Genomic DNA, 144,179 nt, shown 5'->3' with positions numbered 1-144,179 from the left:
TTCCCTCAGAAAGAAACTGGAAGTTGGCATATTTACTTCTAAACTCACACATTAGGGGATGAACTAGAAACCACTTAGGGGTCAGTGTCTGCTACAGAAGAGCCCTGAAAGTAATTCATTGCCCAACATCTTCCAAGAGCAGTATCCACTTTTGGGGCCATTCCTGCTGACCCCAAAGCACACAAATGAAGACAGATATGAAATAAAACCCTTCTTTTGCATTGCAGCATCGAGCCCATTGCTATGTTTCATCACTGTGTCACTGTGCAATGCTTTCAGGGTGTATGGTCTTCCAGAAAATTGTTGGTGAAGATTAAATAGTAATTTTAATTCCTTTGATATAGCTTACATTTCAAAACCAAACTGAACCCTTACATGTCCCACAGATCCTCACTGCATTTATAGCCCCAAAGGGCTAATGCAAGATCCCTAAAAATAATTAGCTGAAGTAAACACTGAATCACATTACAGAGTCAACAGCAAAGAATTTTTGAATGAAATAAATGGTTCATGCTTGAGGATATTGAGTGAAATATCCACTGGATTTTCTTTTATTGCATGCCCTTAGTCTCTCTGTTTATTATTCAAGTGCTTAATAAGCAATTCCTAAAACTGATCCAGAAGGTGTCTTTAGCAGCCTGACTGTCAGCCTGTGCCATCCAATATGTTTTCCACCAGCCTTTTGCAACCTTAGCTTGATTTCACCTTAAACACTCTCTGGAATGATTATTTTTGTTCCCTGAACTTGGACATCAGTTGTAGAGATTCAGTTAAGATTTGTTTGTGGTCGATATAAACAACATCTAGGGGTTCAACATATATTTCAACTTCTGAAAACATTTTAGGATGATCAAATGAAGGGAATGAGAAAACTCTGTGAGATTTTGACTTGAGCACTTGGCTGCTTGGCTCTGCTCTTCCCGTGGTACGAGCACACGGTGGCTGTTATTGCCAGTAGCCCCAAATTTATTTAGAGGAATAGGTACATCAGGTACTTCACTTGGAGGAGTTTTTTTCACTTCCTCAGCAAACACTATGGGTGTCCTTCAAAAAGCACCTTTTACTGCATTTCATAGCACCTGATTATTGAATCAACCATCTGATCTCTCTCAGTTAAGTATATTGATATAAACCCTTTTATTAAGTAACAAATATTAAGTTTTTATTAAGTATCAAGCAAGATTTCGTTTTCTTACCATTTCTCTAATATTTAAGTGTAGAACTAATAAGTGGAATTCCTCCACAGGGTAACTTGAATGAAGCCTCAGCTGCATTAGGGGCTGACTTTCCCTAAGGCAGGGCTGGAAATATCTCTGGAGTTAAAGTGGTTTCAAATTAATTTTGCTGCTTTTCACTCCTTCCTGATTTTATGTACTTAAAATACTCATGAATTGCGTATAATAATAGGTACTCACATGCAAATATTGCATTTAATTGTATTTATATTAATGAAATTTGGTGAAAGTGCTCACCTAAGGGATAGAGGCTGTGAGAAATACTGGGAATGAGGAGGTGACTTCAAACTCCCCTGGCTGAAAGGTGACGGGGTTCACCCACCTGTCCTGGGTGGGCTTTGTGTGTCCTGTCCCAAGGCTGGTGCAGGTCAGTGATGGCAGAGCTCCTGGTTACTGGTGCTTGGTTTTGAAGTCAAGTGATAGGAAACTGCTTGAATGGCTGGAGCCAGAGCGTCTCAGCGAGGGGCTGCCAAAGAGAACAAAACCACACAGGGCTGTTAATTACTTTGTTGTTTTTTTGGGTTTTTTTAACTTTACTTTTTTTGTTAATTCTTAGTGGTTTTTTTTTTTTTTTTAAATTTATTTATTTATTTATTTCTGTTGTAAGGCTCCAGCTTGACAGTACCTGAGAGTGGTGCTGCAGAGGCTCCTTGCTGGGAGCTCAGTGACTTTGTGGGGTACTAAAATCCCTTTGTGGGGCACTAAAATCCCATTGCAGACTCCTCAGCCTATAAGGCCTGCTGTCCCTCCTCCTCCTCCTCCTCTTCCTCCTTCTCCCAAGAAAAAGTCCTGGGAGCAAAGTACCACCCCCAAGTGATGGAGCCCCAGCTCAGGGACACCCCACAGCTGAAACCAAAGAGCCAAAGAAGCCCCTTTGCTGAGGGTCCTCACTGTGCCACCCCCGAGGCAGGACACTGGTCCCAGCCTTGCTCAGGCACAGCCAGGCCGTGTCTGGAGGTGAGCAAGGCTCTGGCAGTGGGATTGAGCCTTGGACATCCCAGTTCTGGCCCGGGCACATTGCCCCAGACTCGTGCCCTGGAGCAGCTCTTACATGCCTGTGAAAATATGTACCCCAGTAACCACACAAGTAAACATGTGCCTTGTGAACTACATGATTCATATGTGACCTGAGGTTCCAGGGGATTTCTGCGTTTTTTAAATACTATCAGGGTGTAAAAGTATTGTCCAGGGACGTAAATAATTTTCTGTCATTTATAATGTTTGTGTTCCTTTCTTGATAGCTCACCCAAAACCTCACGGTAAAAACTGGCAAAAGCTCTTTGGGGAAAAAAAAAAAAAAAAAAAAAAAAAAAAAAGTTTGAGTTTACAACCAAGAGTTTAATATATTCTGAGAGTGCTGCAATTCTTCAAGGAGCATCATTGAATGATTGAATTCAATTGAATTCAAATGATGATTTTAAAGGTCTTTTCCAACCTAAATGATTCTATGGTTGGATAGAATGTGCCCTGGCTGGAACAGCAGCAGGCAAGAGACCCCCCCAGACCCCCTCCCTGTGCCTGCTTGTCCACACAACATTTCTTGCCTCTATCAATGTATCTAACATGTGAGAAATAAAGTGTGGAGAACTTATTTCAGCTGCGTTTCACGGGGCAGGCGCTTTGATCAGCCAAAGCCTGAGTGTGTTATTCAGCACACAGGAAAATGGACAACTTCACTTCGGAGACTTTTAGGTACAGAGCCGCCGCCGTGAAAAGGCTGTCGAAGTTGCCAGCAGTCATTAGGCAACCTTTGGCTTTGAACAAGAATATCCTAAGCCAGGGGACAAACTCCCCCATCCCCTTGCTCCGGGACAACATCCACAGCCGGCATCCCATCCGTGCGCCACCAACCCACGGCCAAGCCTCGCAGCGGCTCAAAACAAGGAGAGGGGATTGAGTTAACCCCGGCTTGCATTGCTGAATCCCAATTTTGTTTAAAGAGAGCAAGGCGAGGAGGGAAAAGCGCTCGGGTTGTGTCCGGGAGCGCTGCGGGTGATTTGTGCGGCGGCCGGAGCCTCCAGCCCTAATTGCCGGCTGCTCTCTGGTGGCTGCGCGGGGAAATGCTCCTGGTCCCTGCGCTTCTTCCCATCAAATCCCGCTGGAAATCAGGGTGGATGTCTGTAAAGTCCCCTGGAAAAGGACTTTTTACAGCCCAGCGCCTCAGCGCCGGGCCACCGCAGCTCCTTTCTGTGAAACAAGTTCATTTTTCCACCTGGTTTTTGCCGAGAAACATCTGGGAGATTAACGAATTTTGGGGTACCAATTCTGACCTCCTCATGCTGGCAGCGTCGCCCTGCTGGCTGGCAGGTAGTGTCAGGATTTTGGAATTCGGCTATACCTTTTTTCTTTTATTTATTTTTTAAAATATATGTTAGTTTGCGGCGCGGAACGCACGAGCCAGACCTGAGCAGTGAGGAAGGGCTGCCTTGATTCATTGCACTCATATGATTTTGGCTGCAGTAAATTCACTCTCCTGCTACAGCATGCAATTTGAGGGTTTATTGAATATGCTGGCACAACCAGAGGGGAATCATCAAAGTGGAGATAATTGCAGGGCTCTCGTTGCTTCCGCTGTCATTGCTTTACCAGCTATTGTCTCACTGCTCGGGAGAGCATGGCCAAAGACCTCTCAAAAGAAATAAAATAGTAAAAAAAAAAAAAAAAAAAAGTCAGTTTTATCCCTTCTTCTATTTCTTTTCCTTGTGGTAGGACTTATTCTTATATGTGATTCTTTACAGTCTCCAGGAAGTTTTTTGGTTTCTTCTCCTATTTCACTATCCCTTTATTCAGAGCTGTCTCTGAAAAAACATTATACAAGATCCTGTCCTTTTAGGATTGTTAACACCCAGAATCTCGGCCCCTGTCTAAGGTGGAAACCCAACACGTCTCTTCCAGCAGCAGGACTTTGGCCAGTGGAATCCCTGGAGAATCTTTCTGTTCACCTCAGCAAGCACCAGACCGACAGGGAGAGCTTCTTCTCCCTCCTATTCATCTTCCCCGTTCTCCCTCCACTTCAATTCCCCTAAAAATCACCCGGAGATCATTGGCCAGTTCAGCAGAGACAACTGCTCCATCACAGCCGAAATCTGAGCTCGCACATATGGTTGAAGTTAAGCTAAGGTCTTCTTCCCAGAAATGCTTTGTGAAGTTCTTCTCCAGGCAAGTCTTTTCCAGTAAGATAGTGTCTCCTTTGCCTGCTATTTTGCTTAGTCTCGCTTTCTTTTATCTTCCTTGTCGAACTCAAGTGTCGCCATTCACTGCTAGCAGATGTGGTTTGGGATTCCTGCATTCTTTTATGCCTTTATTTCAGTGCTTTCATCACATCTTCCCTTTCAGCTAGGTGAATCAAAGGCCTTTCCATAGTCCAGTCAATGCGAGCTATACATGATGGCTTGTTTTATTTGGCAGTCTTCTCCAGAAAGTGATTCATTGTCTGCAGGTGATTCATAGTTAGGAAATTACTTCTGAACCCTGCCAGTGCTTGTGGTTGATTAAAGTTCAGAAGTCCCTGTAGTCTGTTCACCAGCGCTTTTTTGTCAACTCAAATATTTGTGTGCAGTAAAGAACAGTAAAAAGTGGATGTGCTACTGACATGAGCAATTTACTTGAATGTTTGCATCTTTAGAAAGTTCTACTAAAATATCTAAAACTGGCATGAAACTGTTTCACAATGTCTGACTAAATGAATCACGTTTTACAAATAAATATCTGTCAAATCTCTCAATTACTCGAGATCCAGTCATTAAGCAATAAAATAAAGCAGTAAATAGGAGACATCTGCTGCAAAGTGCTACAGAAACATAAGCATCTTTCTCAAGTTACCTTCTTTGCATTTTGGTATAATGATTCACCAAAAAATGTCTTGCCCAGGGCAATCAAACATCAGAAAATTGTCCATCCCAAAACAATATTGGAATATCTTGGTACCTTACCCAAATACACCTTGGTGGAGGCTACTTAGGAACTGCTCAGCTGAAGTGATCACCGTTGCTGGGTGAGCTCAGATGGTTCAGGGTACTGAAAACTTGAAAGAAAAATAGGATTAGAAGTCATTGCTTCTGATCTTGAATTGATTTTTTTAAAGATGTAAATGCTGCCCTTCTTTTGGAAGATAATATTTCCTCACAATGGCCAAGAGGGAACCCAAATTTCTCTTTACATCAAAGGTGCTTTATGTCAGAGGTGCTTGAAGGAATAATAATGAAACTCAAGGCATGGATGGTCAAGGGGCTTGAAAACTGACCCTCTAAGGACCTCCTGCTCAAATCCACCACAGCAGGAACAGAATCCCAAAGGTTGGCAGCTCCTAGGGAGCTGCAGCCAGACAAAAGCAGGGATAACAGCTCGTGTCAGTCAGGGACATCCACATCTGAGCTGCCACTTTCCCCAGAAGGATGAGGGGCTTTTTGGCAGCATCCTCCTACAGTGTTGACACAGAAAATGGTATTTCCAAGAATACAAATCAATTCAAGTACCTTTTGGAAAGGCACTGAGATAAGAGCAAATTTATGGACTTGTAGCCTCTTCACTTTGCTTTCGGGCAGCTCGGGCTCATTGCTTCATCCAGAGTGTCAGTTTGCAGAGCAATGCTTGATCTGCAGTCCTTTGAGAAAGAAAATATTTTTAAAACTTATCTCGATAGTTATAGAATTTCATATGAAAGATACATTTTTCCTGCCAAGAGATTCCTACAATTCTCAAGCAGCACTTCAAAACTGGTAGAGCTGGACTGACACTGCATATTTCGCTGGTAATGGAGCATAGTAAAAAACAGAAATGGAAAGAATAATCAAGTACCCAAAGCTGAATTATCACAGAAGTATTAGCTCTTTTCAGACCTTTTTCTGGATAACATTTCAGCACCAGCAGCTCTACCTAAAATTTGCCTCATGGATTGTGTTTAAAACTGAAATTGTGTGTATTAAACCCATACCTAGGCAGGTTTCTGTGTTTAATTCAAAATTCTTCTCAAAACAAATTCTGTAATTTGTCTGTATGCTTCAGGTTGGAGAAGTTTCTCTGTACATATCTCCAGATGGAGATGGGTTTTGCCAAAACTGGGGTATTAAATATCTATTTAGTGACTTTAGTTACTTTCCACAGTTCTCAAAAGCATGAGAAGCTCCAGCAAGTGCAGTGTCTTCTAAAACTTCTCCCACTGTGCTTGTTCAGACAAATATTTCTGCTGACTTCAATTCCTCCCAGGGGAATTTACTTTGGAGAAGAAATGGTTAAAAAGTTCCCCCAGGATTTGACTGACATAAGTGTCAGCAATGTAGGAAGAACATTGGGACACTGTGAAATTTAAAATTGGGTTAAAAAAATAAATACGAAGAACAAGAGGTTAAGAGACTGATCTAGGATAATTTGAATAAAGTTGTTCAAGAAGTAGGAGCTGAATGCTTGATTTAGAAGACAGAATTGCTCCTGCTCAGGGGAAGTTTTCCAAAAGCCACCAGCTGATTTTTGCCACACGCATTTGCAGGTCTCACTGGCTCAGCAACAGCCCAGGTTAGATTTCCCTGCTGAGATCAGCCCACAACACCCCTCTTTTATAAAAAACTACAAGCAGTGACAATGAATTTGGCATTTTCTTCATCGACAGTGCTCAGCTTAGAATTCCTGCCTCATTTAGCCAAAGATATTTGGCTTGGTGGCTGTTCCTCTTTGACAGTTTAGATATCGGTGCACTTCGCCTTCATGCAAACATGTGCTTTTCATTTCAGGCTCTGCAAAACTATGTCAAGATGGTAGGGAAAATATATCCTCCTGCATCCCAGGATAAAAAGGATGGCAGTGGACTCAAGTTCGTGTCCACTCATCCATGACAAGTGCATGCACATCTAGCTGATAAATGTGTTCATTTCCAGTGTCCCTCCACGGTTCAGATGTCGAGAGAACAAAAAACTCCACCATGAGTGGCAGGACTTCCAGGAGGAGCCATGCCTCTGGCTGATCTATTCCTGGACTATATTTTTAATTCACTTGAAATTGTCCAAAACAACAAATGTGTCTTTCAAGCAGAACTCAAACGATAAAGAACACAAAGCAAAGAATGACAGACCCAGTGTGGTTTTGCTCCTTTTCCTGAAAGAAAAAAGCAGCACTTTTATAAAACTCCAGTGCTCCCAGTTATGATGTAGAGACTCAACGCACACGGGGGACAGAGAGGAGGTGGGAGGATGACTTTCTGAAATAAACCCCCCTGAATTAGTGTCACGCTCGAATCCACACGAGGACCAGACAAATGCTGCTGGATCCAGTGTCCATATGCATTCCTGGCTGTCCAGCCACCAGAAAATGGTGGGGAGGGAGGTTATGACAACATCAGGGGTTGGCTGGTCCCATGGGAGGTTTTTAGGACTTATAAAACAAATCTAAAACAAACAGTGAGCACAAAGCACTCACACGGTGAGAGCCCTTCTTGAAAGCCTGAAGAGGCTCCTTGGAAACAACAACCCTTTGGAATCATTTACAAATGCTGCCCCATCTGTAAACATAAGAAACATCCTTAATGTAAACAGCGTCCCTCGCTCTGGAAGTGTGAGGAGAAATGAACAGGAAGCAGGGCAGCAGGAGGAGGAATAAATCAGTGACAGACTTTTATGAAATAAGACATCTTGGTCCTTGGGCTTAAACACACACACCAAAATCGCTTATTAAGTCCACATGGATCCAGAGAGCTCTTTGGAAAAGACAGCCTAAAAGAGATGAGGAACATGAAAGGAGCATCTAGAAACAGATGGGACACGAGGTTTTCAATAAACCTGAACATGGACAGGGATCTCACATAGCAGCAGCTGAACTGCCTCGTGCTGTGAGCCCATCAAATTTCACAAGCTTAACAACATTGGTCTGACTCTGCACATGGGGATGAGAATTTGCAGAGGATAAACCCAGCCAGGGCTGTGGGGCTGATGAGCTGTGTGGCTCAGCTGTGAGGATGTTTCCTCCAGGAGAATTCAAGGTCCCCTTGTAGCACATTGCTGGAATCAGCAGCTTCTCAGTGGGATTTGCCAACGCATCTTGCCTGGTCCACGGTTCATTAAAGGATCATACAATTCCCTTTCCTGTTCTGTGCCCGTGCCAGAAATTCTTGTTCTAAGCCTGGATCTGGATCTCACTTTGAAATAAAAATTTTAAAGAATCCCCAATGTCTGGTAGTATTCCATAGTTATTATTTGTGTTATAGGAAGACCAACAGATGCAAAAATAAGTCGAGAACCAATATGGTCATCTCTGTACCAATACAGTGCAATTCTTTTTACCTTGGAGAACTTACAGAAATGGGCAGAAATGGACAGAAATTCAAACACAGGTAATCAGCATTGCAAGAGAATAAACTCTTCGTTCCTTGATATCCCCATGCTGTCCTGTCCATCTACCCATTCATCCTAGGCCTTGTAGCACCTCCTCAGGACCACTTGCAGATTGGTTCTTTTCATCAAGAGCTGCTGTGGTACTGATGAATAGAAGTATTCCCTGGGATGGAGAAAAATGATTGCAGGCAGAAGATGCCCCTGGGTGAGATCAGATTTGCCATTAAAAAGCTTTATGTGTCTTCAGTTCTGACATGACACCAAGAGCCACCAATTAAATGTGACACAACAGATAATACAAATCTGTGGTTATCTCTAACATGTAGCAGTGCCTAGAACATAATTACCTGAATCACAGTCACCCTCACTCTGAGGCTGGAGATTCACAATCTATCACTTCACTGACCTCCATCAAGAGTTTGAAAAAGGCACCTTTGAAGAAAAGTTGAATTTTACAAGAACACTCTATTAGACTACAGATTAAGGCAGGAAATTAGTATCTAGGGTCAAATCCTTTTGGTACTATTTACACTGGAAAGAGCTTCCCTGATTTATATCTCTGTAAATATTATCTGCTGACCAGGTGTCAGCTGGGGGCAGGGTGTAAATCAGGACAGCACATGGTGCATCCTCTTATCTGATGACTCCATGGGATGGGGTGAGCTCCCTGGGGGTGTGGGTGGAGGTGTGAACTGCAAGATCCCTCCTTTTGGGCTCCAGGGAATTCAGGGCAGAAATACAAGTCCAGAAATGAACACCTCATGCACAGGAGGTGAGGACACACACTTAAATACATTGTCTCTCCCAGTCAGATCCACTCTGCACAGGAACTGAGGGATATCCCAGTAATCTGCAGGCATTCCTTTTAGCAGAATCAGCAGCCACCTGCCTGACTTGGGGCAGCATTTGTGTAGAGGACTCCAAGCACACCTCAGCCCTTATCAATTATATAAATCAGGCTGTGCTCAGGAAGGTGGAATTTCTCCTGACTTTATCAGACATTATCAGCCCTTACAATGAGCTCCTGACTCACAGACTGCCTTGGTCCTGCTTTTCCATATCTTTCTGTGCCAGGAAGTCAGTGTCTTGGGATGAAAAAGGAATGAGCATGGTGCTGAGCACCTCCTTCTCCAAAAGCTCCTCAAGACCCACCTCATCATGCCATGTCTTTTTGGGACACAAAGTGATGTCAGTGGTCCCATCACTGCTTTTTGCTCTGATTTTGGGCGGTCCTGACCCATCTGGAAGGGAAGAGGTGATGATAAAGCAAATTTCCCCACATGCAAACCAGAGCTGAGTTCTTGCCATGAGGAAATCCCTGCAGAGATGGAGCTTTGGTCAGTAAGCTGCCTTCAAGGGTTCAGTTTGTGAAGTGCCTTGGGTGAGTCAGACTCAGCAGTGCCCTGCCACTTGCAGGAGACACTCGGCACAACGAGCAGAAACTGCTTCCTTTACACTTCTGAAAAGGTCTGTGCTGGTTAAGCTCAAGAATATTTTTAACAAAAGATGGCACAGCAGAAATATTTCAAACAGGAATTATGTATCGCTAAATATGGAGTTATTTTTCAAATCTGAGTGTGAGCAGGATTTATGGCAGGATTGTGCCTTCAATCTCCTATTGCTACCACAACTGCTGGTCCTACCCAGTCATTAAATGTCTGGGTGCTTCCAAAAGCCCAAAAACTGGGTTTGTGGAGGCACTCAGAGCCTTTCATAGTAAATAAACTTAAGTATCCTCAATTTATGACTGGAGAAACAAAGACAGAAAGCAAAGACTTTAGATCTTCCCGAGGTCTCAGTCTGTGAAATGTCCATGCTGGAAAACCGCAGTGCTCAGGAAAAAAAGTGATACAGGATCTAAGAAAGCTTCAACTGTTTTATAGAAACATTTACACACATCAAAACATTTCATCCCAGGCCACTGCCACTGCAGGTAGCTGCTAATTAAAATCTGCTGTGCTGTGGCTACTGTCTCTAAAACTCTGGCGAGCATATGTTTTATTTCTCTTCTTTTTTTTAACGTTTCTATGTTGTTTGTTTAGTTTCTGAGCTTGTCTGAGGATATTTTCAAAATTCATTTTTATGTTTGAAGATTAAGTTTAATAAGCTTGTACAATATATAAAAAGATTATAATTTATTATTCAAAAAGTTTCCTGACAAGATGTCTACAAGAAACATGACCCAAACCACACCGCCTTGTAATAATACCTCTTAAAAATTCCTGACCTCCCACTAAACACTCCTGCAGACTTCCCTGCTTCAGCCCTTGCTGAATATCTCATATATGTCCCCTGTAACATTACACAGAAGGAAATGAAATGGGAAAGTCATCAGCTCAGACTGACAAATGAAGGCAATTATCTACCACCATGTTATTTTCTCCTAGTATTGACAAAAAAATCCCATTTTTTCCTGCAGTGAAGGGCTGGAGTCTCATGAAAACACTTTTGCATCCCCTGTGACGCTTGGGGCATCTTCCCTTTTCTTAAAAAGGGGTCACTGAGAATATGGTGCACTGCAAAAGGAGAGAGGGCAAAGGGAGTACAGGTGTGAGGAATACAGGTGTGAGGAATACAGGTGTGAGGAATACAGGAGGGAGAGGTCAAGGCGTGAGAATTAAAAGCAAAACCATGGCTAAAACCCCAAAAAACCAAGCAAAACCAAGTTCACAGTGGCTCTGCAGCAGTTTGGAGCTCACATAACCATGCCCAGGCTCAGCCCAGGGGTGGTGCTGCCTCTGCCTGCCCTCAGGATCACTTTTTAGGACTTCCTTCACTCCCCAGCCCTGCTCCTGCACGCCGTGTTCCCTGGAATAAAGGTGTTCCCACCAGCAGGTGACACTCCAGCCCGAGGGCAGTGCGTCCTCTCCCAGCGGTTCCCATGTGCCCACTGACCTGGCTCCCTCCTTGCCCTGCGTTATACCCCAAGGATGGACTCCTTTCTGCCATCACCACTGTCCCTGTGCCCCCACAACTGCAGGTGACACCCAGGCTGGGCATGGGGATGGTGCTTTATTGACACAGCTCTTTGACAATTTGTCATTTGCGTTATTACAGATTTCATATTTGCTAAAAATAGCTTGCTTTTATAGCTGGAGAATGCTTTTTTCCCCCCCATAATTTTTTCTTTTTGGGTGTTTTTGTATTCCTTGTGATCGGGTTTGGGAGCACTGCTATAAGAGAGCTTTGTGTGAGCTTGGTCCACATGCCAACAGCTACTTACTATCACTAACAGGTAAAACTACTCAGGAATTTTAAAGCTTTTAACAAGACCTTGTCTAGACTGCTATGTAGTGGCAATGCAGTTAAATCCTATTGCAGAAGGAAAAAAGAAAAAGAGATTAAATCATTTTAATTACCTTTTGAAGCCACTTCTTCCCTGCAGAGGTCAGACCTTGATTTAAATTGGTGCACGTCAGGTGTTGGTCCACTGATGTAGCAGCAGTGTGACGGTTAAAGGGATCATGTGTTTGTCTATAAAACAGGATAAAGCCTGACCTGTATAATATACATATATCTGAAATATATGTGCATAATATATGTGTAGATCAGTTGGGTTTTTTTTTCCCTTGCTACAAACTTTATCTAAGGAGTCTCTCAGCATGGGGCTGTCACTCAGGATTCCTGTGAAATGTCCAGCATGCAGATATTGGGATAAACTTTTGTGGGATGCATGGATGGGCTCTCCATGCCTGTTCCCCATGGGCATCTCCTTGCCATTTTGTGCCACCCTGCCCTGTACACCAGCTCAGATTGGAGTGAAGACCAACCATGTCCGGAGTGGGCAAGGGCTATAATTATTTACTTCTCCATATTTATTTCTCCATATTTATTTCTCCCACATTATCCCATTTATTGTTTCTCCACCAGGCTTGGGTGGATGGCATTGCTTTGCTCCTTGGGCTTTTCCAGCCCTCCACATCAGATGCATCTCCAGTGCCTGATAATCTTTCCCTAGACAATTAAACCCTTCATTTGTTGCTTCCTTGCAACTCCAGATTTTAAAACTATACACTTTTCTTTTTTTATCTTTTTTTTTTCTGTTAGGTTAGGATTGCTTCCAACTTCCAATCCCCAATTTAGATTACACGCTCAGAAACTAACTCCAAACATTTACTGTGTTTGAAGGTCACAGTGCTATTGATTGATTTCCAGTTATAATGTATGTTGTCCTAACATGAGTTAAAAACATTCTGGGCTAAATCCAAAAATGCTGGGATCAAAGCATCTGGACTTGTTGCTTTCATGTTTGGCACATAAAGGGGCTGGCAGTCACCAATGTGGTCTTGGCTGGGCTATAGTTGTTTTCATTCTCTGATGTGAAACAGTTGGGAATCACAGACCCTCCAACAGTTATAGTGGACTAAATAAAAATTGGCTTAAAAACCTGCCAAGCATTTGAAAGTGCCAGTCTCCAGAGTTTTTCACAACTTATTGGCTATGGCATGTTTTTCTTTTCATTTCTCTTGTGTTTTTTTTCTTCCTCTCTCTCTTTTTTATTTTTTTTTTTAAAGAAAGAATTTTCTGCAAAATTAGGCTTTCAGTTGGGTATTTGAAATAGGTAAAGTTTTCATCTCATCAGACTCAATTTATCATCTTTGATCTGACTTCACTCATTCTTTTGGCTGCTCCATCTCATTTTATAATTAAAAAAAAAACCCCACCAACATTTTTGCTATCGAACTTATCACGTAAGAAAATAAACAAGGGCCAATTTCTTGGCTAACTCATCCTAAAGATATCCCAGCACTGCATCTGCATGTCAGCTTTTCACTTTCAAATTCACTCTAAACAGATTATTCCTAAAGTTTTTTCATTAGTCTCCCCTAAAAGTCTTCTATTTATATTTGCTGTTTATAAAATCGCATCCAGAGGCCGTTGTGCAACGCGCTGCACAGAGTCAGAACCATCAAGCCCTTGAGACAAACAATGGAAAACACTTTATAAATGGGAGCTGTTGTACAGATGGAGGATGGGGGCAGGAGGGACATGGAGGTTGGAAAGAGGAAGAATTATGGATGTTGGCCATGGTTAGGAAAGAAGCCAGTGGCAGAGCCAGCCACTTAACCCACATTCCCATCCAATTGCTTCCCTACTAATTAATTTTCCTCTCTCATCCTCTTAGAAGGCACATTATAATTTTTGCCCCCTTCTCTTGCGTTTCTAAAAAAACAAAGCCCTGGCGATTGAAAAATCAAATTCTTCATGAACTTCAACGTGGTTTTTTCAGTCGCTTTGGCTAATTTCTAGGAACTTTGTGTTGGCCTTGAGAGCTTTGGATCAGGCACGGGGGCTGCCCCTGGCCAGGGCAGCAGCAGGAAGGTCACTGCTGCCAGAGTTAAAGAGCTGCTCCTGTTATTTCCAGCCAGACAACGGCACCTCGCTGCGGGCTGGGCTGAGGTTTATGCTCAGACAAGTTTTAGTGCAGTCTATCGGTCAGAGGGAGCAATGCTGCTCCTCCTGCCTCCCACTCTTGACAGCTAATCCACAGGAAAAGGGGATTTATGGTGGCCCCATCAGTGGCTCAGCCCTGCACTGCGCCTCGGCGTCCAAGATTGATGCCGTCAATGTTCTCTGCCCATCCCTCCGTGGCTTCAGCAAACCTCTCCCAAGGGACTGCAAATCCCTCTTTCTGCTGCCCACACTGAGCTGAGATTCCTTGGATTCAGGCAAGGGATGTCAGAGCAAAAAATGGGAGGAGGGAAAGATCTGTATGATCCTTAACCTCTGCATGAGAAGCAGGGTCTTCTCTGACTGGTTTTTAAGCAGAGAATTTTCAACCTCTCCACGAGGCTTCCAATCAGTTCTGGGACAGTAAAACTTGGATTGAAGAGAGGCTAAAACAAGCTAAAACTAATGTTTTAGAGACAGTCAGGACATGAGGGATGAAGTGTTAAAGCAAAGAGATGATTTCAGTTCTGGCACCTTTGGCAAGGCTGAATATCTCTTCAGGACTCTTAGTAATGAAAAAACGAATGTTCCACTAAGAAAACCAACACTCAGCATAAAGCACACATTTTAGCATTAATATGTAGTCTAGAGCCATCTAAAAGTAGGATTACCTTATAGTAAAATGAATAAAAATTTGGCTTGCTAAAGGATTTTGAGGACATTTTTGTGTTCAGGTGAAACATTATCAATTGCTGCTGTGTGTGGCTGTATTTATACAGTTTGCTTTTCATATTGCCATTAGAAAAACCCGTGCACATTCTTTCCACATAAAATAATTTTGTAAAATAACTTAGTCCAACAGTTACACCTAGTCTGGGTATCAAAGATTTTTTTTTTTTATTTTTAATGTTTTGATTATAAGTGAGTAAATGAGCATATGTGCAATTATATTTTGGGTGCAATAGCTTCAGCCGCCACATTTTGGCATTTTATTTTATTAGCTAAAAGCTCACATATGGTTTCCATGTTTCCAATCTGGCTTTAAGGATGCAATGGCTGAATTAAGCAATGTTTCTCCTCACTCCAATTCCCTTAGATATACTTAAAAAGTCCATTCAGATTATAAAAAAAGTAAATTAAGGTTTATAATATTCAGAAGGTGGCCCATGGTAGTGAATAATACAGTGCTATCTTGTAAGTCCCCTTGCACGCTGCAGAAACTGTTAAAGGCCAAATTTCATAGTTTAAAATATTAAATCACTCTCTGATCCTGTGGGGCAGAGTCATGCCTGAATCCCAGCATATTATTTCTTTTACAAACAACAAAACCATTCTATCAGTGTGAGAACCCCCAGATAATGGGTCACCCCACATGGCCTCTGGGTCCTCCAGCACCTCCCCACTCTGGACCTTGGGGATTTGGGGAGGATTTTGAGAGTCCCTGTTCAACACAGTCTGGTAAAGTCTAGAAAAATGACCTGGAGGAAAGAGCTCAGGGTAGCTGTGAGAGTGGCCAACAGGAATTGTTGGGTCCCATCCACTGTTGAGCAGAGGGTGGGACAGACGCCTGGGAGAGGGGCACAGCTCCAGGGGGGTCGTGGACAGGGCATGAAGAGCTCTGTATCCCGCAGGGTTTGTGGCAGAGGTGGTGTGGCTCAGACATCAGGCAGCACTTCCCAGCAACAGACGTTGTGAATCCCTAAATGAAAGAGGGAAGTCAGCGAGTCCCTTGGGAAGAGGTTTGCAATAACTGCAGGCAAACACACGTCAGGGATGGTCTTGGCCTCAGTGCAGCAGCTTGGCTGAGTGACCTCCCAGGTCTCAGCCAGCCCTGCACTTCTGTGAGCTCATCAGAACACATCCAACACGTCTGGGAGCATGGGAACGTGGGAGTCCTCTGCTGAAGTGGTGCAAAAGGAAATCAGATCCAGGATATCCCTCTTTTTTCACAGAATCCTGGAATGGTTTGAACGACAGGAGGGTTTTAAAAACCATCTCATTCCAACCCTCGCCATGGGCAGGGACACCTTCCACTATCCTAGAACGGCTCCAAGCCCTGTCCAACCTGGCCTTGAACATTCCCAGGGATGGGGCAGCCACAGCTTCTCTGGACAACCTGTGCCAGTGCCTCACCAGTCATCCTAATACAGACTTCTCCAGATCTTCAAGTTTCCATCTAAATCCATCCAAATCCAGCACAACATGCAAGGCTGAACATAACCCATATCCATAGGTACACTTAAGCATGGGATTAAACAGTTTTCTGAATGGGGTCCCTATGTTACTAAGGGTTGGCTGTTAGTCTTGGCTCCTTTTGTCAGCTAAATTGAGATGGGAAAAGGTTTCCACACTGGGATGAAGCCAAGGACTTTTTCTCTCCCTTTCTCTCTCTTTTCTTTCCACCTTTTTCTCTCCAATAGAACAAGATAGACACCTGACAACTTTTTTTATCTTGCTAATATCTTGGAATTTGGGCCTTTGAGAGTGGGAAATTCAAGAATAAATCGCTGCTCAGACACATTCAGCTGAAGACTGTAATCCCAGTTCTCACATACCTGAGCTCTCCCGACCACGGGGATGTTTAAACCAGCAGAGTTCTCACGATTTGGGTAAATCACAGAGTATGAAGGGGAGACAGAGTAAGGGATGATCTAAATTCATCTGATTTTCCACTGGGTGTTGGTATTGACAAATAATTTTCTAAAGATTTGTTTTAATTGAAACTTCCTAATCAACTCTAAACATTTGACTGATATTTTAAAGGACGACCATTTTTGTTTTTTTTTTCCAGTTCTTTGGAGACATCAAACTACCACAACTTTGCCTGAAGTCACAGAGAAGGAGATGACCTCAGCTCTTCTGAAAATCAGCTGTACGTATCCCTTGTTTGGGAACTGAATTGCTGTCTGTGACCACTTTTAAAAAATGTAGACCTTGGATGTCTTCCCTTCTTGGTACCAGTGAAATGAACTAATCAAAACATCAAGAGCTCAGAGAACAAGTGGATATTGTGTTGGAAATTCCACGTACTGGTCCACACGGACACACAGTTTGCAAGATCAAGAGATGCTTCAGCCCTTCTACCGACACTTGAAAAAAAAAAACATTGTAAGGTCTAAAGAGGAAAGCAAATTAATGGAAACATCCGCTTAAAAGGACCGTTTCCAATCACTGGTACTCCATTCATTACAGGCCTGAGTGGTTCCAGAGACAACAGAAAACTATGCATTGTTGCAATGCCAAGAACAAGAGACGCAATATGGATGTTGTGCTGCTTCTCACTCATGGCAATCTGAATGTTCTCATGCCCTTCCCATCTCGCCTGGTGTGTTCATCAGCCAGAAGATTACTGCCACTGTCTCCTTCGTGACCAAATGGGAGGCAGGGCTGGCATTTCAGGGCCCTTCCAGCCAGCCAGAGTTGGGTTGGGGTGTTGGAGCTGGAGCTTGCACAGCCCCAGCAGCAATTTAAGGCAGAGACTGGGCAGGAATTCTGCCTGATGCATCGTCAAGCTAAATCTTTTTATGAGAGGCAAAGTTTTTTATGGGAGGTAAAAGCACAGCAGTCATTTAATTAACAATACCTCAAAGTCTTCAGAGAACCACATGGCTGAAGTTTTCCCAGGGCCACAGTGATAACTTGTTAAAATTTGGCCAATGCAATTCAATCTTTGCTCCCCAGCATCCCTGCAGTGTGGCAGTGACATTATGGCACAGACCCTCCAGCATGGTGAGGACTTGAAAACGTCACCATATGTTACAGATATCTCAAGAGCACATGGAAAAACTTCATCTCGAGGCCTGGCAAGGCACACACAATAACACTGGGCTTTTCCAAAAAGTGAAGCAGCAGCCTTTCAGCAGAGCTTGCTTCAGACCCATGTCACACAGAGGGGAGGGTGCACCATTTCTGATTAGTACCTAAGGAATCTGTACTCAAAATACTCACCAGGTAAGGCAGAATTAACCCTGCAATGTCCAATATACCTGACTGAGGTCAACAGGCCATAACCAGGAGCAGGACACCAGCTGCCACAGCCCAGTGTAAAGTCCATCACAGTCTACTGGAATCACCAAATTCTGTTGAGTCTGATGAAGCCAGAATGAGTTAAGAAATGGGTATGTGTGGTGAAATTGTGCAACTTGTATTGTTTTGGCACTACATATAGTCTAAACTAACAATCTTGGCCAAGTAATGCTTTTTTTTTTTTTTAATCCTTCCTTTTAGACCTCTTGTAATTTAATCTTACCCCAAATTTATGGAACAAATACATACCCGCTTTATGCCAATCAGTGAGGATTAGTCATTGCAAAGACTGTTTCTTCCGTGCTATTTTGCATCTTGGTGCAGTTTTCTAGGTCTCTTAAACACAGAAATAAACAAACATCCATACATCTGGGAGCAGATTTCCAAGCGGAGCCCAGCGCCAGCTTTTTCCCCTCGTTCCAAGTGCTCAGCACCCACGGTGGGGCCAGCTCAGCTAAACCAGGGCCAGGTTTCCATAGGAACAGGGCGATCTGGAGGCTCCCATGGTGACAAATATGCACAGATTCGTCGTTTAACTCATCCTCCCACCCAGGAATGATAAAATGACACAGTGCTGCAGCAGCAGCAGCAACGTCAGCTATGGATAACAACAGCAGCGACCCCGCCACGGACACATCAGCAGCTGGGAGGAATGTTGGCCCCGCAGGGAGATTGCTCAAGTCCCCAGTACAGACCTGAGTGTTTGCTTATGTTCCTGCTTGGCAAGATAGGGCCCTGTGGAGATACTGGTCAGTGCTTGGGTAAGAGAATCATTTCTGACATGCCACTGATTCCTCCGAGCGCAAGGGAACCGCTGGAAGGGAGATACGGCGCTGGTGACTGCTCCTCCTCGCTGATTTACTGGGCCTGCCCCTGATTTATGAAGTGCAACTCTGGACAGGATGTTGCCAGTTGAGGCTGTGCATTGCGTGTCAGCTGCAGGATTTAGGGATGACCCGTGTCCTGCAGGGAAATGGCTCTGCACTGGACAGGGGATGGTCTGAGCAGGTGTTTTCCATCTCCAGCTTCTGTGGCCAGTCGAGTTATTCCATCTGACAACTGCCAAGTGCACATTTCATTGGATAGGAGCGAGAGCTGGGTGAGCAAAGCAGGGAAGCCTTGCCCTTATTCATGCAAACAGCTTGATGGATTTCTTTCTGCTACAGACCCTCCTTATTTTGGGTTTCCTTTCCACAAACATTTGAGTGAACCAAATTCAGGGAAAAACAATTCCACGGTCTCATGCAAAAGAGTCACTGGAAATCGTATCTGCAGACAAAAGCACTCGGGCTTGTAATCAGGAGACAGTAACCTCATGTGCCAGGGAAGCCACATGATGTTGAGTGTCTGATCTATATCTGGACATGCACAGAGTCAGAGAATTCTTTAAGCTGGAAAACCCTCTAGACCATCCAGTCCAACCACTAACCCATTACTGCCAAGTCCACCACGAGGCACGTCCCTAAGCACCACATTTACATGTTATTTAAAAATTCCAGGTGTGGTGATTCCACCAGCGCCCTGCGCAGCCTGTCAATGCTTGACCACCATTCCAGAGAACACATTTTCCCTAATATCCAACAAGAAAAAAAAAAAAAAAACCTCTCCTGGGCACAACTTGCGACCATTTCCTCTTGCCATATCACTCATTACCTGGAAGAAATGATCACTCCCCACCTGGCCTCATTCTCCTGTCAGGGAGTTATAAAAGTGATAAGGTCCCCCTGATCCTCCTTTTTTCCATATTAAACAACCATTGCAGGTTGACTCAGCTAGCAAACACAGGAGTGGTGAATAGTCACACTAAAAAAAAAAAAAAATGCTGAGAAAATAGTCAGAAAAAAATTAAAAAATTTAGAGATTAACAATTGCATAGATCATCTTCCTCGCAAGAAATCAGATAGCACGTTGAGAACAACTTTCAGTGTGTATGACTGCTTTGCATTCCATGTTTCTTTCATAAGAGGTTTTTCCCAGCATAATAATAAAAAAAACCCAAACAAACCTCCAAACCTCCACAGTTATTTGCTCATTGTAACACTCTGCAACTTTAAAAATTCTTCCTCCCCAGTGCAAACATACTTCCTCAGAGAGGCAGCAGCAGAGCCCCGCTAAGGTGCTTAAGAGGAGGTCAAGAGAAAAGCCATTTACCAGGGGAATCTCTCTGAGCCCTTAACACATTTTTATTGCTACCTATGCACACAGTGTTCCCTCAGAGGCTAGATGAATAAATATGCCTCTTTTGAGCAAACATTTATAATGCTATTTGAACACGGGGGAAAAACCGTTTCAGCTTAAAAATGATACTCACACCATGTTTACATTTTTTTTTCCCAAGCTGCAGTTAAAATGAAACTATCCAGACAGACATTCAGCATGAGGCTCAGGAAAGCATGTTTCTTTTGGCCCCTTTCACTACAGAATTTCACCTAAAAATGAAATACAAAAGGCTGGAGTTTGGGGTGGGGGGGAGAAACACAAAAGAAAGATTTGTTTGTAGATGAATTACTCTGCAGAACTTCATCCAAGAACATCAGCGTAATTGCTCATTAATAAGAGAGTTGGAAGATACTTAAAAATGTTTCTCTTCCTTTGAACTTCCTGCAGCCAAAGAGAGTCCCCCAAGCTGGAGATGTTCTTGTGCATGGCCTTCACTTGGAATGAGGAGGTGCCCCTGTCCTCCTCCTCCACCCCCAAAACCCAGCAGATAAGGCTCTGATCTGCTTTGGGGCACTCTGGCCTCAGCCCTCAGTGGCAGGTCTGCCCCTGGGCAAGGATGGAACTTTCTCATTTTCACCTCTTCGCCACCAAATTTTGACTTCCCAAGGCCAGGGAGCAGCTCTCATTTTGTCAGGTGATGGAGGAATGAGCTGGACCTCTGGACACCATCCCAGCAGCATTCCTGATGCCAGTTTTAAGAGGACTCCTCACACACTAGAAGTTAAGGAGGTCTGAAGGGCTTTCCTGGCCGGGACTGGAGCAGAGTGATTGGCCCCTGTAAGGATCCCTGTTCCCAGAGCTGTGAGAAACTTCAATCCCACTGACTTCACTGGCACTTCAGGGCACTCAGCACCTCCCAAGATTAATTCCTCAAGCAGGGAGAGGTCTAGAAACATATATATTAGAGCACTTTACGTCTTCAGCTGCAGTAGGGCTCTTTCTGGTGAGCTTGACAAAGGACAGATTATATATTATGCCATGCCATAAACTTCAGCAATCTAAGAATTCTGAAAATACCCCATCCTCTTACTCTCCTCTCTTTGACATGAAATATTAAACACCGCTTACCAAAGTGTTGTTATTGAACACAGATGTCCTCTATCACGTTCAAATTGTTCAAGTCAATCTAGGTTTATATATTTTCTTTACTTAAGCGTTTGCATAAACCCAAGTGTGCCCTGACAGTAATGATTTCACAATACACTATATTCAATTAAGGAGACAAATATGCATTTACATTTTTACTGAACTTGTTTCACACACACTCACAAGCTCCAGCTCCAACTTATTTTTTTGACGTTCGGTGGAAAATAAAGGAATAGAAAGGGTGCCACCTACTGAGTCGCTCAAACATTTTTGGAGGCCAAAAAAAAAAAAATCATGCAAATTACCAATATGCTCCATTCCAGTTAAAAATAAACAAACCTTCAAGCTATATTTGTAAGCCTGCGGGAAGATAGCCATAGGGAGTGTTCTGGTTATCAAATCACTCAGTGACTGGAGCTCTTACCAGGGTGTAGGAGACTCCAGTCCAGCTCCCCCTTGACTCCCAGCAAGTTTGAATCCACCTATTCCTCCGGAAAACCCAAGCAAAATGAATCAGCCTGTGTCGTGGCAGCCCATGAATATCTTTTGCAAGAAATGGATGTCACAACACGTAAGAATCCAGCAGGATTGCCTCTGCAGGAACTGCTCCATGGGTCCTGCATCAATGACCAACCTGTCAGGAGCTGGGAAGGTCTGCTGTCAAGTAGCTCATAAACCCTATCAGGCAGACGAAATTTGGGCAGATATCTAAATTTACAAGCTGAAAAGGTGCATCAAGGCTCAAGAATGAGGACAGGCTTTCAGTACCACTTCAAAAGCCAATGTCTCTTTCTGACATCCATCAAGACACAGCCTTGTCTTTAAGATCCTGCAGAGTGAGGCAGAAATATTGAAGGTGTTGTGCCAGTGCTGCTGTTTCCTCACTTGGGGAGGATAAACTATCAAAATAAGCTTTGATGTTGCCTTAAATATCAGGCAGAGAAGCTACAATTTGTGGGTTTTTGTCAGTTGTAAAGGCCAGCATGGTCAGCCTTGACACTCACAAGGGAAGCCAAGCAAGAGCTCTGCAAATACACCTTGAGGCAGGAAAATCACACCTCTGGTAAATCACGAGTTTTTATCTGGTCAGAAGCCACTGACAAAGCAACCCCTTCGTGGGGATGGGGAATTACAAACAATCCCTCCTGGCTGGCCACCAACACTGCTCTCCCTTCCCCAGAGCAGCCTCTGTGCAGAAAATCTGGGATGTGCCTACCATGAGTAATTTGTGGCTTAGCTTCCTTCCACAGAAGATGAAAATCATGTTAATTTTCTTTGGAGAACTTACAGCTATGACTGACAGAGCCCCAGCTTTTTATTCTTCTTGATTGCACACGGAGATGTGCAGCTCTGTCTTGGTCTGGGCACAGGCAGACAGACCAGAGGTTTCCACAGTTATTGTGTACTTAATATCTGCCAGTTTCTTGTGTTGGGGACTGGTGCAGCAATTAAATACTTGGGAAAATAATTGTGAAACATTAACAGGTCCTTACTGTTAACAGGTATTTCTGGCAGAGATTCCTCCAGGGCAAATTGGACAAGGCACTCCGGTGGAGTTGGCCACAGCAATTTTTTCCCAGAGGGACCTTCAAACCCTCTTGTGTGGGGCTTTGTTTTACTGGCAGCAGAGGCAGGAAGAAACCCAGTTTTCAACATCCTCCTTTGTGCCCACTCGAAGTAAAACATTAATTTATTGGCCATGATGCTTTTCATATCTCCCCTGCCTTGGCATGTGATGCTGCAGGGGCTGAAGCACCAGTTATGTACCCAAAATAACAAGGGCTGCAGATCCATCCCTTTTCCAGCTCCTGAAGGGTCCAGGGGCTTTCTGCTTGCACAAGCCCTCACTTAGACATGCATTAAAATGGACTTCTACTGCTGAAATCATTCTGTCCCTCGAATTTTTCTCAAAAGAGGCATCCCTGTTTCTCTAGAGAACCTTTGTGTGGTGGTTGGGGTTCTTTAAATATTTTTTTAAAAGGCAAAATAAGCCGAGGCTTTTTCTTCTGCTAGAAATCAAAAATAAGCAAAAATCCACTGCAAATTTAAATACTTATGCACCAAATCACACATCTTGTTATCCCTTGCAGAGAGCACATTATCAGAGCAGTGACACTGAACTACCAAATCAATCCTCAAAGCTTCCCAAGGGAAGGAAATCCCCAGCAAACGCCCCACAGCAAAAGGGTTTGCAACAAGAAACCAAACCCACCCAGCCCCTACCAATGCCCTTTTCAAAGACATAAAGATTTCCAGGTGCTTGACATCCATGTTAACTTTTAAAGTAATAAAACTTGAGGAGAGGATTCCCGTTGGATCAGAGGAGAGACTTTGCTACAACAATAGCTGTGCTGGCAAACTGACTCCTTTCAACACATTCTTGAGTTTGTATTTCAAGTGGTTTTGCCACATTGGCAGCCAAAAATAACTATTTTCTGATCAAATTCACTGGTTCTTGTAAAATATTTTAACACGCTAACTCTGACCGTGAGCAGCCCTAATAGCCCTTCAAGCTGCCTGTTCAAACCTCTTTGCTTTTGAGAGGGTGAAGGGCTCCACAAAAGGCCTGAGCAGAGTGATGCCATCCGTGGCTGCTGTTCCTGCGGCATTCCCAGCCCTCATTACCCAGGGATACAGCTCATATTGGATGTGATGCTATTTGCTGCTTGGTATTTCATATATACCCTTAACGTGAAGTAATAATTAAGAGCAGCCTTGCCCTGTGGCTGGTAGTGCAAGGCCAAGATCCACAACAGCTACCACAGCTGAAATGTCAGGGAAAAGGGGGAAAAAAGCAAATGGACAGGCAGGAATTACCCCACAGTCTCTACTTGCACTGATCTTGCTCTTCCATGATGATGATGTACAGCAAGAAATCTTAATGTGGTTGACAAATAAATCATTTGAAAACTGTATTTCTGGTTGAAAAAATGCCTCCTCCAGCTGCAAAATTTTGAGAATTTTCATTAAGTCACTTTTAAAGTAATTTATAGCACTTTAAGACTTACTAAGTAACAAAGAAATGACAGAATGGCTTCTTGTTAATGGGAACAGGGCAAAATCAGCAGGACATGGAGCATCTCCACCCTAAACGCGGCTTACCCAGCCAGCATGAGCCCAGTTCACAGTGCTGCTCCCACTGGGAAGTCTCCATTGGCCACCTCCAAAGAAGGGGACAGAGCTGAGACAAGCCCTGGGCTGCTGGATGGACCGAGGACTTGTAGGCAGAAAGAAAACACAAACACAAAGTGCAGACCCTGCTCCAAAATGGCAAATCTCCTGCCTTTGTACTGCTCTTGGTGAGAGATCAGCGAGGTCACCTGAGCAGGTGGACCTCAGTTACTGTGGACCAACATGGTGGTCATGGATAACAGACCTTAATTAATGAATTAATTATCATTAGGCTCTTGGAATCACTAGAGAGAGAAGCCAGAACATGCCTGAAACCAGGATGTTACATCTGGAGGAGAAAAACACACCCAGTAGACGATGGCATGAAGCATTTAAGCATTAACTATAATATCTACACCACATGCAGCTTCTCAAGATGTTTTGCTGTCATCAGCTTAGTAAAAGATAAAGATTTATTGGGCTATTACTGAAAAGGAAGCTAGATACTGCCAAATGGCACGGACAGTTAGATGACTACTTGCTGACATCTTTATTCATATATAAAACAACACAACTGAGTTGTGTTTTTTTTAACTACCATGCTTGAAGGAATCAACAAAGCCGTGCCTTATCATACAGCACTTTTAAGCCATTTTTAAACCATTCATGGGGTTTGCATGATTGTTTTTATTGCGTGTATGCAGGATATTCAATGAGCACCCTGTGAACTTCTAGTGCTGCCTGAAAGAAGTGATAAGAAGTGCTGGCTGCAGATTGGGGTAATGATTTCTGAAGATGGTGAGGGACCATCCCATGGAACAGTGCTCCCTGGATACAGCCACAAGGGCCCTCTGGTCCCACGTATCTCAGACATCAGGAAAAAAAATCTTTACTGTGAGGGTGGCAAAGGGTGCCCAGAGAAGTTGTGGCTGCCCCAGTTGGAAATAGATGGTGTTTAAGGTCCCTTCCAACCCAAATCATTCCATGATTTATGAACAATAAAAGTGCTTCAGAGGCATGGCTTTTTAAAGGTTTAAAACACGGATCAATGCTAACTCTGCAGAGGTTGAGAATATTCTGGTTTAATATTCCACGTCTACTTTTTGATCAGCTTTTAGCAGCAATCTGAGAGGTTAATAGTAATAACATCAACAGCTTCTTCAAACAGTTTAAAAATATGGCTTCTAATAAAGAAATTACTGGATAAGCTGCAAGGATTATAGAATTATTTTTAGAGCATATGTCAAAAAGATGACAAACCAAATGAACTTAATTATTCTGTTCCTTGTTGAAAGCTGCAGGAAGAGTGAAGTAAATCACGCAAGACAGAACCCTACAGTATTACACAGCTCAATTCAGAATGTTTGCCCTGAAATTTCAAAAGGAATCCAAGCCTGCTCTCCCAGAAAGCAGCAAGCCAGAGCTGTCCACTTTTTCCTCTGACAGCTTGATCTACCATTCCCCCTTTGTTACACATTTTGAATTCAATTTAGCCTGCTACTTCCAATTAACCAGCACACTCTTACTGCATTATTTGGCATTAAGCAGGCACACACGTTCCTTCAGCTCCTGCCAGTGTGAGAAGACAATACCCTGAAGGTGAACCAGGCAATTTGTTGGCAGAACTTGAGCTCTGGGAAGTGCCCAAGCAGGCTGATGGGAGGCTGCAGGTGTGTGGTTTTAAATGCCTTCAAAGTGCTCTGTGCCCAAGTTTTCCCAAAATGTTACACTTCATAACCCATCCTCTTCCAGCAAGATTTATGCTGTGTTTTGAATATTTCTGATACTCTGGAGTCTGAGTGTCAGAAAGTCTATTTGTCAGGCTCAGTCACTGGCCCTGGTCAGGGATCATACACAAACCCCTTTGGGCACAGGCCATTATTTATTCTATACAAACTACTAAAAGCAGGTGTGATTTCAGCCTGTTTGTTCTGACTGTGAATTAGTTCAGTAGCATAAAGTCTCATCCATGACATAAGCCCATTGCTTCAAGACTAGAAATAAGGGAAAAACAAGACCAAGTTTCAATGACATGTTTATATTAAAAAAAAAAAAAAAAAAAATCAGCATCCTTTCACTACAACGTGTCTACAACAGAAAGTACAGTACAAATCTGAGATACATCCCACACATGCCTTGAAGAGGGGTTACAAATTCACAGACATAACATTGCTATGCAAGTGCTTATTAAAGGCAATAAAAAGAACAGAATGAGCAATTTAGGCTCTACGAGGCTGAGATTTGGTGTTTACTGCTGGAAGTTGCTTTACATAGTGCCAGAATTTAAAGTTGTGACCTTGCAAAAGGATTACTGGGCACGGTTGCAACCCATGCAGAGACCTGCTCAGTCAGCCACAGGTCTACCTGAAGGAAAAGCCCTTCAAAAAACTGGAGACTGAGAAGGCTTCTAGCCTAAATATTAAAATATTAACACAAGGATGGGAGGATGGAGGTTTCTTGCTCCACCAGCACTCTCAAAGATTGTCCCTAAGCTTTGGTTTGCTCTGATTAGAAGCTAAATTCTAACAGAGTCACTGTTTGATCTGCACAATGAAGCCACGATGGCTCCCAAATGTGTCTCTGCCTCTTCTGGGAAGGACATGAAGGTATTATTTCCATGTTTGTCCCGTTGGCAACTCCTGACACTATGCTGGTTATTACTTACACAAACAGAAACCTGCAGCCAATCAAAATAATATGGTTGGCAAGGAATCTGGGCAAACTTTAATAGCTACGGTTCTTCAACATAAAAAGGATAAAAGCAGAATAATAATTTTTGGCAGGGGAAGCGGGGAATTTTTTAAATTCTGATTGTTTTCCTATGAGGACAGTGTTAGTGAGGTCTAACTTAAAACACGTTGCTCTGGTTTCATGAATTCGCAGCGAGCGAGGTTCTGCTGGGCCCACTGAGTTACACTCAGCTCCTTCCCACTCCAGCTGAAGTTATCTGGAGCACACAAGGTAAGAGAGGGGGATCTGGCACAGGAGCTGCATGGCTGAAATAATTCCAGTGCCTTTCTGAAAGGAGTTATCTGCACGTGCAAGTGTGCTGCACAGGAATACCCAGAGCGCTCTCTTCGAGGGAGTGTAATTAACTTCAGCCTCCTGGGAAATGGGCAGCCAGCAAAAGCCTTCACCAAGAGGAAGATGGACATCAATTTAACTATAAACCAAATTTTCACTGCATTTTTCACTTTCATTTTCAACAAGCCCCAGCGCCGTGGTCAGGACTGTATCAGCATGACACCCTTTCACTGGAATCTGATGGAGAAAATGAGCAGAGTTGTGTTAATTTAGTAGCAACTATATTCACTTGCCACAGAATTAATCTCTGGAAAAGCTGATTTAGTCAGTTTTCCATTGAAGAACTCCATCCTGTCTACTTAAGACTACTTTGTAGGCAAAGAATTAGGTAAATGTGTTAAACTGTAGTAAGGAGCAGAATCAGAACAATGACATCAGAAGCAAGTAAACTTCCTTAATTAATAGTTAATAATGTAAAGTTGTGGCTCTCCTAGAAAACAAAATCCTGTAAACATTTTCTCTGCCTTATGAAAAAAATAAGAACCAAGGTAAGACATTCCAATTGCCCTAATAAAAATCCCCCTTTTAACATTTTTGAAATTATTAATTCTGATTCTTACCTGTACGTGACTGTACTTTGTTTTGGAAGAAAAAATCATGCAGAACCACAAATCAGAATGCTCTATTTGATGGCACTGAAGTGAATTTCTTTTCCCAAGGTAATAACATAAAGAAGCCAAGAAACATTTTGAATAAAAAGTCTATTGCATGTGGAGTGGTTTGCATGAATTGGCATTTTTTGATTTAAAAAAAGTTTGCTGAAATATTTCCCAAGGCAAATCTACTTGGGCCTCTTAATTCATTGGCACAGGCTCAGTATCAGTCACTTAAAATACGTGTTTCATCATGTACCTAAAATCGTGACATCCTTTAAAAACACTTAATACAAAAATCTTTTATTTCCTTATACTACATATTTACAATTCTATTATCAAGGTACTGTGGAAAATGTAAACAAGTATACACAGGTGTAAATATTATGGCTTGACAAAGGTTTCTCCTTTGATTAGCTGCTCAAATCACACATCAGTCTACAAAAACAAGAGAAAAACAGTACATTTGATACATTCTGCTGTCTGACAGCAGTGTAAAGGGTTCTATGTTGCTGAGTAACCACACCAGTCTCTGGGCAGGTGGAATGAGCTGGAATGTGGCCAGTGGAGGGTCACTGAGGTAATGGGGTGTCTTCAGAAAACAAGACCAAGTCTGTAGCCAACTACCCCATGGGGGCTGTGGGGGAGAGGAAGCCAAAGGCTCCTCAGAGATCCACACTGAAAGGATAAGAAGCAGTGGACCAAAGATGAAACTTAAGAAATTCTGATTAGAAACCAGGAAAAAAAAAAAATAAAAAAAAAAAAAGAAAAAAAAAAGTAAGATCATTAAATTTTCACTAGGACAGGTTCAAAGAGGTGGTGGGATCTCCATTCTTGGAGATAATCAAAACTAGGTGGGAGGAATCTCTGAAATTTGACTTGAATGATGAATCTCTGACCCATATGACTCTGAAGCTGACCAGGCTTTAAAGGGAAACTCAGCCCTCCAGAGGTTTTCTACAGCTTTACTCACTCAAAGATTCTACAAAAAATCTTGAGCACAGAGTGACACTTGCATTACTGTTGTAGTTTGGCTCTGCAGTGAATACAGAGCTAAGATCAAAATATGTCAGCTGCCAACTTGAGTTGTTTTTTTCCAGCAGTTGCTAAGATTATATCTCATTGTCTCACAGATTTACCTTACAGGGTCCTGTGCAGTGGAATTGCCCCAAATTCACATAATTGTAGGATCAGACCCGGGCCATCACAGCTCCAAAAGAACATTAAAAATGTCAGTGCCTTGCTGAGAGTCACACGCTTCTGGGACCATAATTTTGCTACATTTACACTAAATGAACCTTCCAGTGACATTCATTGAGCTCTACAGAAGAAATGAAAAGGGATCAGGATCAGCCACAGTGATTTTCTGGCTGAAAGCACAGTCAGTTAATTAATTTTGACACATTCACAAACACCTTTACTTTCAATACCTATGAAGTGATGAATAACAACAATAAGGCTTCCATGAAGCTTGGAAAAAAACCACCTAAAACTGTACTGACTCCCATAGATCACAATTTGAAATAAACTCCCAGGGGAGGAAGTGTCACTTGCTTTGGCCTGGACAGTCATTGGCTGCAGATGTGTTTAAGACCTGGGGTGAACCATGGGGGAAAATTGTTACCTCACCTTCCCATCCAACCTCCTGGACCCTGCTTCACCAGCTCATCCCTTACCCAACCACAGCAACAAACTTCTTCTAAAAATCCCAAGTTACCACCAATTGTTGTCATTTTGTCTCTTGCAAAACGAAGCCCTGCTCTTGCAGAGCTGCAGTGTGTTCTGGTGGTGAATGGAGGGTCAGCACGAGAGCTGGAACTGCCCATACTCTGTGTCTACCATGTTCCTGCTGCCCCTTCTGAAGTGCATTTTTGGTACTGTCAGAATCAAGAGGTTACTATACAGGTTTTGTAACTCCTAACCTAAAGAGAGATATAAAGAGGCATTCTGATATCTTTAGGCCTGGTTATTAAAATACAGAACATAAATCTCTTTATAATGATATTTCTATATCAAAGGAAAATCTGCCTAAACAGACAAAGTAGCACCAAAATGTCTCTGTTCTATGAAGTGGCCACCAGCAGCTGTCGAATGGGACCAGGGTTGTTGTAAGATGATTAAAAAAGAAAAAAAGGCTCAATAAAAGCACAAAACCAAAAAATATTATTTTTAAGCATCTCTCCTTGCTTCCTATCTGCTTTCTCCATTCAAAATAAAACCTTTTCTGCATTAGCAGATACTGTTTGATGAGAAGTGCTGCACAGTTTGGCCTGACAAACTGAGACATTCATCTGGTAAGATGTGAGAACACAGAATGCCAGGGGAGTCTGGCAGATGACACCATGCTCTTTGGAAGACAGTTTCAGACAGAGACCTTCCAATCAGTCAAACCACACCAGAAATGCAGAAGGTGCTCTTAAATAAATTTACAATGTATTGAGGAGTCTTGTCAGATTGTGGCAGATTCTTCTTCAGCTGCAAGTTCAAAATTAGACTGCATGCCTCTCTAGAACACACAATGTTATTCAAAGAGGAATTAACCTGATGAATCCCTCTAGTTTCTGTGCAATGTGATTTTGCAGTCAATCTGTAGAGAAATAATCTGTGGAACACTCTTCAAACTTGGTGCTGGTTGTCAAGTGGGTTTAGAAAGTCCGTGATACGGAGTGTGGCTCATTCCATGGTGATGTGTTACACGCTGCTTATCCTGACACTCTTTGGAGCTGGTCTGATTAAAAACATGTCCAGGCTTTCAAGAAATGAATTATATTAATACCAGAAAGAATGTCCAGAGTGGATTAATGGAGGGGCAAGAGGCTAGGAATGAGCACATGAAACAGATTCAACTTTTTAAAAGGATCCAGCTACTAAATGGCCTCTGTAGTCTTCCATAAGAAGTGTGAATACTTCAGTACAATTCAAGCTGAATTGAATAACTGTTTTCATATCCAAATTCAAATACCGTCTGTGCATATAAAACAGTTCATTTATTAGTCCAAATGTTACTGTTGTAGAGCTCTTGGAAAAATACTCCCTCTTTCTTGAGCTTGTTCTTCATAAAAAGGAAGCTTTGGAGGGCCACCTAGAGAATTAAATAGAAATGGTTTTAGGTCCATATAACCTAATACTGAAATATTATATAGATTATACAATTTACACTTAAATAATTCAATAAATGGAGGTCTTGAAAAGAAGGTAGAAGGGGAGTTACAGAGGCCTCCTCACAGAAGCAGAGAGCAGGCAAAACTGTAAAACACCTCCAAATCAGAAAGTTCCCAAAGTTTTCCCTAAACTATAGGAGGAACTCTGATTAGACTACAAGTGAGAGGAAACTTTCCCTCCATACTCAACTTCATTAAGAAGAGAAATTATCCAACCAAATCCAATGTGTTGACACTCCCACCCAAACCGACCACCAGCTCGAGCCCGCAGGTGGGTGTTCTATCCCAGCAGGAAAGGCTGCCACCCCTCAGCCTGCTCACCTTGTCTGCAGGTTGGTCCCATCCAGGAGGCGGGGCAGGCGCAGCTCCCGTTGCGGGGATGGCAGCGGGATCTGCCGGCACATTGGCACCGCAGGGAGCAGCCGGGGCCAAACCTGTCTGGCCTGCACCCTGCAAGGACAGGAGGGGTTGGGAGAGGCTGAGCACTCCTGGTAGTCTCCCCCCTTTTCTGGGGGATCAGGAAGCTGCTTAGACACCTACATCTGTTCACAGTAAAACATGACATTTGGGAAAGCGCGGCAGTCGTCAAGTTTCGTCTGCCACATGCTCTGCCCGAGCTGCAGCCCAGCTGTCCTGAAGAGGTTCCCAGAATGGAAATCATTACTGCTGTAAATACAGGGGTTGACAGCCCAACAGAGAACATCTTGGGATCTGCTCAGGAAAGTTGCTGTCAGCATCCTGGATCCACACTATCTCCTGCGTGGCTGGGCTGTCAGTGCGTGCTGGCCGAGAGCCTTCCCTCACAGAATGTGACACTGAGAATTAATCCATTTTATAGATACTCGTGTCTTGCCCTGATTGCACAATTCTACTACCTCCAGGCAAATTAAACTCACAGAAAAACCTCACTTCCAAATGCAAATACATTTCATATCTATGCTGGTAAATCCTCATAGAAATTTTTTATGCATCTGAGGACAGGCAGGAAAGGAAAGTGAGCCGCAGGGTCACAGGGCAGGGTGTGAAACACACAGCAAACAGTGGCCCTCTCTCCCTCACCTCGCTGAAAAACCCTGTATCCAGGGGATTTGCCTTCTCCCACGAGCACCCTCAGGTAAATAAAGCCCTGCTGAGCCCTGCATCAGCTGCAGCCCCAGCACGTGGGAGAACTCGCCCCCTGCGCTCCGAGCTTGGCCTTTTCAATTAGGAAATGTTATGAGAAAAGGTCTCCCCAAACACCTCTGGTCCTGATTTTAATTTATGTAATACCACATTTTCATGTTAATAACAATGTGTATTTAAGACATCTGTTTGAAAGTCTGCAATGTTAATTTACTACAGAAAAAAGAAAGCCCATAAAAGTCTGCTATATTCTCTCTCTCTTTTTTTTTTTTTTTTAATTAACATTTTGCCTGTTTAATGGGTGCTTTACCAGAGTTCAAATTAAAATCAGGCCTTTTATCTTTATGGCTGCTGCACAGTCACAGCTGCTCACAGTTATATCACAGATGAACTGAGCCTAATTGAAAATAAAAATGCAAATAAAACCTACCCCATAACAGCTTTTCATGGATGGGGGCTACCCTAGCTGCTTTAAGAAAAATAAAAATGACTCGCAGAGTTTGCAAGGAGGAGAACCTCGATTCCCATTTTTGGTGCTGAGCTTCCCCCTTGCGTTCCACTTGTGCCTAAAATTTTACTGGAAAAGCCCAGGGACATCCAGTGCTGTGGGGCAGTGAGGGTGGCTCACATTGGAACAGCACTGCTGACTGGGAGCTTCACTGACTGACCACAGAACACTGCACAGAGGGAATCAAATGCTTTCTCTTTTTAGTTTTGCAAGTTGCACTAAGGCTTAAATTCACAGTAATTTGTATTAATCACAGCCTGCTTAAATCTATTTCTGCCCCATCCTGGAACAAAAGGAGAAATAATGTTCCCCCTCTGTTCCAGGGGCTCAGGAGGATTTTGGCTCCAGGTGAACCACAGCAGCACATGGATGGATGTTCACTCTTTTTATCTCATTTGCCACAGCTCTGGGATCACTAATGTTTACTGGCACTCAGTTAAACCAGTGCAATTCCTTTTACTCCAGTGATCACCCTAAAACTGCTCCATCCTAATCACAGAATCCTGGAATAGTCTGGGTTGGAAGTGACCTTTAAAGTCATCTGGTTCCAACCATGGCCATGGGACACTTTTCACCAGACCAGGTCGCTCCAAGCCCCATCCAACCTGGCCCTGAATCATGATCAGAGTCACAGCTGTGACCAGAGACAGGCTCAGGAATCTGCCACTGCTGCCTCTCAACCCTGCACCCAACCCCATCAGGGTACAGCCGTGGGGCTGGTTCTCCCTACAGGAAAATTCTCTCACCTATTTTTATATCCTTGTTACGGAAGAATTCTGCTCCTGTGGGCCAACACACAGCCCAGGTGCTGCAAAGGAGGGAATTACATTTGGGTTAAAAGTTCTGGGCTGCTGCTGAGGGCCAGGGGCAAGCACAGCTGCTGCAGCTCCACTCCCCTCGTTTGTGGGGATTCCATCCTGCTTCAGGGGAAGCAAATCCAGAGCTGGACATACTTTTGCCTCGGTCTGAAAATGGTCACAAATGTCACTGTGACAAAACACACAGCAACTGGAGCCCCTGGTGCCCAACTGCACCCTCTGAAGTCTCCCCCACTACATTTGCAAAACTTCTTGGTCTATTCTTCCCCAGCCTGTGTTCTCCAAAACTCAAGGCAAGTGACATTTTACAGCTGACCCATGAACAGTTTTCCTATCAGTATATCAATTTAAATATTGATTAAATCAAGAGGTACAAGCCTGCTGATAGAGGTGTCGATAACCCCAAAGAGCAATTTTCTACAAACAATGTGCTCTTGAACACCAGCAAATGTCCTTTTACAATTATTCTGAAACCAACAGGTCTGAGTGGTTTAATTAAACACAATCCAGCCCTTAAAAATATTGTCCTTACCAATGTCACACTTGTCTCCAGTCTTCCCAGGTGGGCAAAGGCACTTCCCAGTCTCTGGATCACAAGGAGCATCTCCACAGTCACACCGATGCTGGCACCTCTCACCAAACCAGCCCTTGTCACAGCCTGGCAGCAAGAGAACACTTCAGATGCACATTTTAGTAGCAAGATGTACATTAAACCCAGAGTTTTCCCACGATGTCTCAGAGGAAAGCTCATAAACTCTCTGCTGAAGTCAGTGTAAATGCCAAGCTTAATGAAGAATCAAACATAGTGGAATGGGCACAATATTTATACGAGCTCTCCTTCTGCTGGGGTCGTCTAATCTAACTTCTCAAAGGTATCTGTAAATCTGTCCCAGAAATGTAGCTGGCACTTATTTTTATTTTTAATTAGAACTCTCTAGAAGACTTCTCCATAACACTCAACAGGTCTGACATGCACCTATTTAATAATCTTATTTGGAGTTTTAGAAGCAAATTTAGAATCAGTAAAAGGGACTTATCTTTAATAAATGGCATGTGGAATTCATTGCTGCAAGACATCATGGAGACCAGGACTTTCACTGTATTAATCAGAACCAGATTAGTTAATTTACAAGGGAATGGGAACACGCAGCTGTACAACAAGAAATGTGCCCCAAATTCAGTGTTTCAGGGTATTCATTAAGCTCAAAATATGGAAGAAGTGCCTCCTAACAAACATTTCAGTAATGATATGAGGATTTTTGAGGTCTGCTTTTTTTTTGGTTGGTTTTTTTTGTTTGTTTCGGATTTTTTTTTTTCTTTCCCATCAGAGGTGTACCAATACCTTTTTCACAGTGGACACCATGATAACCCAAAGGACAAAGGCACTGTCCTGTCACTGCATCACAGCTCGCTCCATTTTTACAGGCACAGGCCTGAAGACAGCCCAGCCCATAAAATCCAAGGGGGCATCCTGAAAAATGAAAATGAAGAAGGTTCATGGAGAAAACCATACGCACCATTAAAATCCTCTGTATTCTCTGTGACATTCCCTGGCAGCCTCTACAAAAAATGGTATTTATCCTTAACTTTAATAAGGCCATGGACTTTTAAACTTGTACCACCCATGCAAGATCTGGAAGGAGCTGGATGATCTGAGACATCCCCAAAATTTTAACTGAACCAGTGGGGTGTTTCTTGACTACTCCTAAGCCCCAAACCTGTGACAATTACCCCGAGTGACCCCACTTACTGTGCTCACAGGAGTGGCCGTAGAAACCCTCGGGGCACCTGCAGCACCCAGTGAACCTGTCACAGGTGCCATTGTGCTGGCACAGGCAGTCCAAGGAGCAGCCAGCCCCATACTTCCCTGGGAGGCACTCTGCTGGCAGGACATGGACAGAAAAACAGACAGACAAACAATCACTGCCCTCATCCAAAAAACCTCGTATGTGAGAGATTGCATTGCTGAGACATGATGCCTGGAGGATGATTTGCAGACCCAAGAATATTGGATATGAAGACACAGGATTTCTGCACAATGATGATGCATTTACATATTTTGGAGAGAAATCTTTTATGTTATATAGATGTTTGAACAGCAATTTTCTCACAGTTTTAACAATCTGCCTTTTTCAATTTGTCTCTTCACAGACTCGATGCTGAACCCACAGCATGAGTTGTAAAGCCCTGTAGTGAATGGCATAAATTAGATTTTCTTTTTTCTTTCTTTATCTACAGCAATATTTTCTTTTAAGCACTTAAAAAGTGTGAAAGAAAACATGAAGCTTTTCCTCCTCTGTGTTATCATTGGAGTTCACACTATTCGAATTCCTAATAAAACCAGGAGGATCTTTTTCACACATAGCAACAGTCTGTCCATGTATAATGAGCTATCTGCTCTTACAGAACTAAACACATCTCAAATTACTGAAAGCCAAGTCATGCAGAAGGGACTGTGCCAATATAATTAACCTCAGCATCATCTCTGAATAAGTTAACTTCCCACTGCTGGGATAATTTGAATCTGGGCAGACGAACTTAAACGAGCGTGGCCGTCCAAATAATCAGATTGAGAACTCTGCAAATGCCAGACAGGATCTTTCAGGAACATCATATCTAATCTCTATTAAAAGGATGCCTGATTAGCTGTCTTTGATTTCCAGTCACAACACACTCAAACCCACACTGCTCTGGAGATCAAGACTCAATTTTCCAATAATTTCACTCCCTCTGTCAAAAGATAAATAGTGAAGCTCTCTAGTGATACAACACACAGTCCCTTATACCACGTGTGCATATCTGCCCACCGTGCTCCATGCCAGAGATGTTTTATCTATGAGGTAGAGTCTCCTCAGATGCAGATGGAACCACTGCATCTCAGAATGATGCTAAAAAGTGTCATTTCCATATGGCACTTCTATATGGGGACACTCCCCTATAACAAACAGTCCTTGGTATAGATACATATGGAGTTTGAGGTGAATATTCTACAGGTGTCAGGGGCAGAAGTGCTGTAAATGAGAGCCTGGGAGGGTGTTGGGGAGCTTGAACCATGGCAGTTATGATTTAATGATGACATTTTTATTGAATGTGTACTCAGAACTATTTACTTATATTTCACACCAGCAAACTCGTGGTTTCCTGAACATTTAAGTCCATAACTATAGAGATATCTCTCACTTACAGGGAAAAATAGGGACACAGAAATGCAGAATGGTTTTTGGGAGATGGGCAGGACAGTTGTGGGAAGACTGGGCTGACAGAAGAGATTCTGGAGCTGGATATGAACTTCTTCTGTTAGTGTGCTTTGTCTTGCACAGGGGACAGCTGTCAGGGAGAAGTAATGGTGAGAGAGCAGGACAATCCCATTTGCTCTGGACAGATGTTGTCAGAACCTCTGGGCAATCAATAAATGGGAAGTTCAGCTCCAGTCCAGAGTCAAATGAAAGAGAAGAACATAACCAGTGAGGAGGAGGACATAGGCTTCTGCTGCTCTGAGTATCACATGGAAGAAGACAAACCCCAGTATTCCTATGAACCAAAGAACACATAAGTTGGACTGGAGAAGAAATAACGAAGTGAAGATGAAATAAGGAGTGTGCAAGAGAATTCATGAGCAGGACTCAGGAGGAAACTGTCTTTGAAAAAAGACCTGGAACTCTAATTAGGGACAATTCTGAAACTATTCTTTTCTGTGGGTGTGTGGGGACACTGCAAACCCCAGCTTGAGTGTACAAATCCTGCCATTGAAGTAGGAATTCACCTTTCTCACAGGATCTTCCAGTCCAGCCGAGCCCACAGGTGCAGTTGCCATCCACGTGGTCACAGATGCCACCATTCTGACAGGTACATGCCAGGTGGCAGTTGGGGCCATATTGTCCCTGGGGACACACTACAGAGAATTAACAAAGTTTGAAAAAAACCAAAAATTAGCACCCCAAGAAAAGGATGAAGGTGACAGGGAATAAATGCAAACACATGCTCCCCATGTGTGGTTAGTGTCTCCCTAGGGTGGTGGGACACTACTCCACAATTATTATCAGTTCCACCCAAACACTCTGTCCTGACATATCCCCTCATCTTCCTGGAGATCCCCGTGCCCTGGCACCGAGGGTGGCAGGGAGGTGTGGGCAGGATTATTCCGGGTGATGGAGAGGGGAGGGACAGAGGCTGAGCACCCCAAAGTGCAGCGTTATCGTGGCTGTGAACAATGTTTGGCACGGAGTTTATTTGCTGGGTGTCTCAAGTGTGTCACCCTCTGGCGAGGTGACCTGGTGCTGCTTTGTTACCTTGCTGACAGGCAGGTCCCGTGTGGCCAGGGGCACAGGTGCACTCGCCAGTCTTTGGGTCACACTGGCCTCTGCCACAGGCACAGAACTGGGCACAGTCCTTCCCAAACCGGCCCCCAGGGCAAGCTGCAGGGAGCACAGGATTTGTTAAACACACAGAGCTCTGATCCAGTGGAAGTTTTCATTTTTAACATAGCTGCCGTCTTAGAGGAAGAGCTGGCTTTGTTTTTATTCCACCTAATGCACTTCTAAGGGTCAACTATGATGTCAAAACTCACCCAAAGACATGACTGCTTTACCTTCTGAGATTACATTACAACCCATGATTTCACAAGGAGTATTCACTGTCTTTCCTATCAGGAGAGTGAATGTACAACTGAAATATCAGCTGCTCATCATTCCAGCTTAAAACACCTTTCCTTCCTTCATATTGATGCTACCCAACACTGAGGAGCAAAGTCATGGGCAATCAAACATTCAAACATTGCCTTTCTGTGAATAAGCTGAAGAGAACTTCACAGAGAGCAGAGCTCTGGAAGCAGCACAGAAATTCAGCCACACCATTTAGCTCTGAAACAGAGGAGTAACAGTAGGGTTGCCATGGAGTCTTTACCAGTTTTGCCATGACAAAACTTGATCTTTTTCCCATTTATTGAAACTAATGGCACCGCAGTGTGAAGCAAAATATTGAGATAATTTCTCAACCTCGAGATTTTGGACAGGAAGAAGGAACTTGAGCAATTCATGCTGAGCTGGTTCTGGAAATAAATTTGGGCAAGCAGGTTGTAATCCTGGGGTAAGTGTCCTTGCTTCCATGCATGCAGGAGCAAGGGAAAATATTTTGCATGAGATTTTTTTACAAAGCTGGAATCCTGATTTACAATTCAAGGAAGAGGTAGCTGGGATCTGTCTGGTTTTCTTTCTGACAAGCTCTTATGCAAATGCTTCTCTTTGCTGTGTTTTGACAGAAGCAGAACATGAATGTTGGCTTACTTTTGCTGCAGTTGGCTCCGATGAAACCAGGAGCACAGTCACACGTTCCTGACGCGGGGTCACAGTGGCCTCCGTTCATGCATTTACAGGGATTTTGGCAGTTTGAGCCGTAAGTACCTTCTGGACACCCTGTTTTCAAAGAAAAAAAACACCCAGCAATTAGGTTAGGTTGCTACTGGGGCAGTTGTATTTCATGTCTTAAGCAACTTCGTTGCTTTCAATCAACGTTTGATTTTTATTTTCTAATGTTAATCACTTGCAGAGGGCCACCAGTGGGCATTGAGGAGGAGATGGCTGCTTTGGACAGCGTGCCCTTGGGACAGCACTGACTGTAATGTCAAATCCTGGAGAGCTGGACTGAGTGCTGCTGCTCCTGGCTCTGTGCTCTCCCATTCCCCTTATGTGACAGTATTATGAAAAGCAAGCTCCATTCTACGGAAGTTTTCCTCTTGGGATTTCTGTTCCAAATGAACATATTCCCTCTTTCCCTCCTATACAGAAGGAGAGATGGGGTCATTCTCCCTCTTCCTTTGGCAGCAGCCACCTGGTTTGCCCAAGCCAGTGAGAAGGTGTCAGCCTTTTCTGTCACTTCTAGCAGCTGTTTTATGGATATAGGTCACTTTTCTAAAAATGTGTAAGTTGGAGGAAGTTTGCTTCCTCTCTAATCTACTCCTTCTCTGCAAACTGGAGCTGGCACTGTTAGTGGTTGCTCTGAGAGGCTGTGGATTCCTCATCTCTGGAAGTGTCAAGCCCAGACTGGACAGGGCTTGGAGCAACCTGGGGCAGTGGAAGGTGTCCCTGCCCATGGCAGGGGCTGGAACTGGATGGGCTTTAAGTCCCCTTCCAACTCTGTGGATGGAAGACCATGAAAATGTGCACGAGAGGAACACAGAATTTCAGAAGACACCTTCTCAGAAGATAGACACGGGAGGAACGTTATTTAAATGCAAAGCCAGAAAATTCTCTGAGGAAAGTATTTTGTAAGAAGCACAAGAATCATTCATTACACCTGGATGGATTGCTGAGCCAGTGTTAAATGCAACAAACTGTCTATGGAGAGGTTTTCCAGGTGGTAGTGATGATTTCTGGTTTCTTTTTGGACAGCTAATGATCAAGGAGAATTGAACAAAAGATCAGGAAGATGTAAAAAGCATTTGCCATGCTTAGTGCCATGCTCCAGGATGATCTTTAGAGTGATGGAGGTTGGAACTGAGGGGAAGAGCTGGGCAGAGCTGCTGGGCATGAGCACCAGTGAACCTCCAGTGTGCCACCTCTGAGCTCTGCAGATGCAGGTTATTCTCCTAATTTTCCAGTGGAAGAAGGAGTAGCTGGTGCTTGAGCAGCATGATCATCATCCAACAGCTCCACTTGTGCTACTATCTCTAAATGTCATTTCTTTGCTCACCCCTTTCCTTCTCTTCCCTGGCAGCAGCAAAGTCTGTGGCTACTTTGGAAACCTGGTTGAAAATATATTTGCTCACGTCTCCAAGCAACAGATCCCTTGCAATCTGTACATAAATAACTTCGTGTATTTTGTCTTTCCTAAAGGCATGAAAACATGGCCTGAGAGAGAGTGGCTGGAGAAATCTCTGGCTTCTCTGAACTATTCAATAGCAAGGGAGAGCTTATGGGGAAGCTTTGAAGGGATGCCTTTTAAAATAAAACTGAACGTTGGCTTCTGCTCAAACCAGGATAGCAGATCATCAGGACTAAACAGATACACGTTTTTATAAGATGCAGATACTCTCCCCAGCCCTTCTCAAACACAGATTCTTCTCAATGAATGCTCTGTCATCAGTGCTTCCATTTGCCAGGATGCAAAATCTGTTCCACGTGCAAGCCCTGGCATGGAGGAGTGAGCCCTGCAACACTCCCTTCATTCCCACCAAGACCTGAAGTTAAGGCCACATCCAGATCCAATGATTTAATTACTCTATGTGAGTTTCTCTTTTCCTCCTTCTTTTCCTTCTGGATTTTCTCTTTTTTTTTTTTTTTTTAGTTCTGTCTCCAGACTCCAAAAATGCTGCTTCTCCCAGGCAAAGCTTTCAGAGCTGTTCCTTAGCTCAGAGCTAGCAGTAGTTGCTCCATTCCTGAAGCAGTAGTTGCTCCATTACCGAACGGGATGCAGCAATCCCCTCCTTACCAAACTCTCTGTCCTTGCAGAATTTCCTGTATTTTGGCTGGAGAAGGAGCAGCACAGGCAGGGTATGTTCAGCCTCTGCGGCGTGCACATGGTCAGCAACAAGGCCCCCTCATCTGTTAGCACTTTGCAGAAGAATTTTGATGCAGATAACGAGGGCAATTTGCACCATTTCAGTGGGCTCTGCCTTTGCAAAGAGGGCTATTCTTGCACCACCAGTTATCTCATAAGGACATTTTCTAATTTAACAGTTTCCTGTGCTGCTGACTTCTGTTTTTTCTGCGCACAAAAGAGTGGCAGACAGATTTCCACCTCATTTCCTGATTTTCCTTCTGCTTTGAGTGGGTTTGTCATGACCGAGAGCTCCTACATCTTTCCATAGCAATTGCACACTCTGAGGCTTTTCTGACCAATGCTATTAATTGCATTGTCAAATAATCCTTTCTGACACATCCTACAGCTCGAGGGTGAAGCTGCTGAGATCTTTCTGGCTCTGGGTGTCCCAACCCAGTCCATGTCACAGGAACACACCATGCTTTTTTTTTTTTTTAAATCATTTCACCACCACTTATTGCTTTTTACTCCTTTTAACAAGTAGATCTGCCCATCCACCAAGTTATGGACAAGTGATGGGAACCTTATTGCTAGATTGTCTGCTTCCTCTGGACCCTGCCAAGAGACTTTTTCAGCTCCTCACTCCAAAATTTGAGAACATGAAAGCCCCGTTGCTCTTGGCTCCTGGAAATTTGATTTCCCAGCCAACTACACCTTTTATAGAAACTTTTCTTGAACCTTTTTTTCACTGTACTATAAATACAGCAACAGTTGCCAGAAACTGTTTCCAGCAGCATCCAACCACATGTTGACTGGACCAGAGCCCATTTGGGAGCGGCTCCCTGTGCTGGTTTTAATATTCTGTCGGGAGCTTCTTCACCCTGGAGCAGCCCCAGCTTTCCTCACAGAGAGGACAGCAGGAACTCGGAGTATTCCCACCAAAGTCACGCGAGCCATCCTTGCTTTTCACCCAGTCACTTCAGAATCAGGCCCACGATCTCCCCCTCTACTGACCTGAACTTAAAATAACTCACAATTAACTTTTTTCTTTCTGGTTTTTGTGTCTGTCTCTGAGTGGCACAGGGGACAACGTGAGCAACACCAACGTAGATGGGTATTTTTCTGTGAGCTTCCATCGTTTCATTATTTCTCCAATAAATATCTAACAAACCTGTGTTTAAGAATTTGCTGTACATTTTTGGAATGTCAGAGTACAAAACACCATGAAATCTGAGATCTCATATTCTTTAGGTTTAATCTCAGCTACACAGAAATCCATGGCCAAAAACCCCCCTAAATGCAGCATAACACACATTTTATTTTGCAATGAATCTTTTTATATCTTTTCTATCAGAACTTCAGTGTAATTGTTAATGCTTTAAATTTTAAAATTCTGAAATAAAACCTGAAGTACCTAAGTAAGTTTGAGGACATTTACTGTAATGAGAGATTTAGTGCTACACACAGAGGTAATGACTACTGAGAAATTGCTACATAAAGGTAATAGGCTGACCATGATTAAGTCTTTTAAAATGATCCTGTTAAATAGTTGATCTCCACTACTGCTCTACTATAACATTTATTATAATCTAATGTATAATGGATCCAGATGGCTCCAGTCCCAATACTGAAGGCCAGATTTCGATCTCACTTACAGCAAAAACTGATGCATGGAGGACAGAATCAATCCTTTTTATTTTATTTATAATTTATATTTTAAAGAATAACTTGTGATGACGTGATGGCAATACAAAGGCCCATCTCTAAAGTGAGTACTATTTCTGCTCAAGGAATAAAACAGTGGTTTAACCCTTACTAGAGCTGCACGTGTGACAGCTGGCTTTTGTATCCAAATTGTCACACCAAAAAAGCAATTAAGCCAAACAGAGCTGTACTGGATTCCCAAGAAAGGGAAATCAGCAATCACCAAAAAGAGAAAAACTGAGCAAGAAAGACAATATCTTTTTTATTGTTTGGTGTTTTTTTTCTTTTTTTTTTTTTTTCTTTTTTTTTTTCCCTGCTCTAAATGAGACTATTACAAGCCGTGGAGTAAAATCAAAATTAAAGCCGTAAATAAAAAAGGTAATTAACTGTCTCCTTTATTGGCTGCTTTGGTGTGTGTTTCTTATCAGTTGCCACATTCCACCAGAAACAACTTTACAGATGTCCTAAAATACCAGCATGAGCCATGTGGATCTGGGAATATTTTTTATGATGGAGCATTGGGCCAGTTGGCATTTTGTCCTCTACACTAGTCACCATTTTTCAATCCAGAGTAACAGTTGGTTTAATTTGATTGTTCCTCAGAAGGCTCTGCAACTGAAAGGACTTTATGAATCACTTGGATTTATTGCCAATTTCAGCTTGTTGTTTTCTCATAACCATTTGTCCTTACTTGAGCAGGCAGAGATTTCGGGAAGTATTTTGGATTTGGTATTTGGAAACGAGAGAGCTGCGCAATATCCAGGTGTAGCTGAGAGATGCAATGCAGAAAATGAACTTTGCATTCTTTAACGTGGCGTGAGAGTGAAAGAATTGAGCTGGCAAACTGGTGGTTTTAAAAATTCATTTGGAGAATTGAATTAATTACATTTTTGAACTAGCATTATTGACAATTTTTTTTAAAGAAAATGCTTTTAAAAATTAATTCCTTGCAATAATACAACTACATTTTTTAGTGTAAATTAACCCACCCTATGCTTACTTCCTATACTATAACTTACTTGCATACTACAGCTTTTATACTATAATTAATCTCTACTTCTCTCAGTCACTGCTGTACTGACACAGATGAACCCAAAGCTTCAGCAGATGCTCCTGCAAGACTCAGCTCTCTGTGAGAAGGGCAGCAACTCCCCAGAATACTCACGGAGGTGGCAGTGGGCCCCGTGGTAGCCCGGGCTGCAGGAGCAGTGGCCGGTGACAGGGTGACATTCCTGATTCTCCGCAGAGCACTGGCACACTCCATGACAATCCTGTCCATACGTGCCCGGTGGACAAGCTTTGGGAGGAAGAAATGCAAACCAATAAATTAAATTTGTCTTGGTAAACACAGCACTCAAACAAAGAGAGGGCTGGAATTTATTAAATAAAATCCCTGCCTACGGAATGACGCTCTCCTCCGGGACTTTGGATTTATTACATTTACTTGGGGGTTACTTGACTGCTTGATTTTGTTTTGTTCAGTCAATTTGTGCCCAACTGTCAAGGGCCAGATACAATTTTCTTGTCACTAGAAAAAAAAAATCATAGGGAAATGTCAGGTAAAATTGACTAAAGTAACAGTGTAATTCCCAAGGGACCAGGCGTGTGGATAAAGACATTCTACCTTTTGCAGAGAGTTTAAACTTGTAAACCTGCTGCAACATCAACATCTCCACAGGTTTCATTCTGCCTGCTGACAGCCACATTGCCTACAGGTTTTGGACCTTCCACATTTAATTCTTACATCTCATTTCCATTAAGCTGCCCTGGTTGTAGGTCAGCATTTAGAGTCCTGTAGTGGAGGATATGGGACACCAATGTCAGTCCTTTCAATTCTTATTTATTACTGGCCCTCCTTTGGCTAAAACAGGGCGCAGGCAAAGTTTTGTATGGAGGAACAAAGAAGGGTGTTGAAGCTGGGGTCAGAGCAAGAGCCTGCTTCCAAAGACAGCTCTGGGGGGCCAAACTCCATGCTAAGAAAAACCAAAAAATCTCCTTTCCATGAGCTCTGGGAGCAGGAATAGACAGCCTCGCAATGGGACAAGGCCAACAAAAGCTGAGCTGCTGCTTTACTGACAGCACAGCACTGGCTGTGGGCAGGGCTGGCACATCCTCAGCCTGTTTGGGTCCAGTTCAGCCCCTGGCTGCTGCCTGCCAGTCCAACACCTGCAAACACAGAGAGGGAAAACCCCAGCAGCCCAAACTGTGCTGGCACCGAGCTCAGAGCCGGCCAAACTCTTGGGCAAAGGGACCAGCAGCCCTTGGCCATCTTCCCTCTTGTCAGGTCCTCGTCTCCTCCCTCTTCAGCCATCACACCACCACGTTTTGACTCAAGAAATGGATGTATGAATTAATCCCCAGGGGAAGCATTTGCCCTGCGGTAACAAACTCACTCTTGTGGCAGCCGTGGCCGGTGAATCCCGGGGGACATCCGCAGGCGCCCGTCAGGTGGTGGCATGGCCTTCCCGGGGGACAGCGGCACCGCCGGGCACACCCCGCGCCGTATCGACCCGGCAGGCAGGCTGCAGGGGGGACACCAACCCCGTCAAAGACACCCCCTCCATGCCCCCAGCCCTGCCAGCACCTCCGCGTCACAGCACAGGTCACAGCTGGTCTCGGGGAGTGGCCTGTGTCCCTGGAGCACACTGCTGTGAGATGGCCAATGACACAGCAAAGGGGTTCTCCTCTGAGCATCCAAAGACTGCTTTGTTCCAAATGATGCCTTAAGTCGGAGCTTTCATGTCTTTCAGGTTCTGTGCTGCCCAGGGGTGTAGTTTTGAGCCTCAGATTAAGCACTGGTAAGGTCTCTTCACAGAGCAGGGACACAAAACAAATCCTTGTCCTGCTGAAGGCCAGGGACAACTTTCAAGCCCAAAAGCACAAACACTGGGCTGAAGGGTGGACTAGGAGGGATGGGACCTCACAGCCTGAAGCTGTAACTGGACAATTAAACCCCAAAATGCAAATGGACCAAAACTTATAAAACTGTGAGACCTCATGACCGTTTGTCCATTTTGTGACCATTTTGGGTCCACCTTGGGTGCAGCCCTGGCCAGGCTCTTGTCCTCTCTAAGGTGTACCCTAAAAGCCTTTCAATAAATATTTTGTACTCTAGCTCTGCCCAGTCTCTGTTTTAGGTCAGCCTTCCTAAGGCATCACAGGAACAAGAACAGGGTCCGAGGGGTCTGGGGTGAGGACAGCCTGGAATGGGTTCAGGGATGAGAACGAGAACTGATCTGAAGGCTCAGGGTTAAATAGGGGGTAAAAGGGGCGGATCTGAGGGTCAAGGGCCAATAGGGAGAAAGGCAAGTGGTGCAGGGGAGTGGCTAAAGGTTGGGTGAACCAATAGGGTGACAGGGGTGGAGCACTGTGGCAAAAACAAGCCAATGGGGATTAAGGGAAGGGAGAACATTCTGGAGTAAATACATATATGGTGAATACACATAAATATAAATACTCATATGTAAATACATATATGGTAAACGGGTCTGAGCAGGAGTGACGCAAATGGATAAACCAATGAAATAACAGAACCTACGAGGCATTAACATGGGGCTGCAAAGGCCCATGGGAAAAGGGGCCTCTCCCACCCTAGCCTAGAGGGGTCTCTCCCCATTTTCTCTGCCCCTCCAGGGCTCAGGCACGACCACGCTGGTGGCAGAGTGACCACCCTCCATCCCGACCCCACGGCATGAAGCTATCCATGCGTGGCTGAGAGCTCTGGGTTTGGGGTGCACCCCAGCCCGAGCTGCCTCCACTCGCCCACTGACTCACTGACTCACGTTTGTCACAGTGCCTCCCTCGCCAGCCCCTCTGGCAGTGACACGCTCCAGTCTGGGGGTGGCAGGACCAGCCGTGGGCGCAGTCACACCGCTCCTCGCAGCGCTTCCCGAAAAATCCCGGCGGGCAGGCTGGGGGCAAGCAGAGAGAGCAAGGTTCTACCTGCTGCCTCCACTGGCCATCAGCCAGCATCTTCCTTGCCTGAGCTCCTGCTCAGGATTTTATTTAACAGAACTGCGTGGCCAAAAACATCAGTGAAGGTGAAGACGCTAAAAATATTAGAAGTATTTAACGCTGGCTGCTAATGAGTCTGCACAGGAAAGTTTGCAAAGACTGAGTGACAGCCTGGAGTGCAAATCCAGACGGGGTCCATGGAAAGGATGATGCTGTTTGCTTTGACACAGCTATGCACACAGGGACAGCTGTTTGAGCAGTGGGAACTGTGCCCAGGAACTGCTTCCTCCTCCCAAGTGCCTGCAAAGTGACCAGAGAAAGGGAGGTGGGCACTGAGAAGGTTTTACAGGTTGCACTGGTAGCTGAGGCTCTGTGAGTCCTCAGCACCTTAGGAAACCTCTGAAAGCTGCTTGTGGCTTGCTCAAAGCACAGCACCTCAGTGGCTGAGCTGAAAGCATGTTTTAAGTCACCTGTGTATGAGATTTAGCCCTTACTTCAGGGATTCTGATGGCTCTAAGCATGCCAAAGAGCTGTGTCAATTCTGAGTCATGTGCCAGATCTGAGCTGTCTGAACCATCACAGTCCAGTTTGCTGACTGTGGGTCTCCTCAATGACCCACAGAGAATTAGCAGCAGGTGCCTGATCTGGCAAATTCTCCTTAAAACTCCCTCCTTTTCATGTGCTCCTCTTTGTGTGTGTAAAGTAGAGAAATATCTTCATTTTCTTAGCAGGCAGGGAACAGAGATAGGAGGAGATAAAATGATTTGGACAAGGGCATGGCTGGGCAGAGACCTGCCTGTGGGTCTGAGACACGGTGAGAGGGGATAAATCCTGATTGGCCTGCAGAATACTGGGAATTTAAGTCAGAAAAATAGAAACCTGGCAGAAATGGCTGATGATGAAAAGGAAGGAGTTGCAGGAGGAGCTGCCCTTACCCACATCACAGCGGTCCCCGGTCCAGCCGGCGTGGCAGAGGCACCTCCCTGAGGGCTGGTCACACACGCCGTGGTGGCAGCTGCAGTTCTGCTCACAGCCCTCTCCAAACTGCCCGTCCCCACACTCTGAAATGGGCAGGGGAGGCTGATGGGGGCCAGGCTGGAGCAACCCCAGCAGGAACTCCCTCATGCCTCTGCAGCATGATGAGCCACCTAAACTGGACCTAAAAACCTTCAGTGAAGGAAATTTTGAAGCTTCCTTTGGTTAAATTCTCTAGAAACACACCATTTTCCTCTTTAAGGATTTCTTTCTCCTTAAATGGAGCTCATTACTAATCTTCCCTGTTCCCAAGGGACAAAGAACAGTTTATTCCTCCCCTCTGCCCAGCAAGTTTCCAGCACCATGGATAAGTTTAAGAACCAATATCATGTCTCTCCTCAGCCCTCTCATTTCTGACTAAACAACCTCATTTTTTTTAACTTCTCCCCGGCTGGTGTTTCCCATCCTTCTGTCTCCTTTTTCCTCCGGGTTGTCTCAAACCAGACCTGAGCAGAACTGAACTCTCCTTCAGAGAGACTGAACCGGGGTGCTGGAGGGGTGGAGGGGGTGGTGGGACTCACCCAGCTCACAGGCTGTCCCCGTCCAGCCCTGGGGACACTGGCACTCGCCGCTCACAGGGTCACAGGTGGCCTGGCCGTGGCAGAGGCAGTGCTGCAGGCAGTTTGCTCCGAACCAGCCGGGGGGACAGGCTGTGAAGGGAGACAGGGAAAACCTTCCATCAGGAAGTGCAGGAGCAGGACACAGGTTCAGCACCACCTCTCCCACCCTAGAGCCTCTTGGATTGTCCCTTTTTCTGACCCCAGAGATGGGGCAACTGAGAGGTGTTTTAAAAACTTTTATTCCATTTCCAGTCTCGTGTGAAGGCTGAGACAGTACAGATGTTACAATTCATACCATCACAATCAGAAGCTAAACTATTTCCTGATTACAAAACATTATAAATGTTTTTTTTGGCCTATCAGCTTTTGCCACACAACGCTGCTAATGCCTTAAAGCCAGTCATCCAAAATTACCCCTCATGGGTCTCACTACAATGCATCTTTCATAGTTCTATTTCTCCAAAGTGTCTGGTCTATTTGCAAGGCCATCATTGGAAACTTGTTTCTAGTTCCATTTCTCCCTCAACAACGTCTGTCCTATTCCATGGCATTTCTAAGTCAGCATTTTTAATCTCAAAATTTGCATACAAATACATACCACATGAGCCTTCTGTCAGGCTTTGAGAATTCTTTACAAATCCATTTCCCACAACAGCCCTTCTGGCCCTGGAAGATGCTGTGGCAGGTACAACCAAGCAGAAATGGGGACACAACCAATAAGGAATTACTCTGACCATTGTAGAACTTTCATTTTGGTTTTGTATTTGTGGCGCTTGGACAAAACAAAAAATTTAGGTCATGCCTAACATGTCATCAAGAAGAGTTTGGGGTGCCTTCCCAATTTCTAAATCCTTCATGGAAAGGCTTCTTCATGTCAAGTTTTAAAAAGGGAATGTGCTAAATTTAAATATCACTCTACCCCTGAAAGCTTTTATCCCCTTTCCCTAGCAATCCTCTCGGGATGTTGAAGGGCAGAGTCTGAGTGGAGGTGCTGACTCCAAATCCCTGCTCACCCAGGAGCTCCATGGTACTGCTGCCACCCCAGGGACCTCGTGGGGAAGGCACAGAACAAGGAACTTCTGCAACAGGGATGGACAGACTTTTCCTACTGCCTGGGATGCATGGATTAGGATGTGCAATGCAAGCCACAGTGCAGCCTTTCTTTGCCAGCCTTTTCTTAAGGCTCTGTGGAGCTGGGCTTGTGTTTGAGCCTCACGTATGGCTCTGATTGCCAAGGCTGGAAGGCTCAATGTCTTTCACATGTTCTGGATTTAGGCTCTGTCTGGAACAGCACAAGGTAATGCCGAGGATCAGTCTGGTGCATGGGACAGTAAAGCAGCCCTTAGAAAAGAAACAGAGCTTCATTTTCAGCATCATAATTGGGAGTTTTATGGACCTTTTCTCCCTTCATCAGCCTTCAAAATCAGCTCTCTTTCCAATTTATGGCTGATTCATCCCTCTGCCCTGTGCACACTGGGATCCTACAACACAGCATCACGGATTAGTTTAATGGACCAATTCACGTCACTGAGATCCAAACCCAACAACAACACAGGGCAACGAGCTGAGAGCTAAAATACCAGTGAGCTTTCCCCAAACACAGGTTTTATTTTTCCCTCCTATAATCCACAGGCAGGGGGTTGAATTTCCAACTGTACCTTCTTGGCAGGTGGCTCCTTTCCAGCCCGGGCTGCAGAGGCACGTCCCTGTTACATGGTGACAGAGAGCTCCGTTGTGACAGTGGCAAGTGTTCCTGCAGTCTGGCCCGTAGCTGTTCCCCTGGCAGGCTGCAATGACAGAACTCCATAAAAACCCATCAGGAAGCATCCAAGGAAGCACACAGCAAGTGTGAGACACAACACAGTGCCAGGGAAATCATGTTGGAGCTATGCTCCGATGACACTTTTCACATCATAAGGGTGCCTAAGTCCATACAGAAACTCATTAGGATTGGAAAAGATCTTCAGGATCATCAGTCCAACCTTTGGCCAAATACCATCATGATCCTTAAACCAAATCACAAAGTGATTTGGTCTTTTCGTGTAGACCATGTGTCTACCTGTTTTTTGAACACTTCAAGGAACGGTGACTTCACCATCCCTGGAAATACATACATATATATATAAAACCCCACATATTAACCATGAAACAATAATAGAATCATTGAGGTTTGAAAAAACCTTTAAGATCATCAAGTTCAACTGTTAACTCAGCACTGCTAAGTCCAAAATAGCAGCCAATACATAAATTGCAAAAGGTATTTGAAAAAAAAAAAGATATTCTGCAAATTAAGGTCACATAAACTGAAACTGCTCTGCAATGCTCACAGTTTAGAGATAATGTGTGTCATAAAAGCCTAACATAATAATGTGGGTTAAAAATATGTATCACAGCCCATTCTGAAGAGCTTTCTATGCAGGGGCTGGATCACTGGGGTGATGGATCAGCTGTCATCCCCTGCTCTGCAGAACGTCTTTGTGCTAAACTAATGGTCCAGCAGAACGGCCAGCCTGACAGCCCTGGTATTTATTTGCATCCTGGTAAGAGAACTGACAACTTCATTGTTTTCAGTGTTCATTTTTCACAGCTGGGTGCCTCTGCTCACCCAGACTCTCATTCTTTGGTCAGAGAGGGGTGATATTTTCCATGAGTTTGGTTAAGCAGCTGGCTCCCAGGTGAAAACTTAACACAGTCATCTCGCAGGCAAATGCTCCGCTTTCGGTGCTGCTGCCCGTGAAAAATGGCAGTGATAAAAATTCCTGCAGTCTCCATTGCACTGGAGATTTGGACAGCTTTGAATGGTGGAAAACAAACAGTTCTGCTACCCTGTTTTCTTCAGCTAGCATCCAAAATATTACAAAATGGGTTGATGGAGCTGGATCATCTCCTTGCCCAGTTTCTGTTCTGTATTTCTGGGGCTCCTGTCAGAGCCTCTCATCTGGAGAGGCAAAAAAAACTTGGGTCTCTGAACCAGGAGAATGTCCTGCACTCACTGAATGTGACATCTTCCACGTTTCACAGCCAAACAGTGAATTTCCATCAAAGTTCTCTGCCTTTCAGGGTGTCAGTGAACATGATGCAGTGCTGTGGGAGAGCAAGTCGCTGGGGACAGAAGGGAGGTGTGAAACACTCTTCATCTTGGAGGTGAACTTGGTTGACAGCCTCTGACCCGTTCTCAATCCTTTTCTCCCCATCTGAGGGCTTCCAGCTTCCCAGCCTGGTTCTCAGACACCATTTCTCCCAGGAGTTCTTTTCCACACTGCTCGTTCTTGTCATCCCTTGGACCCCGTCCACGTTGAAACCACAAGAAAGAGCAGGAGCTCAGTCCCATCACAGCTAAAAGTTTGTTCTGCAAATGAAGCTTGGTTGCCAAGTGAAAAGTTCAGCACATCTACAGAGCTTTGGCTCGACTTTTGGGAGCAGAACTAAATATTTCCACAATACAGACCAGAACTATAGCACAAGCAAGCCAAAGGAAAAACCAGCTCATCACCAGATCCCCTGACTGGTTACCAGTGGTTTGTGGGAGGTTTTTGGAGTATGTGTGCAAAGCTCTTGTTACACTTACCAAAAAGACAATAGAGTGTTTCAGTGAAAATTCTGGTAAGAAAGCAGAAATTTCTGGAGAAGAAAATTTTAACTATTCTACTGGGTAGACACAAAAGTTTTTTTGCCTCCTGGTGGAACAATCCTGATTTTCAAAGTACTTTTCTGAAGATTGAGGAAAAAAGTGATATTCTGAAGCTACTTCATGGAGTTCCACAACTGAATGTACAAATATCCCTGGGCCTATTCTTTCTTCATGATGAGAAAAAAGGGATAATTTAATCCAAAGTTTAAATTATTAGATTTCTTCCTGGTTCAAAGTTTTCCTCTTGGTGTCTTTCCTCTGCAAGAGGAGGATTTATTTGTTTGCAGTCCTTAAAATCCCTTTTTGCATGCAGAGTAAGGAACACATGAAACTGGAAACTCTTCTTCCATCCTAGAAGACAACAGCCATCAAAATTGCCCAGGAACACAGGAAAATGATGGGCTCTAATGTTCTAAAGGGTGTCCAGTAGCCTTGTTTTCAAGTGACTTCTGTGGATTATTCTCCACAAAATGAAGCTTCAGCTTTAAAAGAACAGGGAATTTGCAAATTCAAGTGCTCACACACCATGAAATGTCAAACCCCTGTTATCAGTGCCTCTGGCTGAGCAGATTTTTCTGTAGTCATTTATTTTTCAAACCAGTGTGGTTTCTTTTTTACCACAAGGAATCATTTCAGTGAAGATTCTGCTGAGCTCCAACAGCTCCAGAAAGAGGCATGTTTAGTACTGACAGAATTGAAGCAAAATTCAGATGCTGAATTGTGTGTATCTGCTACAGACCATATGCAACATGAGATTTCTGGAGGCTTTGGTTGGATTTTTTTTTAGGTTTGTAAACTTTGGATGAATTTGCAGTGAATCAGGATGGTTTGGGTTGGAAGGGACCCTAAAGATCATCAGTTTCCAATCCTCCTGTCATGAACAGGGATGCCACTACTAGATCAGGTGGCTCCTTCCTCCTAACCTGGCCTTGAACACTTCCAGGGACAGGGCACCCAAAAGGAAAGGTTACATCTCTATCAAAAAGAAATGTCAGGTCCTCCCTTCTGTATCAGTGAGGTATCACAGCACTCACTGAAACAGTCCAAAAAACCAAAAAACAATAAAGAGAGAGAATAGGCAACATACATTTCCTAAGCCTCTTTCTTGGAAACCGAAAATACCTCAGGTGGACACTCAAAAAAATCCCCAAATAAAATCCCTGAGCACAAACTGAAGCTGAGGCAGAGCTTGCTTGGCAGATTTCACCCCAGATTAATAATTCATTTTCAAACAAACTGAAACCCACGGTCTGGTAATGGAAAGCATTAGGCAGCTTCAACAAAAGGCAACACTGTCTGTATTGCCTGTAATTAGATAGCAGAGTATAAAACTCACTGCATGGCTGGCTTAGGATCAATTCAAATCCCATGATGCCAAAATTATTCCTCAATATCCTCCAGCACATTGCCTGCAATCTGATTACTTCCACACGAGTGCTGTCCTTCCAGCTGCTGGAGCTGGCGGGTCCCAGGAACAGGCAAGGTGAATATTAAACACCCTGGGAGGATGAGGAGGGCTGAGCTGCCTCCCACCCATTGCTGCCTTGCTCTGAGCAGCCCTGGAGCAGCATGGACAAGGCCCAGTTGTAAAATCAAAATGAAGATCCCTCACTTAGCCAACACCCTACACTGCTGACTGACCTCTCACTCACAGGAGGCCTCAGAGGCTTTGGCACCTTCACCAGCAGGAGGAATAAATCAGCCCGGCACAAAGATCGAATGGCTCTGGCACAAGATAATAAATAGGTTTTTTTTTTTCCTAATGTGAGTAGGGCAGGGCACCAGAGGCCACGGAGAAGGGGCTGCATTTCTTATTTGAATTTAATGAAATATCTAGCAAAGCTTCCCATCCCTAATGCTCAGGACTGGGGAAGGGGCAAGGTGACACATTGCCAAGGCTGTGGCTTGACAGGAGAAAGGGGCTGTGACCAAGAAGCAAATATTGTACCTGTTCAGCAGCACCCCTTTCTGATCTGTGGGATGGGAAAATAACTCTGGTCTGCTTTTGTTCTGTGATCACTGCATTAATCTACACCCAAAGGCTGGGTTACCACCAGCATCTTCAGCTGGTGGGAGGTGCAGAGCCAAGTGCTCCTGTGGGAGGGCAGGAGGAGGCAAAAAACCCCTGCAGTGCTGGGATGTTAGGAAAAGTGCCTAAAATTGGGAAGATTCAGCAGAACTGACCCACCTGTAAACAAAAGAGCAGGGGATTTTGCAGGAGAAGCCTCCTCAGAAGATGGGATGTGTTGAGTGGTGGGGGAAAATGAGGGGAAAACATTATGAAGAGCAAGCACTGCCCTCAAACAAGGCTGAAGATAAAACAGTGTATGGCTGGAGAACAGCATTGCCTCAATACAAGTCACATTTCTCTCTCTTTTCTAAACTAAAGTCACTTTTCTGTTGCAGAAAGCCACGACCTGTGGATTAAAGACGTGTTCCCTACCAGAGCTGGCTGGTTGTGAAGCTGCCCTGGAGCCCAGCTCTACACCCCAGCCCTGCAGACAGCACTCATATTTTCAAAAGGAAGCTTAGACCATGACATCATCCTAAAGGAAAACAAAAAAGTTGAAAAGCTAAAACCTAAAATCTTAAAATCTTAAAAAACCCCGCTTATTTGCTAAACTTCTCAAACAGGCTCAGTGATCTCCATATGTAATTCCAAGCAGCTAAGGAAAATAACATAATTTCCCACAAAATGCAGTGAAAAAAATTCTCAGAATAGCCAATTTTATATATGTATACACACGAGCACGTTATTAAGTTAAAAACTGTGGGATAATCCATACTTGTGAACACCTAGGAAGCTGACATCTATTTTAAGACAAATAAATTTTCTAAAGATTATTTTAAAAAACTATTTTGTCACACTCAAATAACAAAATAGTCCCAAACTCTGATTTTTCCACTTTGCACATTTGTAACCTGACACTTTATAAATGATAACTAGATGAGATACACCAGAAACAGATACACAACATTGAATCTCTTAATGTCACACAAAAATAAAAAAGCAGGGAGTTGTCATATGGCAGGAGACAGCTCTGCTATTTAAAACCTGATGCTTATCATGCTTGATGAGTTAAAAAATAAAATTAAAAAAAAAAAAAATAAAAACAGAGCTGACGATTTTACACAGCCACCAAAAATTGTTCCCTTTTTTGGCAGCTTTGGGAAGGAAGGTGACTTATCTGAAGGTGTGCCCTTATCTGAAGGTGCAGCCCGTTCCCAGAGGAGTTTGGGAGCAGGAGCAGGGGGTACTCACGCTGCTCACAGCTCTCCCCCAGCCAGCCCGGGAGGCAGCGACAGGAGCCCAGCACAGGGTCACAGCCAGCAGCATTCTTGCACTTGCACACCTGGTGGCAGTCAATCCCAAAGAATCCGTCTGGACAAGCTGGAAACGAAAAACGTTCCTTTTTAGCACCGTTCCTGCCTTTTTTTTTTTTTTTTTTTTTTTTTTTTTTTTTTCCCTTCCCTGCCTGAACTCCATCTCGTCTTTTTACAGATGCTTAAGGACCAAAGCTGCATCAAGGGTTAAACCTGCCCAGTTCTGCTACGTGCATCTTGGAAAAAATGTGACTCTTTTAGACAAGCAACAGGTTTCTGTGCAGGAAAACAGGGCTGAGAGTATTGAAAAGCCGTAAAACAAGTGAGAGAATGGAGCTGGGTTCACACAAGCTGCTCCTTGTGCCTCTGTAATGGACAGAGGAAATAATTCAACGTAACACAAGACTCCAGGGCCATCCCTGCTGACCTCCCTCCTTTTGGAAATGCAAAACTTCTGCTCCCATTTACTGTCCTGACGCTTTTCTAAAGATCCTTTAACAGTGAACTGAAGCCACGGTGGTGCAGTTCAGTGCTGAAATGAAAAACTGGCAAAGTGAATGAGCAGAGAAAACCAAGACAGATTAAACATAGCAAAACCACCCCAGGGAGCCGAAGGAGCTCTGCACCTACATCTGGAACTGAACCTAGGCTAGGGAAGAGCAGCCCCATGGAGTCACTTTTTATCTGTGCCAGTGCTGACAGCAGTGAAAATAAGGATCAGTGTTTGTCAGTGGGCCACATCATACCCCAAATGCTGCATTACAGGAACACTAAGGCTGCTATACAGAGTTTAAAAATAATTTCTCTATGTAGCCTTAATTTAACCTCTGTGTGTGTGTGTGTTTAGGTTATATAAATGCATATATTATATCACACGGTACATCATTTTATGTTACACTGAGTAATAATAAATATATAGATACACAATTGTACATCATTCTTTTCACAGGATCCCTGAATCAACCTCAGGAGTGATGGTGCTCATGAAACAAGCAGTAGTTGAGCAGAACTGATCTCTTTGTCCTCCTTGTTCAACATGTATTTAAAATCCAATCCTCACGCTTCTACCATGAAATCAGAATGACTGGATTCCCAAGAGAATCTCACAATGATTATCATCCTCTACACTGACCAACAGCCCTCCACACTAATTCACAGCTCTCTACCAGGTCAGAGTAACATTGGTGTCATTAAAAAACAGTTTAAGTTGAAATGGACCTTAAATACCTGCCATCAACACCCCAGCCATGGCAGGGACACCTTCAGTTGTCCTAAGCCCCATCCAATCTGGTGTTGAACATTTTCAGTGAGTTCTCCAAGTGCATCTTCCACTGTTGGGGCTCTTCTGTCACTTTTTTTGCCCTGGGGCTTCTTGCCCAGGTTTTTTGTCCCAGCCTCTTCCACAGGCACAAATTCAGTTCTCCAGCCGTGTGCACTGCCAGCTGCTTTGGCTACAATTAGAGGGAATTCTGTATCTGTGGCTTTAGGAAAACCTGGACCATCATCCAGCAAGAGTGGAGAACACTGAACATCTGCTTTGGCTGCTCTGCTGCTCAGCTTGTGACCACACATGGTTGTTTCAATCACTCAAAACCAAAAGGCTGCTCTTCCCTTTGTCCTGTCCAGGCTGCTGCTTCTTCCCAGGCATGTGAGAGGTTTGCTGCTCTTCCCAGGTTTGTGCTGCCTCAGGAGAACACAGAAAGGGCTTCATGACAACAGAGCATCCCTCAGCCTCTGCTCAACAGAAGAGAGCTCATACCAACATGGAAGGAAGAGCCACCAGGGTGGGGTTTAATCTGTTATTCCCCATTTACTCTGCTTCAGTAGCAGACATGGCACAGCACAAGGATGGGCTCCTCCTGCTGAACCCTCGGTGGCTTCAAAGGCTGACAAAGTTCTTCTTTAACACAGCCTTGTCAGCTATTCCTCGACATGCACTGTGCTCATTTTCCCCTTTCATCTCAGCAAAACAGCAATCTTGCTGGGCTCTCTTATGGTAATGATTAACTGCTGAAATCCCAAGGGAAGGGTCCAGCCTGTCCATCCTCTGGAAGTGCTGATCCCACAGCAGTTCAGATGCAAAAGCCAAGTTCTGTGCTCCACAAGGGGGATATGGTGTTGTTATTAATGGATCAATTAATAAATCCATTGTAGCAATGCTCTGAGACTCCAGTCGGTGCACTAATTGTCTGGCATTTTGGGATATTCGGACAGATGAATCAATGAACTGGATAATTCTTCCGTTGGCCTGATCCCAAAACTGGACACAAGCCTCGGGTCATACATGTAACAAACAGCAGAGAGCAGTGGGGAAAGGAATTAAACAAAATTACAGTGCAGGGAAGGCAATTGCAGCCTTCAAAGTGGGAGCAGCAGATGCTCAGCACTTGACAGAATTAAATCAATTATAACAATTGCCTTCCCAAACAGGAGTGGAGCAGCCCTGGTGCAGGGCAAGGTGTCCCAACCCACTTGTTAACAGAGCTGTGAGTGTGGCAGGGGAATCAGGCACCTGGATTCCTCTGGGATGGTCAGCAGTGGGCTCAGGCTTCCTGCATGGCACATTCTTACATTTAGGTAGAGTAAGCATTGATATATTTGTCTATTTATCACAATAATTACTTCTTTTGGGGTTGGGATTTTTTGGTTGGGTTTTGTTGTTGTTGTTGTTGTTTTCCTTGCCTGTTTAGCTGGAATTGCATTATAACCCAGCCCAGAAGCATCTTTTCTGGAGATGATACTTAGGCTGTCTGTGCTTGAACAGGAGAGAAAAGACTTACAAAGCACCTTTGCTGTGATCCCTGCCCTTGCAGAGCCCAGCAATGCAGAGGCATTGGCTGCTGCTTCAGTTCAGGAACATCCAGAATTCCCTGTGTCCCCCTGGCACCTTCTGCCCAAGCACATCTCCACTCAGAAATGTTAGAGTGGCTGGCTGGTGGCACTGCCAGCAGCACCCACCAAAAATGATTCATTTTCCTTTCGTAATGCGAGACCCTGTGAAGAAACACACATTATTTCATCATTGCTCTGCTTGTATCACTTGCTGCTTTCAAGAAAACTCAAAGGAAGCTTTTCCTAGACTGCTCTCACAGACTGAAATAATTTCTTTGTAGATTATTTTGTTTTCAGCCTGATCTGTAATCGTTACCTACTCTGCAACTGAAACAGTTTTGCTGCTTTTGAAACTCCTTTGAAAAAGTCACAAGATTCACAAGGTTCATTTTCACAAAGCACCGAGCAGGGCTGAAAGACGGAGCAGGCATGTACCACCTTCAAAAATGTCTAATTTTCTTTCAGAGAGTGTCTTGATGGCTTTATTCTTCCCCATCATTATTAGATGTGACCACAGCACAACTGCAGAGGCAGCAGTACCACTGAGTGGTACCAGATGAAAAGCAGCTGATCAAAGGTGACTCGGGGCAGAGCAGAGCTGAGATGCTGATGGACAGACCAAAGAACTTTGAAGAGTGTGAGGTCTTTTGTCAGCATCCTGTGGCTCGGAGCACAGAAGTTCAGTCAGCTCCTGAATAATTCACAGCAAGGTCTCATGAAACAGCAGCCCTGGAGCAAAAGTGTCTCCTGCTATGGGTGAGCTTGGAAACTGTCCCGTGCTGGGGGTGATGATGATGATGATGATGATGTGGCTTTGCCTGTTATCCCTATTACTGACATAATAGATTGAGATTCAGCAAGGACTAAGAATACATCAACAATTCTAATAAATAGTAATAAGAGATTATTAAATTTGTGGCAAATAAGCTTGGAAGTGGTCACTGAAGTGGTGTCTTGCAACAGGGGCTGGTACCTCAGCTTATGAAGCCTTAATTCATACTGAGGGCAGCAAATTAATGAAAAGAGACAGCAGCTTCCCACCAAAATAGGAAGAAACTTTCCCTAAATGAAAACCAAAAATCCAAAGGCAAATTTTGGTATTTCTGCAGTCTCAGCTTGATAATAACAATGCAAAACACAATTCTGCATTGTGCTGCCACGATGCAAAATACCAAAAAGCAACGACTGCAGGTTCAAACCCCCTCACTGTGCAGGGGTGATATTAATTATTAATATCAATCAAAATCAGATTTTGTAATGGACTGTCTTCTCTTAGGACTCTGAACTTAGGAGGCTGCAAAAGCCTCAGTTTCAACATCTCTGTGATGATGGAGAAGCTCTTCCCAGCCACGGGCTGAGGCATCAGCAGGATGTTTGAAGTCCAAGGCAACTCTGCAGCGCCAGGGCTCGATGTGAATTCCTGCCTGCAAGGCACAGAGCCTGGCCAACGTGGGTGGATTGCCAGGAGGACGGCAAAAAGCACATCCCTGCCAGAAGGAAACCCTGCCAGTCTCCCAGTCACTCGGAACAGAAGCGCTGCAGCTCCTCCGAGAGAAGGTGCCAAGAAGGTTCTACCAAGGGCAAACCACCCACATGTTTTCCTCTCTCGGCGTCTTTTGGAAGCTGCCAAACTGTTCTGGTTAAAAACTTCCTAAGTTAAGAGGCAACCCAGGTCAGCTGAGAGCAAACACTCTGCCTTCTTGAGGGAAAACACGCGGAAAGAGGCGTTTTACAAAGCCCTGAATTTCCCTCTCCCCTCCACAATCTTCTTTCAGGAATTACAAAAAGATAAAAATGTCCAACGTGACTGATTTGGAAGCTGAGATTTGTTCTTTTTTTCTTCCACCAATAGAATCACCCAGCCTTCTCCATATTCTTCACAAAGGATGTTTAGCCTCTTTGCTCCCATTATAATTCCTGCTGGAATGAAGAGATTTACACAACAACACAGATAACTGCCTTGTGGGGTTTTTTTTCAAATAAAAATAGAATAATTAAAAAAAATAGTAGATTTAGGAAAACAGATTTCAACTAAATTATATTGAAAAGAGACATCGAGGAGATACCATGTGGTACGAGGTGCAGTTTGCAGGAGAACCTTGGAAACAATGTTCATTTTGTGTAATAGTCCCTGGTAAGAATGAGAGGGAAAAACCACCAAGGAATATCAACTCCAGCTGCTGGGTGCCTCACTACATTCCTGGTCAGGCTGTGGAGCATCTTCCTTCCCGTGAGAGGGCAGCAGCTGCCTGCGAGTGCTGCCACTTCCCTCCATCCTCGCTGCTGAAACTGGCTGATAAAGCTGCTTTCCATGCAAAGTACTTGTGACTTCGATTCAAGTACCACAATTTGCAGAATCTTAAATCACCTACACTAAACTTTCACAGCGCCTGAATGGCCCTGTGTTGCTTCTCTTGTGTTTTTTATACATAAAATCTGCAAAATGATGCAGCATGACAGCAACCTCCTGTGATAATGCCACAGACTGACTCACCATAATGGAGCTGAAGAATCCTGTCTAACCTTTCCAACACTTTACCAAATGACTAGGTAATAGAACATTAGATAGAATAGAATTGGATTTAAGTTACAAGTGAATCTGTTTTTAAAGAGTTCCACGGTGTTGAGGCACACATCCATGTTTCTCTTGAAATTTCTTCAGGGAGGCTCTAGAAACAAGCAAGTGTAGGGCTGAACAAGCATCTCCCTGCTCAGGGCTCAAATAGTGGGACTCTGGGTCTTCATAAAGATGTGATACAGCAGAAGTTTTACGCATATATCTAATTTTAACCATGTGAAAACACCTGCCCAACATTTGGCACCCAGCACGATGCTCTGCTGAGTTAGGAGGGGACTTCACATTTCGGTATCAGCTTCCAAAACAGTTCAGTGGTTCATTTAGATCCAGTGCTGTCAGTTGTAAAACCTCCTCCCTGAATAAAAAGCAAACCAAATTCTCCATGAATGCAAAAGGGACCAGGGGCAGCAGCAGTACCTCTTTCACAGAAGGTTCCTGTCCAGCCCCCTGTGCAGGTGCAGGCTCCACTGACGTGGTCACAGGCAGCTCCGTTCTGGCACTGACAGCTGGACTCACAGCCCGGGCCAAAGCTCCCCTCGGGGCACCCTGCAGCACAGGAATCACAATGGGTTAATGCCAGAGAAGGTCTGGGATCAATGGGGAGTTTTTATATACATGGGAAATCTGACTATTTCCAAAATAATCGAGCTGTAAAGGTGACGGCTTAAAACTGAGATTTGAGTGTTCCCCTTGAGGTTCAGGTAAGTTGGGCTACAATTAAGATCTATTTTAGAAAAATTTCATAGTGTTGAAAGTCTAAATTCTGCACAGAAAATGAACATCCTCTATTGCAAAGCCTGAGACTTCACAGGTTCTGCATGATGACACTTCGCCTCCTGGTCTGGAGTTGATTATGTGCACTTCTCCTCTGGGACTTCATCAGCTGGGAGGGGAGAAGCTTCTCTGTTTTCCTGCAAATCCTTTTTCCCCAGAAAGCTGGAGAAAAGATGAAATGTGTTGGTTGCCTTCACAAAGCTCCAAATTGAATGCTGCACACTTTACTTTCATGCTCTGCTTTGAAAAATTCAAGTGAAAACATTACATCTGGGGGACAGATTAACAATTACATTTCCACAGCAGTTAATGTGAGGGGCTTTAAAACATTTGCATGGTACTCGCCATCAGAAGAAAGAAAACAGTTTGAGAATGAAAATAATTTCTTCCAGGATTATAGGAAAATCAATTAAGAACAGGGCCAGTTGCCTAATTCATATTGGATATTTTGGACACGCTGAAACACAGAGATAGACTTGGCTAAATACAGTATTACAGGGCCTCTACTCCTGTTTGAAGGTCTTGTGAACATCCCTCTAAATGAGTTATGGAGATTATTGCCAGATCTCTTCTAGAAGCCTATGATTTTAGCATTTACAGCAACAAAGTGATTTTCAGGCAATCTGGAAGGAATCAGAGAGAACAGAAAAGGAGCGTCCTCACAGACAGCTCCATGTCTGGAATAGGGGGGAGGGTTTGGTGTTGTTTGTTTGGTGCCATGGGTGGGCAGTGATTGGAGCTGGCTTGAATTCAGGTGCTCCTGCAGCTCAGTGGATGCCAACTGTGTGTCTTACAGAAGAGCAGTAGGGATGGGAGATGGGAGAAGAGCAAGGTACATTAAGTATTTCTTTGCTTTCAAAGAGTCGAAAAAATGGGACACTGTTCAAATGTATTTTAGAATCTATTTTTTTGCACTTAGAGGTGAAATCGCTTCCTCTTCCCAAAGCTGCACATCACTGTTTAACAAATAAATACACAGAGGTGCACTTGTGCCTTAAAAGCTTGGTCCTTCTCCTTGTTTCCTGTTCAGCTGAAATCTCAGTCAGAGAATCTGTGCAGGGGAAATGGTGCTGCAGTGCAGCAAGAGGTGCAGGGCTCCCAGCAGAGCTCCCTTCAGGCCCACCGTGTTTAGCCCAGAGCTGAGGCTTTTCAAGGTGATGGCAAAGGGTCAGCGCACTTCACAAATGATTTCACAGTCCACAGCACAGAGAATCTGCCCCTGCTCCAGCAGGCACAGGCTGCTGTGATGCGTGTCAGGATCCAGCCACCCCAACAGAGAACCTGAGCTCCTGCCAGGGGAAGGAGCCCAGCCTGCAGGGAGAGGGTAGGGATGCCTGGGGAGTAGAGGAAATATCCAAATATAGTGAAGATTTCACCTCTAAGGCAGCACAGAGTTATGGGAAGAATTATGGTTTTCATAATCTTGCTTACACACACACACATATATATACACGCAATTTTTAACATATGCATATATATGCACGCACACACATAAGAGGGTAAAAAGCAGACTAAATAGAACAGGAAACCCACAGAAAGAACTTTAGGGGCTGCCAGATGTGTTGTCAGTGGAGATGGGTTCACTGATTTCCTTCCCAGCGAGGATTACAAGCAGCTATTTGGCCACTCTGTCTCTGCAGAGATGCTATTTTGAGAGAGATCAAGAGCAAAAGAGAAGCAGAGCTGGCAGCTCCTTCTCTGGGAGCTGGTCCTCCTCACACACTGTCCTTCCATTCCCTCTGTGCCAACAGCAACAAGGGCTGCAAGATCAACTTTCCAGGCTTTCTTGTCTTAGGTCACAGTTCTAGATTAATTGTTTTGACATTTCTGTGTGACACCAGCAGTTAATCCTGCCCACGCTGCTGAGACTCTGGTAGCTACATCTGTGCTACTGTAAGATTGTTAAACTAGTAGATAAAATGTTTATTTTATTTAACAACATCGATATAATCAATAATAATAGCAACAGCAGCTTAACTATGCAACTTACAGCCACGAGATGAAGTGGATTCCAAATGCTTGCATGAAATGAAAAAGAAAATAAGCACATTAATTGGAAAAAAAAAAATCAAGTTGCATTAAATATAGACATATTGCTTCTGTCTCAAGAAGCTCCTGAATGAGAAATTGATGATACCTGGGGAGACATATGAGGAATTGACTATGAGCCTGTTTTCATATGCTTGAAGCATTTGCTACTGACCTCAGTTAGAGGTGAATGTTAAGGTGAGAGTCATGGGCCTCTGATTAGACCATTGTACATTTTTGTTGTTAATAAATACGAGACTCAAAGAATTCCTGCTGTTACAAACATGTAAAGTATTTCTATATGCCTGACCTGAAAAAGAGATTTACGAAGGGTAAGTTCTGCCCTAAAACTGAATAAACAAAACCAACACGGAAACTCTTAAGCCAGAACGCAAATATACATCAATCCTTTCCCTCTCACGAGATCCTAACATTAAAAATAGCTGCTGGGTCCAAAACAAGGCTGAAAATACCTTTTCTGGAAATCAAATTATGGAAAGCATCTAACCGCGGTGAAACGCGAGAGCGCAGCGCGGGGCAGAGCAGGGGCGGGACAGCCCGGGTGTGTTCCTGCAGGGAACAACCAGGAAAACACAACTTCCAGAGCTGGGGTTTGGGGGTTCCACGTGCAGGGAAGGCAGGCAGGCACTTACTGAGCTGGCAGTGCTGCCCGGTGAACCCCGGCTGGCAGGAGCAGGTGCCCGTGGCGGGGTCGCAGTCGTCGCAGGCGCAGGAGTTGGCACAGCCCCGGCCCCAGCGGCCGCTGCTGCAGGCTGCCAAGGGAAAAACAGGGTCACATCCAGAGCCCAGCACCACCCCCAAACCCTGCTGCACCTCGATGGGAGAGAGTACAAAATACACAAAACGGTATGGTGTGGGTTTCACCCGCACCACACCCACACGCCTGGCAGAATAATGGCTGTAATAATGAGCGAGACGGCTGGTGGCGAGTGCCTTGAAAAACCAAAAAAGGTTTTAATAAAGATGGAAAATATTACAAAAGGAAAAATAACAAAGCTGAGCCCAGCACAGAGATAAACTCCTTGCTCACTACAGCACCTCGAAAAGCGAAAAGCGTGAAGTTGCTTTGTTCTCTCTCTTTCATACATAATAGCTTAGTTGGGCTTTTTTGGCCCTTGGCCCAATGAGTGAAACAAGAGTTTTTGAGTAACATTTCCACGGTCAAATCTACACTTCTGGGCTGGCTCCGTGCCAATTACAAAGAGAAAATCCACAGAACTTTCCAGCTAACTTCTTAACATGTCAAAAGGTAAAGTGAAACTCTTTTCCTGTTTGGAAGCACCTGCTAGAGGTGCAGGGATTGCATCACCACAGCACGGGATTTATCTCCCAGCTGCAGCACAGGCACAGAGCGTGGAAATAAAGACCATTTTTGCCTGTCTGTTTCAGCTGGATGCAGGCAGATGTTATCCTATCCACGTGATGCTGATCATTTGTAGTCATGAAACGAGTAATTCATAAGCTGGGCTGAGGGAAATTTAGGTTAGGTGTCAGGAAAACGTTTTTTGCTGAAAGAGTGATCAAGTACTGGAATGGTCTGCCTGGGGAGGTGGTGGAGTCACCACCCCTGGATGTGTTTAAAAAAATATTGGATGTGGCACTCAGTGCCATGGTTTAGCTGAGGTGGTGTTAGGGCATGGGTTGGACTTAAAGGTCTCTTCCAACCTTGTAATTCTGTGGATCCACATCCATCAGTAATGGTTCTAGAACTTCAAGGAAATAAAATATCAGCTATTGACTCACTCAACAAAAATCAGCATAACCAGAACAGTTAATGGGTTTAACCAGACAGAATTGAGAGCACCACCCAAGCTTTCCCCCAAATACTGGGCAATGCGGCATGGACATAAAGGAATCTCATAAGGTTTGTTAAAGCAACTTACTGCTTTCATCCTAAAATCACACAGCACTGACACAATTATGGCAATGTACCACAGCATCTCCTTTCTTTCAAGTAAGGAGGAAGATGAAAGTGCCTATTAGGGCAAGAGAAACCTGGTTTTGGAGCTGGGAATCTGTTTAATGCCCAGTCTGCAATAGCTGGGAAAGCTGCCTTACTGAGATATCACTGCAAAACAATTTTTCTCAGATCTTATGTTGAATAGAAAGAAAAGCTTTCCTTTGTCATGGTCTCTCAATTCTTTAGACGGCCCAGGGAGTTGTGAAAAGCCATCTCAGTGGCTCTACATGCTACCAACTGGTTTGATTTTTAAAATATGCATATGGGTGGAAACTTCAGATTTTCCCAGCATTTTCTTCAGCACAGAGCCTGAGAAGTCAGGTGCAAAACTTGCTGCTGTCAACACTGCCAATTAAATGATTTTATGTGTTTAAGACCAAGTTTAGAAAGAGGTTTGTCTTCTGTTGGCTTTTTGCAAGAAGCATCACAATGAATCAAGCAGAAGAGATGTGTCACAGGAAAAGGGAGAAATCAAGCAGGATGGCTTCACATTTATATGGTGCCATCCAAAAAGGGCAAATCTACTCTCTCACACAGCCACCAATATGGAGAGCGATGCTAAAGTCAACAGAAGGATGCTCTGCTCTTCCAGAGAACAGAATTTTTCACAGCATTTATATTCCCTAGTTAAAAAGTGACCTTTAGACACACGACTCTACATGCCACTCACTTGTTGAATAAATCTCCCCCAAACAAAATGAGAAATGGAGAATTAATCTCAAAACTAATCTGTACTGAAAATGAAAAACAAAACTGTCTGTCAGTCAAAATGCTGACGGGACAGATGGTATTGGGCAAAGGGATCCATAGTGTTGAAATAAGAGCTTATATCAATACTTTGCACTTCATCAGCCATCTATTTCAATGCTTTGAACCTGGATAATTAAGGATTATAACCACCCAGGCTCTGCAAACCCACAAACACACCATTTCAGAAGCAGTAAGATTAGCAAAACTATATTAAAAAACTGTAATAAACGAAGAGCAAACAGAGCTGGCTCCTCCACGTGCAGTCCCCAGGAGATCCCTGACTTACAGTGTTTGCAGTCGTGGCCAGTCCAGCCTGGGGGACAGGAGCACTCTCCAGTGACAGGGTGACACTGAGCACTGCTGCCACAGCTGCACAGCGACAGGCAGCTCAGGCCATAGTGCCCATCGGGGCAGGCTGCAAGCAGAGACACACTGTGACTTCACCCAGCCACATCCCAGCCACAGCCTGCTCTTCCCAAACAGGCAGTGACAGCTTATTCCCTAAAACAGGCTTTAGCTGAACCCAGGAACCCAAATGGCACCACAGCAATATCTGGGATCTGCACCCTGGGTGTCTGGGGCTGAGTCCTGGAACATGGGAATACCCTGAGTGACTTTGGCTACTCCTGTGCACCTCTTTCCTGTTTTCTCAGAGGAGGAACACCTTCCCCAAAAGCCATTTTGTGACGAACAAGAATTAAAAATGTGCCACCACCAAGGCCTTGCACAAAGCAGAGCTGTCCTGAGAGCCTCTGTGCAGCTCTCAGCAGCCACACTCAAGCAGCCTTTTAACACCCAGAGGCTGAAGAGCAGCAGAGAACAGTTTCTTGAACATATTCCCATGGTCTCTGGCTGCAGGGATAGCACTGATACTGCTCCCTCCTTTCCAGCATTATTTAATCCTAAATTATCTACACCAAGGAGTGCTGCTGCAAGCATAACTCAAGAATGATGCCATGCAGGCCAGCTGGTCACACATTTTGCCAAACTGCCAGGAACACACCAGCAGTGTTGTGGCTGTTAAACACTGTATTTCAGCTTGCCATAAATTAAGTCTAATGATAACATCCATTTGGGATGCAGCTCAGCTGATCACGTGCATTTATCTGCAATCTCCCTCCCACAAATAATGTCAAATCCAACCTGGGGAATTCCTGCAGATGAAGGGCAGCTAATCTCTGATCAGCATGTTTTATCTCACAAAAGAATAAGAAGGCGGAAATCAAACTATAACCTGAATTTTCAATCTGACCTTTTCCTGGGGGAGGCTGAGGCAAGGACTTACTGGCAGAGCAGGATGGCCCAGTGTAGCCAGGGGGACAGTCACAGGCTCCAGTTTCCCTGTTGCACTGTCCCCCGTTGGCACAGGGCTCACAGGAGTTCTGGCAGTCTGGTCCCCACTGGCCATCTGGGCAATCTGGAGGAAAAGCACAATGAGGTGTAACCAGTGCCATTTTCTGTTTCAAGATAGTTGTCGATTTCTGCTGTTACCCCAAAAAATTAAAAAAATTATAGTAAAGCTGAGTTAGATTGTTATATTATCTCTACTGACCTACACCCCTGCCAGCCCTGCCATTAAACTGCAGCATACAAGAACACAGATAGAGACTAAAGGTTCTCTCCCAATTTCCATCACAGTTTGTCTGTTTACTGGCTTGGGAAACAGCAAAATTCTACTTTTTATCACGTCTTGCAAAGCCAGGCACTCCCTACCTTGGTCCAGCACCTCACACACCTTGCTCACACGCAGCACCAGTCTTCCCAGCTGGGCAAATACACTGCCCTGTCTTTGCATCACACGGGGCTCCTCCACAGCTGCACCTCTGCCTGCAGCCCATCCCGAAGCTGCCAGGCTGACAAGCTGGACAAAAAAAACCCCAAAGTCGTGGTTAGAAGCATTTTGAAGACATTAGGAGGCACCATGGCCACCAGTTTTAAACTGAGCTGTGCTGGTAGAAGTGATCAACTTAGCATTAGTCTCTGAGCAACTGGTGGTCTGAAATGAACTGCACCAGAGCCCTGCAAAATTTGTGCCTGAAGCTTTAAAGATAACTACTGTTACCTGGACAAATGTTAGTTTGGGTAACTCAGCCTTGTGCCTTGACCTTTGCAGGGAGAGAGGGAGAAAAAGACAGCATTTGGCAGGCTCCAAATATCAGTCTGGTTTCAGTGGGGAACTGCCAACTCGTATCAACAACAAATGTACCCATTTATCTGCAACTTCTATACCTGAACCTAAGTTGCCTGAGCAAGCTTTCCCATCCCAAGTGTGTCTCCCAGGAAACACGTGGTGAGTACCTACACAAATGGCATTTTTCTCCATGAAACCCGGCAGGACACGGATGTTTGCAGGCTCCTGTCTCAGGATCACATGGAGCATCAGGAGGACAGCTGCACCTCAGTTGGCAACCAGCCCCATAAAACCCTGGGGTGCACTCTGGAAATAGAAGCAGACACAGAACATGTATAAGAAAAAAGGAAAAGGTAAGAGAAGTGAACAAAAATCAGAAAATAATCCGGCAGAAACTTGCAGAGAATATATTATAACGTACATTTTAGAGGTGTTGTTAACAAAGAGTAAGTACTTAATAAATGCTTACATTTCAAAGACGTTGCTGCTTAAATATAACCCAGAAACAGAGTGGCAGAATGCTCAAAGATTTATTCTATTAGAATACTTGAGGCTGTATTCAATGAAATACATTATAGAATTCTCTTCTTACATGCCCAAGTTCTGTTTCTCTTGCCCTGGTGCACAGAACTGAACCCATCACCAAGAATGATAAAAATATTAAATATTGTCATTACTGTTCTCCACCAAACCCACCAGAACTACTGCCATAAATGCAACACAGTCCTGCCTGGCCAGAGAAAAACCTGAAGGGAGAATCTTTATTGTGTTACTCCACTGCTGTCTGGAAAGGGCTACTGAGACATGCAAACATGAATGTGGGATGAAATTCTCTTTGAACTACCCCCAAAAACTACAAAGAGTAAGCTGAATTCAAAGAGCTGCAAATCTGAAGGAAAAGCAGCATTACTGAACCTGTTTACAAATCACCCCACTGCCATGAAACACAGATTTTGCCACTTATTTACTGACTGTGTCAAAACAGCACAGAAATGAAAACTCGTACAGTCTTCATTATTTAAGGTTGTATTAGGATTTGGACTGTGGATTTCTGCTGTCATTTGACCAGGCTAAAATTCCTCCAATTGCCTATTCCCCTTGATGTCCCTGCAAGCCTAGCAGGGTTAAAACCCCCCAAAATCATTAGTAGGATATGAACACACGAGCAGCAGCGGCCAAACAAAGCAGACGGGTGGAAGATGGAGAATTTTCTGGGACAAAGGACCGAGCAGATGTGGGGGACCTGGCTGTGTGGGGTACCTTTCTGACACTTTTTGCCGTGATATCCAGGCTGGCAGGTGCAGGAGCCGTTCCTGGGGCTGCACTCCAGCGTGTGCTCCTTCACACACTGACACTCCTCCGAGCAGCCCGCGCCGAAGGCCCACCTGGGACAGGCTGCAGCCAAGGAGAGAAAAAGAAGCATCAGCTCTGTAATTATGCAAGAGCTGGCTGAAATTGCAGGCTGCTGCAGAATGCAACTGCTGCAAGAAGCAAAACCTCTGTTCTGCTTTCAGCAAGTACATCCCCGTTCCTACAGCAGCACCTGTTCATGTGTGGGTAGGTAAAAAAAGAGTTTTCATGATTCCTGTGTTAGGTCATTAATTTCATGTCAAGCGATACGTGGTGAATGCAAGAACCAGAAACATTTCAAAGCAAACTCAGCTGATTTTCTGAATGAAAAATATGTGGGTGCACTCCAAGACAAAAGTTTTCATAATAAAACAACAAAAAAAAATTTGATCTTGCACAGATTTTACAAACAAAACTTGTAAGTACAAAGAAACTTGATCATCTATTTTGCCAAGTTTTTTTTTTAATGCTTTTTATTCCATCCAATGTTTGATCTTCATCCTGTCCCAGCCAGCCCTGCTTCCCTGTTCCCACTCCAACCCATCAGCAGTCACTAACCAGCTCCAATCAGATTCCAACCTCAGCAAAAATTCTAATGATAATCTGTCCAACCCACCTATAGTCCTCACCTTTGAGCATCAGTAAATCTCAGTCCTTATGGCAAAGATTAATCACTAGAGGAAAAGATTAACAAAGCTTCTGGGGCTTCCTGGCACATCTCAGAAATCCTGTCTTCCTGCTGCTCCCAGCCCATTGCAGAACACAAAGTTTTGCTCATTTTATCATAAAATGGTTTGGGTTGGAAGGTCTCATAAAGACCATCTCATTCCACCCCCCCTGCCATGGGCAGGGACAATTTCCACTGTCCCAGGTTGCTCCAAGCCCCAGTGTCCAACCTGGCCTTGGACACTTCCAGGATGGGGCAGCCACAGCTACTGTGGTCACTCTGTGCCAGGGCCTCCCCACCCTTGTAGCAAAGAACATTTTTCTAACATCTAAGCTAAATATCTCCTGTTTTACTAAATCCATTCCTCGCTGTCCTAGCACTATGTGACTGTGCAAGAAGCCGCTCTCCTTCCTTTCTGCCACCCCCTTTGAGTGATGTGGAATCTTTTCTAGACTGTCAACGCTGTGTACACATTAAACAGATCCCAAAAACCACCGCGGACTTACTGAGGTGGCAGAAGCGTCCGTAGAGCCCGGGGTCACACAGGCAGGCTCCGTACAGTCTGTGGCAGTGGCCCTTGTTGGCACAGTTGCACGGTTTGTTACAGTTCTTCCCAAAGAAACCTCTTGGGCAACCTTTGGAGAGCGCAAACACAGGCAGGCGTCAGCGGCTAACGGGCCAAAGCGGTTTGTGCAGCCGGGGCTCTGCGCAGCCTGGCCAGCCACCGGCTTTCCTCACCCTCTGTTCTGATCATTATTTAAGATAAAGGAGAAGTGGAGAGGCTGAGGCAGAGCCGTACCGTCCTCGCAGAGGTGGCCCAGCACACCGGGTGGGCAGTGGCACTGCCCCGTGCCGGGGTCACAGGAGCCGCCGTTCCGGCACTGGCAGGCACCGGCACATCCTCTGCCGAACGTCCCGGGGGGACAGGCTGTGGAGAGAGCAGGGAGAGTCAGCACGCCAAGAAATCCCTTCCCCTCTGCTGCAAAAGGAGCAAAACAAGGCTTTGGTCGTTGGGAAGGCTGATGAAGGATCAGGGACACAAGTCCTGTGTGGAGGGACTGAGGGAGTTGGGGCTGGAAGTTCTCAGCTTGGAAAACTCATTGGAGACCTCATCACTCCCCAAAACTCCCTGAGAGGAGGGTGGAGCCAGGTGGGGATCAATCTCTCCCAGGCAGGCAGCAATAGGGCAAGAGGACACAGCCTTGAACCCCCTAAACCACCCCCTAAACCAGGGGAGGACAGGTTGGACATCAGGAGGAATTTCCTCACAGAAAGAATGACTGGGCATTGGAAGGGGCTGCCCTAGGGAGTGGTGGAGTCACTGTCTCTGCAGGTGTTTAAGAAAAGACTGGATGTGGCACTCAGTGGTTGAGAAGGTGGTGTTGGGTCACAGGTTGGACCCATTTTCAAAGGTCTTTTCCAGCCTAATTGATTCTGTGATTCTGTGAAAACTGAGCAAGGAGAGAGTCCTGCCAGTTGAGCAGGCTCTGAACAAAGTTATATTCTTCCATATAAAGCAAGGCACACCCATCTGATATTTACTAGGACATCTCAAAGGACACTGATTTAACCAAGCTTTGGGAAGCACTGTCATGTATCCAACCCTCCCCTCCTCACAAAGCGCAGGCTCAAAACCCCTGCCTGACAAGTCCAAAGCTTAAACATTAGAGCACAGCTTTGAATACTTGGAGATAAGTATTTTGAACATTACTTTTTTTTGTCTCCCAAACACTATTATAAAAAGAATATCTTGTTTTTCAAATGTAGTTTCTGTAACTCCCCAGGTGATCATGGCAGCAATGGATCCACAACAGCAAAAAACAAACTGAGGTGAAGCCTTGCTCTGCTGTTTGCAGCCTGAGCTGGCTGAGTGAATACAGTTGCTGGAGTCATCTGACTTCACTGACATTTTATCAATGTACATTAAGAAAGTTGACATTTCACATCAATTTCCATTCGGCTTCTTTGGTGCATTATTAGAGAAATTTAGTTCCAGTTTTCTCCACTGTTTTAGCTTGCCCTAAACCTGCTTACGCTAAACCCAGGAATTGTGCTGTATATTAAAAAATGCGAGAGAAGAGAGTGGAAACAATCACATATGACTAACTCATACAGATTAGACACTGCATTTATCATTGTCCATGCTGACTTCACCAGACAGCAGGTTTAGCTCAATAACACAGTACTATTAAAGTTCTTTAAATTCCAGAGATGAATTCCAGCAGACTACATGCATGGATATCCAGTGCAAAGATATGTCATAAATGTTGTTATTTATGAAATGAACTAAAGAATTTGGATACTGATTTAAAATGTTTACAGTCTATCACCACCAGAACACCAGGAACAGAACTAAGAATATTCTTTTGATAACATAGATGGTCTTAGACAGACTGGAAATTATCACTTTAATCCTCCCCATTCCTATCCTCTTAGCTGCCCCCAAGTGTTTACAAGCCAAATCTACCATCAGTCTCCCAAAATAACCACGGGCAGACTGTTGGTTTCAATCACTTGCTTGATTTTTCTACATTTCTGTCCATGTGATGACGTCTCCTAAACAATCTTGATGGCAATTAACCTGAAGAGTGCTGTCTACTGATGTCAAGTAATAAATTTTCATCGACTTTTTGTCTCACCAGTGACAGCAAAGACTTTCTGAGAGTGATGGGCCATCATGTCACACACACCACGAAATGGAGGGACCCATCTCAAACAGGAAATCTGCTGTATGATGTCTCAGGCAAGCAGCAGACAAGTTTTGCCAAACTGCAGATGAAGAACAGCACATCAAGAAATCACCACTCTCTTTCCGATGGGTTTTGACACATACTTCTGAATCAGAAAGATCTTCTGCCAGGAAACAGGAGCAAGGAGGGTGAAAAGCTATTATAAAGGGCACCGACTTGGCAACAGAATTCTGAAAAATACCATTTCCAAAATGAAAAATCAACTGTTCCAAGAAAGTGATGCTAATAATAAAAAGAATGATATGGAAAAAAGAAATGGAAAACATAAGAAAAAAATTTAAAGGGCAATGTCTTGGGGTGCTGCAATGGAAAAACTCAAGTTTAACGCACATGTCCACCCAGACTGTCACACCAACTGAGGGGACAGACTTCTGGAAGTCACCAAGGCAGGGTGTGGAACAAAGCACGGCCAAAGCAAAGTTCAGCAGCTTTTAGCAGCACAGTGAATAGGAATGAACAACCACCAAAATATTTAGGATTCTGTCCTGACCTTCACTGGAGTGCAGGGACCTCCGTGCACTGCAGCATCACTTACAGCCCCTTTTTCACATACCCCAGCACAACTCATTTCATCATGAGACAGCTGTGCCCTTCTGGAAGCCTCACAGATGCAAAGCACAAGAGGTGACTCCCATTCCCCACCTGCAGAGCCCCTCCAGGAGGATCAGTGCCCTGCCAGCCCCTGTACTCACTCTCATTGCAGATGACTCCAGCCCAGCCGGGCGCGCACACGCAGCCGCTGCGCTCGCTGTTGCAGTGGCCCCCGTGCAGACAGTCCTCACACCTCAGGCTGCAGTCCTGGCCAAATGTGTCACCCAGGCACACTGACAGCAAATAAAAATAAACCCCACACAGGGCTGAGTGAGCAGCCAGGCCAAAAAAAACGCTCCCACAAGCTCTTAGCTATGGCTGGGTTGTAAACGCGGCACAAAAGGCACGGCAAAATGGGCCCTCCTGAATTTCCCTCTTCACATTTTTGACTCAAAGTAGAAGGAAACTGGGTGTGCAGCTGGAATTTACTCCCCTAAATCCATCCCCTACTCCAGCAAAGAGCACTTCAAACTAGTTTTTAAAAGCAAGAGTTTTGCTTTCAGAAAAAGTGAATTTGCACTTCATGCATGATAACATTGTATAAAACTAGAAGAACTTATTGGGACTTTCCTTCTCTCCTTGCTAGACTATCCCTGTTGTTTTACTGCACTAAGTGGATGTAGTGCTACTTAAACATAGTTCAGTGATATTTTCAACCACATAGTTTGAGTGTTCTAGAAAAACAAAGCAAAATACACATTCATCCTGTCTCTTCTCTTCAGGGATATGAAGAGTTTTATATAGGAATCATGATATGAAAATGCAATTTTTCCCTCTCCTTCCCCTCCCTCCTTTTATCCCTTGCACCCTCATGTTCTCTTTGTGGGGTCTATTGAGACAGGCATGCAAAATAAAGTGACTGTCTGATAAAACACTCCAGTGGCATTGAAGATCCCATCCACAGCTTAGAGCCTTCAAGGCTTTATGGCTGTGGCTGGAGGATTTTTGGAATGGGATTTTTAACAGCACCTGAAAGTGAGCTGGCAGCTTATTTCAGCCTGCAGCAAGTCACAGGCTGGTTGCATCTCACCACCAGTTTTCTGTGTGAGGTCAGATTTCCTCTAGGCCTGAGCACCCTTTCCTGTGGCTGAACAAATGCTCAAGCCTTCAGGGACATTCAGAATCCCAGTGCTCCCACTCGAAACAGGGTACAACTTCATGCTTCAGGAGAAGAATACAGACCACCATTAAAAGCATTGTGCTTCCACCTTAAAAAGTCATTCAAGTTATAGAAAACACTTAATCACTTGCACCAGCTTACTGTCTAAAGCAGGCTTTTTTATAATATAGACAGCAGCACAACACCATGTCTGAAAATACAAGGAGTAAATTGCTATTTGGGAGGTAAAAGAAATTTACCATACAAATACACCACCTAAAGTTCCTTTTCTCCATCACGAACCACTGCATGCTGCAAAGCCTGAGCCTTAGAAAAAGTGCAGCTGCTCAGCTGTGACTGATAACACCCAAATTTCTGTGGCTAAATATAAATAAAACATGCAAAAAGTGGTCAATAAATATTTGATTGTGGTTTCTAGGCCCGATAATTTTGCCTTTGGTTATCTCATTTATCAGTTTCCCAGTTGGTTATCGGTGTCGTCGAGTCCGGCTGGATGCTGCATGATTTGGGAGGGTCTTAACAGTTTTGTTCACAAAAATAAGTTAATATTTTATTAAATTCAAGACCAGCTCTTGATTTTTGCCTGTAGGGCACAGTCCTCAGATGGATAATTATAGAGTTTATATAAAAATCACAGGACACACACATAGCAAAAAACAAGAAATCCTCCCTGGTGATCCACCAGCACTGAGCACAATGCAAACACATGGTTTCACCTCATAATACTCTTAAAATTGTGAAGTTTCCACCTTTGGGTGGTAAGAGTGAATCATGCAAAGCCCAAGTGGGTCCCAAGCTGCTCTGCACCCACTCCTGTGACAGTGGGTCCTCCTGTGCTGTTTGTCACCATTTGAGCTGAGCAATACATGGATGAGCTGGTGATTTTTCCAGAGAGTCAAGGGAAACCTGAATCTTCAGAGGATGGTTTTTAACACAGACAAAATGCAAACATCCTTAACAAAAAGCCTCCAGTTATAAAAGGGTTTGTAGACAGGGACCTGTGCTCCCAGCTCTAGGAGAAGGGGAGTGTTTCCCCAGGGATTTAGGGCACTGCAGTGAGCCATGCCATCCTCTCACCCTGGGCACAATGAGCCCTCTCTGGTTGCTGTCTCTGGGGCTTTGTGCAGACACCCTGTTTTCCAAGCAGCTTCCCAGCCACTGCTTGCTGTGCTGCCCACTTTTCCCCTGCCTGCCTTCCCAGAGCATCCAGGCAGTGTCTTGGCTCCTCAGACATGCCCCATTTGGCATTTGGCTGGTAACACCTTATATCTACCGGCACATCAAAGCTCATCCCTCCTCCTGATGCTGAGCCCAGCCCCAAATCCTCTCCCTAAGAGTCCATCCCCCCAGTTTGGTGTGCTGGCTCAGGGCCCTGCTGGTCACTCACCGACCCTGTGCACCAGGGTGAGCTCTCCTCGGGGGTCTCCATCCTGCCCCAGAGACCCCAGCGTGTAGTGGAGCAGCTGGGGGGGCCCTCGGAACTGCAGCCCTGGGGCTGCCTCCTCTGCATCCGCCTCCTCCACACCTAGGGCTGGACAAACACAGCCATCAGAACCCCACACTGCCTCCACAGCCCCTCATTGACATCTTTTTTTTATTATTGCCATGTCCCAGTCACACCTCTGCCCAGCAGTCCCAGCCCAAGCGTTTTGTCGTTTCTGCTTACAGGTTTTCTGCTACCCAAAAAACCAAAAAAATAGAGAGAAAAGGGGAGACAACCTCCCCACCCCATCTTTCCCTTTTCTTTCTTCTAAGGAAAAAATTCCGCTCCTGGAGAATCAAAATTAAACGAGGAGATTCATTTTCCTCACTTGAAGTTGGAGATTATTTTTAGTTAATGAAGGTCATTACTCTTGCTCGTTTTGGAGATGACAAATAGAAAGTGAGGCCGGCTGTGCAATTTATTTTCAGAAACATTAAAATTTGAGCCTTAAAATGATGGGAAATCAGTTGGCTTTCTTTTAAATGTGGTTAGAATATCAAACTCTGGCTTAAGGTTTAGCAGTTGCTAAACTTGGTTGTAAAATTGAGTTGCTCTGCTAAACTTTGGACTGGTTACACTGGCAGAAATCCAGAATAATGTCACTGACTAATGGAAAACTTGCCATGGTTGATCAAAGAAGAATCTGGCTACTTTTTTTTTTTTTTTTTTTTTTTTTTTTTTCCACAAGATGTTAAACTTCATCAAATAGTGCAAGAAAAGTGTCAAAATAGTATTTATTTCTAAACCAGGAGCTTTAGGTTTTCAAACATGTCCAGGGGATTTAAGTCTTCATCTGCCATTAATCTTTGGCAAAACCCATTACTGGAGGATGAACTTGGATCCACGCACTGCACGTAGCCCTACCCTGGCCACGTTCAGAGATGGCTCAAGCTGGGCTCCCAAAATCCTAGGATCTGTGAAAATCCTCGTTCCAAAATCACTTCTTAAATCAGTGGGAAGTGCTTAATGGCCCTCAAGTTTTGAGAAGAACTCACCCACGCAGGCCCATCTGCTATCCCCAGGCCTGTAGCCCTCCTTACAGGCACACTCGTACGACCCCAGGGAATTCACACAGAAATGGTCACAGTTGCCATTATCCAGACGACATTCATCCACATCTAGAAAATCCAGACATAAATGGTGATTAGGAACAAGTATTTCTGCTTGGAGAGCCCATGCTGTGCCCAGCTGCATCTGACAAATTATTCTATACATAAGAAAACACAATTTTTCTTATGTGTTTTGGGGCTCTCTGTTTCTCTCTGCTATTGGAGGTATGAAAACACTTCAGGGCAACAGGGAGCAGATTATTTCACTGACGTTTTTTGTCTCGAGTGAAAACAGATGCTTTAAGCTGTTAAGCTCAGTTGATCCTTCAGTTATTTTGAGGGCTCTTCTTTTGTGGAAGGGGTGTTTAACACACATCAATATATAGTGTCCATGGAGAGAGGAGGGGAAGTTTCTGCTGGCTCATCTCCCACATCCCCATTTCTCCACACTGGATGCTGGGTTATTCCTGTATTCCAGCCTCACAAAGTGGAAACTACACGTTTGTAAAACCTTATCAGCAAAGCTGGCGTGGGGTCAGTGACTCTCATTAGGGCAGTCCCTGCAAAGGGCTTCGACAGCATTTCTTCTACCCTGGGCTGTGATTAGTTAGACCAAGCCACTGGTGCCAAAGGACTTTCGACAAGGGCATGGAATGATGCAGGACAAGTGGGAATGGCTTTAGCCTAACAGAGGGGAGGTTTAGATTGGATGTTAGGAAAGAACTCTTCCCTGTGAAGGTGGTGAGGCCCTGGCTGCCCAGACAAGCTGTGGCTGCGCCACCCCTGGATGTGTTCCAGGCGAGGTTGGACAGGGCTTGGAGCGACCTGGGGCAGTGGAAGGTGTCCCTGCCCATGGCAGAGGTGGAATGAGAGGAGCTTTAGGGCCCTCCCAGCCCAGGCCATGCCCTGGTCCGTGCTCACCGTCGCAGGAGCAGCCGTCGGCGCTGAGCTGGAACCCCGCCTGGCAGGAGCACTCGTAGCCCCCCACGTAGTTGATGCAGAACTGAGAGCAGCAGGACTCTCCAGTCTCACACTCGTCCACCTCTGCAAGGAAATGACAGCACCTTCAGCCCCCGAGACACCCTGAGCTGCTGCCACAGTTCCGCTCAGAGCTATTGTGCTGCAGACCTCACTGCTTTACACCTTCCTTCCACCACATAAACACTGAATCCTGAATTCTGACAGCTGCTGCCCTCTACCTTCTCCCATAGCAGCCAGGACCCTCCATCTCCTCTACAAGTCTGAGCTGCCATGAGGGGATTTATAAAACACCAGCTGGTCTCGCTGGTAACTGAGGCCAGGACCAAAGGGAATGGCTGGAGCTGTGTCAGGGAGTTTAAGGTGTGATATCAGAAAAGGTTCTTCCCCCAGAGGGTGCTGGGCACTTCCCAGGCTCCCCAGGGAATGGGCACAGCCCTGAGGCTGCCAGAGCTCCAGGAGGGTTTGGACAGCACTCCAGGGATGCCCAGAGTGGGGCTGTTGGGGTGTCTGTGCAGGGCCAGGAGTGGGACTCAATGATCCTTGTGTGCCCTTTCCAACTCAGAGTATTCTATGGTTCTATGAAAAGAGACAACAGCAAGGACCCATCAGCCCTCAAAAACATTCTGTTTAACAGTGACCTACATTTGACCATTTAGACTTCTTTACATTCAACCTCATTCAATGCAAACTACCAATGCTCTGATCCAACAGGCACTTGCTGGACAGCAGCAGCCTGGAAGCTTCAATTGCAGTTTTTGATAACTGATTTCCTGTTGCCTCCTCCTGCTCTGTGCCCACTCAGAACCCTGGTGTCATTGACATGGCTGTGGTGGTGATTAGATGGGAGAGCTGAGCTGTTATCTGTGCACTGCAGGCTCCTGGCTGCTGTCAGGCTGCTGAGGAGGTCAGTGGCCATCCAAGGGCCACCTTGTCAATGCTGAGTCTGCAAAATGCTCCTGAAGGTGGCCCGGCTGAGCAGCTGCAGATGGGAAAGGTCAGTGTCTCAATTAACCTTGGAAGGAGCACCAACTTTATGAGGAAACAGGGACAGGGGAAAGAAAATGTAATTAATCAATCGAGGTGAGGAGGTCAGTGTGGAAATGATTAATGCAGGTTGTTTGAAGGCAGTGTTTTCCAGAAATGTCACAAGCTGAGCTCCTCTGTACTACATCTGGTTGGAGTAAACGCTCTGGTTTCCAGCAACAGCCCCTTGTTTATGTAGGAATGCAAAATCTGCATCCAACAAAAAGGAGATTTTTGCTGTTAAGAGTAACTTTTCATGTCCTCAACCTTCCTCTGTGTTCTCCCCCTTCCTTTGCTGTGTCTGGAGTATCTGCTTCCCCCTGAAATCCCCAGCAGCAGGTCACTGAGCTGGGATGTGGGCAGGAGGCTGCTCTGCCTCCTGTCAGCTGTACAGACAAGACTGTGTAACCCACCCACCCCTGTGAGCCTCTGGCTCCAAATCTGCCTCCCAAACTTTTCTGTTTTGCTTTTTAAGCTTCATCATCACCCGCCCTTGCAGCCCTCAGTGCTTCCCTCCTCCCCTGCTCCTCCTCTCTCCTGCACTTGGCTTTTTTTTTTTCCTTGCAAGGCTCCTTTTGTCTGTAATGCCTCTCACACTCATCAGTGCTCCCACTCTCTACCTGTTCTCATCATCTCATATCTCACTACACTGCTTTGTGGTGCCTGTTCCTTTTTCCATCCCCGCTCTCTTCCTGGCTATTCTTAAAAATTGTAATGGCATAGTGACAGCCAGCCCAAAGCAGAATGACATAGAGTTTGCCTGGCAAAAGCCATAAACCAAACAAAACCACAGAACAAATGCACACACAGAAAACCCCTCATAGTAGAATTGTTTAGAACATGAATGAATTTTTAAGCTCTTGCCTCGAAATAAACCCAAAGATTGCTTTCTGTTGCTTTCACCTCCCAAGTGAGGCTTCTCACAGGCAGAAGCGTAACCTCATCAGGGAGCAAATCTGACGGAAACACGGCAGACTCTGGAGTTTGTGCACGAAGCACCTGGGAGCAGTTCTGCTGCTGCTGCTCCCAGAAGGGCAGGGAAGCCAAGGCAGGTGTGTGGAGCTTGTGCTGCCCACGGTGAGACAGACAAGGCCACGGTGACAGGTGAGACAAGGCCACGGTGACAGGTGACGATGGCCCGGTGTCATTCCCACCCCTCAGCCCGGAGCCCGGCGAGCTGGGGCAGCGCATCGATTAACCCCTGCAGAAGGAGGGACGGAGGCCGTTCCCTGAGCCGCAGCTCTCCCGCAGGCTCCCCGGGCCCTTCCCCAGCTGCTCCCCGCCCGCAGCTCGGGTTACCTGTGCAGGTTTTGCCGTCCGTGGCCAGGCGGTGGCCGCGGTGGCAGGAGCAGCGCGGCCCCGCCGCCGTGTGCTCGCAGCGCTGGGAGCAGCCGCCGTTCCCGTCCCGGCAGCTGTCCACGATTTCCATCTCGATGCCTTGCGGAGAGAGAAATCGGAAGGATGTTAAAAAGCAAGCCCCGGGGAAGAGGGGAGTCGCTGGAGGATCAGCCTGCTGTAAAGCAGCAGCAATATAAGTGTTGGAGCGGCGAGTGTAATCAGCTCACATCCCCTCCCCAGAGGAGCAGGCTTTGGAGTCACTGAGCTCCAGGTGTTTGTGTCAGAACAGTGGATGCTCTCAAATTCAGCCATGTGAAGCTGGTTCAGTGTTCCAGCTACAGGAGCCTGGTTTCCTCAGGTTTGTGCTTTGTTTGGACACAGGGCTTGTCCCAAAGGAGGACCAGAAGCATCTGAGGAGCTCAGGCAGTGCCCCTCAACCCAGACTGATCCACTGACAAACTTCGAGTTTAGCGTGGGAAAGGCAAAGAGCTGGATTCTGAAACATCCACCAAGCACAAAGGCATTGAAACTTCCCCGGCAGAGCCCTGCTGGTGAAATGGACACCCAACCAGAACGCAAAACAATCTCCAAGTTTTGGTTCTCGGATGTCCCTTCAGGGGGACACAGCAGCTTCTCCTTCGTCCCCTACAGCTAAGACAGGGTGGTACCATGCCACTGCCAGCCCCCTTTGCCCTGGCAGACTTCCATGCCCTCCTCATGTGGCTGCACTGGACAACTCAGAGCATCCTGGCCATTTCCAATGGGAACCCTCACATAAAAAAGGGAACGCCTGGCCACCTCATTCCCACCCAGCTACTTCATCAGACGATTTCTCCAGGATGAAAAGAACCCATAGGGTCAGTTATAAAGTTTTTTTTATGAAGGATTAGCCAGCTTGTCTTGCTACAGATCTATTTAGAGAAGAAATATTTTCTGCTACTACATAGGGGAACTGAGAAACACCCTTCCTAAAGGAGCCACTGTGTTTCCAGAAACACCCCAGCTCAGTGGTGGCCATCAGATTCTGCACAGAATTTCCCCAGACACATCTGTGTTGGTGGAATCTGGTCCTACCCCTCTTTGTGCTCCCAGGGAGCAACGTGCTTACCAGTAAGATACGTAATTCCAGCTGGAACAGGGTATAAATTAAGAGAATAAATATCTCTACATTTCATGCATAGTGTGATTATTTGCACCAAGGAGAAGAAATCGTGTCTCCTGTCCAGTGTGTTAAGCTGGGATTTAGTAAACCCAGCAATTAAATGCAGAATCTGACTTTGTACACGATCTTCATCATTTACTTTGTCTCAGTTCTTCATCAGTAAAACTGAAATACCAGCTCTTCCCCAGCCACTGGGGAAATGAAAGAATAAACAAAGATTGTAAATTGCTCAAACACTGGGATAATCCTGATCATAAATATATGCAGAATGTTTTTATTTTTATTGTTTGCTCTGCAATATTGTACATGAGGCACAGAGAATCACCATCCCCTGAGATCTGCTGAACATCCAGAAAAAATAGTATCAGAAAAGCACAATGAAATCTAAGTGGTTTAAACCTCTTTTTTATGCCTATGACAGAAGATTTCATATCTGTACATTAATCACATTTCCTCTGCCATTGCACCACTCACAGTTCCCCATCACCTGTGAAATAACTCTCCAGGATGTCTCTCACATAATTGGGTTTTGTTTTTAATGTATGTTAATGCCTTGAAACTGGATTTCATTCTTAATAACTATTTCTTACACATGCATTCTTAAATAAAGCACTCATTCTCTGGCATGCAGCATATTTTCCTAAGGAAGCTCTGCTGAAAGCTCTTGCCCAGTATTATTAGATTGAGTGATCTTTGCCCACCTCTTTGCTAAAACAGGTCATGCTTTTGTCTGCATTCCAGGGAGCTTATGTTAGGTCCATAATAACCCCAGCTCTTCCACATCACCTCCTTTATTAATCTGAATTTGCCCTCAAGGGCAGGCCAGGGATCACCTATCAGCCAACAGCACTGGGAGTCAGTCCCCCTCTCCAGACGAGCCCTGTTGATTAAGAAACCCCGCTGGCAAGAGGTAAGTATGTGAGCAAAGACAACAAAGCTCGCTTTACTTTGGGAAGCTTGAGTTGTCCAACTATTTTTTCACCCCAAATCTATCTTTTTTGTTGCTTTTTTAAAGAATTCTCTTAATAGTGTCAATAATCTCAGGAGAAAACATCAGCAAACCCAGGCAGGTAAAAGTAAGGGCAGAACATCATGTTGGTTTTCTGTTGCATCAGGTCTGTAAGAAAGCTGTGAGGAGGAGGGCAGGAATGAATACATTTCACAGAACAGCAGCATTCTGGTAGCTCTGCAGCAGAATCCACCAGACTCAGAAGATAAACCAACAGGGCTATTTGCTCTTTGAAAGGCAGTAATTAAGGACTGTGAACACAGGCTTAGGAACGTGTCACCCTGCAAACCCAGCAGCAGCAGCCGAGGAAGAAAACAGCATTAAGCCTGAGCTTTTGCATACACTTATTCTGCTGGGAGTGCTAATCCCAGTGAATGAGAAGGGAGGCCTGGCAGGGAGCAGGGAGGAGAGGAGAGCAGGGGCACTTACGGTAGCAGCGGCGCCCGTCCGCGCCCAGCTCGAAGCCGGGGCTGCAGGCACAGCTGAAGGAGCCCGGGGTGTTCACACAGCGATGGGCACACCTGTCCCTGCCCTCTGCACACTCATCAATGTCTGCAAACACAAAAAAAAGTCCTTCAGAGGGGTGCTGAAATGAAAAATAACGCTGCTGTGCACGGACACAGGTGCATCTCCCAATTTCTGCTGGAAGGATTAGCCTGGTGTCAGTCTGTAAAGGACAGCACCTGATGAACCCAGGAACATTTTACTCACATTATTCTCCAGAGCAATCTTTTTCTTTGAGCACCATTGACCTTGAACTTCTCAGTGTGAACATTTACTGTATCAAACACTATATTTGTGGTATCAGCCAAAGCAACTTAGTTATTATTCCTGTAAAAAGAGCAATGGCCAAAGAAGACCTCGTGTGAAGAACTCAGAAGAAACTTCCAAAACTCTGAAATTATCACCACGTCCTCCAAGCCATTATAGTCAAATTAATGGAATGGGAAATAGCTTTTTCTTTTCTGAATGTCAAATGGTCTGGATTAAGTGGTGGTTGGGTTTCAGCAGGGACAATGGAGACAGATAACCCTGAATGCTGCAGCTGCTTCTACAGCAGTGCACTAGGGAGGCACCTGCTGCAACCACAGCAGCTTCACCAGCCCTGGGAGGACAGGGAAATGTGCAGGGCATTGAGTGGGGAGGCTGCTCTTCCCCCAGTCCATTGTCAAGCAGGCTGCATCTCAGCTTCACACTTGCTGGTGTGTATTTTGGGGTTAAACGCCCCGCAACGGTGTCCATCTTCCTAAAATCTCAGTGGAACATAAAATACTTTTAGGGAGTAATTAGTTAAAAAACAGCAAAACCCAAACCAAAAAACCACTAAATTTGACACTAAAATTTGTGTCAAATTTGGCACTAAATACAGCTGCACAGAACACCGACCTCTGTGCAAAGACTGATATCACACATTGCAAACCCCTGATCCATCTCCTGTTCTTTCCCATTTTGACATCTTCCTGGCAAAATACACATTATCCATTGCAGTGATCCTGGGTCAGCATCTTGAAAATGATATAAAATCAGGCAGGGGGCAGCCTGATGTGCAGCTCTTCCCTTTTTATCCCAGCAAACCCCTTCCCAGCAGGTTTGTCCCTCCACATGTGCTGTGCCCAGTGCTGTGCTCGTGGCCCCTGCACTCCAGCACGAGGAGCTTGACAACTGCAATCAGGCTCCTTGCAAAGAGAGGCCCCAGGCAGTGCAAACACCACACACTGGCTCATGAAAATTTCAGGACAAATGACAGCTTCTCTGAAGCAGCCATGGGAGCAGCTGCTGCTTAGAATAAAATGGGTTATTTCTCCTTTTTCTCTAATTGTCAGTTTGGGGGTGCACTGTGCCGGCCAACGCTGTAAATATCCTTTTCTCTTCTTCTTTTTAAATAGAAAAAATAAAAAAAAAACGTTGAACCACAGCCACCATCCTGCAAGCTTCTTCCTCTCCTACAGCTAATAGCTGAAGTATGACACTTCAGCTGCCCTCTGTCTCCTTCCAGCTCCGTTTCCAGAGAGTCAAACAACAGCTTGAATTTTGCAGAAGACATTGAGTAACTTCTAGGAGCAAAAACCAATAATTGTATATCCATGGTAAGACACGCTGCTTAATGATTCAAAAGATTGTTGCCATGAGGCTGGGGAGAAAATTTGTTCCAATATATAACACTGCAAGTTAACTCAGTGATTCAGTTTATACATAAATCAAGGGAAATGTCAATGTGTATCTGAGATAAAATGAATAACAGGCTGACCCCACTGCTAAACCCACTGTTGTTTCCAGCCACTCATTACCAGTACATTACTTGAAAACAGTTTTTATTTTCAGTAATTACTCATGAGTAATTCCAGTGAGAGAGAATCACCAAGATGTGCCATTCTCCTCACAGAAGGGTTTACAGGCAACTGAGTGAAATACTCAGGGTAGGAAGCAAATATTTTGAAAGGCACCCAACACCCTTTATATGAGATAATAATTAAAATATTGGAAAGATTTTGGCCAAGTTTTCAAAAGAGGATTGTAAATTTACTGTCTGAATCTATACATATTTTCATACACACGCCCTAATCCTGACTTGGCTGTTAAAAATCTGTGCACCATCAAGTCCACAAATGCTTTTTACTTCATAAAACTGCTAAACTCTTCCAAGAGTTTCACTGAAAGAGAAAAGCAGGTATTTTGACCTCTAATTCCCCTACATTTTGGGTCAGAAACACTACAGATCCTTTTGACAACCCCAGACTAAATACAGGACTTTAGAATCCAACTCTTCAGGCTCCTCTCTTTGGAAATCTTACACATCATGATTTCTTCCTTCACAGTAGTTTCTCCATTAATATGGAAACAGTTCTCCAGCTAAAAAAGCCCTTTGAATTCTAAGTAGGTTTTCAGTGACCTGGTTCAGAGTTTTACTTGAACCAATTTTCCAGGAGCTGTATCTGGGACATTATTTTAAAGGGACCCTACAAGAATAACACTACAGCATTCACAAACCCAGTTGCTAGAAAGCGTGACTTAGGAGAACACAGAGGAATTTTTCATCACTAAAAAAGAGTCCTTCAAGGCTGATGTGAGCATCACAGAGAGAATCACTGTTTCAAAATGCACACATGCATTTGTGTATCATATTCCTTTTCCACTCACAGCTCAGTAAGCCAGAGCACTGATTAATAACGTTCTTCACAATAAAGAGTCTGGAGTTTCTTACCTAAACAGGACTTTTTGTCTGCAGAAAGAGAATGCCCTGGATGACACTCGCATTTTGCAATCCCTCTCTCATTCTGACAGATTTGTGAGCATCCTCCATTCCCACTTGTGCAGGGGTCTATCACTGAAACCAATTAGAGCACACTGTCAACTGAAAGGTCACTTTTTGCCTGAAAATGGTCTTACCTGCCATTGTTACAACTAACGACGAAGCAGCTGTAAGAGATTAGAGTGGGAAAAAAATGTGACAGCAGCTGGTGAGTAAAGCTGCTGTTTTTCTGGATGCTCTTTGTTGCTGGACAACATTTGTCACAGAGCAGCAACGAGGGTTTAAACAGCAGGAAACCGAGCTTGTATTACATTGGAAGTAGGACAAAAAGAAGTACATTTTATTGTTATTTTGCTGTACCTGAACAGATTTCAAGAGTTCTCTAAACAACAGCAATTAGCGCTCCAGTATGTGTGAATCCATAAACACACACAGAGATGGAGTTCACCACAAAACAATGAATATTTAAAAGGCTCTAGAGGAAATAAACACTGAAGAGCCCCCAAAGACATCTTTCAGTCTATAAACATATGCCATTCATGTTGTACATCAAGGCTTTTTCCTCTTCTTGAACAATAGCATACCTTTTCAAGGATAAGGTGCTCCAAGTGGCAAGTACTTAGAAAAACTTCAGTAAAGCGCCTACAGAAGCCTCCATCTCAAAGATTTCACTGTGTTTTACGGGTTTATTTCTGGAACATGTATCTGCAGGAAGCAAACTGCCCAAATAGAGACTTGGCACACCCCAAAATAGACCTACTACGACTGTTCAGACAGGTCTGACTTGGGCTAAGCTCTGACATTCTGCACCAGGCTGAGGTTTCGCTTTGGAACATTCATTACACCAAAATTCTGGTAAGTAACATTGCACAGGGTCAATTTGGAGGACACCTTGAAAACGTGTCTGATTATGTCGTCTGCTTAACTTCAAATAAAACTTCTCAAAAGTAATACCTGTTTCCTTACAGCTCTAATGCAACCTCAGCATTTTACTAAATAGTGTCTGATTTGAGACAGGTGACCAATATTCCTCACTCACCTCCAGCCTAACATTTTCTTTCCCTGCTCTGTATGAGCCAGCTTCTCTCAGAACCCCAGAGGAGAGTCACCATCAGCTCAACAACACTGGATCAGGGCTTGAGGAACCCCGAGGAAGGGCTGAAGGAGTTTTGCTCTGGACCTGCCTGCTTCGCTCTTCCACTGGCTATGAGGAGAAGGAAATAGGAGAGAAAAACCTCCACTTGGTGTGGATTTAAACACGGGGCAGGACCTTTGTTTTTGTCACTTTTTTGTGACAGCCAAGTGGCATTTTGTGCCACCATTTGGTAAAGGAGGAGGCTGCCACAGAACACCCTCAAACCCCCTGATGTCACCTCCTGCCACCTCGAGAACACACAACACACAAACCGTTCCAGTCGGCAGGGCTGAGTTCGACTTCACAGTGCTAAAAAAAATTAAATATATATATATAAAGAAAATAAAATAAAAGCACGGTTAGGGATGTAGAACTGAAATTGGACTTCTGACACGATAGGTTGCAAATAGGTTTCCAAGGAACAGCAGCACTTCATCGTGCATGACACTTCCAAGGCTGACAACTTGGCTCTGCAGCTCGACAATTTGCGGTCTACAAAGGATTTAGCTCCAAGCAAGAACTCACTCCTTGCTGATATGAAATATTGAGCTATTTGCCGATTCCTTTTCTATTTGGGTAAATTAAATGAAATCACTATCAAACAGCATCTGTTAAACCTGCATATTATGGAGGTTTTTCAGAGCAGCTAAAGCTTTAATTTGAGAATGATTACAGCACGGAGCAAAGCTTGTAATGCTCTGTGACATGACAACAGGCAAACAACAAATTACACGGTGGATGTTAGTAAAACATAGTAATTCAAATAAAGGTAGCAGCCTTGGAAATCCTTGGATGAGCTAAGTTTGTAAAGGGAAGATCTTCAGGACGTAAGGCAAGCAGTGATTGACTTGCTTTCCAGTGATATGTGTGTTCCTGTTAGAAGCAGGTTTCAGGAAAAGCCAAAAATAACTCATTAGTGTTCTTTCTTCACACATTTGCCTCTTACTGGTTCATTTAATGACTTTAGTAGATAACAGACTCCATCCTACAAAGCTCTACACCAAGCTGTTAAACACTATGGTGAAAAATTTACTGGCATGGTTTCATTTCCCAGGTGCCTCAGGACACAGAACCCCAGAACGGTTTGGGTTGGAAGGGACCTTAAACTCATCCAGCTCCACCCTCTGCCATGGGCAGGGACTCCTTCCACTATCCCAGGTTGCTCCAAGCCCCATCCAGCCTGGCCTTGGACACTTCCAGGCATGGGGCAGACCTTCCAATCCTCCACGGAAAGGCTGCAAACAACGGGGTCTCCAGTCTTATCTGCCATGACCCCTAGAGCACCTAAAGAAAAGAGATTTGGGCCTTATCAAATTAATTTTCTTGTTCACAGCAACCATGACTTCACACTAAGAAAATATAAAATGGTAAAGAGTAAAATTGCCAGGCTTAAATGTTTCTCTAAGGTTTTCAAGGCTGTGGGTGCAGTATTAACTCCCACGGAGTCCACAGGGATGAATCCACACCTGCACAACACCTACACCTGCTGTGGCAAACACTCTTATATCACTGTGGTGTCTCCTGCCAAACCATGACTCCTGGAAAATAAAAAAAAAAAAAACAGCCAGACTCACCTCCTCCCACCTCTTTTACTTAAAATATCTCTGAACTGACAACCCAAAGGCATTCATGACCACTTCATCCTCGTTTGTTGCTGTAAAAACCTTGTCCATGGGCTTACCTAGCACTGTTCTCTCCCAGGCATTCATTCACCTGGGTATTTATGGGGGGACAAACATCTTACTGAGCCTTCATTTCACAAGCTGAGCTCTGCTTACAGGACAGATCCTCCTTCCCCCAAGCACAACTGCCCTCCTGGGGAGGGCTGCACTTCTTGACTTTGATTCAAACACCCTGAGCACCCAGGGGTGAGCAGGCACCCAGGTAATGCCCCACCTGCTGACCCTGCCTCTCTCAGGCTTCAGTAATCACAGGATGGTGGCAAACCACTGTCTTTGCTGAGTGCTAACTCCCCTCAGCCCCACCACATGAGGAGGTGAACAGTGGTGGCAAAACCTCCTCCTTTAGGGGTCCAGGGAAGCTGGGCTTCCACACTCAGACCCCCCTGACCCAACCTCTGTCCCACCACTCCATAAAACCCACCCAAAAAAGTCCTGAGCAGGCTCTGCACAGCCAGCTGGCCACACACACCTCGAGATGTTTGGAAAAGGGATGGAAAAGAGTGCAGGAGGGTTTCTGACACCCCTTTCTCCCTAAAGCTCCCCTTTTCTGACAATCTCAGGGACAAAATGTGGCCATCCCATGACAGACAGAGAGGCCACCAGGCTGTGGGTGCTCCCTGAGGTGCAGCCCCTGCAGAGGGCAGGATTTGGGGAAGGGGAAGAGTTCTCTGCACCCAGCAGGAGATGGGAGCCATGTGAACAGCAGGATTTACTTACACTTCATCCACAGCGTATAAAATCTCCGAGCAGAAGAGGAGCCATATGGAAACGGTTTTGTGACAGGAATTTCAGCTCAATAAATCCATAAATTTGGCCCTATCTTTTTCTCTGGCATGTTCACGGGTGTGTGTGTGCTTGTGTGGGGAGGGGGGGGGCTGCCTTCAAAACTGATGAATATGTTAAGATATACAAGAAAAGAAAAGCAACAATCAAACCTAAAGGTAGCATTGCTGCTCTGCTTGAGAGGGTGCTTAGAAACCTGAAGGGGAGGTTGAATGAATCAGACTGTGATAAGCCAAAAGGAGATAAAGAGAAGGCTTTTTGTAGAATAAAACATGTAATGCAGGCCAACTCTATATACAACTTGATGAGCAATAAAATGTTAGAATTAAATCATGATTAAGTTCCTAACCTATGTCATCACCACCATCGTGCAAGGAACAGCCAGGGATCTACGAGGCCAAAATCTTGTTCAAAGTTGTGATTTAAAGTGAACTTCACACCTCTAACATGTGTTGTTTTCAAATCCTGTTAATGAGGAACTCCTAAAGCTGCTTTTGGCACACAGAGAGAAATAGGAATGAACACAGTGACCCAAACCACCATCCTGGGGTCCTTTACTGCGTGTCTTCAGGCAGGTAGCACAGGACTCACCTTCACAGGATTTGGCATCTGTCCTCAGCTGGTAGCCTGGCTGGCACTGGCACTTGTAGTGGTCCTCACTGAGCTGAACACAGTCCTGCTCACAGCCCCCGTTGTTATTGCTGCAGGAATTGACAGCTGGAGCCGAGGAAGCAGTGAAGGAATGCACGTCAACAACCTGGGAGAACTTATCTCCTATTTTAAATACACAAATGACAGCAAAACCAGGCAAACCTCACTGAGCAGCTTTCACAAATGCACCTGTCCCCACCCCTGAGTGACTGCCCTCCCTTGTGCTCACGGAGCTGGGCTCACACGGTGTCCCACACCAGGGAAATCCTGATTCCAGGCAGAGGCAGGTGAGATCTGAGGGCTGTAATGCTGACTGAAGCACAGCACCCTTTGATCTGACAGCACCAAAGCACTGCCAATCCACCAAGGCAAGGGGGAAAAAAAGAAGAGCCCTGCTGGCACTTGCCCATTGATTATCTTTTTCTCTCCTTGCTTTCACTGATTAAAAATAGTAATTGTCTTTCAGGGTGATTTCCTCAGCCTCATAAATAAAAAAATTCAAATAACAGAAGCCACGAGCTCTGCAGAACAGACTCACACAGCAAACCACAGGAACAGAGAGTCCTCTGTACATCTTTAAAGATGCTGCTTCTTTCACCCAAGCAAATTAATATTCTTTTTTGTTCAACACATATCCCCGGCCTCTGGAGAAACATTTCTCCTCCTGACAAAACATGTTAACACACACCCACACCTATTCACACACTGCGTGTAAAAATAAGAGTGATGCTTTGACACTGCTATTGTGCTGTGCTGATGGAAGTGTGTGTGCATGGCTGCATTGAGATAAATTTCCACAGCAGGGATGTGGTATGGAGAGATTTAAATTAGATATTAGGAAGGAATTGTTCCCTGTGAGGGTGGGGTGGCCCTGGCACAAGGTGCCCAGAGAAACTGTGGCTGCCCCTGGATGCCTGGAAGTGTCCAAGGCCAGGCTGGATGGGAACCTGGAGCAGCCTGGGACAGTGGAAGCTGTCTCTGCCCATCCCAGGAGGTGAGATTGGATGAGCTTTAAGGTCTCCTTCCAACCCAAACCATTCTCAGATTCTGTGTACTCTGTGACTAGCTGGAAAGACTATTTGGTCCTCCATGGAATGCACCAAACTCTGAACCCAATGAAGTCAGCAAAGAGCTTTTCTGGTTTTTTGGTTTTTTTTCTTTTTGTTTTAGTAATATTCATATTTCTTCCTTTATCTGTAACAGACATTGGTAAATGTTAGCAGCAAAACCTGCTACAGGATTCGTTTCACCCCGTGCCACCAATTAGCAAACACTGAGTTTGTGCAGTCAAGTATGTGTTAAAAAGGTGAAAAGAAAAGCAAATTTTTACATTCTCCTGGCTGCACACACAGCAGGAGGCAGGAGACACCTCACTGCACAAAAACCTGACCCTGGCTCTCCACCTGTGCCCTGCCAGAGACAGGACTTGAAAGCAGCTTCATGTCTACACAGCAGACAGCAGACCCCATCCACTCTGAGCTCCCTGCACACTGGTATCCAAAGACCTGTTTTTCAGCAAGAATATTCAAATAAGATGAAAATATTTCAGAAGACAAAAAAACATCTTAAATCCAAGTGACAGAATATACATGTCGGCTTTCAAAAGTGCCATTTTCCCTCTCCATTTCTGGGCACCAGCCAGTTTGGATGCAAGGGGAGATAAGCAGCAACCTGTCGTGATGGGAGTTTTGGAGGATTTGAAGGTGGGAGGGGACAGGTGTGAAATCCTGTGCTGCAGGCACCGTGCATCCCAATTTGGGGGGTGGCTCTGCCAGTGGCCAGGGGCTGCTCTGGAGCAGCCAGGGCAGGTTTGTCACGGCTGCTGCTGAGGCTGGATCCGTGAGAGGAGGTGCCAGACTGAAGGAGAAGAGCCTCAGGGGCAGGACAGGATGGATTGGGGTGCCAGACTGAAGGAGAAGAGCCTCAGGGGCAGGACAGGGTGGGTTGTGGTGCCAGAATGAAGCAGAAAAGCCTCCAGGGGCAGGACAGGGTGGGTTGTGCTCGTGGCTGCCAAGTGCCAGCAACACGTCTCTGATCAGAGAAAGGGATCTTGGCACCTCGTGGGTCTGACTCCATCTGTCACTAAGGGGCTCGTGGCTGGAGGTCTGAGCACCTCCACAGGCAGAAATATGGCCTGACATTCCCTGTCCAAGATTTGGAATTTGGTAAAAATCCAGCCCTGATGGCGATTCCAAACAGGCTGGGGATGATGCCAGGTGATGCCAAGACGGGGAGAGGGCATTTGGGAACGGGGACAGTGGTAGGAGACACCAGCTGAGAAACACAAGGATCACAGAATCACAGAATGGTTTGGGTTTATCTTAAAAATCATCTCATTCCACCCCTTGCCATGGGCAGGGACACCTTGTCCACTGTCCCAGGCTGTTCCAAGCCCCATCCAACCTGGCCTTGGACACTTCCAGGCATCCAGGGGCAGCCACAGCTTCTCTGGGCACCCTGTGCCAGGCTTCCCACCCTCACAGGAAACAATTCCTTCCTAATATCCAATCTAACCCCGCTTTCTGACAATTCAAAGCCTTTCTGCCCTCTCCTGTCACAATATGCCCTTGTAAAAAAATCCCTCTCCAGCTCTCTTGTAGGCCCCTGATCTGATATGAGTTAAGAAATACACATTTCTCCACCCATTATTTTTTATAATAAAGGTGATATTTTTACACAGAGCTGGGTGTGAAGCCATAGTTAGATGCATGCATAGCAGCCATGGGGTTAGAACATGCAATCTCTTCCAACCTATGTCTTCCATCACCTTAAGTCCAACCTTGGCAATGACAAGGAATGTAACTTCAGATGTACAGGGTTTATATTTATGTTGGGAAAGATGGATTATGGAGTTGTAGAGATATTTTCTTTGTCACTTTCTCTATTAAAAGCTTTAGTGTGCTAAAATCTCCATAAAAAAAACCCCAACAGCTTCTCCACATAAAGCAGACATCAAAGGTAACAGCTGGCAGCAGAGATGAATCAGGGTCTAATGGCTGTGCCCTGTTTTCACTTCTAGGAGTTCAAACAGGAATAAATTCCATTGAAGACAATGAATCTACAACAATCCAAACCCACAGCCCTATACTACAATAAACATGTTCTTTCTGAGTTTCAGCTTTTCAGATACCAGCTGGTTCAACTCCAGTGAAGTCAAATTCCTTGCATTAACATAATCAAGGCATTACAAACAAAACAAACAAAAGAATTGGAGAGGGTTGCAGCGAATATTTGGTCTGGCACGTGTATTCGTAAATTAATTCAATGCTGAGCAAAATTTGTGGCACCAAAAAGCTGAAGGAAGAAAAGGAGCATGAAAGAGGTGGGATTCTATCATGGCACAAAGTACTGGATAACACCAGAGGATTCAGGAATTGAGTGGTTTGGTTTCAGACACTGGTCATCACTGAACAAGGCAACCCTCTCTGGAGACTCTTTGAGCAGAGTTTGAGTGGAGAACTCTGCCTTAGAGTGTGGGCAGAAGTTTCCAGTGAGAGCAGGAAAAATGACAAAAGCAGATTTCCTCCCTCCATGTATTTTAAGGCTCATACTGGCAGTGGAGGGACAGACCAGCAGCAACCAGTGACATCCCAAATACCCTGTGATGAGGTGGCAGGAGGACTGGAAAACTTGGGACAGAAGTTCAGTAATATTCCACGAATCACATGAGAAAAATGCCTCATTCCCAGGTTTTTGAGTCCTCAGATGTAAGCTGAATATCATATTTTAAGATGATAGATCCACTTCTTTATGTATGGGTGATTTCCAAGCCATCCAGGCTGCAAAATCTGCTTCCCCTCAAATGATTTTGGCACTTTTGTTCCCACAAACACAGGGTTGCCAAAAAAGAAAAGGAAGACGTGGAAAGAATGAACCTAACAGCAATCTGGGCTGGGCTCCTCTGAAAAGCCTGTCTAAAGGGACTCTTGTTTCTTATTCCTGCAGCTGAGATAATCACCTTCCATAAACAGCTCAGTGCCAGAATGTGGTCCCTTTTCATCCTCAGCATGCAGGAGAGATCGTTACATCCTCTGAAGTATCCATGGAAGAAATACCATTGCTAATCCAAGCCTGTTTGAAATGCTGGATGCTCTGCTCAGCTGCACTAGGTCAAAGGAGAGGTGCATTAGCGGTTTGCTTCTCGTCAGATGAGTGATGAAAGCTGAATGTACAACCTGGTGCTGCACAAGGGGCAAACTCTCCATCCCCAACAAGCAGCTACTGCCCAAATCCTCATCCTAGGCACTCCTGGTTTGTATGAAATGCTTTTCCCTCTCCTCATCAATTAGTAACTGTCTTGTTCTCCAATGCATGAGAGCTTATTATATCCATTTATTTTGGTGTCTTGTCTAAACAGCTGGAACAGGACTCAATATCCTCCCTCAGCATCGTGTACATCCATTATCATGATAGCAGAGCTCTCTGAAACTCCTGTCTCTCATCTTAGGATTTATTTTTTGTTTTTCCTTGATACTTTCTGGGATATTGCAAACAAAGCTGGTCACTGTATGAAGTATTTTGAATAACTTCCTGGGAACATTTACATTTATAAAATGAAAACTTATTCTCTGGGATTGTTCACAGCTTGGACAAAGATAAACTGAGCTTTGTGATTATCTGAGGCAAGAGGAAACCTAACTATTTCATGTCCACAGAAAGTTTTACATATGACACAAGTAAATTCATTTAATTGCCATTAACACCTACTTTTTGCCCTTATCACACAATTCTCTTTTTCCCCCCAAAGTCCATTTAGTCCCATATTTGTATAAAACTCCCTCTCCACCACAAATGGGACTATTCAGAGGCAGTAATGTATCCCAAACAACACATCTTTCACTTCTGGGTCTTCCGTGGTCACCTCTGATCTGAACGAGAATAATTTCTCTTTTAATTCACAGAGAACCAGAACTGCTTCTAGTTAATTATGAACCACTCTGCTTTACATTATTCTTTTTCCATTCACTATAATGTTTCCTTGTCCAGTCCTTCACCAACTAAGATAATCAAGAAAAGACTGAGACTTCATCACATTTTTAATTGTAGTTAATTACCCAAACACTGAAAGTCTCCGTATGTGATAAACCCAAAAAAACTTAAAAGGGTAAGTTTTAAAATAAGAAAATCCATTATTCCCACAGCTTGAGCACTGGTACCTCCTGTGTCCTGGTTGCATCAGTGAATGTATTGCTGTGATAACACCAGGAATGACTGATGACATCTCTGGCTGAAGTTAAGCACAACCAAGGGACTTTGTGCAGGAACTGAGACAATGCCCAAACTGTGAGTGAACTCATTCTGCAGATGTGGTCTGACTGCACTTGACTGTTCTTCCCATATTACCTCAAATCAGGTTTAAAAATTTAAACAGAAGGTGCCCTTTTCCTCTTCCCGGATGAAAGAACATTTTAATCCTTTCTGCAGAACTCAAAACTTTGACTTTTTTTGTGCTGATTTAAATGCAGTACAAGAACCGTGTATTTCATACTACTGTTTTTAACAACACGCAGAATTAACTCTGGTGTGCCTTGTTTCAGGCATTAGAGTCCAGCCTCAGAAACACAGGCTTTATTTCCAGGGCTGATCCCCTCCACACAAACAGGCAGTGTGTGCTGACTGAGCTCCACGGTGCTCTCATTGACATGAGCACACACAGGGTAACTCCACCCTGTAAATCACAACCTCTAAAATCACCAAGTGATTTTAGCTTGGAAACCGCCTCTAAAATCACCAAGTCCCAGGGCAGTGCTGGGACATGCAGGGAGATGTGCCACAAAGAAAAAGCACTCAGAATTCAAAAAATGCACTAATTTGAAACGAAGACCCCCTAAGCTCCTGAACGCCTGCCGCAAAAGAATTTTCACCAACGTGCGACCAAAAAAAAAACCAAACTCAAACCAAAATAATAATAAGTGTGGCAATACCTGAATCCTCGCAGGCTGCTTGGACCAGAATGGGTAACAGTATTTAGCCAGAACTCAGATTGGAGAAGTCTAGGAACCTTTTGCATGTAGAGAAAAGCCAGAGTTGGAAGGATGGGAAGCGGTTCCTTACCGATGCAGGTGCGCCCGTCGGCGTGGAGCCGAAATCCCGCCCGGCACTGGCACTGGAAGGAGCCGTGGGTGTTGACACAGCCATGCTGGCAGCCTCCATTCAGCACCTCACACTCATCCACGTCTGCAGAAGGAAGGGAGATGGTGAGGAAGGATCACATGAGAGCCCAGCACAGACAGACCCTGGTTTTTCCTGCATGGCTCATCCATAACACAGCCAGGGTTGTTGTTGTTTACTTCGTTTTGGCAGCAAAGAAAAGTGGGATTTTATGGTATTTTTCCAAGTTCCTGCAGGCACTGCCTCTGTAGTCTCTGCCTCTGAAGTCCTTGTTAATTAGAGTGATTTGTGACATGGCTCTTTCATTGAGGCCAAGAGAAAAGTACAGGGGAAGAATTAGGGTTAGATAACACATTTGAGCCAGTAGCAACTGCTGGTCAAACCTTCGGCTTTTATAAAAACTTACTGTATGAAGATTTCCTTCTGCATCAGGCCTTTAATCCTATCTGTTCTTGGGGCTACAAGCAGGTACAACTGACATGAACAGAAAACAGACACATTCTCCATCACCATTACATTTTCCACCACGGAAAGCATAGAAAGCTTAAAGAGACAATTTTCGGAGAGTGAGGATTTTGTGCTACATTTTCTGTGTCTCTTGCCATAGAATCACAGGATGGTTTGAGGGTTGGATGGGACTCCAAAGCTCATCTCACTCCAACCCCCCTGGCCATGTGCAGGGACACCTTCCACTAGCCCAGCTTGCTCCAAGCGTCAGCCAGCCTGGGACACTTCCAGGAAGGGGTGAACACTGTGCCTTGTTCTTCCTTGTGTTCACCTAAACTTTCCATAAACTGTCCATCTTCTCAGATGACCTCCCAGAAAAATTATGTGAGCTCCTGCTGATACCTTTTCCAAAGCTAAGCAGGCATCATTCCATATTTCAGGGGCTTTTAGAGGATTACATTCAGTCAGATGAGGAGGGAAACAAGCATTAAACCAGCTTGAGAACACTCCTGTAAAGTTTCATCTGAAAATGATGGACAATGATGGACAAAGATCAAGAAGGGTTTAAGTAAACAGGTGAAGGTCTAAGACAGAACCATAAAACTGAATTTCCAGAAGTACCACATAAGCAGGTTTTGCACCTCTTCAGCAACGCTGAGCTACTGTAAATAGCGTTTGATTGACATGTTGACACCATTACCTTAAAAATCAACATGGAGGTCATTGGAAATAAGGGTCAATTAGTCCATTCCCTGAAAAAAATTCACCTGGCAGATGTTTGGCTGGATTTTGTCTGTCCTTTACTTAGCAATCCCCAGGGACAGCAACTCCACCTCCCACCATCTCCCCCAGGGGCGATGCTGGTCCCAAATTATCCCGAATGCCAAAGATATTTTCCTCCCCAAGCCAATCCTCCCTCCTGCAACAGACAGCTCTAAAGAACCCCCTTTTCAACACTGAGGCCTCCTGCTGATTTAATTGCTCTTTAGATCACGTTTTGAAATCATCTAATGGGAGGCAAGTCCACAATTGCTCCTGTGGGGAAGCGAGTCCACAGTGAAGGAATTTCTCCTCCATACTGCACTTGAGCAACAAGGGCTCTGGCTTTCATATCTTTGCTGCGGTTGTATCTGTTTTGCATTTAACTTTCATGGTTTACATATTTTTAATGCTTTTATGTTTATTCCACTTTAGAAAATCTAATCAGAATTAACTGAAAGAGGAAGTTTTAAAGAAGACTTGGAAATGCACAATGTCCCGCTCCTGAGGAAATGTATTTATGAAGCTGAATTTTAATACTTCACATGTGAATTTCCCTCACCTAAAATGAAGTCCTGGTGTTGACTGGTGTTTAAATTCAGACCATTTGCTAACATGCACCACTTTTTGATCCTTCTGCTGTATTTGTTGTTTTATTAGACTGTATACTACATACATGTCCTACTGCCCGAAGACATCTGGAATATGCTTTTTATTTAAACAGAAAGTTTGCATTTTAAAACGCAAACAGTAAACAGAAAATATTATTCACCTTGTTGAATTCCATACCACTAAGTACCAGACTGCTGAAAAATGCCAGGACAAAATCAAACCCAGGGAACCCTTTGGATGGAGTGTCAGAGAAATAAAATAAGCAAAAAACTCAGAAAAATAGGACAAGGAAGCAGCTGAACCACATAGTACACCACGTTCTAGTATTTATACCTCAATAAACTCAAACACTGGGAGCTTCAATATTTTAATTTTATAGGCTACGATCAGCTAGAGAATTTCTCTCATATACCAAACACAGTTTTAAGTTCAGATATTGGCACTTACAGAGGAGGAAAAATGGTCCAGCTAATAAAAACGAGCTGGGAGTTAGTGATATTTGTTAGTCTCCATTTGGAGATTTAAAGGAGTGACTTGGTTTATGGGGCAGCTCTGCACCCAGCAGCAGCTCTTCCCTCAGTGGCATTTCTCTCGTGCTGGCACAGCCCAGAGGGCCCTAAAGCAGTGATATTGCTGAAAGGCAACACAATTTAACACAAAATAAAAGAGCCTAAACCACTTTGGTGTACATGGGCTAGACCCAGCCCTAGCCTGAGACTCCCTGCAGCAAGAGGAGGCGAGACCCAGGAGCTGAAAATGCAGCTCCACGACGCCACATCAACAGCAAATCTGATGACAGATGATCCCTTCCAGCCCCAGACTTCCTCTGCAAGATCAATATTTTAAGGATTATATGCTGAAAGATTCCCTCACATCCTACAGATAAAATCAAGAGAAATGCAAGGCACAGTCGCCTCGCCATGTCTCCTCCATCTCAAGGCCAGGAAACAGCTTCACCCCCAGTCACAGCAGAAAAATTCCCTAATTATTTTGTCTGGGGAGCAGTCTGCAAAGCAGACACTGATCTAAATGCCTGAACTGCATTTGAGCGTTTTGGAAGTCTAAACTATTTGGATTTTTACGTTCAAATTGCTGTACTAGCAAAGGACACGTGTAGCAGCAAAGCAACAGCTTCTGCTGGCCATATTTTTTTCTACTTGGGAATAGCTACAGAAAGATGAAATTATTCTAGAATAGCAGATGCATAAAAATATTTAAAAGAATTCTTAAAATACAAAGCCCTTCCATTGCAATTCTAGAACATCACAGGATTATGGAAGATTGTATCTGTATCTGTGATTAAATTTGGATTAGTTTCCAGTGCAGATCAAACTGAAACACCTTCCTGCTCGACTTTCTATAGTTACAACTTAGGATGCTTATCTGAATAACCTGAATTTCAAGCCACTTACGGCTTGCTTATCACAAGCCAGACGGTGATGAAAGCAACTGCATTCCCACAAGACAGAGGGAGAGCAATCCACGGAGACAAGAGGGAAAATCAGATCTGTGTGCTGTCCCCAGGCTGCCTTGCCAAGGAGATTACACTGCTGGCTGAACAGGGAAGAGGTGGTGTGTGGATATTCTCCTTCTCACCTTCAAAAGATTTCAGAGATGCTTTACAGGGGGGTTCCCCACTGAAGGTACCTCCCCTGTGTCCTTGTTTTGTTCACCTTTCATCAGGAATTACCTAAGAGTCACACAAACCAAAGTCTGTGTGCTCCCAAGATGTAAAATATTTTAGCCACCGTGTTACAGATCTTTTTTAGCTCTCCATGCACAACATGAGGGCTGTGCACTTGGAGTGACCCTTTCTCCATCCCAACATCTCAAGTTCCAAACACAATAAAAGAGGATGTGATGTACAAATGCCCAGCCCACTGCCAGCACTGTGCCCTTTCCAAGGGCAGATCCTACAGGGGAAATTCCAGACTGTGAAATCCTCCATACCCCTGACTGAGGGCCCTGCTAATTGCCAAGGAAGTTGGTACCTAATTGATTTGATGAACCACGTTGACAAAAATCCATTTGCCCTGCCCAAAACTTGTTTCAGTACAGAGCTGTGTGACTGCTTGTTTGGAATTCAGGATTGTCACACCAGCAGCTCCTTTCATATCGTTATTAAAACCCTCAGAAACAGTTATGATCAATCAGTTCCTCAAAAATACACAGACAGCAGTGATAAACATGGATAATTAGTGAACCTGCAATCATGGTTTTTAAAAAGGAAGAAAGGAAGGAAGATTCTGCCAGATCAATTCTCTGCTAACAGAAAGCTTTGCTTTTTAGACCACTAAGAAATGCAAACAAAATACGGAACTGAACTCCAAAAAGTCAGAAAAACAGAAGGATAACAAGCCTCCAACTTTGAGAATCCTGAATGGAGCAGAGATCATGTGCCAAAGGTATCCCAGGGATGGTGTTCTAACTGAGGAGGACACTGCCAAGAGCTCCAGGTGACACCAAGGTTTGCCTCTCAAGGAGCTTCCCCAGCCAGTGGCAGTTCTTGAGGGTGAAAAATGAACAGGTTTTCCTCCCCTGACTATTAAAATTTGCAGATTGAGACCTGTTCAGAGTCAGTGATTTCTGAGAGATAAGCAGACACAAAACTTACTCTTCCTAGTGCCCAGGCACTGATGGAGAAAGAAACCAGAACTGGACAGTACCAACCTCACCATTTAGAACAAAAAAAATTCATCCTGTAAGGGGTTGAAAAGCATTGGAACAGGCTGCTGGGGCAGTGATGGAAATGTCACCGTCCCTGGGAGGGTGGAGGTGGCACTCAAGGACATGGTGGCGGCACTGGGTTGACTGCTGGACTTGATCTTGAAAGTCTTTTCCAACCTTAATGGCTGCATGATTTCAGGATTATTTACTTATTAATTAGTTTCCAAGAAAATCTCTTCCCTTTGTCAAGCAGAGAACAACAGGGAGAGGCAGAGACCAAACGTGAGCATCAGCCACCCCACAAACACCAGAGACTCCACGTGGACGGGAGGATTCCTGTCCTGCTGGGAGCTGATGGCAGAACCTGTTCTGGGTCCTTGGTGGCACCTGCACACAGGGACCCAAACCCCCACCACACCATCTGTGGGTCTGGCCCAAATGACTTTCACAGCAGCTTAACTACACCCCTTTTTGCCTAGGAAATGCTACAGAAAACAGGAATGAATAGAACACACACGTTTCCTCTTTCCAGCCAGCACAATCCCCCAGCCTGCTGCAGAAAGGATGAGACCAGCAGAAGCAGGGAAACACAAACCCCTACCTGTATTTATTTACAGAATGGTTTATGCTAATGGATTTAAAGTCAGATTGTCATTTAAAATAATTACAATGATTATTTATTAAGAAAGAAGAAACGTGGTCTAGTCTTTGCAGCTTTATCTTAAAATATCACAAAATCAAGGTTTGACCCCTCTTTACACAGGGAGATCTGTGGGTCACTAGTCCCCACAAAATATTGTGAGGATAAATCAGGAATGATTGTGATAGAGAAAGAGGGAAGGTTAAATTTTAAATAAAGTACCATAACAAGGAGCCTTAAGTGGCTCTGTTTAAAATTATCACAAGTAGATAAACTGTTCAACTCCAACACAGATTTGGAAATAAGTTCCAACAATCTGGCTCACCCCTCCTTTGCCCCAACCAGCTCCCCCAGACTCTTCAGCTGCAGATCATTTCGTACATCTGATGAGAAAACTCTGATTGTTTGCTATTTAATGTGGTATTTTAAATCAACAAAGATGCATGACAGTGCTTTTGCCTTCTGTTATTTGTAACTACACTGCTACTACTCCCTTTTCTGTATTCCAAAGGGTGTTTAAACCTCACAAAAATTACGAAGTGAAAATATCATATGGTCTTTCCCCACTAATTACATGGTGGATTTTGCACATTATTTAGTGTGTTTTTCAATTAAATAATTTATGTACTCATGGGAAGGAAGGGAAACAGGCTTGGTTCCCAGACATTCTTAAGCTGATCACAAAAGTCAGAAATTATTCTATAGAAGTAAAACCTAAAATAAGCCCCTGTTATTGCTGTAAGTAGGTAAATTTATAACAGATTCAACTCACAGCTTACTTTAAATCACAGAACTGCTGAAGTCTCAAGCTCAGAAATGTCCAAAATTTGACAACCAGTATGAATCCCCTCACAAATGCACTCGCTACTAAGCATGACATAATTTGTTCTTGCAGCAGAGGTTTGAAAAGAATCTCTCCTCTTTTACTAACACTAAAATGATTTTCAGATTTTGAAACTTTGGTTGGAGGGGGTTTGAAACTCCTGTTGCTAGAAAAATATTTGGCCAATTTTTCCACAGTGAAAGAAGTTTTACATTGGTATTGACTCTAGGAAGGAAAATGGAAATGTAAAGGTTGGTCCAAAACACAGCGTAAAATTAAAAAAATAAAATAAAATAAATCAGTTCATATTAATAGAAAACTTATTTCTTTTTTATTGAACCAAACTGAGCAGCAAAAATTGAAAAGAGCAGTTTTGGGTGGCTGGGAGGTTTTAAACTGCAGAACTCCTGGTCCAGGGAGGTTTGTTTTTTTTTTTTTTTTTGTTTTTTTTTTTTTTTTTTAATGCTTCACAAAACCCCATAAATATGCTACAAGCTCCTTTGAGTGGTTTTCTAGAACCTGGTGTTAAAACACCTCCACGGAACAGCTTTCAGCATAGATAAATGCGCTCCTACAGAGCCAGATGGGTCATTTTGAACTGTTAGTGCTGTCAGGCTTTTATTTTTGCTCCTCAAGCTATTTGTTCTGCCCTTTGCTGGCCCCTGCCACGGATTAGATGAGCATCCACTGTCTGCCCCAGCTCTGAGCCAGCCAGGTCAGCCCTGACTGCAGCAGCTTCCTCACATTCCTCACTCCCAGGTGTCCCAGGCAAGGCTGCTCCAACAGGATTCATTCATGGAATGGCTCCAGCCAACCAAAAGGAGCACGTTGTGGCTGGTGAGAGACTGGTGAAAAGGCAAGGTTAATTATTCCTCACTCAATTTAGCCCCTGCAAACCGATTTCACCATGGAGGAGGACCCTTGTTGGAGCAGGCAGTTTTCTACTACATTTCCTCACCCGGGATTAAGGACAAAGCAACTTTTAGCAGCACTCATTTTGCAGGCACAGAAAGAAGCTTTACAAATTATCTGATTATTTACCCACCCCGGAAAATGGGGAAGGCAAATAATGGCATTAAACCACTACAGCTTTTTGTCCCAGGTTGAGTGTCTGTCAGTCCTTCTTCCAGACCTCCCTGGAGATGTGGTCCACTGTGGAGAGGCATCTTCTACCCTGTAGCTGGTCCCTTGCCCTACACCTCAGATGTGTTCTCAGGTAGTTTTAAGGACATCCAGCAGTGCCTAGGCCAGGAAAGGTTGAACAGCACAGTCATCAGCGGGACCCTGTGTCAGGTAATAAATATTTATGTCCAGATCTGAAAGGAGATGCATCTCCTGATGCCTGTTTTCAAGGAAAAGGACAGAGGCATCTCCAAGGTATGGCAATTTTGACAGATCCATGGAGCAGGAGTGGCAGGACCTCCCCCACAACCTGCTTTGGGGGAGGAGACTTCTGTGAGCACTGCAAGGGACAATCACCCCATCAAGTCTGAGAGACCTGGATTTCATTTCCTGGTCTGTCACTGGCCTTATGGAGAACAAACAGATGAATAAATTGCCATGAGATCTCATGCAACCCTGTGATTGGAAAGAACAACCCTGACCTGACAAAGACCTGGTAATTTGAAGTCATTGCATTTGAACTCAGGGTGGGGGAGGAATATATCAAAGAAGGACTTCCTTCCTTCCTTTCTTTCTTGCTTCCAAGGGAAGACTGGCACAAGGCAACCACTTAAAGTGGTGACTTGTTCCTCACCAATGCCACCCCAGTTCATTTCTCAGCTGTCCCCCAGCAGATCTCCTGGACAGAGTGATGTGAAAAGAGAAAACTGGCCAATATTTGTACTGCCCATTTTTGCTTACTCTCAGTGCCTGACATGCCACTCTCTCATGAGATATTTAACAGTGGTTTAGCTCAATAAACATCCAAGAGCCCCTCATCCACAGCTCTAAATGCAAACCATATGTTGCAGATGAAAACCCTGAAGATTATAATTAGAACTGTCCATTCAATTTAAACAAAGTCAAGAATGAAAACTATTTCAAATTCAATAAACAGGCCATTTCAAAGTGTAGACACTGTGAAGGACAAGCTTAACAACTTAATTGACAGGTAAAGCTTCATTTCTAATCCTCATTTTGATATCATCTGTAGCCTCAGGAGTCAAAACACATCACTGCTCAGTGCTCAAAATATGCAGAGAAAATGAAAATGTCAGCTGAATGAAAAAAAAAGGAGAAGCATCTGTTTGATAGCTGTGTAAGCCTGTGATATGTAAACTGCTTTGGAGTCAAGCAGCCCTAATTAGAGTTTCAAGGAATTCTTCATTAAATATACACACACAGAGACATATATATATATATATATACACACACACACACATGTTCTAAGCAATTATTGAAACCAGACAATTTGCAAGAAAACCAGGCTATAGAATTAAAGCAAGGAACATGATAATTTCACGGACAGACCTCAAACTGTGATGTTTTCACACAGCCGTGAAGAAATCCATTTTTCCTTCTTTGCACAAAGCAGTCCTGTACGTTTTTTTTCTCCACTCTAAGTATTTAAAACCAAAAAAGAATGATCCATTTTGGGACCTTGGTGTAGCACACAGCATCTCAGCAAAGGAAAGCCAAAAAGGAAGAGTGATAGGGTTACCAGCCTCCACAGTGGGGTTAGACTAATAGATATTTTGGCAACTGCACCCCCTTGACGACTCCAGCTCCCATCAACATGAAACCCACACAGATGGACACAAACTCTCAGTGGAGAACTGTGCCAGGATAAGTGAATGACCACATGGAATAACAAGACAGTACAAGCTGAAGAACGACAAACCAGATAGAAGGGTAACTCAGGCTCCTAAAAAAACATCTACACACCAAAAAAAAAAAACAACCCAGCTTCATTAATGTCACTGTTTCCAGTAGGAAAGAGGTAAATGTACTGGCTGTAAACAGGGAAGTTCGAAGGGAATGTTTTTAAAGACAACAATCAAAATTTCAGATGATTTCTGCTTAGGAGAAAGACTTTGACATCACCAGTATCAGCAGCTACTGCAACGCTCCTGCAAGATTTTCTGATGTGGGGCAGAACAGCAGAGAGAATATTTGCTATGGGTCCATCAATTTTTAAATACAGCTCCTCAGCACAACCGAGTTGGGCCCTGCTGTGAGGTGGGAGGGTGGCAAAGGAGGAGAGGATCTCTACAAGGAGCTGCACTTAATAAGTGACAGCATGACACAGCCCAAACTCCTCGTGTGGACTCAGATCTGAGCTGTATTAAGGAGGTTTAGATGTTGGGCCATCAGCATCTCCTCTCGGCAGGATATGGCAGTTTGCAAGAGTAGTTATGGAATAAAAAGAGAAATGCCTGATGTGATGGGAACACCTGGATTTTGCTAGCAGCAATATTAATGCACACTTGCTGAGCTCTGTGTCTCCACTACAGCAGAATGCAGAGAAATGTGTTTTCCACACACAGCAGGTAAAACATGCACAAGAAAATTATAATCATGCAAACGTCCTCATAATCTGATGTTTCCAGCTTACAGCCCATGTGCTGTGCTGGCTGGAAATGCAGATGTGATTTGTGACAAGGCTGTGCACGAGCAGGAGAACAGGGAGGGCACAGGCACCATTCAGCCACCAAGTTCCACCTCTGCCAGTCTAAAACTGAGACCACAGCACAACCTCCTCTCCCTCTGCCACAGCTGGCTCCTGGCACTGCTCCACAGCCACCAGTTCATGGGGAGCCTCCTCAAGTGCCACACAAGCACTGATCCCCCACTGGAGCCATCCCAACTCCGGGACAATAAGACATCAACTGCCAGTGAGGAAAGGACAGCATTTTACACAGATTTTCTTGCTCTGCTTCCTTTATGACATAAATCACATGTGACTCTGCAGAGATTCTACCAGGAGAAGAGAGAAATTACATTAACACATCCAAAGCGTATCCCTGCCAAGTTCCAGAGCTGGATCCTAGTCATGAATCACAGAATGGTTTGGGTGGGGAGGGACCTTGAAGATCAACCAGTTCTAATTCCCTTGCCATGGGCAGGGACACCTTCCACCAGGCTGCTCCAAGCCTTGTCCAGCCTGACACCCTGAACTCTTCCAGGCTACAAATTCTCTGGGAAAACCTGTGCCAGTGCCTCACAAACCTCGCAGGGAAGAATTTCTTCTCAGTATCTGAGCTAAAGCTGCCCTCTGTCAGTTTGAAGCCATTTCCCTCTCTCGTATCACTCCATGTTTCTGTTGAAAGTCTCTCTCCAGCTCTCTCGCTTTTCAGGTCCCTTTAGGCATTGGAGGGGTCTCTGAGGTCTCCCAAGACACTTCTCATCTCCAGGCAGAACCATCCCAACTCTCTCACCCTGTCTCTGTGTGAATTATGTCACCAGGCACAGAAGAATTTATTTTAGTTCCTTTTTTCTTCCTCTTCCTGAGATTAAAATTCCCATCAAATTAATCAGTTGATTGCTCCATTTTTATGAGTTGTTTTTGAACTCCTTGCCTGACACTGGATCCCTTTTGGGACAGGAATTGTTCACAGGGTTCTCAGGTGGGCCTTTCCCAGAGAAGGCATGCAACAACAGCAGGTTTACTTCAAGTTGGTCTTCTAATATATCCCAGCTAAAGCCCTCAGGTACTCCTGTAATTGAAGTTTGAGTAATCCAATATGATGTTGATCAAACTACTGATCTTTTAATAATGCAGTGTAGCTCTCCCAGCAGTTGTATCTCGCTGACAGCCACGTCTGGATCGCTTCCTTTGGGCCAAGGCTTTGAACAGAGAAGCTGACGGGTTTCTGTTTGCCTTAGATTTTTATCACAAATTGTTTTAAAGCTTTTTAAGGCTTTATCAGATGGCTCGTAAAATCCACAGGCATTTCAATAATAATAAAAATAAAAAAAAAAGAAAAAAAAGAAAAAAAGAAAAAGGAAAAAAGAAAAAAAGAAAAAAGGAGAAAAGAAGGGAGTTCTATTAGCTGTCCTGGTGGAGAACAGTATTAAATGCTTCCAAAGAGGAACATAAACACCACTCAGGAGCTGTGCTCTTCCCTGTTAGTTCTTGTTTACGCAGCCTGTAGGCAAAGCCAGAGAAAAAGCTGTAGCCACCCTGTACAACACCCTCCTCTGAAAGGCAAATGTGCACATTTCTCCTCTCACAATTTCCATTTAAAGTACGAATTTAAGGTTTTTCTAAGCCTCGCCTCTCCGCACAAGAATAATTCAGCTGCAATTTGCATTTTCGATGTGCTCGAAATGAACACCAAGATGACTCATGTGCTGTTTATAAGATGCCTGTATTTGCTGGTAAATACCTTGCTACAAACAAGCTATAATTTAAGTATTCAGAAGTCTTGCTTCTGCATAAAATTACTACTAAGTGTACTTTTGGAGCCCATGACCAGAGCTTCAATTTCAGGCTTGCAAAGCTCTTCCTACACAATGATTCTTAAAAGTACGAGTGGATTTTCTTCTCTGATAACAGCAATCATTGTATCCCTGTAATTGCAGAAAAGATTACCTGGCTTTTAATTCACATTAGTCAGCTCCAACAATACTGTGCTTCTTTCCTTTCCTTCAAAATAAACTAATTATTGTCAATCAGCCCACTGGAATGTTAACATTCTCCATAACCTGCCCTTCAGATTCAGTCATAAATGCAAAAAAACTAGCTAATATAAACTAATCAGAGCCCTAGAAATATCTCAAAACATATTTGTACTGCAGTCCATCATTTTTTGTCACATTATTTCCAAATATTTTCTTCTCATCTGGACAATAACAGCCTTTTCATATAGTTCTGTAATGCTTTTTCATCTAACTATTCGCAGCTCCCATGTTAATTAAAAGCATTAAGCCCCTGAGTAATGTGGCAAATACTGCAATAATTCTGAACTTTAAATGTTTTCACTATCAAAAGCTGATCAATACAGCTCTATGCCATGAAGTGGTTTGGACAAAGAAAACTGTCCAGGGCCAGTTTTTTCTGCCCATGCCCAACTTTGTGAGCACAAACTCACAACTGCAGGACCTGGAGTCGCAACCGAGGGAGTGACGGTCCCTGCAAGTCCCACAAACACTCCTTTCCAAGGATAATGGCAAGCTGAGGTTCCTGCTCCATATTTGCTCCCAGCTGGTGGGGCTGGAGGAAGACAAGGTGGCTGGAAGGCTGGGGGAGCAATCCATGAGCCGAGTCTAAAATCAGCTGTGATGCACGGGGAGCCGCGCGCGCCATATGGGGATGGGGCTCTGCCTTTGCTGCTACCTGTGACACCCAGGAACAAGCCTTCCCCTTCAGATCAGCGATCAATAACTCATCTGCTAACTGAAATGCAAAGGGAAAAGGTTTTCCCAGTTTTCCGTGGGGCCGTGCTTTTGAAAAGACGCTGCTGCCTTGGAACGCGGCACAAGCTGAGCTGCAGGGGATGTGTGACACGGTGACAAGCTGCACTACACCTAACCCTGTGTAATCCTGACATAACCTGAAAATTAAACTGCCAGTCCCATGGTTTGTTTATGCAAAAGGCTGTTATTAAAACGTTGCAGCTGAGTTAAGCGTTCAAAGGCAAAAATCTAAGCATTAAAAAAAAAAAAGCTCCACGGAGACTTACCAAGATTATCTGGAAATAGTCACTGAATCCTTGAAATATAATCAGTCCAGTCTTCCCCAAAAGTCAAGGGCTTTTGGGCAGGACTCCTTCAACTGTTGCTTTGGAGCCTTGGATTGGGATAATAATACGCTCGACCCAACTGTTGTGCATAAAACTTCTACTTAAAAAGTGACTGCAAACTGACTCAGGCTGTTCTCAGCTGCCGTCGATGCAAACACGGACCCAGGATAAAGGAGCCCAGCCTTCGGTGGCAGTGCTCACTTTGGAGGGAGCTGTCATAACTGTGAGCCTGCCTACCCCGAGGGATGGCAGATGTGAGAAAGTGGGTGGCTCAGCTCACAGCCGCCTTTGTTCAGTGTGTGAGGGAGGAGCGGGGACACTTCAGCAACAGCCAAGCAGGGATCAGGGAGAAACTAAACCAGAGCAATTAAAATTCAACCATAAATCAGCTATCAGAGCATCAGATGCTTCTCTCGGCTCAGACCAACACAGAAATGCTCTGAACCAGGTGGGAAGTGTCTGTTCTGGCCTGAGCAATGTGTCCCTTCCCTGACTGAAAAGAAAACAGACAAAAAAAAAAAAAAAAAAGCTGGGATTTGCTGATTTTAGTATTTGATACATTTTAAAAAGATTGAAAGGGTTTGTGTGCCCCCAGCGTGTAGCTGAGTTGTTTTTGCTGAGGAAGGCTCACAAAAAGCAAGGGCAGTGCCCAGACCAAGCCACTGCCAGCCTGGAATGAGCCCCCAAATTTCAGCTCAGGCTCCTGCCTGCTCGGGCTTGTCAGGAATGAGCACTCAGGTAATTCATTTTAAAAGTCCAGTAGGCTGCAGTCAGTGTTACGCTCACTGTGAATATGTTGTCATTTTTGCTACTTATTTGGAGGGGTTTTTTGCTGTAGAACTACCAGGAATAGACAAATGCAGGCAGACAACACAATTTTCCTGGGAGAGTGTAAGAGCTCCACACAGCTATTGATCCCAGCTGGATCCAACACGGCACGGGAGAGCACGAGGGGGGTCACAGGAACAACCTCCAGCCATCACTTCTGCTCAGAGAAATGCTTGAAATTGAGAATTCCAGGAGAATGACTAGGGAGTAGAAATAAAATTAGATTCCCCATCAAGTTTGCAAATGTAGAACATCTCCAGCAGTTTCTGCCTGGAGCTTCTCTGCAGCCATGCACAAAAATCACACAGTCCTCCTGCTTAAACCCAACAGTCTCCAGAAAAACCACAGAAGTCTGAGTGCACAATGCCAAATAGTGTTTATAATGCACAATTAATCCTTAATCTCCACTAATACAGTTCCCTCTATAAGAGAAATACGGGAATTCCTTTTTTTTAAAATTATTATTACCAACCTGGATCTGAAATCAAAAGCAGATTTTAAGCTTTTTACTTATGACTAAAAAAAATGAATTGAAAAGTAGGAGCAATCATAATTAATATTTAAATGTAAAAACAGATGTCCCTTCTTGTTTAATCCACTTCAAATGTTAGACATTTACCAGTATTCTGGATGCATAAACTAATGGAGAAGAAAATGTTTTCTCTTCACCCCTCTTGGCAGATTACTGTAGGCTTTTTATACTTTGAAACATAAATACTTGAAATTATCTGACTTAGCTCTAAAAACCCAACCTGGAATCCCAGGATACCTGAGAGCCACTAACAACAGGTCTGGAAAAATCAGAAATTAGGTTTTACTTTCTCTCCTCTGACAAGTCTTTTTCTTGTGCCTATTCTTTTTCTCTTCTTTTTAGAATTGCTGTAGAATTCCGATACCCTGAACTGCCTCAGTTTTCAAGATGGTTCACCCAGGGTCTGCTGAGGTGATGAGTGGAGCTGTCCATTCCACTCACTCTAGGAGGCAGACATTAGGTGGACAGAGTAATTCAGTTACAGACAATTAGATAATTGTGATACAATCCCTGCAACTGGATTTATTTCCTTGTCTCAAGACAAGGTCTTGAAATAGAGAGAGATGAAGAGGGTTGGGTGGCTTCACCTCATCTAAGGGCGCCTTCACTTGAGTGCTGTAAGATTTGAGTTCAGTTGTTGTGGTACTTGTTGCACCTGGAATAAGAACTGGTACTTTTTGATTTTTGTAAAACATATTCTCCTTGTTCTCCTTCTGTTGAAGTGTTCCTGGCAATAAGTACCTCAGTGTCATGGCCTGCCAACATTGGCTGTTGAACAAAATGCAACTTTTAGATCTAAGATAATGCAAAAGCATCCAGAATCCTTCCAGCAGACTCACTTCTCCTGTTGTAATAAGAATGAAATAAACACAATAAAAATGCCTTGGCATTTCCTTTGAAGCGCATGGTATTATGTCCTTCAGTTTTTTTTATCACAGGACATGGCAGACATCTGTACATTGATTTTCTGGGCAGGGAAAACTGCCCAAACACAGAATTAGCATTTTTTCTTTTCCAACAAAACCAGAATCTGGTAAGAATAAGTTACATCTCAGACCTTATTAACTTAATAAACACTGCCACCACATTAACAAGCACTTTCTTGCTCTCAGACATGTCCCTCAGTATTCCTTTTAACCCACCATAAACTCTCCCAAGGCAACAAACAGTGTTTGGAGAGTTCCCCTGCCCCGAGATCAGGCTCCAGCAGTGACCCCTCCATCCTTGGCGTGAGCAGTGGTGGCCCTGCACTGTCCCACTCCGACTCTGTGGAGGCAGCTGCTCCCAAAATCCCACTGGCAAAGGTCAGGAAACCTGCCAGAGCTCCCAGGTTTGGCCAACACCCCCAGGGATGGGGTTACAGCGCTTGCAACATCACTCTAATCAACAAAATAGGAGCTCCTTTTCATCAACAGTTAATCACAGGACTTCACTTGTCTCTAAGTTCCTTCAGTTGCCTTGACAGATGAGAGCACAATAATATAAATAAGAAATGACAGTTTACCAAAGAAGGTTAACATAAGGTCATGACCTTTTTCTACTTGAGTTCTGCAGCTTATTCATGTGTGAAAACACGCTTTTGTAGCTGTAGCCTCAGCATCCCTTACAGATCTGGACTCGTGCCAACAGCTGAGCTTTAAAATTACCATTTAAAATACCATTTAAGATGGTATTTATGTTCAGAAAATACCATTCCTGCATTTTGTGATGCTCGAGAAGATCCGTTTCACATCGGGATAAAATATGAAATTAGGATCTCTCTGCATTTCACAGCCCATCCCGCTGACAGAGTGGTGCCTCTGCTCCACAAACGAGGAGGGATTGGACACACACCCACCTCCTCTCCCTTCCTCAGACCAGGTCACACCTTTCTGAGCAAACCCACCCACGGCCCCTGCCCAGCCTGCCCCAGGAACACCACACGGATGCACAGGGCACAGCATCAGCCTGACAGCCCTACACTAGTAAATGTCAAATATTAATTTGTCACATTATTTGTGCAGTGATTTAAAGCCAAATCCCGTCTCATCATTCATCTCCATCAGGCACACGAGGAGCGGGAGGGAAGCAGGAGCTTTCTGTCACAATCTGTAATGCCTACGCCAGGAGCTGCCAGGAAATATTTCTCTGTCAGGGAAGCAAACTGAAGTTCTGAGCGTGAAGGCTGGAGAGGGAAAGCTGCAGTACAACATGGAGATAATTAGTTTTGAAAGGCTAATCAGGTCACTGCTCTGGCTGGCATTTCTCTGGAGATGCACAGGCCTTTAGCTCAGCACATCCTGCCTCTCGATACCAGCATCCCTCACCAAAGCGAAGGAAGACTTTACAAACTATACAACTCTGAACTGCCACGAGAGCCCCCAGACAGCCAGAAAAGATCCCTAAAAATAGCCAGGAAATATCCCTACAACCTCTGGAATGAGAACAGACCCCACAGCACAGGGTGTCCCAGGCTGTGCTGCTCAATCCCCTTCCCCATGTGGGTCCAACCAGCCACAGAATCACTCGGGAAGGGGAAGGTTTAATCAAAGCTGATAGCAAGAACTAGGTTTATATTATCTCACCTATTTCATGCTGTTGTCTTGTGCATATTCATGGAGCCTTGTGTCTTGCACACACCTCTGACACCCTAGAAGGTGGAGATGTTGAGCATTATCAGCTCGTTCAAGCTGTGAAATCAGGCCTTTGGGTCTCTAAAAAAAATTGCTCACAACCCCCCAGCAATGCTTGATGAAAACAGCAGGGCACTTCAGCTTGTTGCTGGTTAGTGAATCTGTATCCACTGACCCTTCCTTAGCATTAAACAGCTACAAATGGCAAAAAAACCCATTTTCAAAAACCCAACAATTCTTTCCTGACATCCTTCCCTTTTGTCAGAAGGATGCTCTATTTTGTTTCTGAAAAACACGATCAATCTTTCCAGTAATAACGACTCGATGAATAAAATCTGTGCTACTTCCATGCCCTTTTCTAACAATGCACCTTATTTGTACCTTGGCTTATAAAAAAACCCCCGTACACTGATCGATCATTGCAGGCACCAGTGAAATAAAACTAACCATGAGACAAATAATGGGAGCAGAACAATAGTGCACATCTATTTAACGCCCGAGTTTAGACTGAGGGATAACATAAAGCACAATGATGCTATAAAGGCAGAAAGAATGAAACAACCCAGAACAACAATAAACTTTATTCCTCCAAAACACCACTGGTTAACCTGAATGAGGAGCTGTTTTACTCCTACCTGCAAAAAATAACTCTTTTGAGCAACGCAGAGGCATTAATAAATAAAACCCCAATTCAGGCCCTGGAAGACCTTCGAGCAGCACACGGAGTTTTGTTTGAAGGCAAAACAAAAAAAGTCGTCAAAAGTGTTTCACCACTTTCCCCTCACATAGTGACCAACCACTAAGTTACACACACTGTAACACCTGGTGGCCAGAAGTTGGCTGAAATTGGCCACCTTGCAGGTCACTACAGCCAAATTCTCACTGTCATTGTCACCTCTGCAAAAGCTCAGGTGTCTTTAGTGACTCCACCACATTCGCTCTGCTCTATGACTTGAGTACTTCCAGTTCATTGTGTTTTTCCATTTTTGCCTGAAGACTACAAAAAAAAAAAAAAAAAAAAAAGGCTTCAGAACACCTAATAATATATTCCCTTGCAATTCCTGGTCAGATAAAATGCAGTACAAAAATTAAATACCTTAAGCTCTGTTTGAGTTTTTAAAGACCGTCCAAATGCTAGAATTTAAAGCCTATTTTAAGAATTGAATTGTGCAGAAGGAGCACTAATTTGGCCAACTTATTAAAATAAGACCAGTCTAAAGGAAAAATTACTCTTGCAGGCAAAGGATTATGATGAGTAGGAGTCCTGCTTTCAAAAACCTTGGGGTGTGGACAGCTTTTTATGCACTGGAAGCAGTAAGGAGTGATCAAAACACAGACCTGTGCTCATGGGCATATTGCCAGTCAGTCCCCCAAAGAGGTAAGAGAGGTGATGTAGCAGGGATCTGTGAATCATAAATTATATTCCTGGGCTGAGCTCTCCAAAGGCCGAAATGAAAACATGGGGGACCATAATGAAATACTTCAATCAAAATGAAATAACCATCTACAGCTTATTTACACTGTCAAGGTGGATCTCAACAGATAGGTTGCCATAGAGAATAATTCCATCATATTTTAGCGAGAAAAGGAGTGCAGCCAAATAAATTATAAAGTTAGGATAAAGCATATGACCATGGGCAAGAAATACAGTGCTTTATACAAACCTTATAAAGGAGTTGGACAATGGTAAAATGAAATCTTGGAAGAAAGGAATCTTGAGATACTGTGCAATGGGAAAAGCCAGAGAACACAGTTTCTTGTGAAAAGATGATAATACAGTTCATGAAAAGCTGCCCTGAGATTAAAAAAATATCATCACTGATGCCTTTAGTGCAGCACTGAATTGCAGGGAAGGTGCAATCCAGGCACACAGTAGAGCACACCAGATCACGTGGCAGCACATCCCCGCTACCTGTGTCAGGGGAGAGCTCAGGAAGAAGGAACTGCTCTGGGCTGCAGTGCAGCACGCCTTGGGTACCTAACACCTGACCTTCTGCAGCACCTGATGACGCACAAAATGTAGTGACTGTAGGGAGACACCTCATCTGGGCTTGTTTACACCCACTCTGTTTGCCAGTGCACCTTTAGGAAATCTGGCCATAATTCATTACCTGTTCTAACACAACTTTCTGCACAAGAACGAATTTTACCCTATAACGCACTAACTAGACTTAAATTTCCCCTACGAGAAAGACAAATGGGTTTACATAGCATGTGGTTTTAAATCCTTTTTTATTCAGTTAATCTCTAGCTGTGGAATTGTGATTGAAATGTGAAAATGTATGTGTATTTTCTGATAAGAACCATTTTGCTTTAGAGACAGATGAAATATTATCAAGCGTATACACTTTCTTCAAGTTTTTAAACTGATGACGGAAATCCCATAATCAGAACATGGCACAGCCAATCCAGGTTAAGTGATAACATTTTTTTTCAACAAAATAAAACAAAACCCCAACCCTTTGAAGTGTTCTTACAGCTACATCTTCATAATCCAGACATGAGAAGATCTGCACTCTCGACGACTCTGAGCACACGCTCTTCAGCCGGCTCCACACAAAAGCCAGCGTTTCCTTCCCCTTCCTGAGTCTGCTGATTCCTTAATAGCAGTGAGACATGGCACAAAGGATTACCTGCACAGGATTTTCCATCTTCCCCCAGCTTCTGGCCAGCTGGACACTTGCAGTGGTAGCTGCCGATGGTGTTGCAGCAGCGGCCGTGGCAGCCCCCGCTCCCCGTGGTGCACTCATTGACATCTGCCAGGAGAAAGCACAGGCAACCACTGAAGATGGGCACTGGCCACAGCACCTGAAGACCTGAGGACAGTCCTGTCTGACTCATATGAAAAAATGAGGAAGTTTCTGAGATAAACAGCTCAGGACCCTGAAGCAACCCCAGGAGCAGCCACGCCCAGTTACACTGCTGAGCCCCTCCACCCAACCAGGTTGGGCCAGGGGAGGTTTAGACTGGGCATCTGTTGCCTCAAGTTTGCCTGCTTTTTACTGTTTGTATTTTATTCTCATGCAGCTTCAAGTAAATTATGTATATTTTTAGAATTTATCTATTTGTTTACATATTTCTCCTCTGGGAGGAGAGAGATGATTGATGGTGATGTTCACCAACGAGGTCGAAGAGGTGGCAACCTGTGTAGCCAATCTTTGGCCTGCTTGTAAAAGCTATTTAAGATGGAGTCACAAAAATAAAGAGAGAGCTTTCCTGCTGACCTTTCTGCTGCCTGCACATTCTTTCATGTCCCTAACAGCGACAGGTATCACAAAACATTTCCTCGTTGAAAGGATTGCCAAGCACTGGAACAGGGTGCCCAGGGAAGTAGTGGAGTCACCATCCCTAGAGGGATTTAAAAGACAGATATCACAGAATCATTACAGCTGGAAAACACCTCTGAGATCCCTGAGCCAGCCATTAGTGGATGTGGCACTTGGGGACATGGTTGAGGGGTGGGCTTGGCAGTGCTGAGTTAATGGTTGGACTCAATGGTCTTAAAGGTCTTTTCAGCCTAAATGATTCTGTGATTCTAGGAGTTGCAAGGGTGGGATTTTCCTCCTCTCCTTCTGCACAAGGTGAGTGCAGAGCCAAACTGGCTCTCCAAGTTCCACCCCTGGAACAACCTGTATACAGTCATCTCCAGCAGCAGAGAGGAGAAACCTCTGGAAGACGGTAAGATTTTAAATCAGGATCATTATGGTCCTGCTTTCTGTCAGCTGCTGTTACCTACACACCTGACTTATTCACCTTGTAAGCTGGTGTTTTCCTGCATGCAAAATAGAACTTTACACATTACAAATGAAGAACATTAAAGAGCTTAAAAAAAAAAAAAAAAAAAAAAAAAAAGAAGTAAATAGAGAGCCAATGGGCCAGTGGCAGAGAAAAAAAATCAATAGCAAAGACATTCACTTCCATATCTACCTAAATACCCTACATAAGAAATTCCAAAGAAATATGATGGGAGCCATCAGGCGAGCAGTGCTGCTCTGTTGAGCAGCAGCAGAGACAACAGACGATATGGAGGTGATTTCCAAAACAGAACATTTGTTCAAAGGAGATGGGAAATGTAACAAGCCCAGCAGGTATTTGCTGCACTGATTCCATGCACACTGAGCTTGGGAAATGCCTTCTCATTCACTTTGCCCTCTGAAGTGTTCATGTCCCACACACACACCCAGTCCAGCAGTGTGAGGGCAAGCAGGGATGGAACTGTGTGAGAATAATGGGCTCTGGGGGGCTTGGCTTCAATTTTTGGGGAAATGTCTTGATCTACCCTGGTGGCAAAGCCAGGGCTGAGGGGACACCCCACCTCCTCAAAGCCCAGGCTGAGGTGACAGATCTGACAGGCCTTTGGCACTGGGAAGGAGCTCACATTGCTTTCAGGTCAGACAGCAGGAAAGTCAGGAGAAGGAGGATTAAGCAGCAGAAGATAAGCATCATCATGACTGTAAAAACCACAGGCAGTTACTTCGTATTAGTGGCACTCCTCATTCCCAAGGGGGAAATGAGGCTTTAAAAAACACCATTTAATTAGTTGGCAAAGAAAAAAAATAAAAAGAAAGAATTTTACATTCATGCAAGAGAGGTGAGAGCCTTTCAACTGCAACCCTTCGCTATTAAAGACCAAGATTTACCGAGGTTTGTTAGTTCTTTGATGGGCTCAAGCTTCACTTGACTGGCTCACTTCTGATCCTGGCTAAAAGCCACAGGTTAAAAGAAATTTTTGAGGAGGTTTCAGACTATTAAAAAGCTAAAAGAAAAGTGTTTTGTGAAACACCAACGTTTGCTAAAGCAGAGATGGAGAGGCACAAACCCACTAAAACCATCTCATTTCTCTACAGCGTTAGCTTCAATGCAATGACTGACAAAATTATAATTTCTTTGTCCTCAGTGATACTGGAAAACACTGGCAGGCTATATTTAAAGAAAGGAATAAAATAAAATTCAGTTTTCTCAGAGCTACACAACAAACCCAATCCTAACCCGCGCGAAGCCAACGAGGCTCTTCTCCACTTCACGGGAACGCGATTTAAACAGAAACTTTTCCGTGAGGAAAAAAAAAAAGAAAAAACAACACTCCCTTCCCTCCCTCCCTTCCTCTCCAAAAAAACAAACGGCACCAAAATAAGAACGTGCGTCTGCTCGCTTCTCCTCGGCAGGAACATATGACAGGAGGCAGATTTTGGACGTGTTCCTGCCAGCACTGGGAGCGGGCACGCGAGCGCTCGGCGCCCCGTCCAAGGGATTGAATCCCCCCAGCTCACTGTGCCTCCATGTGCCTCGTGGTAATTAACAGTAATGAGCCACACAATGACCCGGCTCCACAGCCTAGACTTCCATTTATACTGACATGATTGAAAACTAATAAAAAACTCCTTGCTCTTTTTATGTTTTTTTTTAAATTTTTTTTTTAAACAAAATTTTTGGTAAATGGATGTGTAGAGAATTCTCAAAGCCTGACAGAAGGCTCACGTGGTATGCATCTGTAGGCAAACTTTGAGATAAGAAATGCTGATTTAGAAATGCGTTGTTGAGAGAGAAATGGAACTGGAAACAAGTTTCAAAGGATGGCCTTGCAAATAAGACTAGATACTTTAAAGAAATAAAACTATGAAAGATGCATCATAGTAGGACCTACAACGGGTAATTTTGGATGATTCGCTTTAAGGCATGAGCAGCATTTTGTGGCAAAAGCTGATAGGTCAAAAAAACACTTATAATGTATTGTAATTAGCAAATAGTTTGACTTCTGATTGTGATGGCTTGAATTATAACATCTATATTGTCTCACCCTTCTCATGAGACTGAAAATGGAATAAAAGTTTTTAAAATGCCTCTCAGTTGCCCCATCTCTGGGTCAGAAAAGGGGACAATTTTACAAACACTAAGGGAAGAACTGCTTTATTCTTCAGCACTCACAATGCTACGTGACCTCCTGGCGTAAAATATTGGCTGGGTGAGGTCTAGGATGTACAGCCCGATTTATTAACACCAGTGTCTACATTTTAAATCAAAATATTGGAACAAAACTCTTTCTAGCTGAGGAGCTCATCATTATCCCCTTGATTTCACCAGGGTATACTCCATTCGGAAGTGTGTAGTGCTGGTGCATGCTAATATATAGGAAGTTTCTCCTTTGATTGCAGTGTTCCTGTTAGCAATTAAAAATCTTTTCCTTCCTTGTTCAGTATAAAATGCTGTGGCCCACCTACTGGTGCTGTATGACTGAAAACCTCATTTCCTCTTTCTTCTAACCCTACCTTCTTAATGCCCTGTCCAGGATTTTCTTGTCCCCACCTTAATATTTGTTTCCATCTTTCAATGAAATGTTTTCCTGCATTTCTTTGCTGCTTTTTACACCAGGAGCCCACCACTTCTTCTGTTTTACTTGCAAAACTTGACATTCCATCTCCATGTGCCTTTAAAACAAACACCTTATTTAAAGCTAATCGTCATAAAATAAACTATAATTTCATTTCTGATTTAAGACACCAAAAAAAAAAAAGCCTTCTTGATACAGCTTTATTAGAGAGCAATCCCATTTGAAGAAATACACTGAGTAGGAATAAATCTCACCAGTTTTAGCCCTAATGCTATGAAAATTTCCTCTCTAAGCATCTCCATCCTTTGCTGCCCTGTCTCCTGTTCAAGACCTTCCCCACTGCCTGCTCCCTGCCAAGCTGTTTTCTGCAACTCCATAATAAAGGTCAGATGTTGCCTCAGTCCAAAGAAGCACAAAAAGAAATGATCTGAATGTGAAGTAATAAAGAATGTGTTTTACATTTGTAAAAGGCCGGGTCATAGAGCTTTTACAAGCCACAATCAGCTGTTCTATATTCCTAAAACAGAGTAGTCAGGATTTTAAAATCTGATTACAGCTCTGCCACTAAAAAAAAAAAAAAAAAGGGAAGTTAAAATAAACTCAACAAAAACAATTCTGTCAAATGATAAATTTCTGTCTGCTTTCCATATTCAATGTCACTCAAGGTTGCAAATATATTTTGCCTTTTGAATAGTGAGAAAAATGACAGAAAATTTCTGACACGTAACAAGTCTGCCACATTAGGTCTGACAAAAGTTCAATGTTATCAAGCCTATCAATCCATCTGTAATGACATGCTGTAGGCACTTCAACCAAAAAAAAAAAGAAAAAAAAAGTGATGTTTGCGACTGCAATGTTTCACGTTTATTTATAGAGCCAATGTTGCAACACAAAAACATTATCCATGGGACACACTGGATGTGAGCCTTCAATCTTGCCATGGTAAAAATAATTGAAAACACCTTGCATCTAGATTAACTTGATATTAACTTTATATATGATCTGTCTAGCGTACATGTGGGGGAAAATATCCACAATATATTTTAAATCCAGTAGTATGTTAAAATATGGATTGTTGACATGCTCATGTCCTGGTGGTATTTTAGAACAGAACTATAAAAGGAGTCTTTACTCCAAAAATTATATTATAAAATACTTGATATGGAAGGGAACATAACTTTTTTTTTTTTTCATGAAGGAGACAACCTTTGCCCAATTAACCCTGCCTACATGCTAAATGGAGATGGACCATTCCAATCCCTCCACCTCTGTTCTTGTTAATGCTATTCCACCTGAAAACACCACACATCCTCAGCTCCAGGGAAAACAACCCTTCACCAAGTTTTTATGAAAATGTAGGTGATTTCAGATTTCCTACAAATAAATGGAGGCTTTATGCAAAAGCAGACACTGGACAAAGAGGTTTTAATTGGTAACTCCAGCCTGAAATCTAACAGCAGTGACCTGCTCTATCAGTGGCTCTCAGAGTACAAAGCAGAAAAATCACTGTGGAAAGCAGAAATATGTATTGGCATTTGGGGCAGCAGTCTCCTCTCACACCTCTGCACTGAGCTGTTGGTGAGGGCTGCAGCTCTGCAGGGTCTCCACCTGGAGCTCAATTCAGCATCTTTAAAATCCAGTGAGGGATTAAACCTGCCCTGAGCACAGCACTGGCCAGAGCTGGGGAAGGAAAAAGAATCTGCACCAAGCAGGGGCTCAGCTCTGCAGCAGGAAAACCATGAAGGGAAACACCATCTAATTTTGGCAATAGTTTGTCTGTTCAGATCAGTGGAACACAGCAGTTAGCTCACTGCCTACAGGTCAAGGTGTTTTTATTCTCCCCATACAACAAGTTAATGCCATATTCATTAATATAAAGACTAATTTTTAAGATAACAAGAGGAATCTCGTAACTGCCACACAGTATTTAAAACCCATTTTCCAAGGTTTCTGTACTTATCAGCTCTATATTAGCGACATCTTTATTCATTTAAGGCAGCCACATGCCAAGTTGCCATTTGGGTGCCCAGCTCTGGGGCTAACTCATGCTCTGACCCGTGAGCCACTGACTCCAGCACGTGTCAGAGCTCCCTGGACTTGTAATAAATCACTGAAGTGGAATAAAATCTGTAAAAAATCATTCCCTTTGTTATTGCAATCCTGCCTGAACAAAGCCCACCAGCACGGAGTGAGGAGGTGACTTTGATTAGTTTAAAAGCGTTAGGGTAACACACCCTGCTTCAATCAGGAGTCACAGCAACCACAACCTATTTATTTAGAGGGAAGACAACATTTCATTAATAACACTTGGGACCTTCTCCTGAAGACTATGATGGACTAATTTCAGGAATCTAAATGTTAAATATCTTTAAGAAGGCAGTTTGATTCCTCTCTCTAACAGGCACTGGCAGCTTATATTGATTTTTATAGCAATTTAGGTACGTAAATTCTTAACTCAGAAAACATAAATGCTGTTGGGTAAAAAAAAACCCCAAACCAAACCCTCATAATGTTTAGGATCAATGTCTAAACATAGTTTATCATGTGCATCTGAAATGCTCCTATATGTGTACTTTAATATATCACACAGTTGTAAAACACCAACTATCTTACAATTTGCCTCTATAAGGAGGTATTATAAGCAAGTGTCTGCAAATCACAATGCCTGTTTGGCAATTTCTCATACATTGATCTAAATAATTTGATTCAATTTCTAAAAAATGCTGAAGATCCAAAAAATAAGTACCTCCTTAAGTTTTACACACTGGTTTTTTTGGGTTTTTTTTTTTTTTTTTTGTTAATTACAGCTTGGATGGTCTGCAACCAAAACCACATGTCTAAAAAAATCCTGAAACCTGAGCAAGCTGATTTGAACTTTAAAGGCCACTCACTGCTACAGTGCAACACAGTTCACATGAGCACACATGCACATGTATCATATCAACACCGCACGTAAACACAATGTAATGCACAAATACACTGGACAGGCTGCCAGGCACAACATTCACACCCCAAAGACTGCATTTGTCTTGGTTTCCTGCAAAAAGCTTTGCAGCAGTTGTGTTTGAGCAGTAATTGTCTCTAAAACATAAATTACATACATCACTTCCAGCACTAACCATAAATTATCCGCCTGAATAGCAAACAAAGCTGCTCGTTCTGATCGTCAGCGCAGCCCTGCCCAGGTATTGATTAAGCACTCTCGATGCTTTATTAGGTTTTCTTCCCCCACAAAGTCAATACCAGGATGAATATTTCTTCTCGGGCTGTTATGAAGTATCGTAAATCTGAGTCATTATTAACAAGCGCCTGATTAGTGGAGCAAACTTATCGGAGAGTTTGGCACAGGCTCCCGGAGCGTCACCTCCCAGCAAACACCCATCACTGCCACTGCCTCTGCTGCCAGCTGTGCTCCTTGTGCTTCCACAAGTTATCACCTCCTTTTCCCATTTTCCTTTTTTTTTAATTTTTTTTTTTTTAATTACTGCTGCACTCATTCCTCTTTATCCCCATGTCACATTCCCATATGCAGGGAGCATCCGTCATGGAATGAGTATGTGCACAGCCCCTGTTCCCCAGGGATGTGGGGCTCCGCCATGGCTTGCTTTCTTTTCTTACTGTGGCACTAGAAATTTTCATTTAATTCAACTTTTAAATGCAAAACCAAAAGCAAATAAAGCTCCTGGTTAAACATACTTAGCCAGCATTCATTTCTCCTTATTAAAATCATCATCTGAAGAAAAAAATAACAAATGCATTCATCAATCATCTGCACTTGCTCGCATTAAGAACAACTCCTTTGAAGTCAGAATAAAATCCTAACAGGGGAAAATACAGGCTCTGAGTTTAAATAGGTGAAACCACAGCTCTTAAAGCCCAAGATGCTGGCACATGCTGCTGTGTTAGACTGGACCTGTAGCTCATCTCGTGCCACTGCAGAGAACACTCTGTAGTTGCTGCAGGTACAGAGATGCCCCTTGCAACCCCAGCTCTCCTACACCACCAACCAGACTCAGGTCTGAAACTGGTACTTCAAAGTTATTTTAAAAATCTCTGTCCCTGGTCATGGCAGCCATCCATACCCATATCCTGCTCGCTTTTTAAGATTCTTCTTTTTTGTTCCTAATGTCCTGCACATTGATGACATTCTGCAAAAAGCAACTTCCAAAACCAAACCATTACATGACAGAACACCAGCTCTGATTTCTTTTGATCTCTCTTTAAAACCCTCAGCCAAGCAGGAACCATTTCCTAGAAGTGAAGAGCAGGACCTAGACCACGCCCGAAGTTTTCCTCTGTTCGCTAACCAGAACTCAACTGAGAGGTGGAGTTGGGAAGTCTGTCACAGCACAATGAAATCCTGTAATGGTGCTCGTTTTTAAACTATGTTTTCCCAGACAAGGTATGAATAATGCAACCAAACACCCCAGAACATCTGAATAAAGCAACACCAGCCTAGCGGATGCTAATTGGCAGCAATTGGCGCTGATTGTGGAGTGCGGCTGGAGCTGTGATTACAAACAGAGCTGACGCAGCCAGCCCAAACCTCAAGTACTGCTGCTGCAATTAAAGATATTTTATCAAATTAGACAAGTGTTTGCCTTTCCCTGCTACGATGGTTATGAGCAAAACATAAAAGAAAGCCTGGCTGGCTGTATGGCACCTTTCCCACATCAGAGCTCTGCCGAGATGAGTTTCTTTCTGCTTTGACTTTTTATGCCACAAAATGGGACCCTTTCAGAAAGGATTCAGGGCTCTGCAGTGTCTTCCTTAAAAGCCCTTGCTTTTATCTAGAAGTGCTTCTGCCCTAAAAATGCAGTCTCTTTGCAGTGTACCTGACTTCCAGCGCCGACAAGTGCTGGTTATGCACACACAAACATGGAAAGGCTTTGAACCTCCCCAGTCTGATTTCACAGTGTAAGCCCTTAGTGTTTTTGCAGGCAGGTAAACATTCTTCAAACATCATTTCCAAGGCAGTGACTATCAGTGAGGCTTCAGGACTCTTAGCGACTGGATTGATGTTTTTGAGTCCTAAACCCCAAGCACAAGCCCCACAGTTGACTCCAGCCAAGCCAAGTCCTGGTGCCCAAAGGAGAGTTCACAAAATGGACCTTGAACTCCAGACATCCTTGCACCCTGCTGCCTTCTGCTTTCCTGGGAGAGGAAGTCAGTAAACCACTTGGCCATGCACTAAGGCTGCTAATATTTTCTGTTATCCCCAACTCTCCTCTCTTGTTTCTGGATCTCGAGAAAATTTACATGAACTTCTGCCTTTTCTCCAGCTTCCTGTAAACATCTATAAATCAGGTCAGCAGAACTGAATTGAAAAGGATGTAGAAAAATACCCCAGTGTGCTGGGTCATTTCTCAAAACTTAGTACTTAGAGTAATTTTTACAGATTTCCATGAGAACAAAAAAAAAAGAATAAATCAAGGCTAGGCAAATGTATGGAGGTTTTCTGGCCAAGCCAGCTGGAGAGTGACAGCCAGTGTCATACAAAAGTGTCAATGACCTGAAGATACCCATGGATTAACCAGTGCCAGCATCTTCAGGACCAAACACAAGCTCAAGCAGCACAGCACTGGCATCAAAAAGGAACAGCGAGGAAGCAAAGGCAGCACTTTGTGTACTCTGCTCAACCTGTACTTTTAAGGGATTTATGAGTTCTTATGAAGAGCACAGCAATGATCCAACACGGAAATAACAAAACCAGAGATAAAGATAGATGTGCACGTTGGTGATGCCTTTGAGGGTCCCCGTGATGAAAGGTGAACGAACAATTTCAAGCAGAAATAAATGCTTGTTGCAGGCAAAACCTGTAAGGATGGGTCAGATTCTACCGATTTAGGGGTGGCACACCACGTGCAACGTGGGGTGTTGAGAAGCTCTGCTATAATATTACTGGAAAATCTGTGTACAGCAGCAATCTGAGTTTGTGACAGCAGGAGTGTGAGAGGATGAGCTCGAGCCAGCAGGATGTAGGAACAGGGAACCGAGCGCTGCAGGAAGAGCTTATCTGGAAATCAGCTTCCCTACATTCAGGGAAAGGACACAAATCACAGCTTCAGCTTCTAACTGCAGAAAAGACAACAAAGGAAAGTCCTGTTTGAAGTGTAGAATAAAGTAAGTGTTTATTCCAGCTTTGTCTCTGTCTTTACTCTGTCCTCAGAAGAACTCCTCAATCTGAGCGAATGAATGTCTCCTTTTGTCTGCACCTGTGGAATAAACGTCTCAAATCCAGGAGTGTCCTTGTGTCCACTGCAGCACTGTGGGAAAGAGACACCTGAAGCACTTCAAAACCAATTTTGGTTCTTCAATCCCCCCCAGGGCAGCTCTCCCCTGGTCCAAAGCAGTCCCCGATGCAGCAGTGGCCAGGACTGCAGGTGACGAGTGACAGTGCTGCCACCAGGGAACCCCCAGAACAGAATTTGTCAAACCCCTCTCCTGCCCACAGGCCCCAGTGAAGGACCAAAGCCCCAAGCCCAGAAGTTGCTGCTTAACCTGCAAAGAAGCTGAGTGTTACCACAGTCTGAGCAAGCTGACAAATAAATCTGGCAGCTTAAATTTCAGGGCATTCCTATTGTAATAAGCCAGTTCCTTGCAAACTGTGCTTTTTCATAATATAATTAACCCCAGCACTAAGCATGTGAGCAAATGAGTTCATTTTTCACATGAATAATGGAAACCTTTTTTTTCTTTTTTTCTCTTTTCTTTTCCCAAACCATTACGAACAGAAATGGATATGAAAAAATTCTCAGCAGAGAAAGGATGATGTGTCCTGGCTTCTAGTTTAGAATAGGAATTCATTATGGAGATTGAAATGGAAGGTTCTATTTTCTTTTCTTATTTTTCTTAATAGTTGTCCTTGCCAGTCTAATCTGAAACTTTGCTCATCATGAGGTCTAGCCTGGGATTAGATCAAACAGCCTCTGCTATGGCCTGAAATGGGTTAAATTTCTCTTCCTTCCCATATCCTCCTGAATACTCTCTCCCATCTTTTGTTTTCCATTTCTAGAAGATCTTTCTAGTGGTTCTTTGTGGGCAGATTTACTCACTGTCCTGACAAAAATCCTGTGCTAACTTTAAATGTAAACTCACTCCACTTCCTACTACAGAAAATAACATTTCTGTCATCATTCCCTGTGTGGCTGAAACACAACCACACAACCAGGTCACTCGTTTACAAGAGACACAAATGGGAACTGGTTATTCAGTTTACAGAAGTGTAAGTTTTGAGAACTGGCAGAAGTGTAAGGCACAGTCACCGTGCCTTGCAGTAACTGATCTGGTGTGTCAAGGGCAAAGCAACCCATGGGAAGAAGGAAAAAAGAAGAAAGATTAAATCTTCATCAGTTTAATTTATAAAGAAACCCAAGGGAAGTCACTATTCCCAGAGACTCCATTTCATGATTTGTCTTATGAATTCTTCCAACTTCTCTGACACCCAATGGGTGCTCCTTAACTTTTGCTTACGGTGATTATTATTTACTGTCCCTGCTGAAAGGGAGTCCCTTGAAAAGGCAGAAATGGCATTTAGTACTGAACAGGAGCTAAATATTGCAGAGAGGTCTGAATCCTGCTCATCAGAAACAGCACCCAGGTGAGCATCCTTTAGCTGAAAGGGAATTCCCACTGAGGAATTCAACCAGGGCACTTAAACTTGAATATGGAGTTACATCAAGCTTGAAAAAAAAGGGATGTACAAACCATTAACTTTCATGCAGATTTCACCAGTGACGAGCTCGAAGCACAGAAATGAAGAGACAGGATTTTCTCTTCCCAGTTAAATTAACAGTGAGGAGCAGAGCACAGCTGTGATTTCTCAGGGCCTTTCCCAGCAGAGCAGAACAGCACAGAACCCTCCTCTCAAACAAATAAATCAGGCCCAGAGTGATGGGGTAAGGCAGACACTCTGCAGAAGGAACAATTTGGCAGCCAGTTCCCTCAGCCTGACACCAGCATTTGAACCTGGGACCTTCCCTGCTCCTGCTCACACATGTGCTCACCACGTGCAGCTGCTGCCTGAGCACGGGGAGCAGGCTCAGCATCACACCCTGGGAATTCTGCTCGTAAAAATATGGGATCCCAAGGTTTTTCCAAAGGACCAGTGTCAAAGGTGATCCCAGGCAGAAATTAGAGGGCTGAAATTGTTAATCCTGCGTGGCTGAAATTAATTCCTACCAGAGTCAGTTTTATGCAAGCCAAACTTCCCATTCTGGTTCCCAACACAAACTGAATTTGCCTTTTAAATCTCTCTGGATGTCAGGCATCTGGTCTTGATGGAGAGCCATTCCCTATTATTTCAGGGGGTATAACCAAAGAGAAATCAGTATTTATGTTTTCAGCAAGACATCAGTGACTCGTCAGCTTAAATAATTTAACACTTCAAAGTTACTATATCATTTGGTCTTTTTATATATGATCATTTTACACCTTAAAACATGCGTTCCTCTGCCTCTCTCTCCCTGCAAACAGCTGACATATATTTTCATATATTTTCACTATTAACAAAGTGTGTGCCATAGTGAAATATTACATCACCCCACACTCTTGGTAAGATTGTTTGGTTTAGGGTAACAAACTGTTTTTTTCAGCAACAGTAAAGGTCAGAGTCTTAAATTTAAATCTCTTAAACAGAACATGCATTAGAAATAAACTCCAAGTTTTAAAGATCTATTGAAAATGTTCAGAAAAAATTAAAAACAGACAGCAAAGGGCAAACACTACTAGGGAGGGGAAAAAAATTCAAACAGGGCCAGAAAGCTGTGTAAAAATAAATACATAACCAGCACACACTTGTGTGCAGCACACGTAACGTAGGCAAAGCCAAGTATATTTCACAGACACGTGTATTGTTTGGAGTCTGAGTCCTGTTTTCAGGAGAGTGAGGAAGTAGATCAATAAATATGTTTACCTTGATCTTTAGCTCACTCTTACAGACCACTCAGAGCATCTCGTTTAACCAAAGCTCTTCAAGCCCAGTGCTGCTCTTCAGCTGACGGAAAAACAGCTGTACAACGCACGTCAGAGTAATCCAAGGCTGAACAGCCTGGCCTGGGCACATCCCAGCCTGGCCTGAGCACTGGTTAAAACCAAGATCTTCCCAGCTGTGTGAATAAAACACCCCCAAACCTGAGCAACAATGCAGGACTGCAGCAGTGCCGCGGCCGCAGGTCGATGCCAGTTCCCAGCTCAGGTTTCCACGCTCGGAATTTCACCCTTCAGCTCCAATCAAAAAATAAATTCCTCACATTCAACCCAGGCTAATTACTTTTTTTTTCTCTGCATGGAAGAGGCAGCCAAATCCACTGTGACGCACAAAGGGAAAGTGTGATCTATGAGCAAAGTACATCCACCACAACGTTATGGATGGTTCTGGAAATGCAGCCAGAAGCAGACGTCGCTCCCAACATCGCCGCTGTTGCCAACAGTTACCACCTAATGTTGTCTGAGAGACTGCAGTGATTTCGTGTTCAAAGGGAAAGGCAAAGCCTCTGGTGTCTCAGATCCCACGCTGCTGTTACTGCTGGCAACGGGGAGTTTAACACCTGGAGGATATTCCTGGAGAAGGCAGCGCTCGCCTTCCCCACGTGGGATGCAGCTGCTGTGTGTTACTCAAAAAACAACAAACCCCCCCCAAAACCCTGAGAGCTGGCCTGAAGTTCTCTGCTGAAGGAAGTAATGCAGCAAGACCATAAACTATTCCTCAATTGCAGGATACTTTAGTTATTGATTTCACTTTTTCTGCCCACACTGAACCGCCTCTTTGGCCCACCCAGGAGTGTAAAATTATTCATTTTACTAGGTACTTATACCTCCTAGTTTTGCTAAATATTTGTATCTCCTCTCCAGGATACCTGTATTATGGCCATTAACAAACAGTGAAAAGTGCAGATAATGTGTGAGTATTTCTCCATATTTATCTTTTAAACACAGGGAAGGTGTGAATTGTTGCCAACACAGGTAATGCTAAAACCTGGTTCTTTCACCACTAGGGCAAAAGACCAGAGGCTCAAAGATGGTAGAGGAGGAAATTATTGGTTTAACTTAACAGGAAAACTGCTAGAGAACATAAAGCTAAGAAGGGTCATTTGTTAGTAGTAGACAACCCAAAATTATTAATGGAAATTGTTGAGATTCTTGAGCATCCAGCCATGCCATAGACCTCTGAAATGCACAGCTTAAAACACAGCTCCTTTTCCTTCTTCCTCATTTTAGGGATCACTTTATGAAATCCCTTCTGTTATCAAAGGAACCAAGACACAGCTTTTCCAGGAAGAAATGAGTTGGTTTGGGAGAAGACCAATAAATCTCCTTAGGTCAAGATTTTGGCTGTGTTCTTAACTGCTCCCCTAAGCCTGTGACCCATAGAAGCAACATTCCCCTGTAAAGTAGACCTCAAGCTTAACTTCCAACAAGCTGCTTCATCTTCAGGTGAAAGTTCTTCACAAGGTGCAAAATACTTTTAAACTTTTTTTTTTTTTCCCTTATTTCTTCCTTTCTCCTCACCTCGACAGTCCCACGCTTCCAATTAAATTAAAACTGGACTAGTGTAGTTTTGTGGGACTTTTCCCTCCAATGCTAAAGTATAATTATAAGATGGGGGGAATAAAATTACAAATTCCACCAAGGTCATTAATGTACAAAATGCAAATTGTCTCCCATTTGTCAAAGACCCTGGGGAAGTCTAGAGATAATTGAAATGATAGATGAACAGAGGAGACTAACTGCTAATGGTCTGTATATCAATGAATCAATGTCACATTTATGAAGGGCTTTGGGAAATTATTCTAAATACTTCATCTACAACAGCTGAAGTTTAGCCTACTTTTTCTTTCTAATGCTGAAAAATTAATGAAAAAGTTCAGTTTGTAGTTACACAAGTGTAAACCTGGGGTAATTTAAGGTGGATGGCAAGAAATTGAAGTGCTACTTATGTTTGTGCCAGATGTGACCAAAAAATCTCAGGTACCAGGGATTATGGGATAAATAAAAGCAATATATATTTCAGACATAATCAAATATAGACCAAGCCTAAACCTCAAAGCGTTTAAACTCAGCTATTTACCTTTGCAACTCATTTTCTTCAGAATGTAAATAAACTAAAAAATCAGGGAATGCACGTACCACTGATTTCTGTGCTTTTCTATTCTCCTTGTATTTTCAATTACAAACTGAACTGCTCAGGGCTATTTTCAGATGTATTTATGGGGCACAGACCAAACAGGAACAGGGAATGGAGAGAGGAAAACCCAAAATATTTCCTTTTCAAACAAAAAGTGAAGAAAATCCTGCAGGTAACTTTGGAACAGTTGCACAGAGAACAATATTCCCACTTCAAAAGAGGAAAGCTACAAACCAGTAAGTCCCTCTGCAGAGCCCTCTCCCAGCTGAGTAGGAGCCAGTGAGGAAGAGACATGAATAAAAAGAAAATTTAAACATTAGGATGTCATTTTGGGTGAATCTGTAAATGGTCTGGGAAGGTGAGTCAGTTTAGAAGGTTTCTTCTATGATTATAATTGTTATACATTTATTATTCCTTTTTTTCTGCTTCCCAGAAGGTTTGAATTTCTTGCCAGGAAGCTTTGGATGAAGAGAAACCAGGACAACTGCAGGCTTCTTTTGTGAGGGGAAAAAAAAAAAAAAGAAAAAGCTTTTCCTAGCAAAAAGAAATAAACCATCACACCCTTTTGAGGGGCAGTTTACACTGCAACAGGTGCCATCACTATAAAATCACATGAATTAATCCCTTTTTCATCTTGATTTCACTGTACAAAGTCACAGAAAGGGGATGGGGAGAAGAGGTGAGTTTTCTCGTCTGTGGGAATGGGAGAGATCTGTTCCATCTGGAAATAGCACCACGAGTGCCTGGCTCATGGAAACACGAACTAATCCAGAAATACATCTGATTTCCCAAGAAAATGAATGAAATGGTCCTGTCTGGAACACAGAGCTGCTCCTCCTGTTACAGGTTCTGGCACATGGAGCAAGAAGTGGACAAGGCTCTCAGGGAAACAGCACCGAGAGGAAATTCTTGCTGTCTGAGCAAAGGCAACATGTACACATTGCAGGCAAAATGATCACACTGCATTTTCTCATCATTACAACCACAAGTATTCATGAAAGGAATCAAGAAATCCCATCAAGCTGCTGAGAAAACAAGGAGGGATACCCATGGGTTGGAACCTGCCTTCTCCATTATAAAATATCACTAAGGATGATGGAAATCTGGAGCAGCTTCCCCTTAGGATAACAACAAATCTTGAGGCAAAACTGATCAGAAATGGGAAGTCCATATGAAAAAGGAACCACTAAGACCGATCTGCTGAGTCACTGACATTATTTAGCACTGTCATACATTAATCAGACAGTCATACTGACTGTCTTCTCTAATAAAGACCTGTGAATAAATACTCCATAAAATTTCCATAGGAAGGGGATAATGTTACAGGGGTAAAACAAAATTTGCAGTGCCTATTTTAAGGAAGAGAGGGAGGGGAGGAAAGCTAGCAGCACAAATAATTAAATAAAAAAGGTGTCTTGCAAACTACTGGACACTTTTGTGGAGATAGTCTGTTTTGGATGTTTCAGTTGGTTGGCAAAACCTGAAGACACAAAACCAGCTTGATGCTGGTTTGTTAATAGTTTGTTCATTTGTTAATAGTCTGTCTTTTCTCCCCCACTGCCCTGTCAGTCTTCCCCAGTGCAAGCTCAAACCAACTCCTTTAAACCCAGCAATGTAACAGCCCACCTTACATCTCCTTTTACCTGTTAGCTATTTACCAGTCAGAGGGGAGCAGAGGAGTGTTCCCTCTCCAAGATCTCAGAGCTGCCCTTCCCTCCCACAGCCTCCCCTGTCCTCCCCAAATCTCTTCCCTGAGAAAGAGGCACAGAGAGGAGGCAGAAAAAGGTCCCCACAAAGAGCAAAAGCTACACCAAAGAAATAAAGCTGAGCTTTACAGAATTCCTGAGCTGCAATGAAGGTGGAGATCGAGGGCTTTCTCTGAGCATCTCAGTTTTGCAGCTTTCCATCTGTGCTGGACTCCCACCTGGGCTTTTGTGGAGATGCTGAAGGAGCAAACCCTTGCCCTTTATGGGTTTCCAGGGGAGTGTTGGCTCTTATCATCGTGGGCTCTGGTGCCAGGTTTCCCACAAAGGGCTGTCAGTGATTTCACCTCAGAGCTGTGCCAAAGGGGTGAAGTGCAGCCCCCCTCTGTTGCTGTCGCAGCTTCCTAAGTAGCCAATTAACAGAACATTCAATTCCTCCATTTGCTGAAGCACATTTGTTCTGCTAGATCTTAATTTTGTGAATGAGTGAAATATGAGTTAAGACAATTTACATGAGTTAATGATACAGGGCAAGTTAACTGATGGGTTGTTCTGGCTTTTTGCAGGGAACAATTTGCACGCAGCCTTTCAGGGCCATAATTACCTGCAATACCAGAGTCTCAGCACACTCTTCTCTTTTTTTTATTTTTTGCTGTTTTACAGATGTGTCACTCTCAAGAGTACTAAGTGAAAACAGATTACCTGCCACTGATCACCCAACACATCCACAGAGGAAGGTGGGGGAAGCGTCTCTCCAGTGACAAGTTTTGATTTGTGGATTAAATTCCCCTCTTAATTGAGCCATGCTTCTTCTGCTAACAAATTCTTGTGGAAACCCCAGGATAAATTTACCTCTTTTGCAGAGTAACTTTTCCTCACGTCACATCCTCCCCTTTCTTCCTCCTTATTTCATTAAGATGTTGAGCTATACGTACCAACCCTTCATCTCAAACACTCATTATGGAAATACTGCAAACCCAGAAGATGTCACAGTCATTTCTTTTACAGCTTTTCTTTTTGTAGGCGACATTCATACTGCAGAATAATTTAGACAGTAATTTAATCACAGGGTTTAGAGGTCCAGCAAATGTTACATTTACATAATGTCAGTCTTTCAGCAGATAATTTGGTCCTTTGCATGTGTTAAAAGACGACTTTGCTTGTTAAGTTCATGTTAGTACGTTTAACCCAGCAGATGAATGGCTGGTTCCTTAATCTGCCATATATTTCTAATTTTCTTAAGGATGATTAGAAAATTTTATTTAGAGTAAATTCATGAGCACAGTCATCCCACTGGAGTGACAAATCGAAAAGATTATTAAATCTCAGGGTCCAGAAATCTCCATAAAATGGTCATAAAGTCCTTGCAACACAGTAAATGCCAATTTTTTCCTTATATAAGTACTTCACTAGTCAATATATTGCTTCTGCCTCCTTTGAGTATGTGACTGAAGTTATTGAAATGTGCCTCATTAGTTTCATAATATTCTCCTAAGGACATATGGGTATTTTGTAGTACTGTTCTTTGTCTTGTCAAATGCTGTTAAAGAGAATGAAAGAGGTTATAAGAAATGTGATTTCATTTCAGTGTGCCAGTGCTACTATCCTGGACATCCAAAAGATAAAATAAAAGGTGGTAAATCATCATTACCCAAAGAGAAATAGCATGTCTGTACAAGTGATTTTCCAAAAGCACTACTGTGTATTTAAACTTAGAAGAATAATAACCTAGGCAAACATCTCAGGAGCCTTAATACTGAATACCTACATTTAATACTGTGTTTCTGCCTTTTTATATTGAAGTTACACATTATATTCTCATTACTTAACATGTAAATTGAAATCTCCCTTTTAATTTACACTTGTACAATGCCAGGATTTACAGCAGAAAAAAAAACAAACCTGTTGCATCATCTGGCCAGGCCATGCCACTGTAGGATATTCCCTGATTTTCCACTGCTTCACTTGTCTGGTTTTAAATCTAGTGTAGCCAACCACAGACCAAATCAATGAGCCAAAAACTACACCAAGAGCTGGGAGCACATTTGGATCATTTAGTTGTAACTCAGCACAATTTCTGCACCCTTTAAAATAGAAATGTGTTTACCTAGAGGACAAATTCATCCAGCCTCCTATCAATGAAACAGGTAATAGACATCCCCAGTGAGGGGCTCAGAGCAGCTGGAGAGGAAGGCAGCAGAACAGAGTGAGGGGAGACACTCATTATTCTCCTTAATTCACTCAGCTGACAATTGTCACCAGCCTGACTTCTACAGCACAGAGAAAACCCTCTTTTCTCCTGGCTTAAGGTCTTGAAAAGATCACATTTCATTTCTCAAAAAAAAAAAAAAAAAAAAAAAAATCCCTCATTTCTTCCCAACATACACAACAGTTTTCAGTCTGTAGCCTTTATCAGTTATTTTTACTTATTAAAGGAGCTGAATGGGGTTTTCAATTCATTATTTGTTTTTAAAATGAAATCCAAACAGTTTTTCTCTTATGGCAAGTTTGGGCTGAGGACTCCAGGAAGATAAGGAAACCCAACTTCTTCCAGATGTGAGACAACTGTGTATCCTCCCAGCAATGACAAAATTGAATTGGTTAATTTTCATTAATACTTAGATGATAAAGCTTTAAAACAATCAGAATTAAATCAGATATAGATTTAATTACCACTAAGCTTAATAAAAAAGGATTATTTGCTATTGCCACTTAAACAGAGCAAGTTCCAAATTTAGAGTTGACACAACCGACAAGGGCAACTCAGCATGCGCTGATAATTTCGTCATCAAAGTGATAAAATTCTAAGCTCAAGGCACTTTCTTTGATTATTCTTTAACACAGTTTGTAGTATGGCACCAGGACTGGATGATCCATCACCAAATGGATGGATATTTCATTTCCCAGATGCTGAGCTCTGAAGACAGGTTAAGGAAATACCTGACCCACGTGAGGCTGGATCTCCTCGAGTCAGAAGGTGCCACCAGGTGATCCCTGTGTCAATTAGACTGGCACAGATACAGCAATTTGTAGACCTGCAGCAGGAATGCTTTGGAGAAAAGGTGCATGATCCCAAACCATACCTAAAATCAATGTGAATATTGATGTACAATGAGATCTTTAATGGCAAAGTCCTTACAGTTCTTTACATCAACCAAATAATTAAATTAAAAAGAACGAAATGTTTTCCTAATTAAGCAGCATGAAGTGCCAAATACTGATCTATTTTCATCTCCAACATGTTTCTATCATTTTTTCCTTGCAGTCCCTGATGTTCCCCCGTTAAAAAAAAAAAAAAAACCCTAATAAAAAAAAAAGCTGCCTTACTTTAATCCAAACTAAACCTCCAAGTCTCATACAAGAAAGCAGAGAAAAGTTACAGAAGTCACTCCAAAATGTTCTCATTAGCACTTCTTTAGGTAAGAATGAGAATGAAAAAATGAGCTCTGTGAGGGCTGAGTGTCACAGCTATTTGCTGAGGCTATTATAATCATATCAATGGCTTATTGAATTTCATAACCATGGTTCTACATCCTTCACTGACAACTATCAGAGAGCTTAACTCAAAACTCCAAGTCAGAATGAAGGCATAGACACAATGTGCTTACACACTGAAGAAAATAAAATCTCCTAAGGTCAGATTTATTTTATGGTTAAAATAAGGACACACATAAAGCTCCAATTCCTATCTTAACCCTGGTGAAGTCATAAAAGAGTAGGATGTAAATCTCACCTATTGTGTCTGTACTCCCTGTTGTGTATCACAGCACAGCACAAAACAACTTGAGAGAGAACATCTCACTGGTTTTATCCTGCATGAGAGCCTCATTCAGTGCCACGAAAGAGGCACTAATTCGATTTCTGGTTCTGAACTGCTACAAAACTCACTGGGAACTCACAGCCACCACCAGGATCAAACCTGGAGTGGGCAGCAACAACCCACTGGTACCAGGCACAGGGAGAGCCTCCCTGAGAACCCACAATTGTGAGTAACTCCAAGCTGGCACGAAGCAAACCTTGCATGATCCTAACACGTCTCATCCTCCCTGACTGCACCAGTGAGTCATGCAGTGCAAAGGGAAGCAGTGCCTTTATGACATACAGCTTTTCCTCACACGCAGGTTACACATGTAATTTGCTATTTACTGAAGCCTCCAAACTTGGCAGCAGAGGGAGACTGCACAGTTGCCAAAATAATTGGGGAGAATTAGGACTAGACGGTGCAGTAATGACAAAAAGCCTTGGGAGACATCCCACAGATGTTTCCTGATGCTGAGCAGAAACTGCATGCAAACCCAACTAGAAAACAATAAACTGGCCAACACAGGTCAACAGGCAAGGCAGAAGTGGAGTATTCAATGGCTCAGTGTGTAAAACACCTCACCTGCCTGCACTGTCCTGCACCATGGCAAACTCTGGCAGGTGTCACTCTCCAACAGGCCAAGGAGACAAACAAGATCTGTGACTTAATTAGGCCACAACTTTATTAACCTATTTCTTCAGGGAGCTCGCAGTGATGGGTTGCACGCTGTAGAACCATGATTTCATTTTTTAATCATTTCTGTCTGGTGAAAAGCTGTGTCAGTGTTCCCCTCCCTGCTCCCAGCCAAGCTCCTCTGGGGAGCACAAAGGGTCCAGGGGTGGTGGGTGTCCTCACTGGCATCACCCCTGCTCTGTACCCCGAGTTTTCTAAGGACAACTTCAATCCCCCAGGGGAGTTCTTGCACAGGCAACACGAAGGTATCACAGTCATTCAGCTCCTCCTTGGTGCCAGCTGAGTGTGGAGACAATTAACAGCTCCCTGCACAGCTTTTCCCACCGGGAAGGGTGACATTAATACCTTAAAGAGAAACCCTGACAAAGAACACGCTGCACGCAGAAGGCAATTACACATTCAGAGCGCTCCTGCTGCCTTCTGGCCTTGTCACCACCTGAAAGGCAGGTCTGATAAATCCCAGTCAGTCCTCCATACACAGTCCCCGCTCAAATCCCAAACCAGTCTTGTTTACATGCAGAACAAACACTTCACAGGCTCTTCCTGGGGGAAATTGGCCCATCTGGTCTTGTGTTGGCCAACCAGGAATGGGTTTACCTTTGAGGTAGAGCTGCTGATTTCCAGGGGAATTTCCTGTCCATTTGAATACCCAGTGAAGAGTGGAACCAAACACGAGCTCTCATCATCATCATTTTTTATAGCCAGGCTACAGCCCCAGGCAGGCTCAGATGAAGACATGACAATGGACTTTTATGGCACTTGCAGCTTTCGGGCCAAGCTCTCTGCAGGCAGAGCTCCAAAGACTCCAGAGTTACACCACCAGAGAATATGTCAATTGTCTGGCCAAGAGCATAAAAAACCTTCTTGTTATTGTTGTTAGAAACCAAATGACAAGCAATTCATTACTGCACTACAATTCAGGGCAATTTATTGGTTGATTTGCTGTGAGGGATTTTAGCTACATACTAATACACATACTATAAAAAGAATGCAAATTCAGTAAGGCAAGTCTAAATGAATGAGACATAACATTTTCTCACAGTTTGCAAGAAATTAACCTTTAACGTCTTTTCTATGCTTTGGGAACAGCACTTGGCCAAAAGCTCTTACAGTAATAAAGCAGTGACCCATAGCAAAGAATAAATGTCAGAGTGAAATGATAACAGCAAGCCTATTTGCCAGAAAGTGGTAATTTATAAGATTTTAATTTGAGATCATCATGGGGGGTCAGCCTTATCAAATAATTCAGAATGTAGGTCACAATTATAGCCCTCAAAGTGTGGTTCTGCTCTGAAATGTGACTGCAGAAATGGCGTGTTTATTATTTCTAAATGATTTTTTTATCTGATGCATTGAGTTTACAAGTAAAATGCTAATGGACGGACTTGCTTTTTTTGCTTTCTCCATTATTTACATTTGTGTAGCTCACTGATTTCAGTGCTTATTTCTGATTTACACTCCCCTAAAAGGAAAATCAAACCTCTCAGTTTCCCAGTTTCCTGCTTCGAAGTTCCACGAAGCCAAATTATATCCTTGTTGTTCCTGTGTCACCAAAAGCTTTCAACAAATTTACACATTTCTGGGCTAACTAGAATGTAAAGCCCTCCCAATTCTCTAAGTAATAATAATAAAAAAAAATCCAATCCACCTCTCACTTCAGGCAGATTCCTCGGGTGGTGTCAGTCAGTGTGGCTCCATCACAATCGATGGAGTTCTCCATCAAAATCAATGGAGTTCACTCATCCAAAGCTTTCCCTACAGCACCGTCCTTGGGTTTGCTGGCTCCTCCAGTCTGAGGGCAGAAGGAGAAAAAGCTTTTAACAGGTTTTTAAATCACTCTGCCCAAATCAGTAACTGTGAAATGCTAACACCTGTCTGGAGCAGAGCACCACGCATGGATGGAATCCAGCCTTTGTTTCCAAGGGAGCCAGACTAGGAGATGGTCCAGGAAAAAGGAAAGAACCATCAAACACATTTCCTACCTTTTCTCACAGCATTTTCCACCCCTGTGATCTCCAGTTCCAGGGGGATCCTTGATGCAGAGCAGTGTAATTGTTCATTTCTGCCAGCCCTCCCTCAGAGATGCACTTGGGGCATTTCTCAGCCCATTTCCAGAGAAACTGAATTCTTTCTAATGAATCAACAGAATTAATCCAGAAAAAGTGAGTGAAGGCTGGCTGAAGAGAAGTGTGTTTGCTCCACCAGTGCCTGGATGGAGACAGGAATGTTTTTTATCTGCAGGAGGGCCCTTGCTGCCAATAGCACACACAGGGAGTCAATATTGCTGCTGCTAAGAAAGTTCTGTTCGTCCTCTTGTGCCTTGAGAATTTGTGCCTTTGCTTCTCCCTCCTTTAAACTACAATAAAACTTGTGAAGGCCGAAAAAGTCCTTATTCCTCTCTTTGGCAAAACAAGCTGTAAACACAGAGAACACCAAGAACAAGCTAAAAGTCAATTAAAATTTGATTTGATACGATTTAACACAATGCAAGTGAGAAGATGGCGTGAAACATCTCCCCAGTCTTCATTCAAAACAGGGCCACGCTCTAGTTTTATCACATCTCTCATTTTATTTAATAATTTTACTCCATAATGAAATTTTTGCAGTGATCCTGTCTTTTGACATTCTTCTCCTGTCACAACTTTCTGTAAGCCAACGTGTGCCTTCATGGAACTCAATACTGACATGCCAAAGAATGATCTAAAGTCTGTCTTTGCCTGTCATGGACTGAAAACCAAAGCCAACCACAAGGACAGAGATTTCACGAGACTGTTGGACTCAGGATTTATCATTCCAAATAATTCCAAAATACTTTAAAATCCACATCACCTCCTCCAAGGTATATTCCAAAGAGAGGGAATAACTGGCCTGTTACACTGACTGAAGAGCTGGTGGCATTGTCTGGGGGTGACAACTGAACCCAGGCAAGCATAACATTAAATATAACACCTTTCCTTATAAAACAAGGTGGGAGAAATGCAACAAATTATTTCTTACAGACAATTTGTTGCTTAATGGCCTGAAGCAACTCCAAGGGCTGTTAAAGCTGATAAGAGAGTCCTTAACCATAGTAACAATCTATACACTGGGATTAATGCCATCATAAAGTTTAAGCAATGGTTTATAACTCCAAATATTGGCAGAAGCAACCAATTTTCTGTCTCTTGGAAAGCAGGGTATCTTACATTAAGTAAACCATAATTCAAAAGCAAGGAAGGGGAGAAAAGAAAAACCCCTGCCCTCCAAATGAATAGGTTTCACTTATTATAGTCTGTGTGTTGAAAAATACCTAATTATGAGTCAGGAAGCAGGACATGAAGTAATGCACTGAGCACCTTTCTGCCGCTTTCCCCAGGCTCTTCAGGCAGCATTTTAAGGCTGATGCACAAGGCTTAGCAGACACAGAAGGATAAGCTGCTTTCAGGAGGCAAATGCCTGGCAGTCCATGCTTGGTCACAAATGCACAAGAAATGACTGGAGATCTTCCAGAAGCAGATGATAATTTGTCTGATAGTGTGCCCAACAAAAATAGCCCGAAAACCACATCCTCTTTATAATGGTACCTGGTTCTGCAAAGCTTCAATGGACAGTCCAAAGCTCTTGAAAAGAAAGGATGAAAACCTGAAGGGTGACAGGGAGAGTCAAAACAAGCCCAAAATCAGTCCTAAGGAATGCTACACCCTGGTCAGAGCTTTTAGGAAACTCCACTGGGGTTCCAAATCCCACCACAGCAAACTACACCTCTTTACATTTCCAACATTCAACTTCTGATCCAGACTGGGAAAAAAACTCAGTGATCATTTCTCTCCTTGAGTCATCCACTCACTGCATTTGAGTGTCCAGATGGGTCTAGAGCAGATGTAAGCTGCAGGCTGGATTCCCATCACAACAGCTTGCCTTTTGTCACAAAGGATCAAAAGCAGGTTAATTGATATTAGAGGTATCTTATAAGACTCGTGTGCAGTGAGAGCTCTGAGATGAAAGCACAATATGTTTCAGTGGGCACACGTGAGTGTTTTGTATCTTTGTTTGCACGGGAGGACAGCATTGAGGGACTTGGCAGAGTGGCACCATTTGATTTATCCCTGCTGCCTCCTTGGACAGTGCCAACACTGGGGTCTATCCAGGACTAGGAGCTTCTCTGCATTGATGGGATAAACAAAAAACCACACCAAAAACAAACTAGAAAAACCAAACACCATTTTTTCCCCATCTTTGCTACTGTAAGTTAAAAAAAAAAAAAAAAAAAAAGCCAAAACAGTGAACCCCACGTTTTAAACTTCAAGCTTTCAGAAAATACACTGATACTTTGGCACTTCAACACCATGTGTATTATCTTGCCACTTTCTTCTCTCTAAGTGGCTACATTACTCTTGCAAACTAGCAAAGGGTGTGGGAAGATTTATTATCATCTGTGTTTTCTGCAGAGATCATCAAAGGACAGTGAAAAGTATCTGTGTGCAGAGAGGGGGAAAGGGAAACGCAATTACTCCTGCTTGATCTGTTTATTCCACAAGTTGGACACAAGTCATTGCCGTGACATTTTCATTTTCCTGGATACACAACTGGGTTCTAATCTCATTTGTGCTGGTGTAAGCACGGGAGGATCAGCAAGCTTTCCCCCCATTTACGTTTTGGGATGTAACAGCAGGAATCAGGCCCCCCCAACCCTTGATCATTAATTCTGGTTCACCTCTTGCATGTAACAGTAGCTGTCAAAAAGATTTTGGAAAACTGTCAATCTCTGCTAAGAGATAAAATCTTGATTAATAAAAATAATTTAAAGCTGAGTTTGTTCATTGGAAAGAGAGGTCATTGGCACTACGGTGTCAAGAAGCCAATATTTTACAAACACATGGTATTCTTAGGGGAAATCAAAGCAAAGTCTGTACAGAGCCTCCTGCCAAGTGAGCTAACAATTCCATTTAACAAAACAAAATCATCCCAATGCTTAGAAGAACTCCTTCCTTAACAAATAAAAATCAAAGCAAAATGCAGACCAAAGCGAAATTACTTCCACGATCAAATCAGAAGCTGAGGGCCAAGCTGTGCTGTTGGGGGATGGGGATGGAGTTTTGCTTTTAACAAGCAAGAAGACTGATGGAAATGATCAGCAGTGAAAATTCAGTTATCTGAGCTCCTGTTGGCCCATAATTTACCATGAAGCCACCAAATAGATTTGAGTCTCCAGCTCTACTACACTGAGAAAGGCCAGAGATGGACTGCAGAGGAGCTGGGATCATCCCACCCTGGCTGCCCTTTGCTCTGCACCCATGACCAGGTGTGCACCTCCTCCCACCCCGGCTCTTTGGGCATCTCTCCCCCAGATTGGAGGTAAAAATCTCCTTTCCACCTCTGAGCTGCTTTTACAGCAGCACAGTGCACTGATCAAGCGGGAAATCATCCCACCACACAGCAGATAGACAGAAGTATAACACTTTTTTGGTGTTTAGCTGGTGATAAATTTCCAGGGTTCACAGAGATTTTTTTTTTTTCCTCCAATTTTTGAATTTGGATGAACCAGCCCCAGATGCAATGCGGATCAGCGAGGGGCACCTCCAGCCAAGCTCAGAGAGCAGCTCCAGCACTCAGAATTCTCAGATCAAAACCCAAAATGCCTTTGCATCAGGTCTCCCTTATTGCAGTTACAAGAGGCTACGCCTAAGAAGGGAAAAATAAAAGTCAAGCTTCATCCTGTGCCTCTGTGAACAGCGCTCCTGCGGGTAGGAGTGTGTGTCTATGTTGCAGATAACTAACTAGCTACATGACAATATGCATTGGAGATGAAACCAAAGCAAATGCCAGCATGATATATTGTGTCAGTAACATCAAAGGAGAAGGGGAGGGGAAGTGAGTGTGAAAATCAAACAGAGTACTTGGGAAAGAAAGCTAATTTTGAGTTTGATGTGCACGAGTGACACTCATTAAAAATTGACGAGTGCATGTGAAAGGATGCCACCTGGGATTATGCAACTGCTAATTAACATTTAACACCATTTTCTAACCTTATAAAATATTCTTAGCCTGCTGAAGGCTTCTTCATAACAAGCACAATGGGAAAAAAAAAAAAAAATCCAGCACCTAGCAACAGCAAACGGAATGGGAAAACTTTATGAACTTTATAAAGCAACACAGAAGGCACAAAGGGCTTAAAGGGAGAGTGGCAAGGCAGCAGCATCCTTGACAGGTGAAACACGTGTACCTGTGCCCTGCTCCCTGTCCCCTGCACCAAAGGGACAAAGGAGCAGTGGGATGTGGCACTGGGTACAGGCACTGGTGCCTGAATGTGTGTCTTGGTGCACTGATGCTCCTGCCCGTGGCATTCACTGGATTTCCACAGAATCATCACTTTTGGGCTTTGGAAAGACCTCTCAGTTCATCAAACCCAATCTTTAACCCAGCACTGCCAAGCCCATCACTAAATCATGTCCCCATCTGCCAGGTCCATACATCTTTTAAACACCTTCAGCACATTGTAATATTAAATTAATATAAAATCCAGCAAGTTTTAAATATTTTCCAGCACAGCACCCGACTTCACCCCTTAACTTAAAGAGTTTTACGTGAGGTCTCCCGCCCTTGGAATTTAGCCTGAGCCTTGCAGAAGCTGCTAATTTTCCCCCCAAAAAAATCCTTTTCCTGGATTCCTGCCACTAGCCAGCAGGGAAATCCTGGCTTTTAGTCTTTTCTGGTCTTTTTCATAATAGTGGTCAGGGGAAATACGGACTCCAAAGCACGAGCATCTGTTCTAGCTGTAAGTTCACACGGATTTGGGGTCCCAAAATAGCAATTTTTTAGAAGCTGAGTAGGAAGTTCTCTAGAGAAAAAGGGAGGATAATTAAAAAGAACAGAAGAAAGTAAGAAAAAGTGGAGAGGGAGCAGATAAGGTGACAAGAAGACCTGAGCCTGGTGGAGCAGAGCTTTGCAGTGAGGGAGGAGAAGGGGCAGATTTGCTGATTCAGAACAAAGTCCAAGGAGCCTGGGAACATGCACTCCAGAGCACTTAAAAAAAAAAAAAAAAAACTAAGCCCAAAGCAGCAAAATTAACAGATCACATTTGGGTTTGGCTATTTCAGCCGTGTGTTTACACTGTGTTGTTTCCTATTTTAAACAGAGAAGGGAGACCAGAGGGACAAACCCAAACAGACCCTGCCTTTGCAGGGCCCAGCCTGGGGCATCCCAGATCTCCCTGCTGGAATGACAATATGGTTCTTTGCAGCAATGAGACATTTTTATAAACCCAGGAGCCTTCCAGAGTTTTACACACACACACACCCCAGAAATAAAGTGCTTTTTAAAAGATAAACACCTAACGCTGTCTGCGAACTTAATGATAAAAGATGACCCCGAATATG

The 144,179-nt window shown here is 43.9% G+C and overlaps 2 protein-coding genes and 3 long non-coding RNA genes across 5 annotated transcripts; all 5 read right to left on the bottom strand.

The window, feature by feature from the left end:
• Positions 1 to 29,288: 29,288 nt before the first annotated feature.
• Positions 29,289 to 45,370, bottom strand: LOC136365341 (multiple epidermal growth factor-like domains protein 6). Its single transcript, XM_066325704.1, has 10 exons — positions 45,248 to 45,370; positions 44,020 to 44,151; positions 38,957 to 39,085; positions 37,964 to 38,089; positions 37,438 to 37,566; positions 35,425 to 35,553; positions 35,017 to 35,145; positions 34,207 to 34,332; positions 31,548 to 31,676; positions 29,289 to 31,147 (listed from the first exon to the last, which is right to left on the bottom strand). The coding sequence occupies exons 3-10, from the start codon at positions 39,033 to 39,035 to the stop codon at positions 31,068 to 31,070; spliced, it is 927 nt and encodes a 308-aa protein (XP_066181801.1). The 5' UTR covers positions 39,036 to 39,085; positions 44,020 to 44,151; positions 45,248 to 45,370; the 3' UTR covers positions 29,289 to 31,067.
• A 1,272-nt stretch (positions 45,371 to 46,642) lies between these two features.
• On the bottom strand, positions 46,643 to 50,184 carry LOC136365343 (uncharacterized). The gene is made up of 4 exons (XR_010744349.1): positions 50,062 to 50,184; positions 48,365 to 48,493; positions 47,744 to 47,869; positions 46,643 to 46,765 (listed from the first exon to the last, which is right to left on the bottom strand). It is a non-coding gene; the product is annotated as an uncharacterized lncRNA (long non-coding RNA).
• Positions 50,185 to 67,592: 17,408 nt separating this feature from the next.
• Positions 67,593 to 69,794, bottom strand: LOC136365342 (uncharacterized). Its single transcript, XR_010744348.1, has 4 exons — positions 69,693 to 69,794; positions 68,604 to 68,738; positions 68,037 to 68,162; positions 67,593 to 67,718 (listed from the first exon to the last, which is right to left on the bottom strand). It is a non-coding gene; the product is annotated as an uncharacterized lncRNA (long non-coding RNA).
• A 6,522-nt stretch (positions 69,795 to 76,316) lies between these two features.
• LOC136365346 (uncharacterized) lies at positions 76,317 to 78,440 on the bottom strand. Its single transcript, XR_010744351.1, has 3 exons — positions 78,364 to 78,440; positions 77,389 to 77,511; positions 76,317 to 76,441 (listed from the first exon to the last, which is right to left on the bottom strand). It is a non-coding gene; the product is annotated as an uncharacterized lncRNA (long non-coding RNA).
• A 2,150-nt stretch (positions 78,441 to 80,590) lies between these two features.
• LOC136365749 (multiple epidermal growth factor-like domains protein 6) lies at positions 80,591 to 116,416 on the bottom strand. The gene is made up of 7 exons (XM_066326451.1): positions 116,398 to 116,416; positions 115,807 to 115,929; positions 96,511 to 96,633; positions 90,397 to 90,579; positions 88,462 to 88,624; positions 83,385 to 83,638; positions 80,591 to 80,883 (listed from the first exon to the last, which is right to left on the bottom strand). The coding sequence occupies exons 1-7, from the start codon at positions 116,414 to 116,416 to the stop codon at positions 80,591 to 80,593; spliced, it is 1,158 nt and encodes a 385-aa protein (XP_066182548.1).
• Between the last annotated feature and the right edge of the window lie 27,763 nt (positions 116,417 to 144,179).

Source organism: Sylvia atricapilla, chromosome 10 (assembly GCF_009819655.1).
Source record: "Sylvia atricapilla isolate bSylAtr1 chromosome 10, bSylAtr1.pri, whole genome shotgun sequence".
Lineage (NCBI taxonomy): Eukaryota > Metazoa > Chordata > Aves > Passeriformes > Sylviidae > Sylvia > Sylvia atricapilla.
Note: the sequence above shows the minus strand (reverse complement) of the source record. Positions and strands in the feature narration are given on the sequence as shown.

Excerpts from the sequence above, each read along its gene's own strand:
- LOC136365749 (XM_066326451.1), bottom strand. Across the intron at positions 83,639-88,461 it reads GTCCCTGCCCATGGCAGAGG|GTGCTGTCCTTTACAGACTG; the intron begins GTGGAGCTGGAT and ends TGGGTTCATCAG. Across the intron at positions 80,884-83,384 it reads GGACGGGCGCCGCTGCTACC|GCATCGAGATGGAAATCGTG; the intron begins GTAAGTGCCCCT and ends TCTCTCCGCAAG.
- LOC136365341 (XM_066325704.1), bottom strand. The coding sequence starts at position 39,035 with ATGAACGGAGGCCACTGTGACCCCGCGTCAGGAACGTGTGACTGTGCT. Across the intron at positions 37,567-37,963 it reads GGGACCTGCCTGTCAGCAAG|TGTGTCCCCAGGGACAATAT; the intron begins GTAACAAAGCAG and ends AATTCTCTGTAG. Across the intron at positions 35,554-37,437 it reads TGGAAGATCCTGTGAGAAAG|AGTGCCTCCCAGGGAAGTAT; the intron begins GTGAATTCCTAC and ends TCCTGCCAGCAG.